This window comes from Palaemon carinicauda, chromosome 5, assembly GCF_036898095.1.
Source record: "Palaemon carinicauda isolate YSFRI2023 chromosome 5, ASM3689809v2, whole genome shotgun sequence".
Lineage (NCBI taxonomy): Eukaryota > Metazoa > Arthropoda > Malacostraca > Decapoda > Palaemonidae > Palaemon > Palaemon carinicauda.
Genome location: NC_090729.1, coordinates 111,107,654 through 111,251,832, shown reverse-complemented (window position 1 = coordinate 111,251,832; position 144,179 = coordinate 111,107,654). Strand labels below are relative to the sequence as shown.

The following is a 144,179-nucleotide window of genomic DNA, read 5'->3' as shown; positions in this document are numbered from 1 at the left end:
AGGGGAGAAAGTTTAGGTTAGTTAATGTCCATTTTTAATCCACGCAGGAGGAATTGGCTGCTGATATACAAATGCTCCTGACCATATATGGTAAGAATGCTTGTGGGGGGTGTATGTATGGTAGCGACCACCTGTACGTATGATGACGGCCGGCTAAGAATACGGCAATGTGAGGGGGGTCACAGGGTTGTGGTAGCCCCTCTGTTAATTAAGTAGTTAAGGACCTGCCGTGTAGGTTACGTTAGGGGGGAAGTTTAGGTTAGGTGCTGTTCTTGTTTAGAGGTTTTTCAGAAAAACTTACACCGTTTTTGTAGTTCAGCGGCCACGTCTTATAAACGACTAGGAAATGGGAAGAAAATTCCCAATTTCTATGCACGCGGGAGGAACTGGCCGGTGATATACAAAGGCCCCTTGCGTGTGTTCTTTTGTAAGGAAGCTTAAGTCGGAGAAACTTTTGTTTTTGACCCTCCCCTTTCCCAATATGTGCATCGCAATGCTATCATAGGTAATTCAAAGGGTTTTCTGAATTCATGTAGTATCTTATATCTCAAAGCTGACTGGTAATATAGCCTGTGGTTGGAATGGGGTGTGTGAAGCCCCAGGCGAATTAACATTACATTTACTAATTTAAGATAGCATGTGTTACGTTCGTTTTAGAAACTTATACTGATGCACTCTGATATGGAGGGGCTCCAGGCTAGGATTTGGAATGTGAAGTTCCAATGCTTAAGAATGTCTGCGTCACAAGCCAGAAGTATCCTCGGTCCGGATGTTGCAATTCGTGCCGACTTTGTTCTGAAAGCATAAAACAAGTTAAACAACAGTTATATTCAATTTCCAAAGTGTATTTCATACTGGCCGCACATCAGTTTTTTTTTCTTCATTATATCTAGTCCAAGGTAACCTATGTCTCGTAAAATTGGTGATAGGGTAAATATTTACCAAAGACTTGGAAAAATTTTGTTTTTCATATGTAGAACCAGAGCTGATATTACTGTAGACAAGGCTTATTGGATGATATCTAATACATGAATTTTTCACAAACATGAAATTCAATGTCACCAGTGAGCAGATATTGAAAAATTTCATATTTTTTTCCTTATGGGGTATGAGGAGGGAAGTTAATATTAACTTTGGTGGTACTGTATTAGAAGTACTGATACTTTGTGGGCCTACATTATCTAAGTTCTTTAACTTGAAGCTTAGTCTGGCACATAAGTTTCTTTCAACCAGAGGCTTTTTTCATGTCTTTTGAATCTCTTGTCATTGACAATAAACCAAGTTTTTATTTAGGAAAACTTGGATACCTTTTATTCTCCAATACAGTAGTCGTATTTTCAGTCTCGTCCCACTTTTTCTATTGTATTACATTGTGAGAAACTGGCTGTGATGCCTATAACACAATAAGTGGAAGCCAATAAATTTAAACACTTATGAGTGTCATAAATATGAATTTGATTGAGGAATTTGTATTCATTTGGCTAAAACCAATATTAATGACACTTGGCATATAATCTCCATTGAATGCAAAGGGATTTTGATGTATGACAATCTATTTTTGGGTGAGATAGCCATGTTGTCCTGATGGAAGACCATTTAGATATTTTCATCCATGTTTTAAATTAGTTTCTTGTAAGTACAATTTCTGAAAGAGAGAGAAATAGTGAATCCTACAATCTGTAGAGAGAATCTTAAGAACTATGCTGAATAAATTGTGATTTAATTGAGGTAAGCAACATAAGGTAACTTTGGGAATCGTCTTCTGGGTCTCTCGCCTTGAAAGACCCTAAATTGTAGTTATTTCTACACTAATACAAACCTCTGAGTCATTTAAATGGGTTACTCCTTGTCTTTTTTTCTACAACCAGGCAATCAAAAGAAAAAAGGGGTTTGATTGCATCATAATACGATTGCTAAACAACCATAGTGCATGACACGCTCCACTACTCTCCAGTTCGTCATGTTAAGAGAACATATCCCTTCCTCTCTCTTATCTAGACATCCGCATTTACCATGCATACCCTTATACTGTAATGCTAGTGCTTGTGCCTTGTGTGTTTCTTAATTGTTCACTGCCACTTGCATTACTATGATTATCTGTGAGTTAGGAGTGAGTGCAATTATGGCTAATAAGCCCAATATCTTGTGTTCATGCCCTGGCCATGATTGATGTCCCTGTGGCACCATCGTGAGTCGCTTAGATGTTGATCTGCATCCTGTTTGAAAATTTGTCATTTTTGTGATTTCTTATTGGAAAAATGTAAAATCATTTCAACTGTCTAGGAAACAAAATTGACCGAGAGTTCTCTTGTTTGTTCTCATGCCAGAACAATCCTTTTATCATTTAAATAGAAGTGTTATTTCAGTGCAAGTGCGAAAGGCCATTAAAAAATTATTGAAGTAGTTATAATTGTTGATGGATGGTGTGGGGAAGCCCCACCTATTTGTCTGTCAGCTAGACTAATCACTTTTGACTTTGAGCACAAGCTACTGCTTGTACTCTTGCTGCCTCTACAAATTTGTCTTATTGATATTTTCATCTTTGCAGCGTGTATGCTTATTACCTAATGGAATCCCTCGAGTGATCAAATCTGTTGGTCTGAGTTCTCTACCATCTGGACGGTACAACAAGATTCTGCCTCCTGCGTTCTTAACATATGGTTCAGCATATGGAACAATCTCCTCTACCCATTAATCCCTTAGTGGCTGCACTGATGGCAGGACTTTCCATGGAGAAATTCGGAGCAGAAGACTCCATATTTTTTACTATCAAGTTGTTGGTAATGGATGCTCCAATAGCCAATCTTTAGGGGTTCTCCTGGGTCGACCAGTGGTTGGTGGTGGTGACATATTTTGCCCATTCCCAGGATTTATAATATTCCGATACTTTGGAAAAGTACAAGAAGCTGATACTACTGTATCTGGTAGAAAGGCAGTGACCTTTTCAAGCACACTAGTCCAGTAATCAATGGGCCAACTGACTCCTGAAGATGAGGTAGATTCCCTCTCCAGCTTAGATCAGGGGCAATGGTGGAACTGAATAGCCCCTCAGTGTTGGAGGTCACGTCACTCTTTCCGAAGTGGTGTTGAGGCAATGGTGGCAAAGTAGATGATGGGTACTTAATACTGCTACTGTTGGGTTGTTAGTGAGGTACATTCTAGGTTGAATGTCCTTACAGATCAGTTCAGTTGCCAAAGGAAAGTCGTAAGGTCTTAGTTCCTGAAACCTTGCGGGACAGTAGGGCTTGAGCTTTTCTTCCAGTCATCCAGGTTCTCTGAGGGAATTATAGTTTATCTCATCAGTTCTCAGGATGATCTTAAGAGATCCAAAACCTTGTGGTATCTCGATCTGACAGCTCATCGAGTGGGTCCCAAGAGAGATATAGCTTAGCATTCATTTTCGTTGTCAGGTGCTCCTTTACAGATACTTCCATTCTACGTAGTTACTATACAGTGCTTCATGGATTAAGACCTCCAACATCTATGAGTGAGTGGCAATCTCGTGTAGCTTTGAGAAAGAGATCTAGATATGTGTGCAGTCCTCTGCAACTATCTACCAGGGAAGTAAATCATTCTTTATGATGGAGGTCATAGAAGGTATATCACTCTGGCTACAGCATCTTTTCAGCAGATTGCATACTTTCTTGCCTTTCTTAGCCAAAGAAGCTCCTCAGTAGGGTTTAAATCTCTCCTCCTCCCTCAGGAGTGTTCCATGCATTTTAAGCATTGCTGCTCACCCCAATCTCTCAGGCACTAGCATATATATTATTCTCTTCCCTTGAGAAGGTCTTCAGCAGTTGTCTTTTCCTCAAGACCTTTTCTCTCTTAATTAGTATCGACCAAGTAGTAAATATGGTAGGAGAGTTTCACAGGTTCTCGTCATGTAGATTTTGGAGGGATGGGTTTCTGTCACTTTTATTGTTATAGTGATCCTGGTTACGAAGACCCAGTACCTTTTCAATCCTATCCCTTGCAGGTGACATTGACAGTGATCATGAAAACTATTGTGCCCAATGCGGAGCTCGCAATACTGCGTGAAGAAGAGTCATCTCAGGCCTGAGTGTTGCAGACCTTTCGTTAGCCTTGGCAGGAACAAGAATTAAATGTCAAAGGTACTATATCCTGCTGTTCAATGCAGCACTAGTTGGAGTGGACATTTTCATCTTGAGCAAGAGCTCACAGCCTTGTTGGTAATCTTCCAGAAGTATCTGTCAATGTATTAGAGGCAGAAGGGATGTCTGAAAGCATCATACCATCTTCACCTCTGTGTACCCTACTTAGCCCTTGGACCCTCTTCCCAGGGTCCTGTGGTGGTGGCGGCTCATGAAGTTGTGTAAGTTTTCCAGCTCCCTCACAGTACAAATGTATTGTGTCAAAGGTAATGCATTTGGCATAAGTTTTGAGGAGAGGTAGAATGACTAGCTCTTTTACTTCTTTCTTCCCCTACCCCCCTCTTGACGGGTGGCATCAACTGCAATTGTAATGACTTAGATTGGACATCTTAATACTGGAGAGTTATGTGACAGTGCCTGTCTACCAAGAAGCAACTCCTTACAAGGGGAAGATGGATTAGTGTCTGGCCAAACACATTTCTCATGATGGGCCAGGTTTGATACTTCTGTTATCATCTCCCTTAACAAGGATATAGGTTTACTGTTACATAATACTTGCTTCTTTTTAAATAAATACTGGCTAAGGGGCTAACATCTTCTCTATCTTTATGATAGCCATTGGGGGTTATAAAGTTAACTATCTTGCTCCAACATGGGTCTAGAAAAAATGGCACATCCAGGGAAAAAAAAGAATCTTAGTTTTGTTGCTAGGGACTTCCTCCCACCAAAAAGTGTGTCCTATTTTAAAAGGATGAAAGGTTTGTTTTCATGTCTGAACAAATGACAAATTTTTAAAATAATTTGTTTTTATAGCTTTACAACTTTAGTCCTTCATTGAACTTCCCCCTCAACCACCCATCTTTAGTCATGAGGCCAATGTTCAAAAGTGCTTTGATGTAGTCAGGCAGGTGTATAGTTCCTCCATATCCACCTGTTGTTACTTACCGTAGTTATTAAATCTCGTTAATGATTCAATGGCCATCCAGCTTGTTCCAAAGATTCTCCTAGGAAAAATACAAATTACTTTTAGAATATATTTTTTTGCAAGTTTAATTTGAATGAAGTTGATTTATTCTTACCATTACAGATTATGTACCAAATGTGGAGAGGGGCCGCATCCACTATTGGTCACATACGGGCAAGTCAGGTGTCCCTATTGAATATGATGGAGTTCCCTTTATGCACGTTGGTCGATGGGTCTTGATGTGTCATCAAGGACATGACATCAATAAGCGTCACAAAGAGAAATATCAAATTCGCAAGACAGTAGAGCATCAGGTAAGTTGTTCTTGTATATTTACTGAGGATATTCATTACCATGAGAAAGAAAACTATGAAAGGCAGATTTTTTATTAACTCTGTCATGACAAAGATTAACATTATTAAAGTACTGCAGTATAGGCCTATGTGATAATAGGTGGAGGGGAGCAGTCACATGTGAGTAGCAAGAAAAGCTCCGAAAATCTTTTAGAACTTGCCTAGATGTAACCTAGAATAGGTTGCAATTAAAACACCAAGTTAATAAGATAGAAGAGAATAGATAGAACTCATATGTCTCTAACCCCTTAAAGGGAAAACCAGAGATGAGAAGATTGTTGGTTGTGATTTGTGACAATATTTATCATAAAGAATTAAATGTAAACTTGCTGCTGGAGCTGTAGATGTTAATTATGAAAAAAGGAAATCATGAATAATTTCAATGAATCTTACCCTTGAATAATAAGATGCTATTATTTCTGAAGTTCCAACTTTACAACCTTATAAGGAAAATAAAGATTAATAAACATTACCTTAGGAGGATTTAGCTAGCCCTGAGTCTCAAATTTTTACCACATTGACAAGCCTGATACAGTACCTCATTATGGTGGCCTATGCCTATATGTTAACGTCCTTGCCTGGTGATCGCCAGACTGGGGTTCGAGTCACGCTCGAATTCGCTAGTTTCTTTGGTCGCTGCAACCTCATCATTCTTGTGAGCTAAGGAGCGGGTGATTGGGGGAGCCTTTAGGTATACCTGCTGAGTCATCAGCAGCCATTGCCTGGCCCTCCTTGGTCCTAGCTTGGGTGGAGAGGGGTCTTGGGTGCTGATCATATGTGTATATATGGTCAGTCTCTAGGGCATTGTCCTGCTTGATAGGGCAATTTCACTGTCCCTTGCCAATGCCATTTATGAGCGGCCTTGTCCCATCTCTGGTACAATGAACAATCCAGACTCAGGCTGGAAAATGTCTCAGGCTAACTCTTGCTCGATATTATCTCTCAAAGATGTTCCTGATCATACAAACAAATAGTTATTCTGTTCCATAGAGCAGTGAGAGTTTCTCATAAAACAAGTAACTGGGACATAACACCCCCCCCCCCCCTTTATGTTCAAGAGCTCTGGCTGCTCTGGAAAAAGGTAGTCAATGACACTTCTTTTCTCAATGTATAAAGAATATGAGAACCTATGCTTCCTCGGGAAGCGTTGCGAAGGACCCCCATTGAGGATATGACCTAGATGGGCTTGCTGAAACTGTAGGGTTCTGCAAAGCCACTCCATTATACTAGTCTCCAAAACCACAATGTTTGTGAGCTTTGGAACATTCTGGTAGAATTTATTTAGGAGCACCGTCTCGTTTTGATGGAGGTAAACTATCATAGGAGCCTGTTTATCCTCATGGGAAGCATCGCTAGGGACCCCTCCTTGAGCACGTGATTCATGTGGGTTTGCTGCAATCTCAGCGTTCTACAAAACCAGACATTAATATGTCCTCAAACTGGTGGATAGAAAGGAAACCAACCGTTGGACATTTACCTTAAAGATGGTACTTCAAGTCTTAAGACATCATCTCAATGGGCTTTGTGGTGACAGCTCTATTATGACCTAAATGATAGTTCCGATAAGACGTGCCAGTTCCAGCCCCAGGCCTCATTATTTCGACATTCTTGGCTAGAAAGATCGCTAGGCGAATAATGTTCTTCATTGGACTTGAAGTTTGGCTTGGGGTTTTTCACCCCAATGCAAGTAAGTGTGCCTCAATTTCTTTATTATTTATTGAAATGATAAAATATTGCACTCCTGTTTATCATGTAACACTTTGTTCATACCATTTCACCCTTGGCAAAAACCACCTTTTAGGAACTGAATGAGCACCCTTGTCTCGTTATGAGCCGGCTGCTCCGTTCACTGGCGGTTCTCTTAGATCATTAAATACTGTTATTATTAGTATTTGTATCAGAGGTTTTTTTTTATCAAGAATTGGAAGTTTGACCATGTCTCTTTACTGGCCCGCCACACTATCCTCTATGATTCATGTTAATATTAAGTCTTGCCATTACTTATAGTATTTAGATCTTCCAGAGATGAAGGGTTTACCTCGTCACTTCATGGAGACTTCCTCCCTCCTAAGGAAGACTCCCCATGTAAATGACCCAGAAGTTCGTACCTGCGTAGGAATAAACGACAAGTTCCTCCCTCCTAAGGAAGACTCCCCATGTAAATGACCCAGAAGTTCGTATCTGCGTGGGAATAAATTACAAGTTTTATTTAGTTTGTATTTTTCCTAGCTATACTGTACAAACCTGAGTCATTGACCAAAGGTCCCGCCTCAACCGCCCCGCAAGTCTTTGACCTGGTGAGTGTTATGAGGAGGCGCGGTGAGCAACCTCCCGCTTACTCCTTGTGCATGCACTGCATTTACCCAACATGAAGCATGATGTAATCAACCAAAATTTTGATTAGCTGGTCATAAAAAACATGATTAGTAGCAACCCCATATAAATGAGTTGGGTTTGTATAGCTAGGAAAAATACAAATTATTTAAAATTTGTGTTTTAAATATTCTGTCATACTGTAGTTTTTGTGTATTATTTTGAAAATAGACATTTTATTTCTATTTCCAGGAGAGTGGAATTACGCCAAAGACAAGAAATCGATCTCAGATTACAAAGAAAGTAAACTGCCCAGCAGAAATCTATGTTGCCCATATTATGAAATTTCCACAACATAAGGTATGATTTTTTTTTTTTTTTTAGTATATTGTATAAATAATGTGCATGCATTCTAAGTCTTACTTTGCAATTTATGATAACACTATTTGCTGATATAAATTTGGAGTTTTTTGCCCTTGCTTGTTTGAATTAAAGTTATTTTTTTTATAGGTTCCTAGTGCCTTATTGGCAATCAATTCAGTACCTACAGATCACATGAGAAAACTTACTAAAAAGAGTATAATATCAGCATTTAATAGAGGTCCTAAGAAATTCACAAGAGAATCCTGGTATTATGTGAGACTTCCAGATCCATCATCTCATGAGGGACATCCTGTGCTAGGGCTGGTAAGTTATATTTTATTTATGATCTTGTTGATATTAAGCCTCAAGATAGTAGCATTATTAAAAAAAAATTGATTTTGTCCTTTTCTAGAGATATACAAAAGAAGGGAGAAGGATGTTTAATAACTACCTGGGGTTCAAAGTACTCATGCTTAAATAACATGAATAACTCCTTATTGTACAGTAATCATTTTATTAAGTTTTTAATATACAGCTTAGGGATATAGTAATGCTTATATACTGTGTGTAGAGCTTGATTTTTGCAAAATAATTTTGTATTTTTGTTTGTATTTTCATAATAGATAAGTTAATTCTGAGAGAGAGAGAGAGAGAGAGAGAGAGAGAGAGAGAGAGAGAGAGAGAGAGAGAGAGAGAGAGAGAGAGAGAGAGAGAGAGAGAGAATATGTGTGTGTGCGCAAAGTGAATGTTGCAATTTTGTTTGTATTCCTCACCATTTGTATAATAGATAAGTTTTGAGAACTTTGTTATCCATGATTGATGATTATTGTATAAATAAAAAGTTTTTAATATTCAGTTTAGGGATATAGTAATGCTTATATACTGTGTGGCTAGCTTGATATGTGCAAAATAATTTTGTATTTTTGTTTGTATTTTCATAATAGATAAGTTAATTCTGAGAGAGAGAGAGAGAGAGAGAGAGAGAGAGAGAGAGAGAGAGAGAGAGAGAGAGAGAGAGAGAGAGAGAGAGAGAATATATGTGTGCGCGCGCAAAGTGAATGTTGCAATTTTGTTTGTATTCCTTCCCATTTTTATAATAAATAAGTTTTGAGAACTTTGTTATCCATGATTGATGATTATTGTATATTTAAAGGAAACCCAATATGCTAGACTTTATTCATTTGAGGTTTCATAATCTGGTTGATCATGGTATGATGATAGATTTTTCATGAGGCACTGTAACACTAAGGAAACACTAAAGAAGGGAGGAAGCATCAAGTTGATGAAAAGACTTGGAACAGGGCATCAACAAATAATTGCTTTAAAGGAGGAAAATTAAAATAACAAAAGAGAGAGTGATAAAAATTGCAGAGGATTTCTATACAATACTTTACAATAGTAATATAGGATTTAACTTTGCCAATATTAATAATGAAACACTTGAGCAGGTACCAAATATAACTGTAGGAGAAGTAAGGAAGGCCTTAAAAGTCATGAAAAGAGGCAAAGCAACATTGGAAGATGGCATAACAATTGATTTAATAATAGGTCGAGATTTCATGATATAATAGTAACTACTCGCTGAATTTTACACAAAATGTTTGCAAGAATGCTCTATACCTATAGCGTGGAAAATTTTTATCATATTCACAAAATGGGAGTCGTATAAGACTTAAAAATTTACTGCCCAATAAGTTTACTCTCCGTATTATATAGAATATTTACAAAGATCATATTAGGCCAAATAGAAAGACAACTAGACTTTAATTAATCAATATACAGTGAACCCTCGCTACTTCGCGGTTCGACAATCGCGGATTCACCACTTCGCGGGGTTTTCCCATAACCCATATATATATACATATCGCGGATTTTCCGGAAAATTCGAAAATACCGCGAAATCTGAAGACAACCAAATACGATATTTTGTTACCTGTAATTCCATTAATACTGTAATTAGTAATATCTGCTCTTACTGATTGTTCATTGCATTACATATGATATATAATTCAGCACAGAAAGAAATAAAACACGAAAAGAGAATGTGATCATACGATAATTCAGTACGTAGTAAAATTAAATCGAACATGAAACGCAAATCAGATGCAGTCATACCATATTAGAATGGTGTGTACTGTAATGGCTGTGCTTCTTTTCCATGAATCTTTTGTATGTATACGTACGTAGTACAGTACTGCATCCAATAATATTCTTTGTTGCAAAAATCACATTTCGAATACTGTAAGCGTACGAGAGAGAGAGAGAGAGAGAGAGAGGCGTAAAATAGCGTACGTAAATTTTTATTATTATTGTTATTATTATTATTATTGTTGTTGTTGTTAATAAAATTATTATTGTTATTATTATTAATCATTATTATTATTATTATTACTGTACAGTATTATTATCATTATTTATTATTATTACGGTATTGTACTTAATCTACGTACGTTCATTATGCGTGGGGCATCTTCTATGAGTAACCAACGCACCATAGTACTGTAAGACGGGTTGTGATTGGTTCAAGCGCTGATAGATGACGAATCAAAACTCAAGTTTTGTTATCTAGCCTGTGATTGGTGTTTTGCCCGCATGTTCTACCCGCAGCATCAAAGTTCTCGCGGGGCTGGATCGTTCACTTTCTCTTTCCGCGTATTGCTGAGTAGACGTTCTTAAGTTTGTGAAGTTTAATCTGTGCTGTGTGCGACTGTTTTAAGTTGAACTTTTTGTTGAACTTTCTGTTAAATCCTACTGTACAATGCCTCCCAAGCGTTCTGCTTCTAGTAAGGCTGGTAGTGAGCCTAAACGCCACCGAAGGATGATGACGATAGCTGAGAAGGTTACGCTTCTCGACATGTTAAAAGATGGTAGAAGTTACGCGGCCGCCGGCCGCCATTTTGGCATCAACGAATCCACCGTTCGCTATATCAAAAAGGACGAGGCGAACATTAGAAAGACTGCTGCAATCACCTTTAGCAGATCAGCGAAGCGAGTCGTTACAACGCGTAATAAAACGATCGTACGCATGGAAGGTGCTTTAGCTGTGTGGATTGCCGACTGCCGGAAGAAGAACATAGCGTTGGATACGAACACCATCCAAACAAAGGCTTTGAGCTTATATGAGAATTTTGCTGCAAAGGAACCTAAAGACGACGACGGCAACCATGCTGAAGATGATGATGATGCAGATGATCCTCAACCAGGGACATCCACTGATTCCCAGCCTCAGAAACGTTTTTCCGCAAGCAAAGGATGGTTCGCGAAGTTTCAGAAACGCTTCGCCCTGAAAAGCGTTTCCCTGCATGGGGAGTCTGCTTCCGCTGACACTGCCGCTGCTGAAACTTACGTGAACCAGACTTTCAAGAACATTATCGCTGAAGGTGGATACAAGCCGGAACAAGTGTTTAATATGGATGAAACCGGCTTGTTTTGGAAGAGAATGCCGTCGCGAACTTTCCTGTTCAAAGAGGAAGCCAAAGCCTCTGGCTTTAAGGCATTCAAGGATCGCGTTACCCTCGTGATGTGTGGCAATGCTGCTGGATTTTTGTTAAAGGCGGGGCTTATTTATAAGTCGAAAAATCCTCGCGCTTTGAAAAATAAAAATAAGAATCTCCTTCCCGTGTACTGGATGCATAATCAAAAAGCATGGATTACGAAGATGCTGACCTCCAACTGGTTCCACCAGTGTTTCATCCCGCAAGTCCATGAATATCTCTTAGAGAAGGGCTTGCCATTCAAGATCCTTCTCCTTATGGATAACGCTGGTGGACACGCAACTGACCTGTCGCGTGAGGGCGTTCAGGTTGAGTTCCTGCCACCCAACACCACGTCATTAATTCAACCGATGGACCAGGGGGTTATCAGGGCGTTCAAGGCCCTCTACACGAAGAATACCTTGGCGGACCTCGTTGCGTGTGTGGATGCTGCCCAAGATGACGAGGATGAAGATTTCAACTTGAAGGCGTACTGGCGGCAGTACACCATAGCCACGTGCCTGCAGAATATTCAAAAGGCACTTCAAGAGATGAAACCTGCAACCGTGAATGCGAGCTGGAAGAAGCTGTGGCCTGATATTGTTTACGACGACAAGGGATTTACTCCGTCGGAAATCCAACACTCTGCAATACGGAAATCTGTGCAGTTGGCTGCCATAATTGGAGGTGACGGGTTTGGCGACATGACGACTGAAGACGTCGACGAGTTGTTGGACTGCCATTCCCAGCCCCTAACTGACGCAGACCTCGAAGACCTGACGAAATCGGCAAGTGAGGAAGAGAGTGAGGGTACCCAGGAAGAGACCCAAGAAAATGTCGAAGAAACGGGCTTAACATTAGAACGGCTTGCCAAGTTCTGCAACCATATGAAGGAGGCGAAAGAAATGTTACAAGAGTGGGACGAGGATATGGTTCGCTCGATGCAATTCTCAAATAAGGTCGATGACATCATGACTCCCTACAGGATGCTCTTGGATCGAAAAAAGAAGCAGCGGCAACAACTTCCGATCACAATGTTCTTCCAGCCTCGCAAAAAAGAGCCAGTTCCTCCTGCTAGTACGCCTTCGGAAGAAATTGAAGAAGTTTCCCAGGAAGAAGTTGAAGAGGTGTCCCAGGAAAAGACACCTCCGTCTGAAGAGACGTAAAATACTATCATTGACTGCACAGTAGAACACATCATCAGCTTCATCATCATCATTTCTACTGTGCAGCAAATTCATCGCCATCGTCATTCAAGTTTTTCTTGAACTTCTTTTGTGGTGAGTACAGTAACAATCTTTATTTTTTACTTTAACCTGTTTTATAGTTTAGTAATGTACGTACTGTATGCATTAAGTTAAAGGGAAGGTTTTAAAAGTCTACATGTTGTAACCTATCATATTTTTTTTGTTTAAAATTTACATTCGTACGTAAAACAATCTCTCTCTCTCTCTCTCTCTCTCTCTCTCTCTCTCTCTCTCTCTCTCTCTCTCTCTCTCTCTCTCTCTCTCTCTCTCTCTCTCTCTCTCTCTCTCAAATTGTTTTCCTGCTTTGCTACGTACAAGTACTGTATAATTTATATTTGTAAGGTAACATATTTTGTAAATGCTTTTACTGTAAATACTGTATGTACTGTATCATTATTTATCACTATCATCATGCGCGTTAAATGCCTTGTTTGTTCTGAGCGTGGTTGTTTACTGAGCGTACACGCCGTCGTTTCAGGCGGCGTCATAAAGAAAAAGATTTCTTTTGGAAGTCCTAAGAAAAATACGTAAACTAAAACATTGGTAATAAAAAAATCAACATACAGTACTGTATAATCAATATAATCGATGCAAAAACTAACCTATACATATATGTGTACACTAAATGAGTTTGTTTCTTCATTATGATCAGAGATGAACGTAAACAAAACATTGGTTGCCATTTTTTATCGTGCTTTTTAGGTGTTTAGGAAACACATGATATAAAATCGCCTTTAATATTTGTGCTTGTTTTAGTTTAGGGTGCTGTAGTACATGCATTAAGTGTTCTGTACATTAAAGGGTGGTTTGTTAACAGTACTACGTACAAGGGAAGGTTTTAAAAGTCCGAATATACATGTTAAATAAATAGGTAAATATGCTGTCACTACTTCGCGGATTTTCACCTATCGCGCCCGCGTCTGGAACCTATCTACCGCGATAAACGAGGGTTCACTGTAGCAGGAAGGTTTCAGAAGCAGTATTCAACAATTGACTATATTTAAGTTATTAGCCAGTTACTGGAAAAGCAATTGAATATGACATACCACTATGTAGGGCATTTATAGACTATACAAAAGTTTTTAATTCTTTCAAAACTTCAGCAGTAATGAAAGCCTTTCAAAATGTTTTAGAGATATACAAAAGAAGGAGAGGGATGTTTAATAACTACCTGGGGTTCAAAGTACTCATGCTTAGATAAGAAGCTTTTAGCTGCTTGACTTCTTGTTATTGCAGGATGAAACAATGAGTCTGAAAATATTCAAAACTGTAAATAAGGACTCTATGATTGATAGATTTGTGACACAAAAGAGAAATAACGAACCAAGAATGGTATAGTACAATGTGTAGATCAGCAGAGTTAATCAATGGAAGCATATTTAGATAGCTGTATGAGACATAAGTTAGGGGAGAAGATCAAGGCGCCATAAGTTAACTTCACAACCTCCTGTAAAATAAACTTACATTAAGATCCATAAACAATCCAATAAGGAACTTTATGTGAATGTGTGTTATGATGATGATATGGTTGATTTCTCTGCTGCTACAGCTACACTTTTTTGATTTTCAGGTGAAGGAAGAAGCATGTGCTCAGGTTACAGAAAATGCGGTTTCAAACTCTATCCCTGCTGAACCAGTTTCTGTGGTAAAGAAAAAGAAACGTCCCAAGGTAAACCAGACTGATAATCATACTGTTTGATAATAAGGACAATCAATATTGTCATCATCTTCATCATTAATATTTTGAGTTAGATATTAATTTTTCAAGGTTAGATATGAAATTGGTTCTGCCCTGTCCATTGTTTTGTTTACTTTCTTATTCAAATTCACATCTAGTTGCCTTCTTCATTAATGCTCTTTATCCAATACTGTATTTTCCTTTAGAGCTTCTTCATGCTACTTTTCTTATCAGCTGTTCCTTGTCCTATCCAAAATATTCCTAGTCTCTCAGTATTTGAGATTCAGGCACTAGTCACCATATCTTTCTCTAACGCTGTCTGCTTTAGTATGAGATTAACAGTGATATCTCACAGTTGTATAACTGATATCTCATAACAATGTTACTGCTTGTTATATCTAGAATCCTCAATAGATATGGGTTTATTTTCTTGTATATTTGTGAATTTTTATTAAGGATTCAATGTTCTTACAGTACTACCTATTAGTTTAAGAATTATATTTTACAATATTTCTTTTTTTATACATTACTCTTATAAAGATGATTGCTCTGAAATATGTTTGTTCCTACGTGAACACAAACCCTCGTCATTCATATGGTTTCACAACATTGCTATTTTGATAAACCAAAATTAAGGAAATCATGTGGGTTTGACAACATTGTATGATTTTCCTGTTCCCACTTGCTCTGGGTAGGTGCGTTGGAGCCTGAGGCTCAATCCACACTTCACTCTTGGTTGCTGTGGCAATCATACTGTTTAGAGGCAGTGTCTGGGAAGCCCTGCATAGCTATCAGTCAGCAAGACTACCAGTTTTGAATTTGACAGTAAGCAGTAAGGACTTGCTCTAGCTGCCTCTCAAAATTTTTTACTACTGTATTTAAATTATTTATTTTTCTCTTTCTAGAATAAATGGAAAAGTATAAAACCGTGCAGCTATGTCTAGGTAAGCCCAGTGAAAAGTGTGGCAGGTCTTTGTTCAAACCTGCTATTGACCTCTTGTTATCTTTGTGCAAGGTACTTGACTGTTTCGCAGTCATCCTTATGTGGTGAGTGCAAGTCATGGGTTCTTCAGCAGTGAGTGCAGTTTGCCCTCCCCAAAAAAGATGAAAGCTAATAAGGACACTTTCTAGCTCCTTTTCTTCCAGTGTTCCTTGACTTGCTGTCTTTCTCAGGTTCCCTCAACAGCTGGGTCCTCTGGAGGAATTTATGGGCGAGAGCAGACCTTGGCCTGACCTAAGGCCAATCTTGAAGGAAAGTGGAAATATCACCTTTTCTCATTAAGGTTATACTCCTCTGCCTTTTCCTTGATGGCTTCCTTTAGCTGCGCAGACTGACAATGACGGCAACCTGGAGGTAAGGAAGTTTTGGCCTTCCATGGGGAATGCTGGTGATCCTATAGCAGGAAAGCTGCTGAATTTTTTGGCCACCATCAGGATTTGAGGCTTTCCCTGCCGAGACTATACCCTCTCCTGCAACATCTGTGGAGGCAATAGGGGGTGTGGCACCTGCTGGTGTGGCCTGGTCTGCTGTTGAAGAAGCCCCTGTGGCCTCCTTTTGTGTAGGAATGTTGTTAATGGTCTCCAAGACCTTGACCTCATAAAAAGCTGGCTAGAAGAAGACTTGTGGGTGCTTCTTCTCTTTTACCTCCTAGTCAACCTTTTTTTCATCTGATTCTTCTGACGCTGCTGCTTTTAAGAAGTCATTATTGATGAAGCAGTATGACAGATCGAAAGGAGTTGCTTGAGACTCTTACCGATCGCTTCCTTCTTATGCTAGAGAGAGACCGTACCAGGGAGGGTGCCTCTTTGCATGGTACAGGAGAGTACATGCCTGTTACTGGTGATCGATCTTGTTCCTGACCAAGCACAAACACTCTGACAGGATGAAAGGTTTTAGCCCTCTCTTCTGCTTTCTCCTGGACACTCAAGGTACAATTCTGTTTTTCTCCCTATAATACTTCGGTACTGAAGGGAGAGACTTTGAAAACAAAAAGAAGAGAACCAGTGATAGGCCTCCGTTGTTTTTTACAAGCAATGAGATATTCCCTCGCATGAGCAAGATCAGAAATACAATCCTCAGTTTCCTTGTGATTGTTCTCATTGAGATTGGTAATACATACTCAAGCACTTTGTGATTGTTCTCCTTCTGACTCTTGGGTCACTAGAGATGCTTCCACTCATTTTTGAGGTAGGAAGTGTGATCATGTCATCAGTTCTTTCCTGTGGTGTCCTTCATGGCATACATGTTGTCTAACCAATGGGCCAACTGGAGAAGTTGGACAGGAGGTGATGTCGTTGTTGAGGAATGCCCTGGAACTGGAGACTGTATTTCTCTTTCTTCAAAATGACATGAAGGCAACTGGGAAAAAGTGAAGGAACGCGAGCCGTGATTCCCTCATCCACCATGCAATTACCTTCAGGGATCCAGGCCATTCAAAGTTAGCTGCAGCGAGACCTTTGGTCAAGATTAGTTTTGATGAAAGCTCCAGTTGCCTCCAAAGCTCAATTGGGACCTCCAGTTGCTTCTTCCTTTAGAAAAGTCTGGTTCTAGAGGGCCAGTAGGGATAAGTAGGTAGGAATGTGACACTGAAGTTGGTAGTCCCCTCCTTTAGCTGTTGCAAGTAGGGGATGCCTGTCATGCCATTGGGCAATGTTGCAGCAACATAGAACTGAGCATTTGGTAATAGAAGTCCCTTGGGTCGGATACTGCCTACCTTTTAAAGATCTACGACCTCCTCTCACTTGCACACCTTTGACATTCCAGAGTTGGCCCTTCAAATTTCTGAAAGCTCTGGCTTTAGCAGAAGTTTTCCAGAGAGTACTTTGGCTTCATCCTTGAGGGAGATGTGTACCAGTTGAACATGGGAGTATTCACCCTGGTCTCACCTTTGGCCCACATGAACGGGATGTGTGTCAAGATATAGTATCTTGAAGACTATTAGGTCTTGGCCTCTTCCAAGGTGCTGTTGCTTCAGAATCCAGATTAACTACTTTCCCTTAATATTAATCTGGTGGTCATGGTAAATTTGGAAAAGTATTGTCTCACGCCCAATCAGGAAATGAAGTGCCATCGGATGCTGATAGACCTGGCATTAGTGAGAATCTTCCCTCAGCAGGCTCAGAGGTAGCATAACCATGCTTAAATTCTCATTATTATTATTATTATTATTATTATTATTATTTGTGTGAGAACTTTTTCTCAACTGTGGCAATATCTTGTGTTCATTAGAGAAAATTGTTCCTCATGGGCGTCTCCATCAATGATCACTACAGTGGTGTCTAGAGTGTGGTCAGGATCCTATCCTACCTTGTTCCAGTGGAATGGGAGGTATGGGACAATCTTTCATGGTAGCTGAATGATGAAAATCTCACCAAGGGAGTTTTACTCAGCTCCCTACCTCCAGAGAGGCTCCTGTTATCAGAGGGATCTATGGAGGGGTGGGGTGCCACACACTTGGAGAACCAAGCCATTTCAAGTTTGAGGTCTTAGAGGAAAAACACCTGCATATCAGTCAGTTGTACGTGCGAGCAGAGTTCCGGGCATTACAAGCGAGTTTGATAGGGCACTCATTAATGCTGATGAAGAACTACAAGCAAGGAGGGATTATCTTGTATAGTACAGTCTTTGTGATTTGACGAAGCAGGTGCACATCTGAGCAGTGGACAGTATTGTAGAGCGGTCAAAGGCAAAAAGAATGTAGTAGCAGATATACTCGGTCCCAATTGGCAGGTTGTAGGTTCGGAGTGGTCCTTATATCCACTCACCGCATAAAGGCATCTTGCTCCTTGGAGATTACCAGTGATTGTCTATTTCACGACACAGCCAAACAGAAAATACCTGGTGTTCTGCTCCCTTGTTCCAGATAATTGCACATGTTCAAGGCCTTTTTTTTTAACAATCTGGATGCGTATGCCTTTCCTTTTTTCTGCTTGATTTGACAATTAATTTACAGTGTGCTGACAACATTAGGTCTCCGGATAAGATTCATGAAAGAAATCTGGGAAAAGGGGCAACTTCCCAAATGTATTTTATGTTCCTAGTCATTTTGGTTTGACTATAGCCCTTTCAGTAGTATTCTGTTTTATTTGTTAGCATACTTGGAGCCGAAGGTGTTTGATCACCATTGGCTCTGTGTACCTTACAGATGTTGCCCCAAGACCCTTGGACCCCTTTACCTTGGGCTCTGGGGTGGCTGCTCAGTACAGTAGTTGTGTAGCACTCCTAGCTCCCTCACAAGACTTGGTATACTTTCCCTCTAAGGTTGCACATTTGGCATAATTCTCTTGTTCCTCTTTTGAAGGGATGTCTAATGCAAATGAATTACACGATAGAGCATCTTTCTTGCATCTTGTCCATCCTTCTGGCAAGGGGAAGGGTGTTGTGTCTTACTAAACTTTTTTTATTGATGTGGCTGGTTTGACACTGCTGATGCCATCTTCTTGCTAAGTAGATAGTACTGGTTTCCTTTTGAGCCAATACTGGCTGAGGCTCTAACATCTGCATTCCTATGATTAACTGTTAGGTTGTTGGTCACCTTCTTTGCTCCCTTTTGGGATCAGAAAGGACGGCTTCCGGGTAAGAAATGAACTTTTTAGTTTGGTTCTAGTGGACTTCCTTCCACCAATGAGTGCTTCTCCTAATTTTAAAGGATGAAAGGTTTGTATATGTGTAGGAACAAATAATAGATTTTGAAATTTATTTACATGTTTCATAGCAATAACAAACCAAAGTCCATTAGATTGAATTTTCCACCTCAACCACCTGACAGGGCTTCATCCTTTGTACAAACAGTCATTTCCAAACTTACTTATTAACAACACAATGGCCATTCTAATGCTGTTGAAGACCTATCCCTATCTTAAAGGACTCAGGTTCATGTAGCTAGGAAAAATACAAATTGTTTTTTACTTATTTTTATAAAGATATATACTGTATACTGTTTTTCTTTAATTGTACTGATTAAGAAAATAGGAGGTCTACTAATGTTATATAAGAGCAGTACTTCCTGATTTATTTTTTGCATTCACAGATATCTTGTTACATAATCCCCAAATGCTTAGGGATAACTATACATGCACTGAGACCAATGTAACTAACTATAATTTCTTTATTTTACAGAATACAAAATATAGAACAAAAGAACCGGTGGATCCAAGAGTTCTGCAGAAAATGTATGAACTTACTAGACAAGGGGTATCCACTGTGAAGATGATGCAAGCTGCAATTGCAGTTTTCGTGGAGGAAGAGTTATTTCCTCTGGGTGAACCACCCCCTGCTATGTATCGACGATATAACCCAACTCCTTCTGATATTCAGAATGCCATGTACAAGGTAATTGTTGCTTTGTTTCAATTGTGTGAAGCTTAGGAACTTGATTAGAGTTCCAGAACCAAAGAATGTATGGCAAATATCTCTGTAGATTTTCAGGAAGGTTTGTCCTGAGCCTTACAGAGAGATTTATCTTATATGGGTATGTGTGGGAGAGGACAGGGTTACAATTGACTCAAATATGGTTAGCAACATCTTTCACACGAGTGACTTTTAAGCCACAGGTTCTGCTACAGAGTTGTGTAGGAGAGGGCTTATCTAGTATGACACCTTTCCCTTACCTACCCTTGAAGGTTGATTATCTATATGCTAGTGAAGGAAAGGGGTAAATCTTTTTGCTTGTTGAATATTAACAGTTGAATTCTTCCCATAGGAAATATTTTCGTATTTGAAGACTTGGTGGGCTCACATTAATGGGTTGTCTTTTCCACACTTATTGTCTTGGTAAACGATAAGGTCAGCTACGATGTAACTGGGGAATAAGAGGGTGACGCTATCATGTGTCATTGAAGACCAACGATTTACAATAGTTAAGGGAAGGTTTTAGTCATTTTATGATCCTATTTCTTTTTCAGATATTTGGCTGTGGTATTTTGGGAGGGAGGGGAGATATACTACCCTTCTCCTGAGTGATATAGAAATAACTGAGGTTTTCAATTAACTTTCTTATTACAGATGAATGAAAGGAAAATCAAATTTCCGAGATGGATGCTATAACTCGGCCAAGTCTAAGTTGAGTAATGAGTGTTGTCACTACCATAGTGACTAGTTTGCTGATTGGGGTGGGACTTAAGGCACTGTCAATTGTTCTATTTGTCTGCTGGGGATTTATTTTGCAAAAGGCTTGAAAGATAAGGACATCTTTCTCCTTTCATTGTGAGTGGAAGGATTTGCTATGATCGATGGTCCACTGAGTATTTACCCAGCAAGGATCTCGAATACTCTTTAATTCCAACTACAACAGTTAAGGGTTTGGGAAATGGGGTTGTGGTGGAGCAGGCCCCTTTCCAATTTCTTTGGTTAACCTTTTTGGAATGTATAGAATGAAGGGTACAGTAGGTCCTCGGGTTACGACGGTCCCGACTTACGCGGTTTCGCCGTTATGAACGCGCCCCATAAAAATATAAAAATAATATTAAGCGTCGTTCCGTCTTACACCGTTAGCGTCGTAAGCGACGTAAACAATTGCGAACTAGTTTCTAGCGCGCGGTGGATGAATACGCTTTGCGGTGGTTGTGGGCGAGGAAGACGGCGTCGCTCAGTTCCACTCATACGCCATTTTTGGTTGTGATTGCCTGTTCTTTCTCTCACGTGTTTGATCGTTTTTTTGAACTTTTTGCCCTTCATTATGGCTCCAAAGCGCAAGGCAGATTCTTCTGATGGTAGTGCATCGAAGAAAAGGAAGGCCATCACCATGGAAGTGAAATTAGACATTATTAAGCGGTCTAAAAACGGTGAAACGCCAACGAACATTGGCCGATCGCTTGGCCTTAGCCGTTCGACCGTGGCTACTATCCTTAAAGATAAGGAGCGCATTGTTGAACACGTAAAAGGATCTGCTCCAATGAAAGCAACAGTGATAACGAAACAGCGTAGTGGTTTAATTATCGAAATGGAAAGGTTATTAGTGCTTTGGTTGGAAGATCAAAATCAACGGCGTATTCCAGTGAGCTTAATGGTTATTCAAGAGAAGGCTAAAAGGTTGTTTGAAGCGTTGAAAAAAGAAAGGGGGGGAGAAAGTGAAAGTGAAGAGTTTTCGGCTAGTAGGGGTTGGTTTATGCGATTTAAGGCACGGGCCAATTACCATAATCTTAAAGTGCAAGGTGAAGCTGCTAGTGGGGATGATTCCTGGGAGGAGATGAAGGTTACAAACATGAATGGTGTTTGGAGGAAGCTATGTCCTTAATTTGTTAATGATTTTCATGGGTTTGAGGACACAGTTGACCATGTTATCAAGAACATTGTTGCCCTGAGTAAGGAAACCGATTTGGAGATGGAGGTTGATGATGTTACGGAGCTGCTAGAATCTCATGGAGAGGAGTTATCTGCTGGGGACTTGATACAACTGGAGAAGCAGATCATAGAGGAAGAGGAAGAAGCCCCCACCCCAGACCCTAAGGCTTTCACAAGGCAGGGCTTGTCAAAAGGTTTTGCCGAGATACAACAAGCATTGGCAACTTTCGAGGCTCAAGATCCCAACATGGACAGGTTCACCAGGGTTTCCAGAGGTGTCATGGACTTACTGCAGTGTTATAAGGAGATTTTGGATGAGAAGAGGATCCTCTCTGTCCAGTCTAACCTGGAGCGGTATTTTAAGAAAGTAGAGAGAACTGCACCCTCTACATCAGCTGCCTCTACTACTCCAGATTTGCCTGCAACAGAGCCTCTACCATCAACCTCAGCTGCCTCTATTGCTACAGAGCCTCTGCCATCAACCTCAGCTGCCTCTGCTTCTCCAGCTTCTCCACCACCTCTTGTAGGCTCTTCACCTCCAGACTCGCCTGCCCCAGCTTCTCCAGCATCTTCTGTCTCACTTCCAGAGAATCCTGATTCACCTGCCCCAGTTTCTCCAGCATCTTCTGCACCTTCCTCTCCACAATAAACCAGTCTCTCCGTCCCTTGCAACATCCCTTCCAGTGTGCAAGCCAACCATAGGAATAAGGTAAGGAATTGTTCTCTTTTTTTTTTTTATTGATATTTACTTTAATTCATGTGGTAAGGAATTGTTTTCTTTTTTTTTTTATTGATATTTACTTTAATTCATGTGGTAAGGAATTGTTTTCTTTTTTTATTGATATTTACTTTAATTCATGTGGTAAGGAATTGTTTTTTTTTTTTTATTGATATTTACTTTAATTCATGTGGTAAGGAATTGTTTTCTTTTTTTATTGATATTTACTTTAATTCATGTGGTAAGGAATTGTTTTCTTTTTTTTTATTGATATTTACTTTAATTCATGTGGTAAGGAATTGTTTTCTTTTTTTATTGATATTTACTTTAATTCATGTGGTAAGGAATTGTTTTCTTTTTTTTATTGATATTTACTTTAATTCATGTGGTAAGGAATTGTTTTCTTTTTTTATTGATATTTACTTTAATTCATGTGGTAAGGAATTGTTTTCTTTTTTTATTGATATTTACTTTAATTCATGTGGTAAGGAATTGTTTTCTCTTTTTCTAATATTGTTTTTATGTCATTTGATACATTTTATTATAGTACAGTATACAGTAATACTTTACAGTACAGTACAGTACGTATATTTATGGTGTTCCGACTTACACGGAAATTCGGGTTACACCGCGTCTTAAGAACGGATCAGCGTCGTAACCCGAGGACCCCCTGTATACAAAATATGTGACTCAGCTGCGGGTGAACTCTAATAATGTAATAATGAGCAGTTTTCCGTCATAATCAACTCTTTCAGAGAGCATATCAGACGAGAATTTCAACAATTATACGTTACTGTTGTCATCCAAAAGAAAAACTTTCTGGTTGTTTGAAATGACATCTCTATCCAATATGTATATGTACACTCCTTACCACACTATTGTTCATTAGTCTACAGTGAATCTTCAAGATTTTATTTCCAGACTAGATGTGAGTGCTGTATAATTTGTAGCACTGTACTGTGTATTGCACATAAAATAGAAATTTTATTTGCATACATATTGAAGGTTTAGGTTGTAAATGGCTTTGCGATTTACATTTTATAAATGCTCCTTCAGGAGTTTAGAGCTGAAAGTAGTAGGGTAAAAAATTTTCTTGGTAATCTTTGGCAAATCCATCGAAGGACTGAACATCTTGAACCGTACAATGTGGCACGGTATGTGCAGCTTGAATGCATAAGACTATATCACAATCTATGTCAAGATTGCTAGCTTAGAAGAAGCCAAGAAAAATATACAATGTGACAGGTTTTAATTATAAATCAAAGTAAATTTTATTTCTTGTCCTGTTTGTATATCATGTCATTTTTTCATCATTAGAACTTGTTACATATGGATGTCATATAGTAATCACTTCAGTTTATCCCTCTGTCAGTTCAGTCGTTCATTCACTATTTCTCTCTTGATAACTGTATATTATAAAATCTTTATGCTGTATAGTAACTCCTCGGCTAATGCGAGTGATACGTTCCGAGCCCCCCATGCTATAGCTGAAAAACCACGAAGTAGATACAGAAATGAATTTAAGATTTCATAAGCCCTAAAATTACTATTTCATTAAAAAATAATTAAACTGAAAAATATAAAACTTGCCTTTCCTCAGAACTCACGATGTAAAGAGGAAGAGCTGTGGTATGGAAAGGGATTACCTTATTGTGTTGATTTAATTGTAATGAGGTTAAAAGTTGTGTCACCTCTTAAGGCCAGCTATATTTTGTCCTTGGTCTGAGGTTCTTTGCTGTAGCCCAAGGTCACAGATTTCGCTGGTATTTTTACTTAAATTTTTGTTTGAAACAATATTCAAGGTTTGGTGTTTTCATAAAGAACACAAAACAACACAGAGCAAAATAAAACACGTCTGACCAACGCAGGTGCTGTTGAGGAATGAGGATGGGGGTGGAGAGGGATAGTCGTAGTAGGAGGTAGCGGACGGGTGTAGGACGGCACCTCGTTGTTCCAGGGGATGTTGATGAAGGAGAGGTCTAATTGGTGAAGGACCTATGGTCGTGGTTCAATCACGCCCCAGTTTTCTATACCGACACTCAAAGAGTGAGCGAGCTAGGTTTATTCCTGGCATTCCATGCATCTCTTTTTTCTCTGGTATATTCAGCAAGAATTATGCCTTAGAAATGGTGCTAGAGGAGCATTTCAGTGGGCGACACAGGTTCCTCGCCCAGAAATAGATTTTTCCTTCGTCAAAATCCCTTTTATAGGCACAAAGGGCTGGGTGGATGGATTTATTCTTTAATACATTTTTTATGTGTAACAAGACAAAGCTAAAGAAATTAGAAATTTCAACAGTAAGAGATCCAGTGGAACACTACAAGGGAACTGAAATCAATGTAGTTGGGTTGAAACGCTGTTGAAAACATTTGGTATTGGCTATATTATACTGTGTATGGCATATTGTAAGCTGTAAATTTCTCTTGGGAGTAATATGATTTCAAATTCGCTATTTAGTTTCAGCAACAAGTCTGGCAAATTGTAACTGATCAGTGGGAATTTGGTCAAGTGTATAGTAACATGTTTTTTTAAGTACTTGATTTTATGGTATTTTTACACATTTTTACATTAAGTTCTATGAAAGATTTCTTATTCGGTAATAACTGTTAGGCAGAGGTTAAAAGCCATTCCTTGCTGATTTGATCAAGGATTTGTTACTTAATGAAATGCTGTACTGTATTACAACTTGAAGTCTTGTCTTGAACTTTGAAGTTTTTTCTAGAACTATGAAATATTCTACAATTTTATTTATGTTAATGTGTTAGAAATTTTTTTAAATTTATGGTAAAATTGTAGAATACTTATTGAAGTTTATTTTACTTTTTAATCTTTTAGAATCTGTCTGCCTGAGGATATACAATTACATTTTATTGATTTTAATTTAAATGTTTTTGTAACCATCGAACAGGTAAAACAGGAAATGCGACTTGAGGGCAAAAGTATTTTGCAGTACCGGTGTGCGGCACTAGTCAGAGAAATAACAGAATTAGTTGTCCAGACAGATAGTGAAGACTATCTTAACCAGCTAGAAGAACAATTGCGAAACATCTATAATGCGGTTCGAAATTCACTACCTATTCAACAAGTGCAGTTCAGGTAAGTGAACTAATTTCATCAGTCTTTCATATATGAATTGTAATAGGTACATAGTGCTTGTTTTACAAATACCCATCAAGTTAAAATTTTGGTCTTTATTATCATGCTATTCAGACATTTCAAGAATACTTTTAACTAGCCTGATGGGAATTTGTGGCACTGTGTATGTATATTGTGGAGTTGGATTATTTCTTATTTATCTGTTTATTTATCTGTTGTGAAACTGAGGATACAAAGAGAGTGGCATCTTTTCTTCACCTGCTGAAAGTATTTTATGATGGCGCCTTGTTGTTTCAGTTCTTGGCTACTGTTACTGCATTTGTTTCCCTTTGAACAGCTGCCATTTATTATTCACTGGTTAACTAGGGGTAGCTATTTTCCTCATTTTCTTAAATGTTTTACAATTTGCTCTTAACCAGGTGACAGAGGCTGGAGACTGGTTATCAACCTTCCTTTGCTGAACAAGTTTGTTTGTCAAATGAAGTTCAGGATTGAAAAATAAGGTCTCTGCTGTCTTCCATCATTATAGCTGAAGGATGTATCAGACCTTTCAAAAGTACCTTCGCTTCTCTCTCAATGGTACGGTGTACCAGTTCAAGACTGTCTTTCGGACTGTGTATGGCTACCCATTTGTTCACTTGGGTGTGCATCACGGTAGCTGCTTGGGCTTCGTCGTAGAGCCTGTTGCTTCAGGATCGAGATCGTCTTTTTGCACTTTGCCACGATTTAGGGATTGGGGTAAACTGGGAGAAGTTAAATCTCATACTCAACCAGAGGGTTAAGTATCTGGGCATGCTTACAGATTCAGCAGCAGAGAGAATATTTCAAATTGACAATCACATCAGCAAACTCAGGCAAGTTTTGGGACTATTTCTGTCCGAGGTAGTTTCATTTGGTGCTGGCCTGATGGCTTGATGAAAAGAACCACACCAGGGGAGTCCCACTCGATTTCTCACCTCTGGATCTGCATCTGTTCTCAGATGCCTTGAAGGAGGGGTGAAGTGCACACCTTGATGACCTGGTCATATCAGGAGTGTGGCCCAAGGAGGACAGGCATCTGCACATCAATGTCCTCAAAATACAAGTGACCCTCCTAGGCCTGCAAGCATTCCAAGAATGTTTTAGGAGGCTCTTGGTTGTGGCATAACATTAAAAAGCAAGGGGCACGGTTTTACGCCCCGCTGGAGTTTACGAAGTAGATACAAGTCTGGGCGGTGTTTCATGTAGAGTTAATAGCAAGGTACATTCCTGGCAAAAGGAATGTCCTAGCAGATACATCCAATAAGAGCGGAGTGGTCTCTACATCCTCTTTTGGTGGAAAGGCCTCTTGCTTTGTGGGGAAGCTCCACGTCTACTGCTCCCCCATTCCGGACTCATGGGCAGTGTTCGAAGACACCTTCCAACACCCCTAGGATCACCTGGATGTCTACACCTTTCCTCTGTAAACCAGGAATCAGGATGACCCTGGTGGCTCCCAGTATGCCACACATTGAATGTTATCCCGATCTTCTTGCTCTTCTATTCGAGGTTTTAAATGCCGCTCATGAATGGCAGAGGTAGGGGACATTGATATTGCCATAGCAAGTAGGACAATGCCATAGATACTGACCATATATAGATATGATCAGCACCCTAGTCCCTCTCCTTTCAAACTAGGACTAGGGAGGGCCAGGCAATGGCTACTGAGGATGGTGAGGTTGCAGCCACTAAAAGGACTAACAAGTTTGATCGGGACTGGAACCCCGTCTGGCCATCACCAGTCAGGGATATTACCAAATAGGCCACCACAACCCTTGGAGAAGTACCCCCTGATCCACTCTTCTCTGTCAGCCGCAGTGGCAGAGGTACCAGTCTGTGGAGTTGTCTCTTCACCGGTGGAAAATGTTTAGCATCTCTTTTGAGCAAAAGACTTTTCGTGAGGCATTGCACAGACGTCTGGATACCTCTGGAAGTCTTCGAGAGATGTCTATATTTCTCTGGTTGGAGTATCTACAGTGCAGATTGTGGATTTCCGTGTCTTCCTTCACTGAGAGTAGCATATCTCAGTTGCGGCTGGAGGGCATAGATCTCTCATCCCCCTGGGAATAGTCTATGCTCGTGAGGAGCTTCTAGCAGTGTTGCCCATCGTGGTCCTTAAAGCTCTTATGCACATCCCGTTTGAGCCCTTGAACTGGTTATCAGACAGGGATCTGACTCAAGACTGTCCTCTTGCAAGCCTTAGTATCGTCAAAGAGAGCGAGTTGTACGGTCTCTCTTACTTACTCACCCACGCTCGTGGGTAAGAGAGGTGTCCTTTAGTTTTATGCCTAAGTTTGTGTCGAAGGCTCAGAATCCGGTTGCACAAAACCACAGGTTAAAGTCTCTCCCACTGGGAGGCATCAGGTGGTGATGAAGACAAGATGCTCTTGTGTCCTGTAAGGTCTCTGCGGTATTATTTGAATTGTAGGAGACTTTCGTTAGCACTGGTAGGTCCAAGAAAAGTGTCAAGGAACACTATCTTTTTCTGGCTTCGTGAGACGATCCAGAGAGGTTACACCTTAGCTGATGAGATGGGTAAGGTGCCAGCCAGGATCAGAGCCCCACCCCTATTTTAAAAGAAACCTGTTGGTGGGTCAAGTGTTGAAGGCGGGTGTCTGGAAGAGGGAGACCACCTTCACTGCCTTCTACCCCAAAGATTGTACCCACAAGTCCCTGACACCCTTATGCATGGACCTGTGGGGACTGGTTAATCCGGTGTGTTGCAAGGCCAGCTCCTTACGAGGACAGATTTTATCTTCTCTATTGTAATGCTGTTTGACATATCGGAAATGAATGTAGTATAACTAGCTCTTTTCCTTCAGTCGTCTATCCCTCTATTAGGGTCAGCGGTTGAAGCTACAAGCTGGTCGGACTAGATGCTGGTAAGTACTTCGGAGCTCCATTCTTTGAAACCAAAGAAGTATATCTCCTTGCATGGGGGATGCTGAATCTAATGCTAACCCATTACTTATATGTCTAGTATTCGCCGTTGGTGAATCTAATGCTAACCTAGTATTCTATTTGGCTGACATTTTTCCTTCTGGGAAGGGTTTTCTTTGATTTTGGTATGGTACATAATGTAAACCCCTAGTCCTATTAGTTGTAGCATCTCTTATGATGAATAGATAGGTATTTTCGTAGACATACAAACCTTTAGTATAACATCCCTCCTCAAACCACCCCTCAGTCCTGAGTCGAAGTAGCAAAATTGAATAGAAAACTGACTGTGAGGAGGGGGAGGGCTTTGCCCCGCTCCTTCGCCAGTTGGATAACTGCTTGTTATCAATTTCAATGACTGATTCTAGCTTGCGCCGAAGTTATCTCCTTCATTAAAGGTCTCAGCTTTGTATGACTAGGAAAAATACAAATTACTTTTAAAATTTGATATATCTGATTTAAGGACAAATTCTTTAAGTGAGCCTTTTGAATATATAAATGTGGCTCTGTAGCTACAGGATATGATTTAATACTGTTATGCTAATAGTACCCTTTTTGTTTTTATTTTCATATTCTTTTCAGATCTGAACAGGAAGAAGAAAGAAATAAGCTGGTTTATATGGAACCCACGATATCTATTCATACTGATGATGAGAACAAACCAAAGAGAGGAAGACGACGGAAACACAGTGACCCGCAGGCAGAACTGAATGCTGCAACTTACCATCTAACTTTGGAAAATCAGCAACTCCATCGTGAGAAAACTTACCAAGACCAGCTAAAAAATGACCAATTGCGAGTGGAAAAGTCGGGCAGTGCGGTAAGTTTCAAATTAGTTGTGTTTTTATGTACAGTGTATGTAATGATTTATTGCGAAGAATAGTAGTCCATAGTTAGTTACTTTACTCACTTCAAGGGCAGTTTTTTTTTTGTTCCTGTTCAGCAGGGGAGCCCTACTCAATACAGGACCTCCACAGTAATCTTATCATGTTCGTTTGAAAGCATTCAACATTTCACAGTGCATATTGCTCGTCTATTGTTAAATCGACACTATCGAAGCACTCACAGAACAAGAAAGTGTCCAGTTTCCTCTTTAAAGACTTAATATCTTCAATCTTTCGGATGTCTAATGGGAGCTGTTATGTAACAGTTCTGTAGTTGCAGTACAATATTATCACTTTGCAGTTCAGTACTGTACAGATGAATCAATAATTTATCCTTCAGCTACTAGAGGAAAGTCTGATCTAATTTTGGTTTCATTTCAGGAACAGTCAATATCTCTTGAAGGTGTTTTAGAAAACCAACAGGTCCATGAAATTATCCAGCAAGAAGATGGAACAATAACAGAAGTCTATTACTACCAGCCAATAGAACAGTATGATCAGTATGTAGAAGGGGAAACGATAGAGACCGAACCTTATCACAACACTACTATTATCGTTCCACAGGACATAAAAGTTGAACCTCCAACTATCGAGCATTATAAATAACACCTTTTTTATCGTTCGAATGATATTTTAGATTGGTGTCTACTTGTGTATCCTCAGTTGTTGATTATTGGAGGCTTATTCCATAAGGTTGTAAAGGATTACAAACTCCTTTTGTAAGTACTGTATATTGCAAAGCATAGGTTATACCCCATATTTTTGTACATTTATCAAGTTTGATTCTATCATCTGACTTTGGGTTAATTTATTTAAAATCTCACTAACTCAGACCTCTAATATTAGAATTCCGGGTAATTTGTGGATAATATGAATTTTGAAAACATCTAGTTAATAACGAAATAGGAAAAAGAAAGAAAATGATTGGAATAGAGAACAGTTTATACAATAACGGGTTAAAATTTATTGAAAAGTCTATATTGAAAGGCATGTAAAAATATTACAGGTAATAAAACAGTAAAGATGGAGGGTGTTCAAAATTGATAGGATAACGACATGACTCGGACATTGTTGCACTAAAAAATATATGCATTATCCTGTTTAATATAGAAATATGAGTACAATTAAAGATTTATTTTCAATAAGTTGAAGGCATTTTGGAAAACATATGGTATTTGAAATAAAAACCATACAAATATTGAAATTTATCACAATTTCTTCCATTACACATAACCTCACCTCCACAGTGAAAACATCTCCTAACATCCAGGCCAAGAGAAAGTGGTCGTAATTTGAACGTAAATATGCTTGTGCAGGATTTTAGTCACTTGTTAAAATCATTTCATTCTTTGAGATCCCAGATTATTTTTAAGTCAAAGTACATGTTTGTAACTTTTTCAATCTCAGCATTATGTTCCCTTTGTTTTCTGGCCATAGGTCTTGACATTTTCATAAATTTTCTTGTTTCCGCTACAAATTAGCACGGGTCTTATTGACCAGATGTCTAGCTATCTTTTTCTATTTTATTCAGGCTGTACCCCCTCTGCTTTTTTTACATGTTAAAGACAGAATTACTATTTTGGGAAGATGGCACCATCTGGGCCCAGAGAAAAGGTAAGACCAACTAAGTTTACTGTTCAGAATTGCGTCTGGTTTTGAAACTGTCTACACTGTCTTTTCTTTTGTATTTTCATTTATACATAATGGTATTTAATAGGGTCATGTGTATGATTTTTAGTAGTTGGTGAAAGGCTATAACATGTTTAGTTCTGAGAAATTACAAAACAAGGTGGAGTGTCTCAATTAAGAACAATTATCTAGCATGCTTATGCTGAAGTGTTTTGATGTACAGATTTCATCAGTTTTGAAGTATTGCAAAGTAAATGGCAGTAAATAGACAGTTGGACCCATATATTGTATTTCTAATTCTAATTTGAAGTTACAAAATTCATTAAAATTAAGTTTTTTATACATGGTTTCTGGTTCTTCATCTGCACAGTAAATCTGTTAAAATCTTCATGTTTGCTTACCTATAAGGATTGTAGATTGAGGCAATTTAGGGAGTCATAGTACCTTAGTTCACTTTGGGGTATTGTTTAGTGTATGTTGTGTGACAGTAAATCAAACAAAGGTTCTTTGCAGGCCCCTTCAGCTCAGAGCTATATTTCATTTTGCCCATCATTTTTAATCCTTACCCTGTTTTATTTTCTTACCTAGCTTTCAACTTCTTTAAGTTCACCATGGACCAATTTTCCAACCGTATTTAATAAATACACAACTATTTTATAATAAAAAGTGGCTTAGTGTGGCTATTTGCATCTATTTTTTGTTACTGTACTTTAACCACACAATGTCAAGCTTTAGGACACTTTCTTTGTCTTGGAAGTCACACCATATGTGTTTGACAGACATTTTCTCAACATTTACAGTGCTTCAGATATGAATACCAGTACTAGCATCTATCTGCTATGGCACTTCCCCCAGTTTTGGGGGGTAAACAACATCAAAAAGGAAATAAAACGGTATTTTTTTTTTTTCTCATTGTTCCTCTCCAATTTTTCTCATTGTTCCTCTTTGCCTTTTCCCTGATGAGGGACTTGGCCAAGTTTGGTTGGCATTGTTACAGTACCACAGCTCATCCTCCCCCTTTTTCCACCACAAATGAAGCTTCATGTGCTTACTTCCCTGCTGCCTCTTCCCCAGCAGTCACCTAAATGACCCGAGGTAGCAGCAGAGCCTATTGGAACTGCATCACAATCTCTTGCCATTCATTCCTATTTCTAGCATGTTCTTTTGCCTCTTATATCTATCCTCCTGTCACCTAGGTCTGTCTTCACTTCATCCATCCACCCAAACCTTGATCTTCCTCTTCTCCCATCGACTCTTGCATTCATCACCGTCTTCAGCAGTCGACAATTTTCCATCCACACTAAATGGCCAAACCAACGTAATATATTCATATCCACGCAAGCTGCTAATTCATTTCTCACACTAATTCTCACCCTCACTACTTCATTCATAACTATCTAATCAAGATACACCATTCATACTCCTCAGACACTTCATCTTGAACACATTCAATTTCTGTCTCCCCACTAATCCGATCCATACATCACAGTTGGTACTGTCACTTTTCTTATACATAACTCTCTTAACTTTCATCCCTAACCTTTTACTACTTTCCTTCACTGCTCCCAACAATTTACATCTTTCATTCCCTCTCTGACCATTTGCTGCAACAACAGAACTCAAGTATTTAAACTGAACTATTCAAACAGGCACCACCCTCCATTCTCGTACATCCCATAACCTAACGCTTAGCCACATAAACTTGAAAGTAGCCACTGAACAATTGCAGTGCAGTAGTTAACCACTTGAGCGAAGAAGAATTGTTTGGTAATCTCGGTTGTCAGATGATTGAGGACCGAGGAGAATATGTAAAGAAACGGCCAGACTATTCGGTTTGTGTAGGGAAACCGTAACAAGAGAGAAGTAACCAATGTAGTACTGTCTGGCCAGTCAAAGGACCCAATAACGCTAGCAGTAGTATTTCAATTGGTGGGTGGTGCCCTGGGTAACCTACTACCTAAAGGTGAGATAATTTTCCTGAATTTGTGATTGTATAAGAATAATATTAATTACTCTTCTTGTGTAAACGTGTACATCATAGGCAAAAACTTGTATTAATTGTATTTAAAGGATTGACTGCAAAGTTGCAGTATTCAGGTTAATGTCACAGATAAGGTGCCAAAAAGGGTTTTATTCTCAGAGCCAATCTTAGGCTAGATATATGAATGTGTATTTTTGGAGTACTGTAGACCCTCTTCTAAACAAGTTTTATTAAAAGTAATTGCTGCCTTAGTGGCATTAATTTTATAATGAATTTTTTTTCTATTCTGATTATCTTTTTCTCTTCATTACTGCAATCCGCCAGTAAATGGGAAAGGGACATATTTCATGAGGAAAGTGATGGAGACCATATCATTCACAATACTTCTTTAATATGTCAGTACACATTACTTTCAATTCTCATCTAGATTTGTAGAAATTTGGTCTTGGAAGCATATTCAATTTGTTTGTGCCCAATTATCTATGGGAGTAATGCCACTAAAATTGTTTCCTTTTCTTTGCATGACTACAACAGTGTTACTTAGGGTCGTTGGGGATTAATTCTCTTTCGTTGTTACGGGATATTAGGGATTAATTCTCTTTCGTTGTTACGGGTCATTAGGGATTAATTCTCTTTCGTTGTTACAAGAGTCCTGCCATTCTTCATCATAGTTATAGCTTGTTTCTAATTTTCATTTTGAAATTCATATTTAGCCACAAATAACCATCAGAAAAGGAAATACCTATGTACAGTATGTCTTTAATAATTATTATTGTTAATAATCTATTCTACTTGATCATACATCAGGCTAGTCTAATGCGTTTATTAAATATTAAAATTTTATGATAATATAACCACCGGCTTTCGGGTTAATATATCCTACACATTTTCATTTTTCGAAATGGCATATCCCATTTTGTCCGGAATAGTGAGATTACTCTTATTTTTTTGCTCAACTTTTTATAATTTGTAAATAAAAAATCCTATTAGCATGTTAGTGAAAATTCTTAATAGTATAAGAACAGTAATACCTTTATTTCTCTTAGGCTATTATGTGAATATTTTATACATTATGAATATAGTAAGTTGAGATCTGTATAGGGTTTAAGTCATGTTGTTATGAGTATTGAGTACAGTACATCGGTGTATTTTATGGGAAATTCATGTACAATATAATTATTTACTGTCCTTATTCTCTTGTAATTTCCTCTACTCTCAAGTAAGTACTTATATTAAATTTGTATTTATTTAGATACTGGAAGCTATTTTCCCTTTCAATATGAAAAATTTTCGTTTGTGAATATCGATTTCTATCTCCCCACTTTAGGTATGATTACGTTTATGGCATATGAAGGCAGTGAGGATTACTTGGTAAACAATAAACAAACACACTTGCATAGTATTTCTTTTCATTGGACGAGGTGAAGATGCTAAAAATGTTTGTCTACAGATAAATAAGTCAACTTAGTTTCGTAAAATGCAAGTTTATGTTGCAAAGCACCTAATGAGGCTGAAATTTTACACAGATACTCAAGACTGTGTCCATAAATGCACTAAGTTTTGTAATCTTCAAGGTCACTGTGGGAAAGTCAAGTGATCTTGACAGCTTATGATACAGATTTACATCAGGAATACAAGGTCAGTAGCCTTATTTTCCTTAATTAAATGAAATGAGGATTTATCAATCAATTTATTAATATTGGTTATGATTAAAAGTATTATACTTATTTGCATTCATAAGAATGTAACACTCATTGGTTCTTGGATACATCTTTATTATGTCTAATAGTTTTTTTTTTTTATTTACATACAGTAATGTAATTAGGTCCATTATCACTCCATTTATCCTCCTAACATTTTCTCGTTAAACTATTGATGATTGCAAAGTGTACCAGTGTGTATAAAGTGCAAATCCTATTGGGTATCTACTTGAAGTCCGTATTTTTAATTAAATTTGATTTTTTCTTACGAGGATACAAACTTCTTAGTCATTTATTTATGTGGGTAGTCTAGTCTTGTTTTCTCTACGACCAGACAATCAAAGAAAAAGGATTTGATTGCATCATACTACAGTTGTTAAGGAACCACAGGGCACCTTTTCATAATGCTCTTTGTTACACTCCTGTTGGGAAGTTAAGAGGACGTATCATCACTTCCTCTCTACAATTAGACATTTGCATTCAGCCTTGCATACTCTTATTGTACTTGTGCTTGTGCGTGTCAATTATTCACAGTCCCTTGCGTTTCTATCATCTGTGAGTTAAGAGTGAGTGCATTATAGCTAGCAAGCCGAATGTTATGCATTCATGCCCAGGGTGTGATGGACATCCCTGTGGCACCTTCATGAGTCGGGTAGAGGTTAATCCGCACCGTTTGTCCTTGTCGCAGTAAGAGATGTTCAGTGGAATAACCATGTGAATACATTAGGAAGTGGCTGTCCTCCCAGTGGGAGAGATATTATTCTCGTTACAAGGAACGAACTAAGAGAGATTGTTCTCCATCTTCTGCCATCAAGGGCAGGAAATGAGTTATCCCCCAGCCAGGTCCTTTGTGTCAGGAGCCCACTGAGGCTTCAATCACGGACGGCGACGGCCATGACAACTTTGTTAATGTTTTATCACCCAGTGTTGATAATATACAGTAAGAACTGGAGCCAATACTTGCATTCCCAGAGCAAGATTCAATCTCGGTACCCTCAGTCGTCCATGATTATCCTATTATGAATAGACCTCCAAGGTTAGGATGCCAGTAAACTCCAAATCAATCAATCGCCTTCAAGTGTGCTGAGAGAAGAACCTTACATGTCTGATTATCCAGAGATCTTTCTACTCTTGGGAGTATCTCCAATCCGAGCATTGAAAGTCTCTCTGTGTTCCTGATCGCAGAAACTTAAGAATTGGGCCTGCCATTTCCCCTCGTATTGAAGCAGCCTTGTTGAAAGACCCTTATTACCTGTATCCAGCACTCCAGCTCGTGTACGCGTTGATGTTCCTACACGTGATGTCAGTCAACGCGCCACCATCCCTGTGAGTGAGGTAACTCCTTCGCAGGTTGGTCGGGCCAACAAGTCCAGACATCTTTTTCACGTGTTGCAAAAGTCCTCTTTGCAAGATGCTGGATAACCTTCAAGCATGAGGACGAAGGAACTCTACGGCTTGAGATAGATCTTTACATGTGGTTATCCGAGTAGATTGTGACGTAGAGGGAGTTCTCTCGGGACTTCTATTAGCAGCCGAAGAAGGTCCGTGAACCATTCAACGTGATGGATGAGGGTCATTGTTAAGTTAGTGGATGATCTTGCTTGGTTGAGCACTCTTATGCATCTTGACACAGAGCCTGGGGATCCGGCACCGGGGAGCAGTTCAGCAGGAGCTTAATGTTCAGTGATGTTGCAAAAAGGTCCACCGTCAGGAAACCCCACATAGTTAGGACTTTGCTGGCTTTTAGATGATTCCAAGACCACTCTGAGCCCACTATCCGAGTCGCTCTTCTCAGATTGTCTGCGAGCACATTCCTTTTGCCCGGAATGAAGCGAGCTGATAGGGAATATTGTCTTATGCCCATCTTATTATCTCCACTGCTAGATGGCAAATGTGCTTAAAAAAGGTAGTGACTTGCTTGTTTACGTAAGCCACCACCATAGAAGTAACCTGCCAGGAACTGATGAAACTGTTGCGGGGGCCAAAAAGGCTGCCCTCATTTCCAAGTGTACGTGGTGAAATCTTTCAGACTCAGAGGCTGTGTGATGCAGCAGATGAGCATCAAGGGGGTGGGGAGAGATCTATCCCTGTGCGAGGGTGGTTGTCTGTCACCTGCCATCTCGGGTCCGCCTTAACCTTGGGTCCCATGGGAACCAACAAGTCCAGTGGGTTCTGGTGCTGGGCCCAATTGGACTAAAAGTGCCATTGGAGAAATCATATTTGGAGCCGACCGTTGTGTAACGGACGCTCCAGGAAGGATAGGTGACCTATGAGACTTGAACTCTGCTGGGCTGGAAGAGAGATTGTAAGAAGGTATTTGCTACCTTCCTTATTCTTTAGACTCTGTTGCTGAACGGGAAGTTCTATATGCTCCAGGAAGGATAGGTGACCTATGAGACTTGAACTCTGCTGGGCTGGAAGAGAGATTGTAAGAAGGTATTTGCTACCTTCCTTATTCTTTAGAGGATTTCTCGAGATTTACCACAATCCCAGATTGTAACTACACTTGAAGAGTCTGTCTTGAAGAGAGTTTTCACCAAGTCTGTTAGGATCAGCCAGTCGTCCAGGTATCTCAATAGATGAATGCCAATAATCCTGTGGGCCCAGGTCAATACCATGGCCTCGAAATTTACCACAATCCCCTGATCGTGACAAAACTCTTTAGGAGTCTGTCTTAGTGTTGGAGAAGGGTCATCACTAAGTCTGCTAGGGTCAGCCAATTGTCAAGGTATCTTAATAGACGAATGCCGATCCTGTGGGCCCAGGTAAATACCATGGGAAAGACCCTTGTGAAAACCTGAGGTGCTGTCAACAGGCTAGACCATAGCACCTTGAACTGGTATCATCGGTTTTTTACAATGATCCTCAAATACTTCCTTGATGACAGATGGACTGGGATCTGGAAGTATGCATTTCCTTTAGGTCCAGCATACACACAAAGTCCTTTGATCTTATTGCCTGTCTGACCGCATCTGGTGTCTCTCCATCCTGAACGGATTCTGTTGCACAAACTTGTTCAGGGCGGAGTGGTCGATGACAGGACTCCAGATGCCTTTACAAGAAAGAGTTGACTGTAAAAGCCTGGGGACCCTCTAGAACCTCTTAGAGAGTGCCCATCTCCAACATGGTCTGGACTTTAGCTCTGAGGGTCAGTTCCTTCACGGATTCCTTCTTGTAGAAACACGACGGAATCGACTTTTGAGTCAGGGGAGGGAGAGATTGCAAATGGGATGTGATAACCTCACCGTATCACGGTGGGAGGATTGCCCTCCCTAGCAGCAGCCTTGACTGCTACCTCTTCCTCCTTTCCTGGCTCTGTCTGCCTTGGGTTGATTTCTAGTAGGAAAAGGCTTCTTGGACGATGGTATGTGAGCAGCCACACTTCTGCCGCTACCCTGAGAGAGTGGAGGTTTCTTGGCTGGAGGAGCTGCTGCTTATGACCTCGATGTCATGGCTCTCTGGAGGAGAGTCTTGATCTGTCTTCCACCAACGTTCCACTGCACTACCGACATTCTCGATGTTGAAGAGGGAAGGTCCTTCCATAGCCAAGGTTTGCAGCCTCGTTACCGAGAAACTCTACAGTCCTCGTCCCAGACAAAAGAAAAGTCGCCATAGACCCCACTCATAGATTGAGCCACGAAGTAGCCTGCATGGCATACTTTGCGACGCTCTCAATGTTTAGGGCGTCGCTTGCTGAAAAGAGAACGAGAAGCCTGATAGTCTGTGAAATGAGACGCTTTTCATCAGACTTTATCGCCGGGTCCAGTGGTAAAGATACCTTCTCTGCTGGATGGATCGAAGGGACTGCGTACTTCCAACATGGGCAAAGCCCTTCTTTCTGGCACCTTGGTGGGTTTGTGTACCATACAGATGGTCCAAAACAGTGTCTTGACCCTCTAAGAAGCTGCTGCAGGGTTGTCCAGTCCATAATTGCCCTTATGCAGACGCCAGGACCTGCCAGAACATGTGGTCGGTCTCCTCCTGTCTCGGTGCCAAGTATCTAGGAGTAGCTGCCCTAAGGAGAGAGTTGTCTTGTTCGATGTCGTGATGGGTCCTCCACCCACAAGCTCTCACCCGTAGGAGCCCGGGGTGGTTCGTCATCATCATCTTGATGTCTCATAGAATCCCTTGATGCTGTGGGGAACTCTCTAGCCGTCATAGTCGCTGCCAAGGCTGAAGAACTCTCAACTCTCCTAAACTGGAGCTGCCTTCCTTGATGACTGGTTTTTGGGGACAGTTTTGGAGTCTCTCCTTTCCCTCGGTGGTGGCAGGAACTCCGCAAGCAGAGACTGTCTCGTGTTCTCCTTCTGTCAGGGTGGACTAGACATATCCATGGGAGAAGCGTGAGAAGGCCGATCTACTTCTGTCTGAGTGGGCTGGTTGGGTGTGGTGACCTCAATTGGAGACAAACGGAACCCCTGCTGGTACGGGGGTCAAGGGTGTCGTCTGGAGGTTGCGTCGGTTGTTTCTGTCGTCTCCTTTTCTTTGTTGGCATCATAGGTGTCTGTTCTAGGCGAGAGAAGTCTTGCTGCACCCTCCTGGAACCTGGAGGGTTACATAACTTCTAACGGATCAGTGATAACCCCTTCAGAGCCTGTCGTTTTTGTGGAGGAGCTGGGATGGAACTCCTGCACATCCCGTTGGAAGGTAGAGAGGTGAACTTTGAGGCACCAAAGATACCTCTAACAGGATCCGGGGAGTACTGGCTGAGGTTGCAGCTATCGGGTCTCTATCTGTTGGAGCCTACTTAGTGCTGGTAACCGCCTGTCTAATTACCTTCACCAACTCGTTGATCCAGGCCATATCCTAGTTGAACGAAAGAATGGATGTCTGGGCCCCATGCAGGGGTTCATGAACTGGAGTCTGTCTGCGAGGTATTTGTGGATGTCCCATCTTGGAGGAACAATTTGGAGATAGTGGCTGGACAGATGACAACATTGACGCTCTCAGCGATCGCACCTGCTTATTCTGGCGGATAGGGAGTCGCGAGGAGGAAATATACCTAAGGGGATAGTGGGCTGCTGTGTGGTTGTGAACTGAAGCGTTGTTGTGATTGTAAGCTGAAGGACTGTACCGTGTTGAGGAGTTGTCACGAGCTGTGCTCTCTAGTTGTAGCAGGGAACGTTGGACGATGCTCGAGTGATCGCTCCGGATCCCGTCGGTCGTTCTGTTTGCTCCCCTGTCGGCATTGCGAGCTGGTGGTGGCGAGCACTGGTCGATGTTGGCGAGAAACCTCTGGTTGCAAGCTGTACGCTCATGGGAAGTCTAACACTGTGTCACTCCCCCAGGAGGATTACGAGTGCTCCTGTGAGAATCCAAAGCTGGAACTGGGCAAGTCGAAGTGGAAGGACGAGTTGAATCACCTGTAACTGGTAGGGCGAGCGAAGCTCATGATCACTGGAAGCGTTGAACTCGCCGGCGAGGTATCGCAGCTGAACCCAGCCTACAAGCTCCCCGCGTGGCGTAGACCACTCCAGGGAGGACCGAACCTGCGAACAGGAAAGATGTCCACCGAGAGTAGCAGGAATGAGCCTCGGACTTTACACCCCCCGTTGCCGGCTTAGCTTACGCAAAAAAAGGGAGTGAGCAAGTCATCAGCAAGGCTAAGGATCAGCTGCAAGCGGCCTCGAAGGTGATGATGCAGGAGCAGAAACACCTGTTATCCTCCAGTGCGAAACCTTCAATCTCTAGGAGGAAGACCGAAGTCGACTCAGAGGAAGCAGGTGTAAACTTCCTCCATGCTCCTAAGTGAAGAAGCTCTAGAAGACCTTCCTTCGACGGGGGACCAGCAATACTCAAAGGAGCCACAACTGGAGAACATCATCTACGGTGAAGGACTCCCCTAAAGCAGAACGCAGCGCTGCTTTGCTAGGGAAAGCAGCGGAATCGTCCGGTCCCACGTGTTGTCCAGGCGCAGAAGGGTCATCGGTTCTACTTGATCGTTCCCCGGCGACGTCCAGCGAGCAGAAACTTCAAGCAGAGATCGAGGAGCAGAAGAAGTAGAGGTTTCTTACCCTTTGAATGCCTCTTCGACTTCTTCCGTATCATATCAAACCTCCCCCAATAAGAGGATGACCACTCCTGGCATTCAATGCAGGTATCCTCCTGCGTACACGGATGTCCTCACCAAACCTCCCCCAATAAGAGGATGCTGTGTCCTCACCAAACCTCCCCCAATAAGAGGATGACCACTCCCGGCATTCAGCGCAGGTATCCTTCTGCGTACACGGATGTCCTCTGCAGGCCAGACATAGGGAATGTGGGCCAGTCTCGACCGGAGACATAAAGGTACCGCATTTCCGCCCCTCAGGACATGTCCACATCCCGCCCTAGGAGAAAAAGCAATCCTGAAAAGATAAGGAAAAGAAATAAAAATTAATCAATGGCTAGTCTGAACAGCGGTAGAGAGAGAGACATCAACAACTCTCAACAGCCAAGAGCAAAAGTGACAAGACAATGCAGGTGCGTGTGAGTGGGGTAGTTATACCTCACTAAAAATCTTAGGGCTAGTCATCCAGCTTCGCTGAAAATATATTCCGTTATAGAGCGAAAAGGTTTGTATTAGTGATTGAACAAACAGGTTTAAAAGTCTTGCATGAATTATAGCAGAAGCAAGGTCCACAACAATGTTCTAGGGACAGACCCTTCATATGGTCAATGCCAGACACCTCTCTACCCAAGTTATAAAACTAGGAAGGACCAGGCAATAGCAGTAGATAACTCAGCAGGTATACCTATAGATTCCCACAAAATCCCCATCACTAACTAACTACAATGGTGAAGTTGCCAACACTTTGAGGTGTGAACTGATGATCCCTAGAATGTGAGACAGGTTAGTTTCCAATAAGGTACACATACAATATAAAACTTAAATTCTCAAACAAGCAAACCCATGGCAAGAGTTTAAATTTATAAAATTTTAGTTTCAAGATACATCTTAATCCCTTTTTGTAAAATGACAATGGATTCACATACTGTACTTAATCCTAATCATCAGGAATGAAGAGGATAAAGAATATTTACATAAAGCTCATGCCTGTATTTAGGGTAGCAAATACACAAGGGTAAATAATAAAAAATACATTTTTAACAAACAATATTACTCCACCTCCTGCTGGTTGTCAATATAAAATGTAAACCAAAGCCTGTGTTACATATGGCATCTGCTGTTTCATACCTTTACACCTCCATGATCACTTTAAAAGCAACGTTAACAATAAATACTGTACTTACATTTCAATAAAAAATACTTTATGACTGTATGCTATAGTATCGGATATTACCTACCTTCTGAAATACCACAGTGTCAACAATGGGAGGGCTACTCTGAAAGTTTTATAATCGCCTATTTTCAATTAGTTTTATACAGTATTTGAAGGAACACAGTGATGTTAACATGTCTACTTTATAATTCTAAAATGGTGATGCTGAAGAAACATGCCTTTAAATACATTTCTAGTATCAAATGCATTAAAATAGAATTAAATTAATAAACAGTTCCTTTCAATGACAGTTCAGAAATGCTGAATATCACAACAGTCAACCAATTCTTCAATACTTCTATTTCATTAAGAAGCTAAAACATTCGCTCACAACCTTATAATTATAATACCATTGAATATTCTCATAACTTTATAAAAGAAAAAGTAAGAGCATGAAAGTAAGTTATTCTCACAATATTTAATAAGAAAAATTAAGAGATTATAACATTTAAATAAACCTGAAGAGATCTATGCCTCATATGGAGAACTGCAGTACAAAGAAAATGTGAGCACTAAGGGTTCTCTGGCAACCCTATTATAATATCAGTATATTTAATAAATAAACTTAAAAGTTAATAATAAATATCTATCTGACTTTGAGACTGTAGCTATATTATTTGATTTTCACATATCTGACTAATTCGTATTTTATATCTTTCAGAAAAAGGAAAAAAATTATCTGATCTCTGGAAGTACACAATTATTCTCCACTCCCTATTGCCTTAACCCAATTTTAATAAGTATAATTGGGCTGTGGCTAACCCTACAACAATTACCCTTAAGCTTTTGCTAAGTACCAAAAGATTGGTTATTGAACACCATCACAGAAGGTACATCATCTTCTGGCGGTCATGCAGAAGAGTAAAGCAGTCCTTTTCTTCAACAGAAACAGACTTCTTTTTCCCTCAGTTGGAATCAATCGTCATCAGAATCCAATGCATGGTCCTCCTCATCAATCTCTGGCATGGGAAACCTGAGGATGGCAGCAACACCTGTCATCTGGTCCAACTCTGATTGGGTAAAATTTTCATCATTAAAATATTATTCTTTCAATAAAATGTTATTTTCATTAGTAAAATAAATTTTTGAATATACTTACCCGATGATCATGTAGCTGTCAACTCCGTTGCCCGACAGAAATCTACGGTCGGGATACGCCAGCGATCGCTATCCAGGTGGGGGTGTACACAACAGCGCCATCTGTGAGTAGGTACTCAAGTACTTCTTGTCAACAAGAACTCAATTTTCTCCTCGGTCCACTGGTTCTCTATGGGGAGGAAGGGCGGGTTCTTAAATTCATGATCATCGGGTAAGTACAGTATATTCAAAAATTTATTTTACTAATGAAAATAACATTTTTCAATATTAATCTTACCCGATGATCATGTAGCTGATTCACACCCAGGGTGGTGGGTGGAGACCAGCATACATGTTAACAAAGAAGCTAAGTATCCCGTATTTCATTTTATCAGTTATTCAAAATAACAAACATAAAATAAATAAGTACCTGGTAAGGAAGTCGACTTGAACTATTACTCTGCCTTTTTTAAGTACGTCTTCCTTACTGAGCCTAGCGGTCCTCTTAGGATGCTGAACGACTCCTAGGTGCTGAAGTATAAAGGGCTGCAACCCATACTAAAGGACCTCATCACAACCTCTAACCTAGGCGCTTCTCAAGAAAGAATTTGACCACCCGCCAAATCAACCAGGATGCGGAAGGCTTCTTAGCCTTCCGTACAACCCAGAAAACAACAATAAAAAGTATTCAAGAGAAAGATTAAAAAGGTTATGGGATTATGGGAATGTAGTGGCTGAGCCCTCACCTACTACTGCACTCGCTGCTACGAATGGTCCCAGGGTGTAGCAGTTCTCGTAAAGAGACTGGACATCTTTGAGATAGAATGATGCGAACACTGACTTGCTTCTCCAATAGGTTGCATCCATAACACTCTGCAGAGAACGGCTCTGTTTGAAGGCCACTGAAGTAGCAACAGCTCTCACTTCATGTGTCCTTACCTTCAGCAAAGCAAGGTCTTCTTCCTTCAGATGAGAATGTGCTTCTCTAATCAGAAGCCTGATGTAGTAAGAAACTGCGTTCTTAGACATCGGTAGAGAAGGCTTCTTGATAGCACACCATAAAGCTTCTGATTGTCCTCGTAATGGCTTTGACCTTCTTAAATAGTACCTAAGAGCTCTTACTGGGCAAAGTACTCTCTCTAGTTCGTTCCCCACCAAGTTGGACAGGCTTGGGATCTCGAACGACTTAGGCCAAGGACGGGAAGGAAGCTCGTTTTTAGCCAAAAAACCGAGCTGCAAGGAACATGTAGCCGTTTCAGATGTAAAACCTATGTTCCTGCTGAAGGCGTGGATCTCACTTACTCTTTTAGCTGTTGCTAAGCACACGAGGAAAAGTTTTTAATGTGAGGTCCTTAAAAGAGGCTGATTGGAGCGGTTCAAATCTTGATGACATTAGGAACCTTAAAACCACGTCTAGATTCCAGCCTGGAGTGGACAACCGACGTTCCTTTGAGGTCTCAAAAGACCTAAGGAGGTCCTGTAGATCTTTGTTGGTGAAAAGATCCAAGCCTCTGTGGCGGAATACCGCTGCCAACATACTTCTGTAACCCTTGATCGTAGGAGCTGATAGGGATCTTACGTTCCTTAGATGTAACAGGAAGTCAGCAATCTGGGTTACAGTGGTACTGGTTGAGGAAACTGCATTCGCCTTGCACCAGCTTCGGAAGACTTCCCATTTAGACTGATAGACTCTGAGAGTGGATGTCCTCCTTGCTCTGGCAATCGCTCTGGCTGCCTCCTTCGAAAAGCCTCTAGCTCTTGAGTGTCTTTCGATAGTCTGAAGGCAGTCAGACGAAGAGCGTGGAGGTTTGGGTGTACCTTCTTTACGTGAGGTTGACGCAGAAGGTCCACTCTTAGAGGAAGAGTCCTGGGAACGTCGACTAGCCATTGCAGTACCTCGGTGAACCATTCTCTCGCGGGCCAGAGGGGAGCAACCAACGTCAGCCGTGTCCCTTTGTGAGAGGCGAACTTCTGAAGTACCCTGTTGACAATCTTGAACGGCGGGAACGCATACAGGTCGAGATGGGACCAATCCAGTAGAAAGGCATCCACGTGAACTGCTGCTGGGTCTGGAATCGGAGAACAATACATCGGGAGCCTCTTGGTCATCGAGGTAGCGAATAGATCTATGGTTGGCTGACCCCACAGGGCCCATAGTCTGCTGCAAACATTCTTGTGAAGGGTCCACTCTGTGGGGATGACCTGACCCTTCCGGCTGAGGCGATCTGCCATGACATTCATATCGCCCTGAATGAACCTCGTTACCAGCGAAAGCTTTCGATCTTTTGACCAAATGAGGAGGTCCCTTGCGATCTCGAACAACTTCCTCGAATGAGTCCCTCCCTGCTTGGAGATGTAAGCCAAGGCTGTGGTGTTGTCGGAGTTCACCTCCACCACCTTGTTTAGCTGGAGGGACTTGAAGTTTATCAAGGCCAGATGAACTGCCAACAACTCCTTGCAATTGATGTGAAGTGTCCTTTGCTCCTGATTCCATGTGCCCGAGCATTCCTGTCCGTCCAGTGTCGCACCCCAGCCCGTGTCCGATGCGTCCGAGAAGAGACGGTGGTCGGGGGTCTGAACAGCCAATGGTAGACCTTCCTTGAGAAGAATGCTGTTCTTCCACCACGTTAGAGTAGACCTCATCTCTTCGGAAACAGGAACTGAGACCGCCTCTAGCGTCATGTCCTTTATCCAGTGAGCAGCTAGATGATACTGAAGGGGGTGGAGGTGTAGTCTCCCTAACTCGATGAACTGGGCCAGCGATGAAAGTGTCCCTGTTAGACTCATCCACTGCCTGACTGAACATCGGTTCCTTCTCAGCATGCTCTGGATGCATTCTAGGGCTTGATTGATCCTTGGGGCCGACGGAAAAGCCCGAAAAGCTCGACTCTGAATCTCCATACCTAGATAGACAATGGTCTGGGATGGGACGAGCTGGGACTTCTCTATATTGACCAGGAGGCCCAGTTCCTTGGTCAGATCCATAGTCCATCTGAGATTCTCCAGACAGCGACGACTTGTTGGAGCTCTTAAAAGCCAGTCGTCTAAATAGAGGGAGGCTCTGATGTCTGCCAAGTGAAGGAATTTCGCAATATTCCTCATCAGTCTGGTAAACACAAGAGGTGCCGTGCTTAGGCCAAAGCACAGGGCTTGGAACTGGTACACAACCTTTCCAAAGACGAACCTTAGGAAAGGTTGGGAGTCTGGATGGATGGGGACGTGAAAGTACGCGTCTTTCAGGTCTAACGAGACCATCCAGTCCTCCTGCCTGACCGCTGCTAGGACCGACTTCGTCGTCTCCATCGTGAACGTCTGCTTGGTGACAAAAGCATTGAGAGCACTGACGTCCAGCACCGGTCTCCAACCTCCTGTCTTCTTCGCTACCAGGAAGAGACGGTTGTAGAAGCCCGGGGATTGATGGTCCCGGACTATGACTACCGCTTCCTTTTGTAGCAAGAGCGACACCTCTTGTTGCAACGCTAGCCTCTTGTCCTTCTCCTTGTAGTTGGGAGAGAGGTTGATGGGAGATGTAGCTAGAGGGGGACTGCGGCAGAACGGAATTCTGTATCCCTCCCTTAGCCACTTCACAGACTGAGCGTCTGCACCTCTGCTCTCCCAAGCTTGCCAGAAGGTCTTGAGTCTGGCTCCCACTGCTGTCTGGAGAGGAAGGAAGTCAGAACTTGCCTTTTGCGGACTTGGAACCCTTCTTGGATTTGCCACGGTGACTGTCGGCACGGGTACCTCCTCTGCTGGAGGTTCTGCCACAAAAGGGCGGGATGAACCTAGTTGCAGGAGTGTCTACTGCTGCAGGGCGGAAGGGTCTAGGCACGGAAGGTAAGGTTTTAGCCTTACGTGCAGAAGATGCCATCAGATCATGGGTATCCTTCTGGATAAGAGAGGCAGCCATCCCCTTAATCAGCTCCTCCGGAAACAGACACTTGGAGAGAGGAGCGAACAACAACTCTGACTTCTGGCAAGGAGTGATACCAGCCGATAAGAAGGAGCAAAGATGTTCTCTCTTCTTGAGCACTCCTGACACGTACGAAGCCGCAAGTTCACCAGACCCATCCCGAATGGCTTTGTCCATGCTAGACATGATCAGCATGGCAGAGTCCCTATCTGAAGGGGAAGTCTTCCTGCTTAAGACTCCCAAACACCAATCGAGGAAGTTGAAGATCTCGAAGGCACGAAAGACTCCCTTCAACAGATGATCCATATCAGAAAAGGACCAGCAGATCTTCGATCGTCTCATAGCCAACCTGCGGGGAGAGTCAACCAGACTTGAGAAGTCGCCCTGGGCAGAGGCAGGAACTCCCAAGCCGGGTTCCTCTCCCGTGGCATACCAGACGCTCGACTTGGAAGCAAGCTTGGTAGGCGGAAAGATGAATGCAGTCTTTCCCAGTTGCTTCTTGGAATGCAACCATTCTCCCATAACCCTCAAAGCTCTCTTAGATGAACGTGCGAGAACAAGCTTGGTGAAGGCAGGCGCAGCAGACTGCATGCCCAGAGCAAACTCGGAGGGAGGAGAGCGAGGGGTTGCAGACACAAACTGCTCAGGATACAAGTCCCTGAACAAGGCAAGGACTTTACGAAAGTCTAAGGAGGGAGGCGTAGACTTGGGCCCTTCAAAGTCAGAGTGCGGCTCATCCAAGTGTGCAGCTTCGTCATCCGATACTCCATCATCCGAAAGCTGAGTAGGAAGTGGCAAAGGCAGAGCAGAAAGCTGAACGGCTGAATCCGGCAGTACGGGTGCATGCGTAGCTGCGGATCCAACATCATGCCGCTGCTGGTCAGTCTGCGAGCTGGCAACAACAAAAGCAGAGTGCTGGAGCGTGGGAGGGGCTGCGGTGGGTTGCGGAGCATGCTGTATGGTATGCGGAGCATGCTGTATGGTATGCGGAGCATGCTGCATGGGCTGCGGAGAAAGCCGCATAGTGCTGGAACCCGGCAGCTCTACAGCACCTTCCCACTGCTGATGTGGTAGCTCACGCATGTCAACGGATGGAGCAGCAAGAACATGCGTCTGGCAGGGTGGACTGCGCATGGGTGGTGGAGCTCTCACAGGTGGAGTGTGGGAGCAGGCAGCCGCAGTATCTGCTGAGCGCACAACCTCGGTGGGTTGTAGGTTAACAGGTGCAATGTTAACCTTCTCAGCATGATACTCCTGCATGAATGCTGCAAGCTGAGACTGCATAGTCTGCAGCATGGACCACTTAGGGTCTACCGTGGTTGGAGCAACAACAGACGGAGCAGCAGCCTGTTGTGGAACCACTCTACCTCTCTTGGGAGGTGTGCAGTCATCAGATGACTGCAGCGAGTCCGAACTGACCCAGTGGCTACACCTGGGCCGTTGGACTCGCTCGGAAGGGACCTTACGTTTGAGTGGTCATGAGACCTTGGTCCATCGTTTCCTCCTGGAAACTTCTTCCACAGACGAGGAATGTAAGGGCTCATTCGTCTGTTTGTGGATGGGACGATCTTTGGCAGATACGTCCGCAACCACTGAGGATACATCCGTGCGCCGATCAAGGCCTGCCGAACCCTTTGGTCCTTCGACATTGCTTCTCCCCTGGGCTTGGGAGCTTGCAAGAGGTCCCGGACTGGGAGGACGACTGGCACGCACAGATGTACCCTCATGCGCAACACTGACACTGACACTTTTCACATCACTAGCACTAACACTTCCCACTGCACTTTTCGCTTTCAGCTCTCTGACATCTGCCAAGAGCTGATTACGGTCATTAGCCAATGACTCCACTCTGTCACCGAGAGCCTGAATGGCACGCAACATATCCGCCATGGATGGCTGAGCACTAGTAGCAGGTTCGGGAGTCACCACCACAGGGGAAGGAAAAGGTTGAGGGGCATGGGGAGAGGAAAAATCCACAGAGCAAGAAGAACTCCTCCTGATTCTCTCCTTCTCTAACCTACGTGCATTTTTGAGGAATTCGTTAAAATCGAATTCCGAAAGCCCAGCGCATTCCCCACATCAATCTTCCAATTGACAGGATTTACCCCTACAATTGGAACAAACGGTGTGAGGATCTATAGAGGCCTTCGGAAGACGCCAAGCACAAGTCCTAACGCTACACTGCCTGTACTTAGGGACTTGAGACTGGTCAGACATCTTGAATTTAGAAGTAGTCAAGGGGGAATTCCAAAATCTAGCAAAGTTCGTTAACAATTAATCCAAATTAATTCCAAAAGCTTGCTAAGCTAATGATAAAGCTTCCTGAATAGCGAAGGCTAAACTCTAGAGTGAATACATCACCAAATCGTGAACAACAACTCCAGAATCAACAGCGTATCCAAGTAGGTCTTGCCGGCGGCACGACAGAGGAAAAATTGAGTTCTTGTTGACAAGAAGTACTTGAGTACCTACTCACAGATGGCACTGTTGTGTACACCCCCACCTGGATAGCGATCGCTGGCGTATCCCGACCGTAGATTTCTGTCGGGCAACGGAGTTGACAGCTACATGATCATCGGGTAAGATTAATATTGAAAAATATACTTTAAATAAAATAAATTTCATAAAAACAACCTTAAATTCCTGTACAACCAGATGAGCCAAGACAAATTTATTATTGAATTAGACATTGTTTATGTCATTCCCTTAGTATCATAATTTTGTATGGGAAGCACCTTGTTTGGCCATTTTTGAGTCACTCCTGAATTTAGAAATACGTATCAGGTACTGTGTATGTTGGCATATGGAACGACATTTTAATCTAAAAAATAATCACAAATTCCCAAAACTAGGGGTTGTCTTATACACCACATATAAAATCTGAGCCTAAACAGGCTGTATCGTTTGAAATCCAAAATTAATGAAATAGCTGATTTATATCATGCTTTCCCTAAACATACCACCTAAGACAGAAACTATTGTGTGATCATTTACGATAATTCTAAACTGTTACAAAGGATAATTGTACGTTCCATTTCCAAAATATTTTTCCTAACTTAAATGTTTAATTTTAATTTCATGTCAGCTTGTACCCACATCAATTATGGAACCATCAGGCAAAAAAAAAAGAAAAAAAGTGCAGTACCATCCACATCAATTATGGAACCACCTGTATTTTTTAAAGTATGGTAATAGACTAGTTTTAAATTAAAAGTTAAACAAGTATCCTAGGAATTGAACAATTGTGCTACTGCTATAATGTTTGATGTGACGGATATTGGTAGCTTTTGATAGTTAGCTGCTAAAAATACCTTGGCAAATGGGCATTACTGTATACCCGAGTAGGTTGAAAAGGAATGTATACACAATTTTAGTTGAATTGTCTAACCTTAGGTTAGGAAGACTTGTGGAATTAATTTGTTCACAAAGCCTTTATATTTTGTTGTGAGTGGGGGGGGAGGGGTGCTTCCCTACTAACACTACCAACAACCGGACTGGCTGTTGACACCGCATTAAAAAATTTTCTAGTTCCAATTCACCCTAATTTCTATTTCCTATGTAAAGAACGAGGGTTTATATTCATGTCGTAACAAATAGTAATATTTAATACATAAAAAAATGTAATCTATTCATGGCAAAATCAAAAATTTTAAGTAATTTTTATTTTTCCTAACATACTTACCGAGAACTACTTTCTTATGAGTTACCTGTAATCTCCTCTCTACCGACCAGAGTTTTGTGTAGTATACCCTAAACCCGTTTTCTATGGAGGGCTAACCCGGGAGTAAGAGAACGTGCCCCGAGGGTAGCCTTTGCGCTAGGTCGAGGTCCGCTTGGGTCGTGAGCGCCAGTAAGTTCCTCGGATGTTGCAAAAATTCTTGCAAGGGCAGAGAGGCACTCGGGGAAGGTAGGGAGGGCCATTACCCGAAAGTAGTTCTCGGTAAGTATGTTAGGAAAAATAAAAATTACTTAAAATTTTTGATTTGTTCCCACACGAATACTTACCTCGAACTACTTTCTTAGGAGACTTACACTTTAGGAGGTGGGAGTGCCTTCCTGACCCTCAGACCCAGCAAGCGGAAGCCAAGAGGCCTAGGTATAAAAAACATACTGGGAAAACGGACGATAGGGTAACTACACAAAGAGCTGACGTTAGTGTCTAAGTACTCACCCTTTGAAAAACTTCTTCTGATGTTGAGTCCAGTAATGCAGTTGCAGAGACGTGTTCTCCAATGGTTACAAGAGGGTTATCTCCGATAGGGATAGGAAACGGGGATTAGGGTGAAAGGGAACGAACCTGTGTCTCCTGGTTTTGCTATCCACGATTGAGCCTGGGGCTTTACCGTTAAATCACTTGGAGCGCGGAGATGACTGTTCCAATGGAGAACCCGTCTAAGGACCTCCTTGAGTAGTCCTTGAGGTAATGGGCAGGAAAGGTTGACTGGTTCGACCAGGTACCCGCACGAAGAATCTGACCCACTGCCATGTTTTTCCCAAAGGCTAAAGAAGTGCTCAGACCTCTGATGTCATGGGGTTTGGGAGTGTATGGTAAGGCCAGTCCCTCCTCCTTGTAGGCCCTGGCAATAACTTGTCTCAACCAGAAGGAAATGGTATTCTTCGATACCTGTTTCTTAGTAACACCTGTGGAGACGAAAAGGCTCTTGATGCCTGGCCGGAGATGTGCAGTCCTTTCAAGGTATTTTCTAATGGCACGGACAGGGCATAACCTCAAATCCTCAGGATTCCCCGTCCCAGGGATAGCTGGCAGAGAGAAACCTTCGAATTTTGGGTCCCAGACAGCTGGGTTCTGGGTTTTCGCCACAAACGAAGGAACGAACTTGAAAGAGATCTCTTTCCACCCCTTCGAATGAGAGACGTCATAAGACAGCCCATGGATCTCCCCTACCCTTTTTGCAGAAGCCAAGGCCAGTAAAAAGACTGTCTTGAGAGTGAGATCCCTGTCTACAATATCCTTCATTGGCTCGAAGGGGCGGCTACTTAACATCTTCAGGACCCTAGCTAAGTCCCACTGAGGCACCCTAACTGCTTGCGGGGGGCAGGACTGTTCAAAACTCCTGACAAGCATAGAGATGTGTCTAGAGGAACCCAGGTCGATGCCCTTCAGAAGGAAGACTTGACCCAAGGCTGCTCGTACTCCTTTTATAGCTGGGATTGACATCCCTATCTCGTCCCTGAGATATACCAGAAAGTCTGCTATGTCTGGGACCGAGGCTTTGAGGGGCTTTATGCGCTTCGAAGCGCACCACTTCGTGAAAGAGGCCCACTTCGCTTGGTAGACCGCTGCCGACGACCTTCTCAGGTATAGCGACATCCTCTTAGCTGTTCCTGCTGAATATCCTTCCTAATTCAGGAGCCGCTCGATAGTCTCCAGGCGTGAAGGCGTAGAGACTGTGGGTTGTCGTGGAACCTGAGAAAGTGCGGCTGTTGTAGAAGATCTGATCTGTCGGGGAGTGGCCACGGAGGATGACTCGCCAGGTCTTTTAGGTTTGCGAACCACTCTCTCTCCGGCCACCAGGGCGCTACCAAAGTCATCCTTAAGTTTCGGGCAGTCCTTACCCTGTTGAGTACTTGCCTGATCAACGTGAAGGGGGGAAAAGCGTACACGTCTAGGTTGTCCCACTTGTGCTGAAAGGCATCCTCCAAGGCTGCCCTTGGGTCTGGGACAGGAGAACAATACACGGGAAGTTGCGCGTTCAGTTTGGTTGCAAAGGGGTCCATCACCCCAACGTTGAATGATGAGCTTGGCTACTTCTGGAAGGAGGGACCATTCTGTGCCTACTATTTGACCCATCCTGCTGAGACCGTCGGCTAGAACGTTCTTTTTCCTGGGGATGAATCCTTGCCAATAACACAACCTGGTTCGCTTCTGCCCAATCTAGGATCTCTAGGGCGAGATCGCACAATTCCCTTGATTTCAAGCCTCCTTGCTTCTTTATGTACGCTACCACTGTGGCGTTGTCGCACATCAACGCCACAGTGTTTCCCCTTAGTAGATCAACGAAGTGCAGGCAAGCTTTCTGGACTGCCTTCAACTCTAGGACATTGATGTGTAGGTCCTTCTCCCCGTCCATCCAGGTTCCTCTCGCCGTCCCGTTGAGGAGATGGGCTCCCCATCCCTGGTTGGAGGCGTCTGTGAATAGAAGTAACTCGCGAGGGTCGTTTGCGAAGGGCATCCCCTTGAGTGAGTTCGACCGGCAATGCCACCATTCCAGGGAGGGTATTGTGTTTGGTAGGACTGGGATTAATTTCTGGTGCGAGTCCAGTTGGCTCCAGAAGTTCTTCAGGTTCCATTGGACGGCTCTGAGTCGGAGTCTCCCCTGGGAAACCAGTTTTTCCAACGACACCAGATGACCTATTAGTCTTTGCCAGTCCTTCGCCCTCCTGGGTTGTCCCGACAGGAACGGACGAAGGATCTTCATCAGATTGCTTATCCTCTCCTCCGACGGAAAAGCTTTCACTAGTAGGGAATCCAGTGTCATCCCCAAATAGGTCATTCTGGTGGAGGGAGATAGGTTCAATTTTTCTGGGTTGATCATGATACCCAGACCCTTGCAAAACTGGAGAAGTTTCATACCTTGCTCCTTCAAAACGTCCTTCAAGGAGGAAAGAAGCAACCAGTCGTCCAGGTACCGGATGAGGCGAATGCCTCGCTCGTGAGCCCACACCGAGACTGTCGTGAAGACTCTCGTGAATACCTGGGGAGCTGTCGACAATCCGAAGCAAAGGGTCTTGAATTGCAGGATCTGGGTACCCCATTTCACCCGGAGAAACTTCCGACTTGAGGGGTGGACCGGAATTTGGAAGTAAGCGTCCTTGAGGTCTATGGTCATCATGTAGTCTTTCTCCCTCAAGGACAGCAGGACCGACTTCGGAGTGTCCATTTTGAACTCTGTCTTTCTTACAAACTTGTTGAGAGCCGACAGATCTATCACCGGTCTCCACCCCCCCGTTGCCTTTTCTACCAGGAACAGGCGGCTGTAGAAACCTGGCCCTGGGTGTAGGATCTCCTCCATGGCGCCCTTTTCCAACATGGTGGACACCTCTTGAAGGGCAGCCCTCTTCAACGGGTCCTTGGGTACCAACCACTCCGACAGGCTGGCCGGAATTAGAGGGGGAGGTTCTGCTAAGAACGGTAACCTGTAACCCTCCTTCAGTACGGACACTGTCCAGGGCTCTGCTCCGTGAGCCTTCCATGCTTGCCAATGTAGTCTGTCCCTCTGGCACATAGACCTTGCTCTGTGTTTTGAGCCCTTGGAGCAACTTCGAAGAGCTCTGCGTCCTGGGAGCTTCGGCATTGCCTGCTACCACTCTATCGACGTGCTCTCGGCCCAGGACGAGATCTCGGGCCACAGGAAGTGCCAGGGAGGATTTTTGTTGGACAGGTGCTTGCATCAACCGAGTAAGGCTGGACCTCCAGTAGTCCTCATCGGTAGCAACTGGCTCTTCAATTCTGTGATGCCTCCTGATCAGGCTTATAACTTTTCGATAGGCCGAGTCCTCGGTCGGGGAACCTTCCCTACCGTCGGCCGAACCCTCGACCTGATCCCGGTGAGCCGGGTCACCGGGCACTCCCACCAGGCGCCTTGGTTCTGGCACAACAGGCACTCCCCTGCGGAGGTACTGGTCTTCCCCGGCGGAGATCTCCGTACCAGGTACGGGGGTTAGGACTGGCATCGCCGAGCCGGCGAGGACTACCGTCCGATCATACTCTCTGAGGGACGAGGACGCGTATCCCGTGGGCTGACTCAACGGCGGGAACCGTTCCTTAAATTCCGAGGGCCGCACCAACTGAGCTGATTCGGCCAGGCTGCCCGTAAGGAAGCACGGTTCCTCCCGCTGGGCGGGGTGAACCGGAAGCTTCGCGGTCTTACGCCTGCCTGCAGAGGCCTTCTCGCATTTCTCCCTGCGAGGGTCATACCTACGTCTGGAGGATGGTCTCCGTGGCGAGAAATCCCTGGATCGCCGGTCTGGGGAACACTGTAACTCTGACTTACGGGGAACGAATACCCAATCACCATCGGGGGACCTACTCCTCCTGTGTTTCCTCCGTGGAGAGCGGGACCGTCTCCTGCTGACCCTCGAACGGGATCTTGAGCGGGAACGCCTGCTCCTGGACTGCTCCCTCCGGCTTCTTCTTCTGAAGAGAATGACTCCCCACCATCCGAAGAGCCCGACGACACCGTACCACCCGCACGGCGGGCAGAAGCGGGAGCCGCGGAGGGCTTCGCGACTCGTTGCGTACCCGAGGTAGAGGGTTGCAGGAAGGTTTCTGGAACAGTCGTCAGAGGGGCTGGGAACGAGGGTTGGCGCCCAACACTAGGGAACCAGGTATCCAGGCCCTCTTCCATCCGCATAGGGGACCTACCTGGCGTTTTAGGGAGCTTCCACCCGAAGGAATCACTTACTGTGGAGTCTAACTTACCCTGGGTGTCGCCGCCTGCCGAAGAACCTGAAACACAGGCCCACGAAGGGGGTGAAGAAACAGGAACAACATTGCTACACCGTAAGGGGTCATCGGAGGAAACGTGCCCCCCAAGCACAAGGGCCGAGTCTCCAGAACCCCCCGACACAGCACTACCAGGCTCCCCACTAGCCCGAGAAGGCCCCGCAACTCCCACTTCACACACACCAGACTCCTGGGGAAGAACCCCCGGCTCTTTCCCCGCAACGGACTTACCTCGTCCCCTACTCTGGGTAGGGGAAGGAGACACAGAAGCCCCGTCGGACCGTCCACTGGGTGACGGTAGCGGCGAAGAGACGCTAGATTTTCTGGGCGAACGTTTCAACGACTTCTTTTTCTTCGAGCCGTATCGCACCCACTGAATCTCACTGCAACCAACACACTCAAGGCACGCATCTGAAGGAGAGCACATCTTGCCCCTACAGGAAGAGCAAAGGGAGTGAGGATCCACTTCAGGTTTGGAGAGGAACGCTCCACACGATTTTCCGGCTCTAGGCCCAGGACAACGGCGGATTTGCTCCATAGCGCACAACCACAAGACACAGGAAGGCAGGGAATCAAAGGGATACACTTGGGAAGCACAAGGAAGGTTAGTGAACACAAGGGATAAGCACAAAGTTTCCACGCGGGACACACAAGGCGGACACAAAGGGTCGAGAGAGACGAGAGCGACGTGGTATCACGTCGCGACCAGAGAACTTACTGGCGCTCACGACCCAAGCGGACCTCGACCTAGCGCAAAGGCTACCCTCGGGGCACGTTCTCTTACTCCCGGGTTAGCCCTTTTAGAAAACGGGTTTAGGGTATACTACACAAAACTCTGGTCGGTAGAGAGGAGATTACAGGTAACTCGTAAGAAAGTAGTTCGAGGTAAGTATTCGTGTTGGAACAAAAGTTCTTTAAATATTTTCTTACTCTTGGCTAACTTTAATTCACCACTCTATATTGTTTTTTCTTTTTAAAATTAATGAAAAGAAGCACCATTGATCAGCTTCACACTTCATTGTTACTTCCAAATGAGACCAAAACTGATATTATATCAAAAATTTAATTCACAAAGCCTTAAAATAAAACTACCAGGAACTTTATAAGTAGTACACTTGACCTAAGCATAAGAAAAATTTTGGGACCTCCCAGAATATCAAAAGGGTTATGTTAGCATAAAATTACCAACTATTAACTTTAACAGATATTTAACTAAATGGCTGAAAAGTAGCTGCTATAATAAAGTACAAACTGGACAATTTCAATGCTGGCAAAAAGGATCTGTTTAAAACAGATCACTTATAGGCAAGATAAAAAACAATAAAAAATAGAAGAAAAAATTAGAACTAAATTATATGCATAAACTCATAGGGTACAGTATACTTACGTTCACCAGACACATGGAGACTAGAAAATATCTTTACATCACCGCCATTCTCTTTTACGCTGTCGACCAACTGGACATATCTCCGCCTTTCATCAATATTCTGAGATCTGTAAAGAAGAGAGCGCTATTGAAGAAAATTTGTATCTTTTTTTAGTAATAAGTCAACCTGTTTGTAGTTACATAACTTTTCTTGATGAATAAATCAATAGTTATTAATTAACTAGGGGGGAAAATTCATAATAGGCTCCAGTATTGAGTGAGTACTATCCTGGTCCTTGGGTCTATCCAAGAAAGGGATGGGGGGAAATTCATAATAGGCTCCACTATTGAGTGAGTACTATCCTGGTCCTTGGGTCTATCCAAGAAAGGGATGGGGGGAAATTCATAATAGGCTCCACTATTGAGTGAGTACTATCCTGGTCCTTGGGTCTATCCAAGAAAGGGATGGGGGGAAATTCATAATAGGCTCCAGTATTGAGTGAGTACTATCCTGGTCCTTGGGTCTATCCAAGAAAGGGATGGGGGGAAATTCATAATAGGCTCCAGTATTGAGTGAGTACTATCCTGGTCCTTGGGTCTATCCAAGAAAGGGATGGGGGGAAATTCATAATAGGCTCCAGTATTGAGTGAGTACTATCCTGGTCCTTGGGTCTATCCAAGAAAGGGATGGGGGGAAATTCATAATAGGCTCCAGTATTGAGTGAGTACTATCCTGGTCCTTGGGTCTATCCAAGAAAGGGATGGGGGGAAATTCATAATAGGCTCCAGTATTGAGTGAGTACTATCCTGGTCCTTGGGTCTATCCAAGAAAGGGATGGGGGGAAATTCATAATAGGCTCCAGTATTGAGTGAGTACTATCCTGGTCCTTGGGTCTATCCAAGAAAGGGATGGGGGGAAATTCATAATAGGCTCCAGTATTGAGTGAGTACTATCCTGGTCCTTGGGTCTATCCAAGAAAGGGATGGGGGGAAATTCATAATAGGCTCCACTATTGAGTGAGTACTATCCTGGTCCTTAAGAAAGGGATGTGATTAGTAATAAACCAACAAAAGGCATTCATACTAAGGGGATAAGCACAAGTGACAAATAATATAAAAAAAGGAGTAGAGTAGAAGGATCAGGCCCTTTAATCTGAGGAGTAAGCTGAAAAATTAGCAAATGAAAAGGAAGCTATAATTCTAGCAGGTAGCAAGAGAAGGATATTAGGCTTGCAGTTGTTGTGAACTTTTCTGGAAAAGAACAATCTTTCTCAAAAATAAGATAATAGGATTCAAAAATTATTTTTAGTATAAGAAAATTTTACTTCAATCTCTAAAGGCATAGATATTTCAAAGTTACAATAGGTCGAAGAAGAAGAAAAAAAAACTTGCCACACCTATTTGGAAGACCAGGAAAGCTAAAATCATGGGCTACAACATGAGTCATAAAAAGAAAAAACATGCCTCAATAACATAGGTCAATACTTCAGCAACATTATGAGCTGTAAGGTCAGTTTGCATACTAAAAACAATCAGCCTATGGAAAACCAGGGACTCTGCATTAGTTGGTGGTACATGAATGGAATCTGTGGGGAGGCAGAAGCTGAAATCATCAAAAGGAAACAATGGTTCAAATACCTATGAGGGCCAAGAGATTTGGTAAGCTTTCACAGAAGTTCGAGGTGAAGAAAAGACCTAGAATGTTGAGAGCATGTTTATGCGATTTGGAACACGGCTTTAAATATTTTGCTCTCTCATTAAAGGAAGGATGTTTAAATACATGTTTGTACAGTATTTTATTGTACAATTGCTGCAATAAAACCTACAGTACAGTTAGTGGACCACATGAAAACAATGTACTGCTTTATTTGTGGAGTTAGGCAACTGTACATAGGCAGTAGTTAGTTAGTTAGGGGAGCTGTAATTCATTGACCCAAGAGCACCAACATTGCATGGTTTTTCAATCTTCGCAGTACTCTCTGTCACCTAACCCCCACAATGATCGAGGGCTGACTGTAATTCAATTTCTTGTAGCTAGTAGGTTGGCCAGGGCACTGGCCAACTGTTGAGATACCACTGCTAGTGTTATTGGGTCCTTTGATTGGCCAGACAGTACTACAATGGACCCCTCTCTTTGGTTATGGCACATTTCTCCTTTGCCTAATATACACCAAATAGTGTTGCCTATTCTTTCCACGTTCTCCTCTGTCCTCATACACTGAGATTACCAAACAATTCTTCTTTGTTCAAGGGGTTAATTGTCCAGTGGCTACTTAACTTTTGGTAAGGGTAAAATAGACTTGTTAGCTATGGTAAGCAGCTCTTCTATGACACTCCAAAACATTGTTCTTTAGTCTTGGGTAGTGCCATAGCTTCTGTACCATAGTCTTCCACTGTTTTGGTGGGGTAGAGTTCTCTTGCTTGAGGGAACACTGGCACACTATTCTACCCTATTTCTCTTCCTCTATTTTTTTTTTTAAGTTTTTATAATTTATATAACATGTATTTTAATGTTAGTTCTTAAAATACTTTAATTGTTTATTACCTCTTGTAGTTTTTTTTTTTTCATTTCCTTACCTCACTGGGCTATTTTTCCCTGTTGGAGCCCTTGGGCTTATAGCATCCTGTTTTTCCAAATATGGTTAAAGCTTAGCTAGTAATAATATGATAGACATCAACACTAGTGAGGCTTCGAGGAGGAAGCCATGTGAATCTCAGTTGAGTACAGAAATAATATATTTCGTTATTAAAATTCAATTTATCACATATGTAAGTGTGATTTCATGATTTATATGATACAAATGATGATCTTAGATAATAAAAGGATGGGATGACAGAAAAGCACTTATTTTCAATTCTTCTTCACCCAAGGGGTTAACTGCTGCACTGTAATTGTTCAGTGGCTACTTTCCTCTTGGTAAGGGTAGGGGAGACTCTTTAGCTATGGTAAGCAGCTATTCTAGGAGAAGGACACTCCAAAATTAAACCATTGTTCTCTAGCCTTGGGTAGTGCTATAGCCTCTGTACAATGGTCATCCAACTAGCCTCTGTACAATGGTCATCCACTGTCTTGGGTTAGAGTTCTCTTGCTTGAGGGTACACTCGGGCACACTATTCTATCTTATTTCTCTTTATTTGTTTTGTTAAGTTTTTTATAGTTTTTATAGTTTACATTACTGTATAATGTTGTTACTGTTTTTAAAATATTTTATTTTTCCTTGTTTCATTTCCTCACTGAGCTATTTTTCCTGTTGGGGGTCTTGGGTTTATAGCATCTTCCTTTTCCAACTAGGGTTGTAGCTCAGCAAGTAATAATAATAATAATATCTATGGTTCAGGGGTAACCGTTCCAGGATTTTTTCAAAATGTAAGACGAAAAACAACAAAGCACTTACCTAAATAAGCTGTCAGATACCAACAACGTTTCGATTGCCTGACTCTCATTTGCTCGTTCGACGTGTTTGATACCATAGAAAGCGCGATCTGGATCGTTACCCATCATGTGCATAAACTGCTGGAGAGCTTTAGTCTCTCCTGCAGCTTTAGTATCTGCAAGTCTCGATGCTATGTTTTGGTCCTCAAGCACCTCTGCAATAATGAATTCTTTAAAATAGCAACCATGGTGCAGTATAATCCAAAATAAAGAAATAGTCAATGTGACATTGTTAAACACAAAAATTAAACTAATGGTCTGCATACATAATCTAAACCTGAGAAAAATTTATATAATTCTGTAATAACTTTAAATAACTGAAAAAATAACTATAATGACAAGGTGAAAAAAACTACATTTTATAGGTAAAAAAGTAAAATCATTAAGGATTGAATTTATGGTGCAACTGAGACAGCTTGGCAATTTAAGAGTTAATTTTTTTTCAATATTCTCCTTTCCTTTGTTATATTTTTGCTCTATATTCTCATGATAAACCCTTGCACATCTTGTTGAATTTTATTAAATTACAAATAGCATTGTACTGTATTATCATTTATCATTCTGTTATTTAGCAAGACTGCCAAGGTAAAATACCCGACTAATAAGCTAGTAAAATGGTATGCTTTTTATTCAAATGAAACCTATATTCAACTTAATCAACTGATATCTTCAAGAAAACTTATATCTCAATATACAGAATATTAAATTATTCCTGCTTTCTTGATACTGAATTCATAGTTGGCTAAAGTTTAAACAACAAGTAATTGAGAGGGCAAGTCAGTTTTTGGCAAAATCTTAAACAAAATTAAGGTCACAATGTTTATACAAGTTAAGAACATCATATACCTGTTTTTGACCATTCTAAAACCAAAATTTTTACCACTTTCAATCAAATAAAAAATATTGACCTTTGACAACTCATATACTAATTACACTAGTGTACATTCATTAATATGGTATCAGTACCATGCCAATTAATAAACCTTTATCTACATCAAGCTGGAATCCTTTAAAAAAACTATTTGTAATGAAAAATAAATGGACCGAATTGACTCAAAACTAGAAAAATATTCTAGCAAATACTTAATTTTTACAGCTAAAAAAAGGGCGATAATTATGTGTAGTTTCATTAAATTCCATTTTAGATGATAAAGAAATATGAAAAATTTAGTAGCAGTTTGTATTTTTCCTAACGATACAAACTTGAGTTCTTTACTATGGATATAGATGTTAGCACAAGCTGACATACGGCTATAAAACTTTTAACAAGGGGAGCAATTTTCAACACTTTTACTGAAAATCTGAAAAGAAAAGCGTGATGTTCACCACTGAGCATGCTCATGGGCGAAGATGGAGAGCTGTGCAGATCAGCATAACATGGAACTGAAGTCACTTGTACAGACTCAAGCTCAGGCTATACTGGGGCCGAAGCCAAAGGATCACTAACAAGAAGTGAGTCATGGTCACTATACCCCATGGGTGACAAAACATTAACAAATGTTTCACTTATCAGAAAATTATTGATATTATGGAAGAAATCCTTGGTTACCGGGTCACAGGGAGCTCTGGTAAATGAGGAAGAGGGCGAGAGAGATCTATGTTGTATGGAGAAGCTTCCGTTTCTAGCTCTCAATAAAGGAAGAAGTAGAAGGGTACCTATATATCTTAGCTCTCTTCTTGCAACGGGCACAATACTTGTTCCACTAGGAGGGTGGCCAATCCTTGAATATTTCACAAAATGAGTCAAATGAACACCGTTCATCGGGCAGTTCTGGAACAAAGGGTATGGATTTCCCTCAACCTGGCTCATGATAGTTCCGAACGGACAGCCTTCAAGGCCGTGGCAAGTTTGCTGACTACCTGGAAAACTTCTTATCTCACAAATCCCACTGAAAAGGGAAAAAATCCAGCAAGGAGTTGTGATCGTTGGGCGAGAGGAGAACCGACAATAGTGTGATTCAGCCTCACAGGGGCATGAGTGCGCTACCTAGCATTGCGTTGACTGGTAACCATACACGGACAGTTCTTTCTGGTAGTAGCAAAGCAACTAAAGAGAAAACCTATATAAATGACTCTGAAGTTTGTAACCGAGTAGGAGCAAATTGCATACAGTATTCCACTAATCTTACAAGTTTGTATAGGTATTTTCAAAACTATCCCCATTTAGTTCAAGGGCCGACAGAATATATCTTAAAAATCTTGAAAATTTCCATCTTTCAGTAAAGGTTTATGCACAGTGAATGACTTGGTGGTCACGTTTAATTACTATTTTCACTACTACCAGAATTACTAACCAATATTCAAGAAGATTCCTCATTGTAGCCCTCAAGAAAAACTAGACTATTTTGCACAGTACTAGTACAGTATACATAAATCATAGCCTTACTCAAATTTAGACTAACCATTTTACATTAGAAAAAAACTCTTACCTCTTAAGGAATGCTTGAAACCAGTGGAGGAATGTACAAGGACAAACTTGCTTTTATTTTCTAAGAGAAGTTTGTTGTCTGCCTGCACTGCATTCTGGAAGGAAATATTCAATGATAATAGAGTAATCATAGCAAGTTCTACTCAAAGAAATTGGGTACTGCAGCATCCAAATAATATATAGTCATCTAAAAATTATAAACTACTACACTCACACTTAAAATATAAAATAATCCATTTCAGAATTTTTCCACCTTGCATGCCACCTGTCTACATATAGCTCAGAGCTAAAAGATGATGGATAATTTTCCAGGGCTATCTTATAAGTTGAACAAAGCTGTTCTTTCCCTGAAGAAAAGTGATCTAATTAGGCTAATATATAAGTTATATGAAAAATATGGCCAAGGCATAAGTTTAAACATCAGAAAAATGCTTGCCTTACATTCTAAAAAGATGTATGGAATTTGGGTCACATGGCTTTTAGCTGTAGCCGAGAAGGCAATTAAGTTGCATTTTGAAGTGGATGTTCAAAGATAATGGACAATTAGATGGAATAAATTACAAGAGAATAGTGGTAAAGTATAAAAGTAAAATGTGGTTGTGGCAACTGATTGTTGGAATGCTGCTAACAACCTTTAGTAATGCCTGCAGTAAATGTGTGAAGGGCACTGATGATGCTATCCACCTAGAGAATTCATGTTCCAAAGATGTACATATTCTCTGCACATATGATTAAAAATAAGCAATCACTAATAAACAATGATCATTTAGTTTTCCTTCCTGAAGAGATTACTTAATGTATGGTAAGCCCTTTGCATCAATAGGTGTAGGAGGAGATGATGATGGTAGGCTAGCATAGTACAGAGGCACTGGTATACCAATGTTCAATAGCAAGAAACTTCCTGACATCATTGATATTTATATAATGTAATACTGTTCAATAACTCCTTGAGTTATAATAGATTCAGCTTATGTTTTGTGGATCAAACAGCTACCATGTAGGAAATGAATTTTTTTTTTTAATTTAATTTCATCCTTCTATATTTCAGTCCTCCTTGAATATATTACTATTTCATAAAGTGTGCTTATGTCCTAGACAACGACTTTAACCCTGGATAGGTACGGTCCTCGGACACCCCTTTAAGGGTATACTCGGACGCGAACGACCCCGACGCCAAAAAAAATTCTTGAAAAATCAGTTTTTGCAGTAACCTCCTTTTTTCTTTTGCCAAAAAAAACTTCAATGAATGCTTAAAACAACTGTATAGATAAATACTACTCATCTGCAGAAAAACTATTTATTATAAATATTTTAAAAAAATAAGTAGAAAAAAAAAAAGACCTGACATAAAAATTCATAAAAAAAAAGTTTATACATATATACACAAATCCTTTTAGGAATTGATTCTTGAATGTTTAGGACACATCTTGATGTATTTTGGATGAAGTCAGACCCATGGAGGTGAAGATCTGAAATGAGAAAAAAAGGGTAACTTTTTTTGGCCAAAAAAATTTGTCCAAATTTCATGAATTTTTTTGGGTACCCAAATGAAATAGGAAGTGGCTAATTTTTTTAGGGAATAAACATATGTTATCCTAAAATAGAAATATGTAAAAAAATCTTCATTATTTTGTAAATTACATTTATATCAGGGGCCATATCTAAAGGTAATTTTTTGAGTACTTAGAAATTTCGTAAAAAAATACATATATTTAATATATAATATGATATTTATGCAGGTAAAAATATACCAAAATATCACAAATTCTATAGGGAACAAGAATATATATAGATAGGGCAGCTTACGCTTCGGATATGTCCACAAAATGGCCGCCAACCACACTGACTCAGACTCCCTAATCTGCATCTTGAAATGTAGGAAGGGTATGTCAATTTCAAGGTGTTATTTACTAATCTAATTATTATTGGATATGCATAAAAATTGTATGGTGGGTTGCTGGATAATTGTCGATTATTTTACGACTATAAAATTAAAATTCTGACCCAAAAAAATTTTTTTGAAGGGAAATAAAATCGAAAAAAAAATGTAAAACAATATTTTAGCTAAAAAAATTTGATGATATTCAATCAAAAAAAAAGTAAACAAAATTTTCCGACAAATAAACATCTAGAGGAATCATTACTCTGTGATACTGTAGTTCCTTAGTACGTAGTAATTTTGAAAGAATTGGGAAAAAACGAAAAAATGGCAATCACCGGAAAATCGAACACATACCTATATATACGCCATATCTGGCTAAAAAAAAGATAGGCATGGGTAGCCAGATCATCTAGAAACACTTTCCAACACTATAAAAATATAAGTTTTGCGACACTACTTGCCAATTCCTTACGGTAACATGACTAAGCAAAAAAATGCAAAACAAATAAAAAGGGGCACTCGCGGAAAAATGGCTAACATTCTAATATACGGCATTTCAGAAAAAAAAAATTCAGCCACGTGCTAGGCAAACCATCAAGGCACATTTTCCGACAAATAAACATCTAAATGAATAATTACTCTGTGATAGTTCCTTAGTACGTAGTAATTTTGAAAGAAATGGGAAAAAACGAAAAAATGGCAATCACAGGAAAATTGAACACATACCTATATATACGCCATATCTGGCTAAAAAAAGAAGATAGGCATGGGTAGCCAGATCATCTAGAAACACTTTCCAACACTATAAAATTATAAGTTTTGCGACACTACTTGCCAATTCCTTACGGTAACATGACTAAGCAAAAAAATGCAAAACAAATAAAAAGGGGCACTCGTGGAAAAATGGCCATTCTAATATACGGCATTTCAGAAAAAAAAAATTTCAGCCACGTGCTAGGCAAACCATCAAGGCATATTTTCCGACAAATAAACATATAAATGAAATATTACTCTGTGATAGTTCCTTAGTACGTAGTAATTTTGAAAGAAATGGGAAAAAACGAAAAAATGGCAATCACAGGAAAATCGAACACATACTTATATATACGCCATATCTGGCTAAAAAAAAAAATAGGCATGGGTAGCCAGATCATCTAGAAACACTTTCCAACACTATAAAAATATAAGTTTTGCGACACTACTTGCCAATTCCTTACGGTAACATGACTAAGCAAAAAAATGCAAAACAAATAATAAGGGGCACTCGCGGAAAAATGCCCAACATTCTAATATACGGCATCTCAGATAAAAAAAAAAGACATGCACGTGTTAGCCCAACCATCAAGGCACACTTTCTAACACATAAACATGAAAAAAAAATCAATAATATACAGCAATTCCTTACTACGTAGTAAATTTTTACAAATATTGAAAAAAAACAGAAATTGGCAACCGCAGTTAAATACCCAATATACCAATAACTACGTCGTATCTGACAAAAACAAAATCACGCATGGGTAGCCAGATCATCTAGACACACTTTCCAACACTAAAAAAGCAAAAGTTTTACGACACTATTTCGCAATATCTTACGGAAAAATGACTTGGCAAAAAAATGAAAAAAAATGAAAAAGGGACACTCGCGGTAAAATGCCCGACATTCTAATATACGACATCTCAGATAAAAAAAAAGACATGCACGTGTTAGCCCAACCATCAAGGCACACTTTCTAACACATAAACATGAAAAAAAAATGAATAATATACGGCAATTCCTTACTACGTAGTAATTTTTACAAATATTGAAAAAAAACAGAAATTGGTAACCGCAGTTAAATACCCAATATACCAATAACTACGTCGTATCTGACAAAAACAAAGTCATGCATGGGTAGCCAGATCATCTAGACACACTTTCCAACACTAAACAAGCAAAAGTTTTACGACACTATTTGGCAATATCTTACGGAAAAATGACTTGGCAAAAAAATGAAAAAAAATGAAAAAGGGGCACTCGTGGTAAAATGGTCCTCGTGGTGATGAACGACCTTTTAACTAAAAAAAAAAACATGCACATGGTAGCCAAACAATCCACCAAGACTTTCCACAACTGATAACCTATACAAGTTGCACCATTCTACGACAATTTCATAATACGTAATAACTTTGATAATTATGCAAACTACCCTAGAAGGGTAAACTCGGACGCGAACGACCCCGACGCGTCTCAGAAATCGGGGAAGGAGTACAGCTACAGCAATGCACATCTGGACACTACTAGAGCGTGTAGGGGAGACACCTCCTGCAGGTCGATCACCCACAAATTCAGTCACGGGGGTGAGTCACGTGACAAAAACCTGTTTTTTTTTGACGCTCGGGGTCGCAAACGACCCACCGTACCTATCCAGGGTTAATATTGTAGTGCATTAGCATAGATGAGTGATTCCAAATGCTTACATACATTACAGTTAGGTGTGTTATGACATACATAAAAGCTCGAATTATGACACATCATAGGAATTGATCTTAGTTTTAATCCAAGGACTTAGTGTAATAATACATGCAGCAAAAGCAGGTGAAGAATTACTTGCGAGATGTCAACGGTTTTAAATCCCGTAACCCCAAGTAGTAATCTTGAGGTACAGTATTTAAATTAATAATGGACAGCCTGTAATATTAAAAAAAAAAAATAAATCTACAAAAAGAAAAAATTTCCAATTCCACTAACCTTCATCATATGTTCGTAAAACTGATCTTTAACGAAACCAGGTGATGCAATCAAGACAGCTTTCACAATATCGAAGTTTATATGACGAATGATGGCAGTCATAACTTGGTCGTAGTATTTAACGATGGCCTGCAACAATAAAACATGTTCGTCATGAACTAGGATTTTCATTACACAATGAAAATTTAATTACTGGACTATACTAAACATGAAGGATAAATTCAAATTCAGAATACTCAACGACAAAATTAGCATTTCTCCCATTAAAATAAAGAAACAATTGCAACAGCTAACATGAATAAGTATAGGAACTACAAGTTACCTTCATACAGTACTGTATGACTTGTGATATAGCCAACATACATGACATCATTAAACTAAAAAATTTATATGCAGATAAAAAATTCCCAAACTGACACTGAGGTAGAGGTGGCTCTTTAGTACTAGCAGAAATATCGAGGATATTTCAATATCACTTGTCTAACATTCTGAGAAGACAGAGAGGGGCTTCCATATAAATTAAAATTTTGTAACATAACAGCACTAATTCTAAATTAAAACTACAGCTCTAGTGTATTCATAATAAAGTACAAAAAGGGGTTGAGCAACAAGACACATGAGACCTGTTTGTTCTAACACTTTTAACAAAATCACAAATTTTAAGTAATTTGTATTTTTCCTAACATACTTACCGAGAAACACTTTGCATAGGAGTCACTGGTGGCTCCTCTCTAACGACCAGAGTTTTTCGTAGTTTACCCTACTATATCCAACGTGACCCGTTAGCGGAAGAGAACGTGACCTGGGGCAATGCCCGAGGTCAGCCATGTGGCGACGATCTCTACCTAGTCAGTATGTTTTATGTAAGGAACAATACTCTAGGACTGTAAGGCACTGCGGGGATGGTTGGGGGGGCCATACCTGGAAAGTGTTTCTCGGTAAGTATGTTAGGAAAAATACAAATTACTTAAAATTTGTGATTTGTTCCGACACAGACACTTACCTCGAAACACTTTGCATAGGAGACTTACACCTTAGGAGGAGGGAGTGCCCGTAGCCCAAGACCCCAATGGACAGTAGGATAAACTACACAAAAAACTCATTAAGTGTGGTAACACTTACCCTTCTGCGATTTTCTTCCTTGTTCTTGTTCCATAATGGCGATTCTTGAGGCTTGTCTAATGAGCGATAGCTCTGAGGACAACTGATAGTACGAGAAAAAGGGGGAAAAGGTGACAACGAAAAATAAGCCTCCCCGTGTCTAGAACATTTGTGGTTCCCTATCGAGGCCGGGACTTAATTCGTCAATCCGAATGGAAGGCTGAGATGACCGGCCAAACCGAAAGCCCATCCTGGGAGTTCCTCGTACCGTCCTTGAGATAATGATCAGTGAAATGTCGACCGGTTAGACCAAGTCCCTGCTCGAAGATCCTGAGCCACCGACATGTTCTTTACAGATGAAAGGACGGTGCCTAGGACCCTAACATCATGAGCCCTTGGTTCTCTTGGCACTGAAAACCCCTTATTTTAGGGAGCTTGTCTAATTCCTTGTCTGATCCAAAAGGAAACTGTATTCTAGATGTTCTTTTTCGTTTGACCCCAGGAAACGACGAGGTTCTTGATAGACGGACGGGGCTTCGCCGTTCCTTTAAGACACTTCCTAATCACCCTGACGAGGCACAATTTCAAACCTTCCTGGTTTACCTCATTTGGGATTGCTGGGATCGTAAAGCTCTCACACCTCGGAACCCAAACTGACGGATCCTGTGTCTTGGCGACGAAGGAGGAGACTAACTTAAGGGGTCTCTTCTTCCAACCTCTAGAAAACTCCTCCTCATACGAAAATCCTTGTAGCTTGCTCACCCACTTAGCTGAGGCTAACGCTAACAAGAAGAGCACTTTGAATGTGAGATTCCTGCCTACAATGTCTCTTAAGGGTTCGAAAGGTGGTTTTAGGAGCATATCCAGAACCCTTGCCAGGTCCCAATTCGGGATTCTCGGGGCAGAAGGGGCCTGATTGCTCGAAAGTCTTGATGAGCATGGACACCTGTCTTGAAGAACCGAGAACTATGCCTCTCAGGAGAAAAACTTTACCAAGGGCAGTTCACACTCCCTTAATCGCTAGGATTGTCACGGCCAACTTATCCCTGAGATGGACCAGGAAATCCTCTATAATGGGCATGGATACTTTTAATGGTTCTATCTTCTTGTCCTTGTCCACTTGACGTACATCGTCCACTTGGATTGGTAGATGGCCGTAGAGGATTTCCTCAGGTAAAGGGACATCCTCCTATCTATCTTGCTTGAGTACCTTTGTCTTTTCAGGAGGAACTGGATAACCTCCAGGCGAGAAGACGAAGGGCTTGTGGGTTTCGTGAAACCCTTGAAAATGTGGTCGTCTCCATAGATCTGGTATGTTGGGAAGAGTCCAGGGAGGGAGAGCGGCGAGACTTATTAGGTCTGCGAACCACTCTCTCTCGGACCAACAAAGGGCTACCAAAGTCATTGTAAGGTTGGTTGCTGCCCCCATGTTGAGGACTCGACTTATTAGGGAGAAGGGGGAGAAAGGCGTACACGTCTAGATCGTCCCATCTGAGTTGAGACACGTCCTCCAATGCCGCCTTCGGGTCTGGGACAGGTGAACAGAATACGGAGAGTTGTTCGTCCTCCTTGTTGCAAACCGATCCATTACTGGGTACCTCCACATCTGAATGATGTCGCTTGCCACTCGCGGATGCAGGGAGCACTCCGATGCAACTATTTGTCCTGTTCTGCTGAGGCCGCCCAGAATGAAGTTTGCTGTAGGGTTGATTTCCTCTTTTCCTTCCCAATCCAGGATCTGAAGGGCCAGTCTGCACAACTATTTTGATCTCAGCCCTCCCCCTGAAAGGGCAGACTCGAACTGGGAGAAGAAGGTGACTGCTGATGTCGCCCTTCCGTCTGAGAAGCCCTGGCAAAGGATGTCCAGGGTTTCCCCTGTCTTGTAAGTCCCGTTTGGTCCACTTTCCCTCGAGTGGTAATTACTTTGTGGCCTCAGGAAGGGAAAGTGAGGACTCCTTCTGGGCGGTGTAGGCTAGAACTTGTTCAAGCCGGAGGTCCCCGTCTCCAACTCCTGTAGGACGGGTTCCACCAGGCTATGTAGCCTTTAATCAAGTCGAATACCCTCCTATACGCGGAGTCCTCCATCGCCGACGTCGTCTCACCAACCACTTCTTCCGTCCTGCGCTGGGGAGAGTCATGGTCCCGAGCCCTTCGTATCTTCTTAACGTATGCAACCAAGGTTGCATTGTCCGACATCAGGGCCACTGAATTCCCTTCCAAGTCTTCCGTGAAATAATTGCAGGTTCCCTGGACTGCTCTCATCTCTAGGACATTGCTTTGCAGGGACTTCTCCCTTTCTGTCCAAGTCCCATTCGCTGTCTTTTCCCCGGAGGTGCGTTCCCCCTCCTTCTTTCTACCCGTCCGTAAACTGGCGGATTCTGGAGGTTGGGAGGACAGGGGCATTCCTTTTAGAGTGCGTGACCGATCCTGCCACCATTCTACGGCTTGTCTGGTTCCTTGCCGGACTGGCACCACTTGTCTGGGGAACTTCTCTGGTTCCAACTCTCCTTTAAGTTCCATTGAACCCTCCTTGGGATCTGTCTCCCATGCGGAACTAGCCTCTCTAAGGACACCAGATGTCCTACCAACCTCTGCCCCTCCTTCATTCTTCTGGGATGTCCTCGAAGGAAGGGAAGGAGAACTTTGTCCAGGTTGTTCAGACTGCCTATGGGTGGAAAAGGTCTTGACCTGTGACAAATCCAGGGTTATTCCCAATGTAAGTCATTCTGTTGGTTTGGGTCAACTGAGATTTAGCCGGTCTTCTGGGGCACCTTGTCCTACCCCTACTAGGACTCCTTCTCACTAGTCCCAAGTGGACGGCCTACTAAGGCCTAATACTTGCCGTGTGCTCTTGGGCCCTGTAGCAGTTTGGCTGAACTGTGACCTTTGGAGATGTCCTTATTCGGGTGAACACCTTATCAATGGCTATGCCCAACTTTACGTCCCTCTCCTCGGAAGGAGCCAAAGATGAATTCTTCTAGACAGGTTCCTCCATAACCCTGTTAAGGCCAGTTCGCCAGTCAATTACTTCTTGAGGTATTGGCTGCTCAATTTGTGTCCCCTTATCAAGGAGATCACCCTCCAAGATTCGTGATGGGGTGTAGATTCAACACGGGCACCTCCGCTCCGACGGGACCTGCGGTTAAGACCTTCCGGAGAGATGGGCACCTTTGTCACTTAACGAGTCTTTGATAAAGGCACAGGCTCCTCCGTGGAGGGGTGCCACGGAGGGATCAGAGCACGTGTAGAGTCAGCACGGGCCCTCCCCGCTCTGAAAGTGTCTCGCGGTTAAGCCCTTCCAGGTGAGAAGGGTGCCTCCGTCATTTTGAGCCTTCAAGGTGGTGACGGGCCCCTCCGTGAAGGTGTCAGAAGACTCCTTCCTCGGCCTGACTCATCGAGGTGGCCCCGGGAGAGCCTCCAACAGAGCTCGTGATTGTAGACAGGACTTTGAGCTGACACTGGACGGGCATTGCCATGGCATCCAGAACCTCCGTCCTCTAGGCGGAGTCCTCCGTTATGACGGGCATGGTCATGGTGGAGAGGGCCTCCATCCTGTAGGCGAGGCCCCCGTTATGACGGGCATCTCCATGGTGATGAGGGCCTCCGTCCTAAAGGGGAAGTCCTCCACTAGGATGGGTCTTGCCGTGGCGACAAGGACCTCCCCCCTGTAAGCGGATTACCCCGTTGGCATGCCCTCATTGCCGTAGACCAGGTACTCCGTCCGGGGTTGAAGAGCTATGGCGACGGGCGCCTCCGCCCTAGGTTGTGGACTGAGGATGGGCACTGCCGCAGAGGCGAGAGTCGGGTATAGTCATCTATTTAGCGGTCTTACACCTATTCGACGGGGACCTTGACGGGACCCTCGGCTCATTCTACCCCCTTAGGCCGACGTTTCCTACCTCCTCGAGGTCCTGGACGACGGGACGGGATCTTCCGTGAAATAGTTCGACGGAGGCCCCCCGTCCCCGACTATCATCTTGATGGGGAGACCTGTCGAGGCTGCCCATCCTAGGAGACGGCTCCCTCCACTGAGCGGATGGAGTGGCTCTAGGACGGGACTAGGTCTACAAGACGAGGTCCTCCTGTCGAGGCTCTTGGAGGCCCTTCTAGGAGGACTGTCTCCTGCTCTCTTAGGTATCAAGCCTGAGGTCCTAGTTAGGTCCCTCAGCTTGTTGTCTGGGAACGAGACCCATTATCCTCGAGGCCCTGGACGACAGGGCGGGTTCCTCCGTGAAATAGATTGACGGGGGTGCCCGGCCCCGTCTACCATCTCGATGGGGAGACACGTCTAGGCTGCCCATCCTAGAAGTCGGCTCCCTCCACTGAGCGGATGAAGTGGTTCTAGGAAGGGACTTAGGCCTACAAGACGAGGTCCTTCGCCCACCGGCTGACTCTCTGGCGGGGTTCTTGGCTTGTATGGAGGGGAACGGGGACTTCCCGTCCCGAGATCCTGTGGGAGACCGCAAGGGGAGTTCCTCCACACAGACTGATCCCCATTCTCCTGGAGGACCTGGACGACGGGACGGGCTCCTCCGTGAAACAGATCGACGGGGGTGCCCGTCCCTGTCTATCATCTCGATGGGGAGACCCGTCTAGGCTGCCCATCCTAGGCGACGGCTCCCTCCACTGAGCGGATGGAGTGGCTCTAGGAAGGGACTTAGGCCTACAAGACGAGGTCCTCCGCCCACCGGCTGACTCTCTGGCGGGGTTCTTGGCTTGTATGGAGGGGAACGGGGACTTCCCGTCCAGAGATCTTGTGGGAGACCGCAAGGGGAGTTCCTCCACACAGACTGATCCCCATTCTCCTCGAGAACCGGGACGGCTCCTCCGTGAAACAGATCGACGGGGGTGCCCGTCCCTGTCTATCATCCCGATGGGGAGACCCGTCTAGGCTGCCCATCCTAGGCGACGGCTCCCTCCACTGAGCGGATGGGTTGGCTCTAGGAAGGGACTTAGGCCTACAAGACGAGGTCCTCCGCCCATCAGCTGACTCTCTGGCGGGGCTCTTGGCTTGTATGGAGGGGAACGGGGACTTCCCGTCCCGAGATCCTGTGGGAGACCGCAAGGGGAGTTCCTCCACACAGACTGATCTCTCTTCCTCCTGTGTCGTCTCCGACGTTCCTCGCTTGAAGGGCCCGAAGGAACGAGCCCCGATGCGGATCCAGGGTGAAGGACTAGCATAGGACCTCCTCCATGTCCAGTGGGGACCTCAACGGCGTCCTTGGTACATCCCACGACAGCGGATCCCTCCGCAGCTGAAGCGCCTGAGGCCTCTACCCATGAATCTGGTGATAAGAAAAAAGGAACATTATTAGGCCACATGGGGTCCTCCGCCGAGACGCCGTCCCTACGAGAGAGACGTGTCCCTCGGACCCCCACACACTCACCTGTAGGCGCCTGATCTGCCCTGAACAAAGAAGGTTCCCCCCACAACATCTCTCCCTTGGGAAGGAGGCACCAACTTCTTATACTTCAAGGACTTACCTCGTCCCCTACTCTGGGTAGGGGAGAAGAATGCACTCAACCTGCCCCCTCTCCTGCCGACGTCGCAGGGGAAGACATGCTAGTTTCCCTAGGAGACCTCTTCGAATCCGTCTTCATCGTGCCGCATTTCCCCCATCGGACCTCGCGCCAACCGGCACATCCGGGACACGTGTCTGACGGCGAACTGGCTTTGACAAGAAAGCCCAACACGAATACCCGGCTCTAGGCCCAGGACAACGGCGATCGTACTCCAAAGCACACACAGAGATCACTAGACCCAAGCATAAAGCAAGGCAAAGCACTAAAACGCCAATAAAAGCACAAAGGAACGATCCTAAAAGAACACAGATAAGGCACTAATCACTCGTGAAGGAATCGAGACCATGTAGTAACTACATAGTAACGCGCAAAAAGGGGGTCGCACAGAGAATGAGGAGCGGTGTGTGTGAACACAACGCGACCAGAAAACATACTGACTAGGTAGAGATCGTCGCCACATGGCTGACCTCGGGCATTGCCCCAGGTCACGTTCTCTTCCTCTAACGGGTCACGTTGGATATAGTAGGGTAAACTACGAAAAACTCTGGTCGTTAGAGAGGAGCCACCAGTGACTCCTATGCAAAGTGTTTCTCGGTAAGTGTCTGTGTCGGAACAAATGATATTTTGATTATAAAATAAATTTTTGAATATACTTACCCGGTGAATATATAGCTGCAACTCTGTTGCTCGACAGACAACTCTACGGAAAAACTCGCCAGCAATCGCTACACAGGTTGCGGGTGTGCCCAACAGCGCCATCTGTCGACCAGATACCCAGCTCTTATGTAAACAAAGACTCAATTTTCTCCTCGTCCCACTGCGTCTCTATTGGGGAGGAAGGGAGGGTCATTTAATTTATATTCACCGGGTAAGTATATTCAAAAATTTATTTTATAATCAAAATATAATTTTTAAATATTTAACTTAGCCGGTGAATATATAGCTGATTCACACCCAGGATGGTGGGTAGAGACCAGTAATATATGTTTACATTTTATGAGCTAAGAGTTTTTCATTTCATTTTAGAAGTTATCAAAATAACAAAAACAAAATAAATAGGTACCTGGTAAGGAAGTCGACTTGAACAATTACTCTGCCTTTTAAGTACGTTTTCCTTACGGAGCCTCGCGATCCTCTTAGGATGCTGATCGACCCCTAGGAGCTGAAGTATCAAGGGTTGCAACCCATACAACAGGACCTCATCAAACCCCTAATCTAGGCGCTCTCAAGAAATGACTTTGACCACCCGCCAAATCAACCAGGATGCGAAAGGCTTCTTAGCCTTCCGGACAACCCAAAAAAACAACATTAAAAACATTTCAAGAGAAAGATTAAAAGGGTATGGAATTAGGGAATTGTAGTGGTTGAGCCCTCACCCACTACTGCACTCGCTGCTACGAATGGTCCCAGTGTGTAGCAGTCCTCGTAAAGAGACTGGACATCCTTTAGATAAAAAGACGCGAACACTGACTTGCTTCTCCAATAGGTTGCGTCCATTATACTTCGCAGAGATCTATTTTGCTTAAAGGCCACGGAAGTTGCGACAGCTCTAACTTCGTGTGTCCTTACCTTAAGCAAAGCTTGGTCTTCCTCACTCAGATGTGAATGAGCTTCTCGTATTAAGTCTGATAAAGTAGGATAAAGCATTCTTTGACATAGGCAAAGATGGTTTCTTAACTGAACACCATAAAGCTTCAGATTGGCCTCGTAAAGGTTTAGTGCGCTTTAAATAGAACTTAAGAGCTCTCACAGGGCATAAGACTCTTTCTAGTTCATTGCCTACAATCTCCGATAAGCTGGGAATATCAAACGATTTAGGCCAAGGTCGAGAAGGCAGCTCATTTTTGGCTAGAAAACCAAGTTGTAGTGAACATGTGGCTTTTTCTGACGAAAATCCGATGTTCTTGCTGAAGGCATGAATCTCACTGACTCTTTTAGCTGAGGCTAAGCATACCAGGAAAAGTGTCTTTAAAGTGAGATCTTTAAAGGAGGCTGATTGTAGCGGCTCAAACCTGTCTGACATGAGGAATCTTAGTACCACGTCTAAATTCCAACCAGGTGTAACCAAACGACGCTCCTTAGTGGTCTCAAAAGACTTAAGGAGGTCCTGAAGATCTTTATTGTTGGAAAGATCTAAGCCTCTATGCCGGAAGACTGTTGCCAACATGCTTCTGTAACCCTTGATAGTGGGAGCTGAAAGGGATCTTCCTTTTCTCAGGTATAAGAGAAAGTCAGCTATTTGAGCTACAGAGGTACTGGTCGAGGATACAGAGACTGACTTGCACCAGTCTCGGAAGACTTCCCACTTCGATTGGTAGACTCTAAGGGTGGATGCTCTCCTTGCTCTAGCAATCGCACTGGCTGCCTCCTTCGAAAAGCCTCTAGCTCTCGAGAGTCTTTCGATAGTCTGAAGGCAGTCAGACGAAGAGCGAGGAGGCTTTGGTGTACCTTCTTTACGTGTGGCTGACGTAGAAGGTCCACCCTTAGAGGAAGACTTCTGGGAACGTCTACTAGCCATCGAAGTACCTCGGTGAACCATTCTCTCGCGGGCCAGAGGGGAGCAACTAGCGTCAACCTTGTCCCTTCGTGAGAGGCGAACTTCTGCAGTACCTTGTTGACAATCTTGAACGGTGGGAAATACGTAGAGATCTAGATGTGACCAATCTAGGAGAAAGGCATCTATATGTATTGCTGCTGGGTCCGGGACTGGTGAGCAATAAATTGGGAGCCTCTTGGTCAGCGAGGTTGCAAAGAGATCTATGGTTGGTTGGCCCCAAGTGGCCCAAAGTCTCTTGCATACATCCTTGTGGAGGGTCCATTCTGTTGGAATTACTTGCCCTTTCCGACTGAGACAATCTGCCATGACATTCAAGTTGCCTTGGATGAACCTCATTACTAGTGAGATGTCTTGACCTTTTGACCAGATGAGCAGGTCCCTTGCGATCTCGTACAACGTCAGTGAGTGGGTCCCTCCTTGCTTGGAGATGTACGCCAAGGCAGTGGTGTTGTCTGAGTTCACTTCCACCACTTTGCCTCGAAGGAGAGACCCGAAGCTTTTCAAGGCCAGATGTACTGCCAACAGCTCCTTGCAGTTGATATGCATGATCCTCTGACTCGAGTTCCACAGTCCTGAACATTCCCGACCGTCTAATGTCGCGCCCCAGCCCACGTCCGATGCGTCCGAGAAGAGAACGTGGTTGGGAGTCTGAACAGCCAGGGGAAGACCCTCTCTTAAGTTGATACTGTCCTTCCACCAAGTCAGACAAGACTTCATCTTTTCGGAAATGGGGATCGAGACCGCTTCTAGCATCTTGTCCTTTTTCCAGTGAAAAGCTAGATGGTATTGAAGCGGACGGAGGTGTAGTCTTCCTAATGACACAAATTGTTCCAGGGATGATAGCGTCCCTACCAGACTCATCCACAGCCTGACTGAGCAGCGTTCCTTCTTCAGCATGTTCTGGATGCATAGCAAGGCTTGACTTATTCTGGGGGCCGACGGAAAAGCCCGAAAAGCTAGACTGTGAATCTCCATCCCTAAATACACAATAGTTTGGGATGGGACCAGTTGCGACTTTTCCAAATTGACAAGGAGACCCAATTCCTTGGTCAGATCTAGAGTCCACTTTAGATCCTTCAGACAGCGACGACTGGAAGAGGCTCTGAGAAGCCAGTCGTCCAAATAAAGGGAGGCTCGGATGTCCGCTAAATGGAGGAATTTGGCTACATTCCTCATCAGCCTCGTAAACACGAGAGGAGCTGTGCTTAGGCCAAAGCACAGGGCCCGAAACTGGTAGACCACCTTTTCGAAAACGAATCTCAGAAAAGGTTGGGAGTCTGGGTGGATGGGGACGTGAAAGTAGGCGTCCCTTAGGTCTAAAGAGACCATCCAGTCTTCCCTTCTGACCGCTGCTAAGACTGACTTTGTGGTCTCCATGGAGAACGTCGTCTTTGTGACAAAGACATTCAGAGCACTGACGTCTAGCACCGGCCTCCACCCTCCTGTCTTCTTTGAAACCAAGAAGAGGCGGTTGTAGAATTCCGGAGATTGAAGGTCCGAGACTTTGACCACCGCTCCCTTCTCTAGCAAAAGAGACACTTCCCGTTTCAAGGCTCGTCTCTTTTCTTCCTCTCTGTACCTGGGAGAGAGATCGATGGGAGACGTTGCTAGAGGGGGTTTTCGTACAAAAGGGATCTTGTACCCCTCTCTGAGCAACTTCACAGATTGTGCATCTGCGCCTCTCTTCTCCCAGGCCTGCCAGAAGTTCTTGAGTCTGGCTCCCACTGCTGTCTGAAGTTGCGGGCAGTCAGACTCTGCCCTTAAAGGACTTGGATCCTTTCTTCTTCCCTCGCTTCCCTTCGGCACGAGCACCTCCTCTGCTGGAGGCTCTGCCACGAAAGGGCGGAATAAAGCGAGACGCTGGAGTGTCCATCCTTGGTCTAGCTGACAAGGTAGGCAAAGGGGGAGCTTTGCGAGCTGAGGACGCAACAAGATCGTGAGTGTCCTTCTGCACTAACGAAGCGGCTATTTCCTTTATCAGGACTTCTGGAAATAGGCACTTGGAAAGAGGAGCAAAGAGAAGCTCAGATCTCTGGCACGGTGTAACTCCAGCAGAAAGGAATGAGCAGAGAGATTCTCGCTTTTTTAGGACTCCGGACACAAATGATGCAGCAAGCTCATTAGACCCATCACGGACGGCCTTGTCCATGCAGGACATAATGAGCAAAGAAGTCTCTTTGTCTGTCGAAGAGATCTTCCTGCTTAGGGCTCCTAGGCACCAGTCTAAGAAGTTAAAAACTTCAAAGGCCCTAAAGATTCCTTTCAAAAGGTGGTCCAGGTCCGATGATGACCAACAAATCTTTGAGCGTCTCATGGCAAGGCGGCGGGGAGAGTCTACAAGACTTGAGAAGTCGCCCTGGGCAGAGGCAGGAACTCCCAAGCCGAGAACTTCTCCCGTGGCATACCAGACGCTCGATCTAGAAGAGAGTCTAGCAGGGGGAAAAGCAAATGCTGTCTTCCCTAAACTCTTCTTGGACTGTAACCAGTCTCCTATCACCCGCAAAGCTCTCTTGGACGAGCGTGCGAGGACGAGTCTAGTAAAGGCAGGAGTGGTAGAAGGCATGCCTAAAACAAACTCTGAAGGTGGAGAACGAGGAGCCACAGAAACAAACTGGTCAGGAAACAGCTCTTTGAAAATAGCCAAAACTTTTCTAAAGTCCAAAGAGGGTTGAGTAGACTTAGGCTCGTCCAATTCTGATTGTGGTTCATCTATATGTGCAGCAACATCATCATCAGAAAGTTCCTCATCCGACAACTGATGAGGAAACGGCAACGGAGTGGGTAACGGCTGGTTCGCTGAGTCCGGTCGCACTGGTGCATGCGTGACTGAGCCGGACGCAACGTCATGGACCTGCTGCCCAGTCTGTGAGCTGGCAACAACCATGGTAGCGCGGGGACGCACAGCGTCTACCCCAGACTGTCTAAACTGATTGGGTTGCGCAGTGGAAACCACACTGGGTTGCAGAGGTTGACGCACCGCGTCAAAACAAGGCAACTCTGAAGGTTGTTGAACATTCAGAACGTCAAAGGCAACCTCCGTGCGTCGCTTAACGTCAACATGCGGCTGGCAGACCACACTGGAACGCATGGGTGGAGGAACTCTCTCAACTGGTGTGCGTGAGAAGGTTACCTCAGCGTCCACAGGACGCACAACCGATCGCTTGGAGGGTTGTAGGCTAGGTACTGCACTAGCTGGTACGGCAGCAACCTTCTCCGCATGAAAGTCCTGCATCAGAGACGTAAGCTTAGACTGCATTACTTGCAGTAGAGACCACTTAGGGTCTACGGGAGCAGGTGCAGCGACAGACAGTGTTAGTGTCTGAAGCGGTACAGCTTTGCCTCTCTTAGGCGGTGAGCAGTCATCGGATGACGGCAACGAGTCCGAACTGACCCAGTGGCTACAACCGGGCCGTTGGACTTGTGTTGAAGGGACCGACACGTTTTAACGGTCGCGAGACCTTGGTCCAAAGTTTCTTGCGAGAAACACCTTCAGACGACGAGGTATAAATGGGCTCTCTCGTCTTAGGTAGGTAGGAGCGATCTTGGGGAGATACGCCCGATACCACGGAGGGAACGTCTGTTCGCTGATTAAAGCCTCTCGAACCCATGCGTCGTACGACATTGCTTCTCCCCTGGACTTGGGAGCTTGCAAGAGGTCCCGGACTAGGAGGACGACAGGCACGAACAGACGAACCCTCAAGCGCAACACTGTCCACAACACTATCACTTGGCACTTTAGCACTTCCCACTGCACTTTGGCACTTAAGCTCCTTAACATCCGCCATGAGCTGATTACGGTCACTAGCAAGGGACTCAACTCTCTCACCCAGAGCCTGGATGGCACGCATCATGTCAGCCATCAATGGTTCCTGAGTGCCAGGAGGGGGGTTAGGAGCAACCACTACAGGGGAAGGAAAAGGTTGTGGGGCATGAGGAGAGGATACATCAATAGAACGAGAAGAACTTCTCCTAACTCTATCTCTCTCTAGCCTACGTGTGTACTTTTGAAATTCGATAAAATCGAATTCCGAAAGGCCAACGCACTCCTCACACCGATCTTCCAATTGACAGGTTTTATCCCGACAATTGGAACAAACAGTGTGAGGGTCGATAGAAGCCTTCGGAAGACGCCTAGAACAGTCCCTAGCATTGCATTTCCTAAATTTGGGAACTTGTGAAGGGTCAGCCATTTTGAATTGGTCAAGGGAAAATTCCACAAAACGATCAATAAGTCATCAACAAAGAATCCGATATAATAAAGAGTTCAAGGATTTGTGTGAAGAAAAACCCTGCACAGCGAAAGCTCAAAACTAGAATATAGTACTTCACCAATTAGATGTGAAAAAACTCCAGTTTAGCAACAGCGAGTAAAGTACGTCTTGTCGACACGTCGACAGAGAGAAAATTGAGTCTTTGTTTACATAAGAGCTGGGTATCTGGTCGACAGATGCCACTGTTGGGCACACCCGCAACCTGTGTAGCGATCGCTGGCGAGTTTTTCCGTAGAGTTGTCTGTCGAGCAACAGAGTTGCAGCTATATATTCACCGGCTAAGTTAAATATTTAAAATTATGCAATATGGACAGCAGAGAACTTTACTAATCAAATCAAGCTTTACCAAGTGTTTGTATACCACACATTAACGGAGACAAGTGCTCAAAATGCACCCTGCTATGCAGTAACTCCTAGAAAACATATTCCTACTTGTTTAAGAAAACATATAAAGAAACGACGGCTGCATCCGAAGTTGAGGAAGAAAGAGGACAGACAATCAACTTCACCTCGGCGCACGTTTTAACGGCAATCTGATACAAGATGTTTCTCTTTTTGTGAGGGAGCTACATTTGCAACACAACTTGTAGAATAGCTATCACATTTTCCCATTTATTAATAAAGACAATATATCTTCCAACAGTGAAGTACTTACCTGCACGCGTAGCCATCAATGTAAGTATTCCCAAGTGCAGACCTTCATTCTACTCTTACACCATAATTTGATGAAGTAACTGATGACAGGACAATATTCTAGCCATCCTGCAGGGGCATAGGTCTTTATATCAACTGTGGGCAGCTACCAAAAGGACCTAATGAGATGTCCAAAGATATGAGCAAGCAATCCTTTAAGTAATGGGAAGTGAAAGATGATCTGCCTTTTCCATACACTTGCACAGAGTACCTGTGTTACGGAGTAGTTTTTACAGAACGCCAAAGTTGCAACAACACCACGGATATTATGAACCTCTCATTATTATTACTTGTAGCCAGAGTGGAATAGTATTCTTAGCTAGTCCCTTCTAGTTTCAACCTGTGCTTCAAAATAAGTTAGGGATGCCTGGATGCGGTTCCCTTCAAGTAAAGACGGACTGCCCTCACAGGACATAATAAAAAATTATCTGGATCATTAGTTACCTCCTTAAATGACGAAATGGAAAAAGTTAAATCGGTTGTCATTATCAACAGATTTTGGATCTTAGCAATAAATTGAGGTACAACTGAGAACGTAAGATCTTTCCATCTCCTGGAGTTTCCTCTGCACTAAAGGGCAAAGTTGGTGAGGATCCATATCTAGAAAAGACATAAATGCACCACTCCCCTATGCCAAGACAAACCCGCATGTTGTGCAAATTTCAAGGCAAGCACACAGCAAACTCCTGCAAAAGAAAAAGCAAATAATTAATCAAGTTTTCAGGTCAGTTCCAGGAGTATGGGAGACAATGTCTGCTCTCAACCAAAGCTGAAATCAAAGTGAAGTTGTAGTAAGTGAACACCCCACTCACTCGCTACAACTTCCCCGCTACCCACTGGCAACAACCGGTAGGATAGTTGACACCTCGTTAAAAGGTTTTTAGCAGTGTTCCAGCTTGCGCTGTTATCTTTTCCAATGTAAAGAACGATGGTTTGCATTGGTGTCGAAACAAACTAAGTATGAAAATAGGTATGAAACAAAAATTAATTGAGATTATGGAGAAAATTGATGCACGAATGTGATGAAAAAGACGTACCTTTTTTCTTTGTGTGTCATCAGCTTTACCTTTTTTAGGTATGTTCACCTCAATTTTAGCGCGGTCGACAGTCATGGCAGATGTAATGAGACAAACAAAGGCTAACCCTTCTTGCATCACTACTGCTGCCAAGTCTGCATGCTGTTGAAGAATTCATAAAAATACATTATTAAAGTTATTTTTTCATAAGGTTACCTACTTCCAAAAAAATCAAACGTAACATACACACACACACAGAGAGAGAGAGAGAGAGAGAGAGAGAGAGAGAGAGAGAGAGAGAGAGAGAGAGAGAGAGAGAGAGAGACTTTCATTGGCAACAGCACTAAGAATCTCAAGATTTGACAAAAAATGTTATTTTGATAATAAAATAAATTTTTGAATATACTTACCCGGTGATTATATAAGCTGCAGCTCTGCTGCTCGACAGAAAACTCTACGGAAAAAATCCGCCAGCGATCGCTATGCAGGTAGGGGGTGTACTTCAACAGCGCCATCTGTCGTGCAGGTACTCAGTACTCATTGTAAACAAAGAACTCAATTTTCTCCTCGGTCCACTGCGTCTCTATTGGGGAGGAAGGGAGGGTCCTTTAATATATAATCACCGGGTAAGTATATTCAAAAATTTATTTTATTATCAAAATAACATTTTTCAATATTTAACTTAGCCGGTGATTATATAAGCTGATTCACACCCAGGGGGTGGGTAGAGACCAGCAATAAATGTTTACATTATTATGAGCTAAGGATTTTTTATTTCATTTTAGAAGTTATCAAAATAACAAAAATAAAATAAATAAGTACCTGGTAAGGAAGTCGACTTGAACAATTACTCTGCCTTTTTAAGTACGTCTTCCTTACGGAGCCTCGCGATCCTCTTAGGATGCTGAGCGACCCCTAGGATCTGAAGTATGAAGGGTTGCAACCCATACCACAGGACCTCATCAAAACCTCTAATCTAGGCGCTTCTCAAGAAAAGAATTTGACCACCCGCCAAATCAACCCGGATGCGAAAGGCTTCTTAGCCTTCCGGACAACCCAAAAACAACAATAAAAACATTTCAAGAGAAAGATTAAAAAGGTTATGGAATTAGGGGATTGTAGTGGTTGAGCCCTCACCCACTACTGCACTCGCTGCTACGAATGGTCCCAGGGTGTAGCAGTTCTCGTAAAGAGACTGGACATCTTTAAGATAAAAAGACGCGAACACTGACTTGCTTCTCCAATAGGTTGCGTCCATTATACTTCGCAGAGATCTATTTTGTTTAAAGGCCACTGAAGTTGCGACAGCTCTAACTTCATGTGTCCTTACCTTCAGCAAAGCTTGGTCTTCCTCACTCAGATGGGAATGAGCTTCTCGTATTAACAGTCTGATAAAATAGGATAAAGCATTCTTCGACATAGGCAAAGATGGTTTCTTAACTGAACACCATAAAGCTTCTGACTGTCCTCGTAAAGGTTTAGTTCGTCTTAAATAGAACTTAAGAGCTCTCACAGGGCATACGACTCTTTCTAGTTCATTTCCAACCATATTCGATAGGCTTGGAATATCGAACGATTTCGGCCAAGGACGAGATGGTAGCTCGTTTTTGGCCAGAAAACCAAGTTGTAAAGAACATGTAGCCGTTTCAGATGAAAATCCGATGTTCCTGCTGAAGGCGTGAATCTCACTGACTCTTTTAGCTGTGGCTAAGCAAACCAGGAAAAGAGTCTTTAAAGTGAGATCTTTAAAGGAGGCTGATTGTAGCGGCTCGAACCTTTCTGACATGAGGAATCTTAGTACCACGTCTAAATTCCAACCAGGTGTAGCCAAACAACGCTCCTTCGTGGTCTCAAAAGACTTAAGGAGGTCCTGTAGATCTTTGTTGTTGGAAAGATCTAAGCCTCTGTGACGGAAGACTGATGCCAACATGCTTCTGTAACCCTTGATAGTGGGAGCTGAAAGAGATCGTTCTTTCCTCAGGTATAAAAGGAAGTCAGCTATTTGAGTTACAGAGGTACTGGTCGAGGATACAGATACTGACTTGCACCAGTTTCGGAAGACTTCCCACTTCGATTGGTAGACTCTAAGGGTGGATGTCCTCCTTGCTCTAGCAATCGCCCTGGCTGCCTCCTTCGAAAAGCCTCTAGCTCTCGAGAGTCTTTCGATAGTCTGAAGGCAGTCAGACGAAGAGCGTGGAGGCCTTGGTGTACCTTCTTTACGTGTGGCTGACGTAGAAGGTCCACCCTTAGAGGAAGAGTTCTGGGAACGTCCACTAGCCATCGAAGTACCTCGGTGAACCATTCTCTCGCGGGCCAGAGGGGAGCAACTAACGTCAACCTTGTCCCTTCGTGAGAGGCGAACTTCTGCAGTACCTTGTTGACAATCTTGAACGGGGGGAATGCATATAGGTCTAGATGTGACCAATCTAGGAGAAAGGCATCTATATGAACTGCTGCTGGGTCCGGGATTGGTGAGCAATATATTGGGAGCCTCTTGGTCATCGAGGTTGCGAAGAGATCTATGGTAGGCTGGCCCCATGTGGCCCAAAGTCTCTTGCACACATCCTTGTGTAGGGTCCATTCTGTTGGAATGATTTGTCCCTTCCGACTGAGGCAATCTGCCATGACATTCAAGTTGCCTTGGATGAACCTCGTTACTAGTGAAATGTTTAGATCTTTTGACCAGGTGAGGAGGTCCCTTGCGATCTCGTACAACGTCATAGAGTGGGTCCCTCCTTGCTTGGAGATGTACGCCAAGGCCGTGGTGTTGTCCGAGTTCACCTCCACCACTTTGCCTTGAAGGAGAGACTTGAAGCTTTTCAAGGCCAGATGAACTGCCAGTAGCTCCTTGCAGTTGATATGCATTGTCCTTTGACTCGAGTTCCAAGTTCCCGAGCATTCCCGACCGTCTAATGTCGCGCCCCAGCCCGTGTCCGATGCGTCCGAGAAGAGAACGTGGTTGGGAGTCTGAACAGCCAGGGGCAGACCCTCTCTGAGGCTGATACTGTCCTTCCACCAAGTCAGGGAAGACTTCATCTTCTCGGAAATGGGGAACGAGACCGCTTCTAGCGTCTTGTCCTTTTTCCAGTAAACAGCTAGGTGATATTGAAGAGGATGGAGGTGTAGTCTTCCTAACGATACGAACTGTTCCAGGGATGATAGTGTCCCTATCAGACTCATCCACTGCCTGACTGAACATCGTTCCTTCTTCAGCATGTTCTGGATGCATAACTGGGCTTGACTTGTTCTGGGGGCCGACGGAAAAGCCCGAAAAGCTAGACTGTGAATCTCCATCCCTAAATACACAATAGTTTGGGATGGGACCACTTGAGACTTTTCCATATTGACCAGGAGACCCAATTCCTTGGTCAGATCTAGAGTCCACTTTAGATCCTTCAGACAGCGACGACTGGAAGAAGCTCTTAGAAGCCAGTCGTCCAAATAGAGGGAGGCTCTGATGTCCGCTAAATGAAGGAATTTGGCTACATTCCTCATCAGCCTCGTAAACACAAGAGGAGCTGTGCTTAGGCCAAAGCACAGGGCTTGAAACTGGTAGACAACCTTTTCGTAAACGAATCTCAGAAAAGGTTGGGAGTCTGGGTGGATGGGGACGTGAAAGTATGCGTCCCTTAGGTCTAAAGAGACCATCCAGTCTTCCCTTCTGACCGCTGCTAGAACGGACTTTGTGGTCTCCATGGCGAACGTCTGCTTTGTGACAAAGACATTCAGCGCACTGACGTCTAGCACCAGCCTCCACCCTCCTGTCTTCTTTGCCACTAAGAAGAGACGGTTGTAGAAGCCCGGGGTTTGATGGTCCAGGACTTTGACTACCGCTCCCTTTTCTAGTAAGAGAGACACCTCCTGTTTCAATGCTCGTCTCTTGTCTTCCTCTCTGTACCTGGGAGAGAGATCGATGGGAGACGTTGCTAGAGGGGGTTTTCGTACAAACGGGATCTTGTACCCCTCTCTGAGCAACTTCACAGATTGTGCATCTGCGCCTCTCTTCTCCCAGGTCTGCCAGAAGTTCTTGAGTCTGGCTCCCACTGCTGTCTGAAGAAGCTGGCAGTCAGACTCTGCCTTTAAAGGACTTGGTTCCTTTCTTCTTCCCACGTCTCCCTTCGGCACGAGCACCTCCTCTGCTGGAGGCTCTGCCACGAAAGGGCGGAATAAATCGGGACGCTGGAGTGTCCATCCTTGGTCTAGCTGACAAGGAAGGCAAAGGGGTGGCTTTGCGGGCAGAGGACGCAACCAGGTCATGGGTGTCCTTCTGTATCAAAGAAGCAGCAATCTCCTTAATCAAGTCCTCTGGAAAAAGGCACTTAGAGAGAGGAGCAAACAGAAGTTCTGATCTTTGACAAGGTGTCACTCCAGCTGACAGGAAAGAGCAAAGGTTCTCACGCTTTTTGAGGACTCCGGATACGAACGATGCAGCAAGCTCACTAGACCCGTCACGTATGGCCTTGTCCATGCAGGACATGATGAGCAAGGAATATTCCTTCTCAGTCGGGGAGATCTTCCTGCTCAAAGCTCCCAGACACCAGTCTAAAAAGTTGAAGACCTCGAAGGCTCTAAATATCCCTTTCAACAGATGGTCTAGATCCGAAGGTGACCAGCATATCTTAGAGCGTCTCATGGCTAGCCTGCGGGGAGAGTCTACAAGACTTGAGAAGTCGCCCTGGGCAGAGGCAGGAACTCCCAAGCCGAGAACTTCTCCCGTGGCATACCAGACGCTCGATCTGGAAGAGAGTTTAGCAGGGGGAAACGTAAAGGCTGTCTTCCCTAGACTCTTTTTGGACTGCATCCATTCTCCTATAACTCGTAAAGCTCTCTTGGACGAGCGTGCGAGGACGAGTCTAGTAAAGGCAGGCGAGGATGACTGCGTACCTAAAGCAAACTCTGACGGAGGAGAGCGCGGAGCCACAGACACAAACTGGTCCGGAAACATCTCTTTGAGCAGAGCAAGAACTTTTCTTAAGTCCAAAGAGGGTTGCGTGGACTTGGGCTCGTCAAGGTCCGAATGTGGTTCATCAACGTGTGCCGCATCGTCATCATCAGAGAGTCCATCATCCGAGTATTGAGGAGGAAGCGGCAATGGAGTAGGTATCGGCTGGTTAGCTGAGTCCGGTCGCACGGGTGCACGCGTGACTGAACCGGACGCAACGTCATGGTACTGTTGCCCAGTCTGTGAGCTGGCAACAACCATAGCAGCGCGGGGACGCACAGCGTCTACTCCAGACTGTCTAGTCTGATGTGGGCGAGCAGAGGCAACCACACTGGGTTGCGGAGATTGACGCACCGCGTCAAAACAAAACAACTCTGACGGTTGTTGTACCTCGCGAACGTCAACGGAAGGTTCCGTGCGTCGCTGAACGTCAACATGCGGCTGGCAGGGTACACTGGAACGCATGGGTGGCGGGACTCTCTCAGCTGGAGTGCGTAAGAAGGTCGCCTCAGCGTCCACAGGACGCACAACCGAGAGTGTGGTTGGTTGTAGGCAAGAGGTTGGTGCAGCAGCAACCTTCTCCGCACGAAAGTCCTGCATCAGAGACGTTAATTGGTACTGCATGGTCTGCAGCAAAGACCACTTAGGGTCTGCAGGAGCAGGTGCGGCAACAGACGGTGTAACTGCCTGAGGCGGTACCGCTTTGCCTCTCTTAGGAGGTGAGCAGTCATCGGAAGACTGCAGCGAGTCCGAACTGACCCAGTGGCTACAACTGGGCCGTTGGACTTGCGCGGAAGGGACCGACTTGCGCTTAAGAGGTCGTGAGACCTTGGTCCATGGTTTCTTACGAGAAACCTCTTCCGCAGACGAGGAATAAATGGGCTCTCTCGTCTTTGTGTGGGTGGGGCGATCTTGGGTAGATACGCCCGAAACCACGGAGGGAACGTCTGTTCGCTGATTAAAGCCTCTCGAACCCATTGGTCGTACGACATTGCTTCTCCCCTGGACTTGGGAGCTTGCAAGAGGTCCCGGACTAGGAGGACAACAGGCACGAACAGACGAACCCTCAAGCGCAACACTATCCACAACACTATCACTCACTTTACCACTTCCCACTGCACTTTTACACTTCAGCTCCTTGACGTCCGCCATGAGCTGGTTACGGTCACTAGCCAGGGACTCAACTCTCTCACCCAGAGCTTGGATGGCACGCATCATGTCAGCCATCGAAGGTTCCTGAGTGCCAGAAGGGGGATCAGGAGCAACCACTACAGGGGAAGGAATAGGTTGTGGGGCATGAGGAGAGGAAAAATCAACAGAACGAGATGAACTTCTCCTGACTCTATCTCTCTCTAGCCTACGTGTACATTTTTGGAATTCGATAAAATCGAATTCCGAAAGCCCAACGCATTCCTCACATCGATCTTCCAATTGACAGGTTTTATCCCGACAATTGGAACAAACGGTGTGAGGATCGATAGAGGCCTTCGGAAGACGCCTTGAACAGTCCCTAGCATTACACTTCCTGAATTTTGGGACTTGAGAAGGGTCAGCCATTTTGAATTGGTCAAAGGGGAATTCAAAAACTATCCAAAGTCATCAACAAATAATCCGATATCAAAAAAAGAATGCAAGGATTTATTGAAGAGAAAGCCTGCACAGCGAAAGCTCAAAACTAGAATAGTGTACTTCACCAAATAGTTGTGAAAACAAATCCAGTTAGCAACAGCGAATTAGTAGGTCTTGCCGGTAGCACGACAGAGAGAAAATTGAGTTCTTTGTTTACAATGAGTACTGAGTACCTGCACGACAGATGGCGCTGTTGAAGTACACCCCCTACCTGCATAGCGATCGCTGGCGGATTTTTTCCGTAGAGTTTTCTGTCGAGCAGCAGAGCTGCAGCTTATATAATCACCGGCTAAGTTAAATATTGAAAAAGTATAATTAAACTTTATAAAGTACTGTATAAGAGCTTTAGATTCTGAATAAAAGAAGACCATAATGGACATGGAAGAGGTGTAAAGATACTCGAGTCCAAAGGAAACTAAGGAATCAGGAGCTCAATTGAATCTAGCTTGTAAACTGGAGGGAAGATAAGCATGGCAGTGGTCGGCCAAACAATTTGCGGCCTAAACTTGTGAAACTGCTTGATGACTAGTCAAACTCTATATGTAATGAGTCAAGTTGCAAGGCATAAGGAGCATGATCCTGAAGAGGGAGGCTAACCTTGATGTATGTACAGTATCTATAATGGCAAAAGTAACCGAGTAAAATTTCTGCAATCTCTACATAATATAAAGTATGTGGAAAATATTTTTATGCTAAGCTAAATGCTCAACAAAAGTAGATTTTCTGAATAGTAACAATTATTAATATCATTATCATACCATGCCATATCAAAGCTGCAATCCTAGTTATTAAAAGTTATCCTGAACCTCCTCTAATGACTGCTTCTTCAGCATTGATTAATGCCACCTTTTTCATCCAGAGCCTAAGACCTTTTATAGGCCCAACGACAGTGTAAGTACTGAAACCTACTGAACACAATACTTGTGGGAGGCCTGACTCCAATAAAGGGAAGTTAATAGCTATCCCTTACAGCTTTCACCTCCCAGCCTTGGCTTCTATCCGTAGCCATGATCTATATTTCTGGAAATTTTCTTCCCCTGAAACTGAAAGAGAGACAGGGAATACCAACCTCACTTCCTTTTACCACATATAGCAGGGTACTTGTTTACAGGTCACTCACCTTTCCTGTTAGTGTCTAAGGTGCCTCCGATTACTAATCCACTAGAATGGTGATTTGCATGACTACTGATTTTTCCTACAAGGTAACAAATATTGTTCAATTAGGGTTAAAGATCTTCCAACATTGATGACGGTAGCTCTGGTCACGGTAAGAGTAGAGTTTACTTAAAACATTTTCAAACCTTCAAGAAAAAATACTGGCCCCAATGAGTACATGGCCACTGAATCCATGACAGTAGGGAAACCAGGCAGAAATTGTCATCGAGACACATTTTTTCATCTCGCCAGCATAAAAATGATGCTGATGCATGCTTTGTAAAAACTGAAAGCTTAAGAGGCAGCAGCCAAAACAGAGATGACTCTAGATCTGTTACTTTCCTTAAATTGTTTGAAGAGACTCTGGTGTTTTTGAAAGAATCTTACTAAGTAAGAAAGTGCAAGAGAGGGAAACATGATCAGAAGCAAACGAGTTTGAAGCAGTGTCCACATGAGGATTTTTGGGTTTAGCGCTTGTAGGATTGCTTTTACAGAAACAAACTTTAGATGTAGTCCACCTGCAGCATATATCATATGCCATCCTGGGGTGGTAAACACTGTTGCCTCTACTATGGGCAGGATGACTGGTGAATCACAATTCTATCATTATATAGGCTAGCTTTTGCTGTATCGTTTGAAACCCAAAATTAACTAAATAAAGGCAATTTCATATCATGCTTTTCCTAACCATGCCACCTAAATATTAAGTCATTACTTTGTTTACGAATCATCGCCAAGCATATCAAAGAAATGAACGCATTTACACATCTGTGTATAGGTTAGCTCTTGCAGCAAAGATATCTCACCAAGTACTGATTATGTAATGATTTTATTATGAATGTTTTTTTTACTTTTTCCCTAGAACTCCAAAATAGATGGAATGAATGCATGACTCACAGATCTTGAATGACTTCAGATACAGAAAATTTATTTTTGAGAACAATCGCACAATCTGAACACGTATTTTTCTAGAACCTACTGTACCACTGACTGAAGAATCTAAAATACAGTACATTAAATTTAATCAACCCCCAACCAAATCTAACTGCTGATTTCTGATTTCCCAGTGTTCTCTATAAAAAGATAAATCAAACTATTAACCTTATATCAATTTCTTAATGGTGATAACTCAAGTGTTACTCCTAACCTTAGCTGGGTCACAAGCACAATCAATCCGTTCTAGGGTGACAGAATCCCATTCTTCTTTGAAGATCGTAAACTTCCTATTTGCTTCGAGGTCCACAGTGTGGTATGCCCCCATCTTGATGTACTGGTTCTCCTCAACATTGCGACCCTTTACTCTGAAATGTAAACAATAGAGTTCTCAGTCCATTTTTTTTATGATTAATTTTCATGAAAATTATCATACAGCACAAAAGGGCTTCTGTGTAACAATCAGTTTCTAAAATTGATTAACCCTTGCAAACGCTTTTCATTACAACTTTGATAAGAAAACACTCACCTAAGCACACAAGCTGCCGTATCAAAGTCGATGGCCTCTATCTGGATAGTGATTGTGGTGCGGACTCGGGAGGATGTGGATGATCCAGTGGCTGACTCCTGTTGGACCTTACGGATGGTGGTCGCTCGGATGCGATCACCCTCCATGAGGATGTTGTAGGTGTGCCACATATCCTCGCCTTCATCTGGCACCAAAACCATCTTCCTATTAATAGAAAATAATTCTTAGTAGTGTTTCATAAATAACTTTATAAGTCTTATAAAATACCCAATAATGAATGACTTCCAACATATTTAGTACATCACAAACATTGTTCTGTAAAATAATTTCATAGGTTCATTTAACAATTATTCAAGTTTAAAACTTCTGTCTCATTTTAATCGGCTGTTCAAAAGTGAAGGGAGTGAGTGAAAACATGACTTCAGATCACTGTTTATGCTGGTCCAACTGTAACAAATCTAAATTATTCCTAAAGTTCAGCATATATTTTTTTCTGAGATTTGCCTAGTAGAAAAAATACACTATTTCTATAGTTTATTCTACCACACATTAAAACAGGTTAAATGCATTGGAACTAAACATAATAAAAATAACATTACTGCAGCTTTAATACGCCTGACAACGCTGAGCTAACCAAACAATTCTCCTCACTCCAGGGGTTAACTACTATATGATTGTTCATTGGCTACTTCCCACTATATAAGGTTAGAAGAGACTATCTAGCTATGATAAGTTCTTCTTCTAAAAGGACACTCCAAAATCAAACCATTATTCTCTAGTCTTGGGTAGTGCCATAGCCTCTGTACCATGGTCTTCCACACTCTTGGTTTAGAGTTCGTTTCCTTGACAGTACACTCAGGCAAACTATTCTGTTTTCTAAACTTCTCGTTTTTTAAATGGTGTGATGGGTGGGCACAACAGAAGGGCCATAGATGCCTGGTCGTTTATAAAGAGGTTGCCTTTTCCCTATCTATTCCCTATCTTCCTCTCTGGTATCTATTTTCAAGACCATTGTTACTGTCCTCCCTTTAGTAGAAGTGGCTATCCTTCCACGGTGTGCCAGCTCCATCATGTTGACTAATTTTATCCATCATTTTGTCTTTAGTCTGTGAGTTTAAGTGACTTTATATATATTTGTGACACAATGTTTTTATCATCATTATTGTTAGTTTTCAAATATTGTAAGACCTTTTTATTACTTTTAATTCTTATTCTGTCAGGAGTTATAAAGCAAAAACTGGGACCAGTGTCCTAGACTTCGCCAGTGTCATCTAATATATTACAATACTTTTGGACTATGGCAATATTTGAGACAATATATTTCACTACTGTATGCTCTTAAATGAGCAGTCATCGGAGTTCCTTATTCCACGTTTTAAGAAACCAATAATTTTTAAACGGGATACCATTCCTAAGGGAAGGGGAATGACTGTATATATTATGACCAAGTTCCCTGCTTCTGATAAGTCCCGATATGAATGTGAATGTCATGAGATTCAGGCCATAAAGGTTTGTGGAGGCATAATAAATTTTGTGTTCAATCTATCGGAATCCAGACTTAAATGACTCTATCTTCAATTGTCTTCTTACCATTATGGATAAGATACAAGATGATAGAAAAGGCTTTTTTTGTGCTTGTTGGTGATTTCAACAGTAACCCGAGGAGTGGTTAAACTCTGTTTCTCCAATTGATTTCCATCACTTAAGAGCTTTGTATTTTCCCTCTGAATCAGGCTGAGAAAATCATGAACGAAGCTATTCACAAGTCTAGTAACTGCTTGGACCTAGTATACATTGACTCACCTGGTGTTATAACAAATAACATTGGTCCTCCAGGTGGGACGTCTGATGATTCATTGGTTTCACTAGTAATTAAGACTGAGCTGTCTGTCCCTGCTGTATTATATCCATGTAAGATATATATAAAATCTCCAGCAGACAATTGGAATTTTGAGTGATCTTTTGCATTTGAATGGGTCACAATTGTATAATTAAAGTGTTGAGCCTGTTGTTCTCTTAAATGAAAATCTGATCAACATAATTGATAGTCGTACCCATCTCATGTTAAAATACACAGTGAAAGACAAAAAATGGCTCAATGATGATTGTAGGTGCGCTTATTTGGAGAAGTAGAAAGCTTATAATCTTTGGAAGGGTAACATGTCAGATTTGACGAAATACAATAACTACTCTCACCATAACGGTTCGTTGGGTGCCCCCTTTAAGGAATGCAATACCTTTACCAAGTTCCAGGAAGGTGGGCTCACAACTGGAGAGCAGGTCTTGCTCAAAACTCCTAATAAGCATAGAAATTTCCTCCGAAGAAGAAATATCTACTCCCTTTAGTCTAAAGACTTGGCTCAAGGTCAAGCAATTGCCTTTTGCAGTTGAATGGGAGCAGAATTTCTCCCTGTGAAGTTGATGCAAAAAGTCAGCAATGAGTGGTACAGAGGCTCCAAAAGGAGAAATACTCCTACCATGACACCCAACACAGCAGTGGGCCCACTTCGCCCTGTAGACAGCCGCAGATGATTCGCGGAGGTATCCAGACACCTGCTGCGCATCTCTTTAGAAAAAGCCTTTCCCAGAGAACAGCTGGATAATCTCAACGCTTAAAGACGAAGGGATCCCAGAGCACTGTGGAAAATCCTGGCATGAGGCGGACTAAAAAGGTTAGGAATGTCCCTTACTTGACTGAGGACTCTTTGAAGTGGCAGAACAGTGGAAAAGCATAGAATATGAGACCATCCCATGGGTGCTGAAACGTTTCCTCAAATGGTGCTTCGGGGTCAGGAATAGGAGAGAGCAATAGATCGTTCCTCTTCCCCAGGATGAAGTGGGCTAAAAGCATAATCTCGTTGTCCTCTGCTTACTCAAGTCCTCACTATTAGATGGCACATCTGTAAAGACAATCTATCTCTTTGTTTGTAGATGTATGACGCCACAATAGGGTTGTCCTTCATCAACACCGAGTGATCTGCTAAAGGAGGGCAAAACTCTTGGAGAAATAAGGAGGCTGCTCTCATATCCAAGACATTATGTGATCCTGGTGATTTTCCTCCGTCCGGGAGCCGGATATCATGTGACTATCTAGGTAGGGTAAAGCAAAAACCTTGAACTGAATGACCTTGCCTGCTACCACTACCCAGAGGTATTTCCTATAGGACAGATGAACTGGGATCTGAAAGTAAGCATCTTTCAGATCCAGGGTAACCATAAAATCCTGCTGTCTTTAACACTTGTCTAACAGAGGCCGCTGTCTCCAATTGATGTGTGTTTGGAGAATAACGTTGTTGAAGGCTGAGAGGAAGATGACTTGTCTCACGCCTCCAGACACCTTCCTTAAAAGAAAGACTTAACTGAAGAAGCGTGGGGAGTGGTTGTCGACCTCTTTTATTGCACAATTTAGCAGCATGCCCTGCAAGATCTTCTACCAAACTCTGGGAATATGATGATGTTGCTAGAGGACGAATTAGACAACGAGGAGAACTGATGAATGGGAGGAAATATCCGGACCAGAGGACCTCCACTGTCCATCTCTATGCTCCGGGGAAACACCACCTACCCCAATTGGCCTGTAGGCATCACCCCACTGGAGGCGGAATGTGGGAAACGCCCTCCTTAGTGAAGATGTTTTTCCTACCTTTCCCCCTGCCTCTACCTCAGCTCTGGTTCTGTTAAAAGGGGAAAGACTGCGCAGAAAGGGTTTGAGGATGGAATGCCGAGGACATGCTCCTTCTGTCTGCGTCCGTCAGTGTTTGGGCTGGTTAAGGTGTCCCTTTACCTGATATTGAAGGTTGGTTTGGGTGAAGGATGCTGCCTTCTGAAGGAAGAAGCCCTGGGGCTGTTTTTGCCACTTCTTGATCGCTGCACCTATTTCCAATGATGGAAAAAGCGAAGGGAAGGTAAGACCCTTCCAACAACCAATGTGTTTGTGGAAACCAGAGGTCACTGCCTCTCAATGCTTAAGCACCCAGTTTGCCCACTGGTTGGCAGTCTGGTTCATAAGAAACTCCACTGCCCTAGCCCCTATCAGGTCAATGTCCTTAAGGGCTTGCTTCTTGGCTGGGTCAGTAAGAGCCTCAGTGCCTGCCAAGAAACCGATGGTTCCAGAGTACTGGTCAATCCAGGGAAGCCGCCTGTATCGTTGCTATGGCCGTGATCTCCATGCTCAACGCCTCTGCTGCCGATAAGGAAACTGGGACTGTCACTAACTGTTCTGAAGACCAGCCTGGCTTCAGTGATGCCACTGTTGGATCAAAAGGATGATGAGAGGTAAGGGCCTCCTGAGTATGATAATACCTGTGTTGTCGAGGGAAGGCTGACACAATCAAGCAGGAGGATTTCCTTGCCCTAAGCGACTGCTTGGACCATGAGACCTGGGTCTCTATCTTGGTCTCCCTGGCCAAAACCGACCAATGATGCTTGAGTTTAGGTCTAACAGTGCTGGGGGCGTGGCATAGCAGATCAATCGCTAAAGATAAAAATGGGGAAGGGAGCCAAGAGAGCTTATTGCTTGAGACTCCAGGAGTTAAGTTGGCAGAGTGCTTGGATGTGCTTTAGAGTCAACATAAAACTTTCTCTGCCTCAATAGGGCAGGGGGAGGCTGTTTGGATGATACTTGTTTATTAAGAAAGTCATGTGTGGCTCAAGCCTAGTTGGAAGAAGACATAAAATCTGTGGCGAGTATTCTGTGACCCTGGGAATACTCTATTAATACTGCAGTACATCTACTCGTGACCTGGTAACAAGAAAGTCAAGACCATTGAGTTTCCAAATCCGCTCGTGATTTTCTTGAAATGTGACGCCTTACGAAGGGGCTACTCCGATATGATCGAAGGAAGTCTCTGGAGTCGGTTCCGGCGAGTCATCAATACTGAAGGAGCTGGCGTCGCCGTTCTATGATCTTACCTAGCCACCACAGCTTTTAGGCTCCTGATTATGGAACAATCTTTTTTTCTTTGCTCGGGATATCTTCCCACTCTCTTGTTGCATCTGCAAATTGGGGAGAAAAACCTGAAAAAGACCGTGGTGGGCCCTGATAAGTGAGTCACCAATCTATTCTCCTTGGCAGACATAGACCCTTTTCAAGCCTCAAATTCTGCACGACTTAAATGTAAAATGGTGGAAAGTTGTTCCCCTATTTCACAAATGGTGGCACATATGTTGAAGCTTCAAAAATGTTTATGTAAGTGGGCACGTTCAGTTAGCGAGTTCTCCAATGGCGTACATGTAGAGACTTTCATCATTGTAGCTACGAGTATCTGCAGGTCCAAATGTGCACTCGCCTCTGGGAGGAGAGTTCGAACCTGTAATTTTGAACAAGACGTTGATGCCACATTCAATGTTTGTAAATCATCTGAAAAAGAAAAGGAAGCTTTCTTTGGAGAGCCAGTGGCTTCCTTCTCTGGAGTAGATTTTATTTTGGCAACTTTCCATACAGGAAGGCCAAGCTCGCTTTGAATTCATAATGACGAATAATAGTATCGAAACAGCACGTCTCCACTACCGCGCCAAAAACAAAAGTGATGTATATCAGTACTGTATATGAATGTGCGAACAAGGTGTCCGATCTAACCCCACTGCCCTTGCTAACTAGCGGAAGGTCGTTGACACCTCGCGTAAAAGTTTATGGCTAGATTCCGGTTAGGCCTATGCTGAAAATATACCATACAGTAAATACTATCCATGGTAAAGAGCGAAGAGTTTGTATTCATGTAATAACAAATTATGATTGTGTTTCCTTGGCAGGCGTGAAGCGGACCAGGAAGCAAACACAGGATTGAGATTAGGGTAAGTTAAGAATACAACAGTCTAAGCAGGGATGGGGGAGCATAGCTGCCGACCTCCCTCTCCCACTGATTGGTAAGTAGGAAAGGGTAAAGACCCCTAGGTTAGGTTAGGTGGTGTTCTTGTGTTTGCTTCCTTTTATACAGTATGCTTTTACACTCACTTTAAACTATCAAAATTTCTAAAAATATAGACTTCACCTAATTACTGCATCAGTATAGTTCAAAGTAGCTATAAATACACCAAGAACACTTCTTACTTTATTCACTAGAAATATTGTGCTATCGACAATATTTACCCACCAGTTAATTACTGATCTGGTCTGTCCAAATCAACTACAAAGGCTCCAAAACTGAGCTGCTATTGCAATCATTGTCAAAAACCACAATCAGTGCCTTCTTTTCGGCTAATCCTCTACCTATATTACAGAACCAACTTTATCTTCTTTCCTTCAATAAAGTTCTTTCAATGTTCTTGTTTCAGAAGGAAGATTCTGCGGCCCAGTTGCGAGCATTCCTATTACAGTGTACGATAACATCCCTTTAATTTTAAACACAAAAGAGCTACTGTTGAATCATTGTATAGCAACATGATATTTTAATTATAAAATAAATTTTTGAATATACTTACCCGGTGAATATATAATAGCTGCTGCTCAGCGGCTCGACAGAAAACACACTCAAAAACTCACGAGCGATCGCTATGAAGGTTGCGAGTGTGCCCACCAGCGCCAACTATCGGCCAGATACCACTCCTGCATGTAAACAAACCCTTCAATTCTTCTCGTCCCGCTGCGTCTCTATTGGGGAGGAAGGGAGGGCCTTTAATTTATATATTCACCGGGTAAGTATATTCAAAAATGTTATTTTCCTTAGTAAAATAAATTTTTGAATATACTTACCCGATGATCATATAGCTGCATCCCTGCTGCCCGACAGAAAAAATCTACGGGCGGAATACGCCAGCGATCGCTATACAGGTGGGGGTGTACATCAACAGCGCCATCTGTCAAGTAGGTACTCAAGTACTCGATGTCAACAAAGAACCAATTTTCTCCTCTGTCCCACTGGTTCTCTATTGGGGAGGAAGGGTGGGTCCTTTAATTTATGATCATCGGGTAAGTATATTCAAAAATTTATTTTACTAAGGAAAATAACATTTTCCAATATCAAACTTACCCGATGATCATATAGCTGATTCACACCCAGGGGGGTGGGTAGAGACCAGCATTACAAGTTGACATTATGAGCTAAGTATTCCGTATTTCATTTTAGCAGTTATTCAAAATAACAAGCATAAAATAAATAAGTACCTGGTAAGGAAGACGACTTGAACAATTACTCTGCCTTTTTAAGTACGTCTTCCTTACTGAGCCTCGCGATCCTCATAGGATGCTGAGCGACTCCTAGGAGCTGAAGTATGAAGGGTTGCAACCCATACTAAAGGTCCTCATCAAAACCTCTAATCTAGGCGCTTCTCAAGAAATGATTTTGACCACCCGCCAAATCAAGTAGGATGCGAAAGGCTTCTTAGCCTTCCGGACAACCCAAAAATATTTCAAGAGAAAGATTAAAAAGGTTCTGGAATTAGGGAATTGTAGTGGTGGAGCCCCCACCACTACTGCACTCGTTGCTACGAATGGTCCCAGAGTGTAGCAGTTCTCGTAAAGAGACTGGACATTCTTAAGATAAAAGACGCGAACACTGATTTGCTTTTCCAATAGGTTGCGTCGAATATATTTTGCAGAGATCTATTTTGTTTAAAGGCCACGGAAGTTGTGACAGCTCTAACTTCGTGTGTCCTTACCTTCAGCCAAGCTTGGTCTTCCTCATTCAGAAGGGAATGAGCTTCTCGTATTAACAGTCTGATAAAAATAGGATAAAGAATTCTCTGACATAGGCAAAGATGGATTCTTAACTGAACACCATAAAGCTTCAGACGGGCCTCGTAAAGGTTTTAAAATAGAACTTAAGAGCTCTTACAGGACATAATACTCTTTCTAGTTCATTTCCAACCATACGAAAACTTTGGAATATCGAACGATATTGGTCAAGGCCGAGAAGGCAGCTCGTGTTTGGCTAGAAAACCAAGATGTAGAACATGTAGCCGTTTCGGATGAGAATCCGATGTTCTTGCTGAAGGCATGAATCTCACTGACTCTTTTAGCTGTGGTTAAGCAAATCAGGAAAAGAGTCTTAAAGGTGAGATCTTTCAGGGAGGCTGATTGAAGTGGTTCGAACCTGTCTGACATAAGGAATCTTAGAACCACGTCTAAATTCCAACCAGGTGTAACCAAACGACGCTCCTTCGTGGTCTCAAAAGACTTAAGGAGGTCCTGTAGATCTTTATTGTTGGAAAGATCTAAGCCTCTGTGACGGAAGACTGATGCCAACAATGCTTCTGTAACCCTTGATAGTGGGAGCTGAAAGAGATCGCTCTTTCCTCAGATATAAGAGGAAGTCAGCTATTTGAGTTACAGAGGTACTGGTCGAGGATACGGATACTGACTTGCACCAGTTTCAGAAGATTTCCCACTTCGATTGGTAGACTCTAAGGGTGGATGTTCTCCTTGCTCTAGCAATCGCTCTGGTTGCTTCCTTCGAAAAACCTCTAGTTCTCGAGAGTCTTTCGATACTCTGAAGGCAGTCAGACGAAGAGCGTGGAGGCCTTGGAGTACCTTCTTTACGCGTGGCAGACGTAGCAGGTCCACCCTTAGGGGAAGTGTTCTGGGAACGTCTACTAGCCATCGAAGTACCTCGGTAAGTTATTCTCTCGCGGGCCAGAGGGAAGCAACTAGCGTCAACTTTGTCCCTTCGTGAGAGGCGAACTTCTGCAGTACCTTGTTGACAATCTAGAACGGAGGGAATGCATATAGATCTAGATGAGACCAATCTAGTAGAAAGGCATCTATAAGAACTACTGCTGGGTCCGGGATAGGTGAGCAAAGTATTGAGAGCCTCTTGGACATCGAGGTTGCGAAGAGATCTATGGTTGGCTGGCCCCAGGTGACCCAAAGTCTCTTGCATACATCCTTGTGGAGGGTCCAATATGTTGGAATTATTGTCCCTTCCTACTGAGACAAGCTGCTAAGACATTCAAGTTGCCTTGGATGAAACTCGTTACTAGTGAAAAGTCTAGACCTGTTGAACAGGAGAGGAGGTCACTTGCGAACTCGTACCATGTCAGAGAGTAGGTCCCTCCTTGCTAGGAGATGTACATCAAAGCAGGGAGTTGACCGTGTTCACCTCCACCACTTTGCCTTGAAGGAGAGACCTGAAGCTTTTCCAGGTCAGACGTACTGCCAGAAGCTTCTTGCAGTTGAAATGCATTGTCCTTTGACTCGAGTTCCAAAATCCCGAGCATTCCCTACCGCCTAAGGTCGCACCCCAGCCTACGTCCGATGCGTCTGAGAAGAGAACGTGGTTGGGAGTCTAAACAGTCAGGGGAAGACCCTTTCAAAGGTTGATAAAGTCCTTTCATCAAGTCAGACCAGACTTATCTTCCGGAAACCGGGATCGAGACCGCTTCTAGCGTCTTGTCCTTTTCCAGTGAAGAGCTAGATGATACCGAAGAGGACGGAGGTGTAGTCTTCCAAGTGACACCAATTGAACCACGGATGACAGTGTCCTAACCAGACTCATCCACAGCCTGACAGGGCCGTGTTCCTTCTTCAGCATCTTCTGGATGGATAGCAGGGCTGGGGGTTGATCGTCTTGTTCAGCCATGTCCTCATCAGAGGGTTCCTCATCCGAAACTGATGAGGAAACGGCAACGGAGTGGGCAACGTCTGACTCGCTGAATCCGGTCGCACTGGTGGATGCGTGACGGAGCCGGACACAAGCTCATGGTACTGCTGCACAGTCTGTGAACTGTCAACCATGGGGACGCGAGGAAGTACAGCGACAACCCGAAACTGTCTAGACTGTCTGGGTTGTGCAGACAACCCCCTATCGGGTTGCTGAGGTTGCCGCACTGCGTCACAACAAGTCACCTCTGCTGGTTGTTGAACGTCTTCCTAGTGACACACTGAACGTCCACAACCACCTCCGAGAGTCGCTTAACGTCAACGTGCGACTGGCAACCCACACTGGGTCGCACCGGTGGAGGAACCATCTCAACTGGCGGACGTGAGTAGGATACCTCAGCGTCAACAGGGCGTACAACCAACCGGTAGGAAGGTTGTTGGCTAGAAGGTTCTTCTCCGTAAAAAATCCTCTATCAAGGACTAAGCTTGGACTGCATGTCTTGCAACAAAGCCCAAGGTCTATGGGAGCAGGTGTGGCAACAGACGGGGTTAGCGACTGAAGCGGAACCATTTACCATCCCTGGAAGCATGTTATGCTTTAATTAAAGTCCATAGGAGGCTAAGCAGCTTAAGGCTCCTCTCCAAATGACAGAGTCCTCAAGGGAATATCAGAAGGAGGGAGAACAGCACTTTCTCATCTACAGGAACTATGTCCGAGAAAAGCTAGGTTATCTCAGTGAGGGTTTCACTGGTGCATAAGCAGCAGACCAGAAGGCCACGTTATGTGACTGCTTGACAGTCTGTGAACTGTCAAAAACTGAACTGTCAACCACAACAGGTGCGTGAGGACATACAGCACTGGTGCATTAGTAGCAGACCAGAAGGCAACGTCATGTAACTGCTTGACAGTCTGTGAGCTGGCAACAACCAAAGCTGTGTGGGGAAGCCTCAACTCCTGACTGACTAGTCTGCTGCGGGCGAGTGGCGGTAACCACCGTGGGTTGCGGAGGCTGACACACCGTGTCAAAACACGGCAGCTTGTGGTAGCTCACGCACGGCAACGGAGTGCTCCGTGTGTCTGTGGGAGTCAGCATGCGTCTGGCAGGGTCGACTGCGCATGGGTGGAGGAGCTCTCACAACAAGAGTGTGGGAGCAGGAAGCCATGCTGGGCGCACAACCGTGGCAGGCTGTAGGCCAACGGGTGCATCGTCAACCTTCTCCGCAGTCGGAGTGTGGGAGCAGGCAACAACCAAAGCGGAGTGGTGGTGCGTGGTGGGGACTGCCGTAGGTTGTGGAAACTAACGCATCGCGTCAAAACACGGCAGCTTGACTCCACCTTCCCACTGCTGATGCGGTAGCTCACGCATGTTAACGGAGGGAGCCGCACGTCGGCTAACGTTAACATGCGTCTGGCAGGGTCGATCGCGCATCGGAGGTGGAGCTCTCCGCAGCCGGAGTGTGGGAGCAGGCAGCCTCAGCGTGAGCTGGGCGCACAACCGTGGCAGGTTGTAGGCTAACGAGAGCATGTAAACCTTCTCCGCACGAAACTCCTGCATAACCGCAGCTAAGTGAGTCTGCATAGACTGCAGTAAAGACCACTAGGGTCTACAAAAGACGGCAACAAACGGAGCTACTGTCCGTTGTGACTGAGGGTCTAAAACAGCTGGTGCGGCAACAGACGGAGTTACTGCCTGTTGCGGTACCACCTTGCCTCTCTTGGGAGGTGTGCAGTCGTCGGATGACTGCAGCGAGTCCGAACTGACCCAGTGGCTACACCTAGGCCGTTGGACTTGCGCGGAAGGGACCGACTTGCACTTAAAAAGCTGCAAGATTTGGTCCATGGTTTCTACGAGAAACCTCTTCCGCAGACGAGGAATAAATGGGCTCTCTCGTCTTTGTGTGGGTGGGGCGATCACGTCGGCAACGTGTAGATACACCCGAAACCACGGAGGGAAACGTCTGTTCGTCGATCAAGGCCTGTGGAACCCATAAGTCCTTCGACATTACTTCTCCCCTGGGCTTGGGAGCTTGTAAGAGGTCCCGGACTAGGTGAACAACTGGCACGAACAGACGAACCCTCGAACGCAACACTGTAACACTTTGCGCATATCACTTTATCACTTTTGATTTTCTGTTTGCACTTATTTCACTGAAATCGAAACTTTAAGTGATTTGTACCTGAAACACGCAATCCTATTCTTCATTAAAAGGTAGTAATTGCGAAAACAGTTTTACAATGCAACAGAAAAACATAATTAAAGATAAAGAATTCAGTGGCTGGAAAAGAGACTAAACACTAGATCAAATAAACTACGTTTAAAATCTCTCACCGCATAAAGCCTGGGAACAAGAATAAAACTCTAGAAACGTTTTACCTTCTTCCCCTACAGCGACTAGGGAGAAGAGTAAAAAACGAGAACAACGTTACCCGCTTGAACGAAACGTTTATTCTCCTCTCTCTCCCTCCGTCTCTATCTCTCTCTCTCTTCTCTCTTGACTTAGAACCTGAGAGAAGAGCCCAATTATATATCGTTAAAACATATTTGCTAAAGGAAAAAACTGAAAGGTTTCCCAAATAAAAAGTTCCTTTATTTAGAATTTAAACCATTTAAGCTAAGAAAGAATGAACGAAACGCTAGAATCGGTTTACTCTTACTGCAACGTGAAACCGTGAAATACTCTCTCTCTATCGTAACGATAGAGCGCATGTTGAACGTTCTGAACGTCAACAACTGCGGAGACTAAACTAAACGTTAGTTCATCTTTGAAAACAGTACGAGACTATCAAAGAAATTCTTTCAAAAACATTAAAATTAAAAAGTATAAATTCTTAAAAGGTAAATAAGATATGACGGGCTCAATGTTAATTAACTTCGGTTCCAAGTAAGGACCGCCTACTATTAGGAAAGGTCGCATATAAACAAACATAAAAATTAATTTTTATAAGTTTATAATAAATGGAAAGTTAATCGAAGAGGCCTATAAAGGCGGAGAGATATAAAATAAATAGATCTATAACTTGTTAAGCAAAATTACCAAAAACCTAAACACACTTCCGTCTAAGGGAAGGGTCGGCCATTTAAAAGTGAGAGTGAGTCCATACTCTCTTCGTCACCAACACTTCCGTCTAAGGGAAGGGTCGGCCATTTAAAAGTGAAAGAGAGTCCATACTCTCTTCGTCACCATAATTAAATCTATCCAAAACGAGATCAAGTTTTGAAATGAAGATAAAACCCCTGCATAGCGAAAGCTCAAAACTGGAATACAGTGAACCCTCGCTACTTCGCGGTTCGACAATCGCGGATTCACCACTTCGCGGGGTTTTCCCATAACCCATATATATATACAGTACATATCGCGGATTTTCCGGAAAATTCGAAAATACCGCGAAATCTGAAGATAACCAAATACGATATTTTGTTACCTGTAATTCCATTAATACTGTAATTAGTAATATCTGCTCTTACTGATTGTTCATTGCATTACATATGATATATAATTCAGCACAGAAAGAAATAAAACACGAAAAGAGAATGTGATCATACGATAATTCAGTACGTAGTAAAATTAAATCGAACATGAAACGCAAATCAGATGCAGTCATACCATATTAGAATGGTGTGTACTGTAATGGATGTGCTTCTTTTCCATGAATCTTTTGTATGTATACGTACGTAGTACAGTACTGCATCCAATAATATTCTTTGTTGCAAAAATCACATTTCGAATAAGTACTGTAAGCGTACGAGAGAGAGAGAGAGAGAGAGAGAGAGAGAGAGAGAGAGAGAGAGAGAGAGAGAGAGAGAGAGAGAGAGAGAGAGGCGTAAAATAGCGTACGTACGTAAATTTTTATTATTATTGTTATTATTATTATTATTGTTGTTGTTGTTAATAAAATTATTATTGTTATTATTATTAATCATTATTATTATTATTATTACTGTACAGTATTATTATCATTATTTATTATTATTACTGTACTGTATTGTACTTAATCTACGTACGTTCAGTATGCGCGGGGGCATCTTCTATGAGTAACCAACGCGCCATAGTACTAAGACCGGTTGTGATTGGTTCAAGCGCTGATAGATGACGAATCAAAACTCAAGTTTTGTGTATCTAGCCTGTGATTGGTGTTTTGCCCGCATCTTCTACCCGCAGCATCAAAGTTCTCGCGGGGCTGCATCGTTCACTTTCTCTTTCCGCGTATTGCTGAGTAGACGTTCTTAACTTTGTGAAGTTTAATCTGTGCTGTGTGCGACTGTTTTAAGTTGAACTTTTTGTTGAACTTTCTGTTACAATGGCTCCCAAGCGTTCTGCTTCTAGTAAGGCTGGTAGTGAGCCTAAACGCCACCGAAGAATGATGACGATAGCTGAGAAGGTTACGCTTCTCGACATGTTAAAAGATGGTAGAAGTTACGCGGCCGCCGGCCGCCATTTTGGCATCAACGAATCCACCGTTCGCTACATCAAGAAGGACGAGGCGAACATTAGAAAGACTGCTGCAATCACCTTTAGCAGATCAGCGAAGCGAGTCGTTACAACGCGTAATAAAACGATCGTACGCATGGAAGGTGCTTTAGCTGTGTGGATTGCCGACTGCCGGAAGAAGAACATAGCGTTGGATACGAACACCATCCAAACAAAGGCTTTGAGCTTGTATGAGAATTTTGCTGCAAAGGAACCTAAAGAGGACGACGGCAACCATGCTGAAGAAGATGATGATGCAGATGATCCTCAACCAGGGACATCCACTGATTCCCAGCCTCAGAAACGTTTTTCCGCAAGCAAAGGATGGTTCGCGAAGTTTCAGAAACGCTTCGCCCTGAAAAGCGTTTCCCTGCATGGGGAGTCTGCTTCCGCTGACACTGCCGCTGCTGAAACTTACGTGAACCAGACTTTCAAGAACATTATCGCTGAAGGTGGATACAAGCCGGAACAAGTGTTTAATATGGATGAAACCGGCTTGTTTTGGAAGAGAATGCCGTCGCGAACTTTCCTGTTCAAAGAGGAAGCCAAAGCCTCTGGCTTTAAGGCATTCAAGGATCGCGTTACCCTCGTGATGTGTGGCAATGCTGCTGGATTTTTGTTAAAGCCGGGGCTTATTTATAAGTCGAAAAATCCTCGCGCTTTGAAAAACAAAAATAAGAATCTCCTTCCCGTGTACTGGATGCATAATCAAAAAGCATGGATTACGAAGATGCTGACCTCCAACTGGTTCCACCAGTGTTTCATCCCGCAAGTCCATGAATATCTCTTAGAGAAGGGCTTGCCATTCAAGATCCTTCTCCTTATGGATAACGCTGGTGGACACGCAACTGACCTGTCGCGTGAGGGCGTTCAGGTTGAGTTCCTGCCACCCAACACCACGTCATTAATTCAACCAATGGACCAGGGGGTTATCAGGGCGTTCAAGGCCCTCTACACGAAGAATACCTTGGCGGACCTCGTTGCGTGTGTGGATGCTGCCCAAGATGACGAGGATGAAGACTTCAACTTGAAGGCGTACTGGCGGCAGTACACCATAGCCACGTGCCTGCAGAATATTCAAAAGGCACTTCAAGAGATGAAACCTGCAACCGTAAATGCGAGCTGGAAGAAGCTGTGGCCCGATATTGTTTACGACGACAAGGGATTTACTCCGTCGGAAATCCAACACTCTGCAATACGGAAATCTGTGCAGTTGGCTGCCATAATTGGGGGTGACGGGTTTGGCGACATGACGACTGAAGACGTCGACGAGTTGTTGGACTGCCATTCCCAGCCCCTAACTGACGCAGACCTCGAAGACCTGACGAAATCGGCAAGTGAGGAAGAGAGTGAGGGTACCCAGGAAGAGACCCAAGAAAATGTCGAAGAAACGGGCTTAACATTAGAACGGCTCGCCAAGTTCTGCAACCATATGAAGGAGGCGAAAGAAATGTTGCAAGAGTGGGACGAGGATATGGTTCGCTCGATGCAATTCTGCAACAAGGTTGATGACATCACGACTCCCTACAGGATGCTCTTGGATCGAAAAAAGAAGCAGCGGCAACAACTTCCGATCACAATGTTTTTTCAGCCTCGCAAAAAAGAGCCAGTTCCTCCTGCTAGTACGCCTTCGGAAGAAATTGAAGAAGTTGAAGAGGTGTCCCAGGAAAAGACACCTCCGTCTGAAGAGACGTAAAATACTATCATTGACTGCACAGTAGAACACATCATCAGCTTCATCATCATCATTTCTACTGTGCAGCAAATTCATCGCCATCGTCATTCAAGTTTTTCTTGAACTTCTTTCGTGGTGAGTACAGTAACAATCTTTATTTTTTACTTTAACCTGTTTTATAGTTTAGTAATGTACGTACTGTATGCATTAAGTTAAAGGGAAGGTTTTAAAAGTCTACATGTTGTAACCTATCATATTTTTTTTGTTTAAAATTTACATTTACGTACGTAAAACAATCTCTCTCTCTCTCTCTCTCTCTCTCAAATTGTTTTCCTGCTTTGCTACGTACAAGTACTGTATAATTTATATTTGTAAGGTAACATATTTTGTAAATGCTTTTACTGTAAATACTGTATGTACTGTATCATTATTTATCACTATCATCATGCGCGTTAAATGCCTTGTTTGTTCTGAGCGTGGTTGTTTACTGAGCGTACACGCCGTCGTTTCAGGCGGCGTCATAAAGAAAAAGATTTCATTTGGAAGTCCTAAGAAAAATACGTAAACTAAAACATTGGTAATAAAAAAATCAACATACAGTACTGTATAATCAATATAATCGATGCAAAAACTAACCATACGTACATATATGTGTACACTAAATGAGTTTGTTTCTTCATTATGATCAGAGATGAACGTAAACAAAACATTGGTTGCCATTTTTTATCGTGCTTTTTAGGTGTTTAGGAAACACATGATATAAAATCGCCTTTAATATTTGTGCCTGTTTTAGTTTAGGGTGCTGTAGTACATGCATTAAGTGTTCTGTACATTAAAGGGTGGTTTGTTAACAGTACTACGTACAAGGGAAGGTTTTAAAAGTCCGAATATACATGTTAAATAAATAGGTAAATATGCTGTCACTACTTCGCGGATTTTCACCTATCGCGCCCGCGTCTGGAACCTATCTACCGCGATAAACGAGGGTTCACTGTAGTGTACTTCACCAAATCGTTGTGAAAACAAATCCAGTTAGGGACGGCGTATTTAGTAGGTCTTGCCTGTGGCACGACAGAGGGAAAATTGGTTCTTTGTTGACATCGAGTACTTGAGTACCTACTTGACAGATGGCGCTGTTGATGTACACCCCCACCTGTATAGCGATCGCTGGCGTATTCCGCCCGTAGATTTTTTCTGTCGGGCAGCAGGGATGCAGCTATATGATCATCGGGTAAGTTTGATATTGGAAAATTTATTTTATAATTAAAATATCATTTTTAAATATTTAACTTAGCCGGTGAATATATAATAGCTGATTCACACCCAAGGCGGTGGGTAGAGACCAGAGTTAATTAAGTTTACAGCGTATATGCTAAGAGTTTTTGACAGTTATCAATATAACAAAACCAAAATATATAGGTACCTGGTAAGGAAGTTGACTTAGACGATTACTCTGCCTTGTAAGTCTGTCTTCCTCACGAAGCCCAGCGATCCTCTTAGGATTCTGAAAGACTCCCAGGAGCTGAAGTATGAAGGGTTGCAACCCATACTAACAGGACCTCATCAAACCCCTAATCTGGGCGCTCTCAAGAAATGACTTTGACCACCCGCCAAATCAAACAGGATGCGAAAGGCTTCTTAGCCTTCCGTACAACCCATAAAAAACAATATTAAAAACATGTCAAGAGACAGATTAAAAAGGATATTGGAATTAGGGAAGTGTAGTGGTAGAACCCTCACCCACTACTGCACTCGCTGCTACGAATGGACCCAGTGTGTAGCAGTCCTCGTAAAGAGTCTGGACATCTTTCAAGTAAAATGACGCAAACACTGACTTGCTTCTCCAAAAAGTCGCGTCCATGATACTTTGCAGAGATCTATTTTGCTTGAAGGCCACGGAGGTTGCTATAGCTCTAATTTCGTGCGTCTTAACCTTAAGCAAAGATTGGTCTTCCTCATTCAAGTGGGAATGAGCTTCTCATATTAAAAATCTGATAAAAAATGACAAAGCATTCTTTGACATAGGTAAGGATGGTTTCTTAACCGAACACCATAACGCTTCAGATTTACCTCGTAATGGCTTAGTACGAGCTAAATAGAACTTAAGAGCTCTAACGGGACATAACACTCTTTCCAGTTCGTTGCCTACGATCTCTGATAAGCAAGGAATATCAAAAGATTTAGGCCAAGGACGAGAAGGCCGTTCATTTTTGGCCAGGAAATCAAGTTGAAGAGAACAAGTGGCTTTTTCTGTAGAAAAGCCGATGTTCTTACTGAAGGCATGAAGTTCACTGACTCTTTTAGCCGAGGCCAAGCACACCAGGAAAAGTGTCTTAAGAGTGAGATCCTTCAGGGAGGCTGAATGTAATGGCTCAAACCTGTCTGACATAAGGAACCTTAGGACCACGTCTAAGTTCCATCCAGGAGTAGTCAAACGACGTTCCTTAGAGGTTTCAAAAGACTTAAGGAGATCTTGTAGATCTTTATTGTTGGAAAGATCTAAGCCTCTATGCCGGAAGACCGACGCCAACATGCTCCTGTAGCCCTTGATCGTGGTAGCTGAAAGGGAGCGAACTTTTCTCAGGTGTTAGAGAAAATCAGCGATTTGGGCTACAGAGGTACTGGACGAGGATACAGATGCTGACTTGCACCAGTCTCGGAAGACTTCCCACTTCGACTGGTATACTCTAATGGTAGAAGCTCTCCTCGCTCTTGCAATCGCACTGGCTGCCTCCTTCGAAAAGCCTCGAGCTCTAGAGAGTCTTTCGATAGTCTGAAGGCAGTCAGACGAAGAGCGGGGAGGCTTTGGTGTACATTCTTTACGTGGGGCTGACGTAACAGATCTACTCTTAGAGGAAGACTTCTTGGAAAGTCTACCAGCCATCGAAGTACCTCGGTGAACCATTCTCTCGCGGGCCAGAGGGGAGCAACTAACGTCAACCTTGTCCCTTCGTGAGAGGCGAACTTCTGCAGTACCTTGTTGACAATCTTGAATGGTGGGAATGCATATAGGTCCAGATGAGACCAATCTAGAAGAAATGCGTCTATGTGTATTGCTGCTGGGTCTGGGACTGGAGAGCAATAGATTGGAAGTCTCTTGGTCATCGAGGTTGCAAAGAGGTCTATGGTGGGTTGACCCCAAGTCGCCCAAAGACTCTTGCACACGTCCTTGTGGAGGGTCCATTCCGTAGGAATTACCTGACCCCTCAGACTGAGGCAGTCTGCTAAGACGTTCAAGTCGCCCTGGATAAACCTCGTTAACAGGGAGATGCCTCGATCTCTTGACCAAATGAGCAGGTCCCTTGCGATCTCGTACAGCGTCAGGGAGTGGGTGCCTCCTTGCTTGGAAATGTATGCCAAGGCTGTGGTATTGTCGGAGTTGATCTCTACCACCTTGTTTCGAAGGAGACTCGAAGTTCATCAAGGCCAGGTGGACTGCCAAAAGCTCCTTGCCGTTGATGTGCATGCTCCTCTGACTTGAGGTCCACAGACCTGAGCATTCCCGACCGTCCAGGGTCGCACCCCAACCCAAATCCGACGCGTCTGAGAATAGTACGTGGTTTGGGTTCTGAACTGCTAGGGAAAGTCCCTCTCTCAGACTGATATTGTCGTTCCACCAATTCAGGCATGCCTTTACTGGTTCGGAGATCGGGATTGAGACCGTCTCTAACGTCTTGTCCTTTTTCCAGTAAAAGCTAGATGGAACTGGAGAGGTCGAAGGTGTAGCCTTCCTAGCGAGACAAACTGCTCCAGGGATGATAGAGTTCCTACTAGACTCATCCAATTCCTGACTGAGCATCGTTCTCTCTTCAACATCAGTTGGACTTTGAGCAGGGCTTGCTCTATTCGGGGGGCAGACGGAAAAGCCCGAAAAACTGGACTGCGAATCTCCATCCCTAAATACAGTATAGTTTGGGATGGAATCAGCTGGGACTTTTCCAGGTTGACCAAAAGTCCCAATTCCTTGGTCAGATCCAATGTCCAATGAAGATCCTGCAGACAGCGATGACTGGATGAGGCTCTGAGAAGCCAGTCGTCCAAGTACAGGGAGGCTCGGATACCCGATAAATGGAGGAATTTTGCTACATTCCTCATAAGCCTCGTAAACACGAGAGGAGCAGGACTTAGGCCAAAGCACAGGGCCCGAAACTGGTATACCACATTGTTGAAAACAAACCTCAGAAAAGGTTGGGAATCTGGATGTATGGGGATGTGGAAGTATGCGTCTCTTAGGTCGAGAGAGACCATCCAGTCTCCCTTTCTGACCGCTGCTAAGACTGATTTCGTGGTCTCCATGGTGAACTTTGTCTTCGTAACAAAGACGTTGAGTGCACTGACGTCTAGCACCGGTCTCCAACCTCCTGTCTTCTTCGGTACTAGGAAGAGACGGTTGTAAAACCCCGGTGATTGAAGGTCCGAGACTTTCACCACCGCTCCCTTCTCTAGCAAAAGAGACACTTCTAGGTTCAGGGCTTGTCTCTTTGACTCCTCTCGGTACCTGGGAGAGAGGTCGATGGGGGAAGTCGCTAGAGGAGGTTTGCGTACAAATGGAATTTTGTACCCCTCTCTGAGCAACCTCACAGATTGTTGGTCTGCGCCCCTCTTCTCCCAGGCTTGCCAGAAGTTCTTCAGTCTGGCTCCTACTGCTGTCTGAGGCTGCGGGGCAGTCAGACTCTGCCACGTGAGGACTTGGCTCCTCTCTTCTTTCCTCTCTTTCCCTCGGCACGAGTACTTCCCCTGCTGGGAGCTCTGCCACGAAAGGGCGGAATAAATCTGGACGCCGGAGTGTCTATCCTAGGTCTTGCAGAAAAGGATGTCGAAGGAGTACCTTTGCGAGCAGAGGACGCAACCAAGTCATGGGTGTCCTTCTGCACGAGTGAAGAAGCTATGTCCTTAACCAATTGTTGCGGGAACAAAAACTTTGATAAGGGAGCAAAGAGCAGTTCAGATCTCTGACAGGGAGTAACCCCTGCCGACAGAAAAGAGCAAAGGGACTCTCGCTTCTTTAGGACTCCCGACGTAAAAGAGGAGGAGAGCTCATTGGAACCATCGCGGATGGCTTTATCCATGCAGGACATAATAAGTAAGGAGACATCTCTATCAGCCGATGAGATTTTCCTACTTAAGGCTCCCAAACACCAGTCAAGGAAGTTGAAAACTTCAAAGGCTCTGTAAATGCCTTTCAGCAGATGGTCAAGGTCCGAGGAGGACCAACTAATCTTCGAGCGTCTCATGGCTAGGCGGCGGGGAGAGTCTACAAGGCTTGAGAAGTCGCCCTGGGCAGAGGCAGGGACTCCCAAGCCGAGAACTTCTCCCGTGGCATACCAGACGCTCGATCTAGACGAGAGTTTAGACGGAGGGAAGGCAAAGGCCGTCTTCCCTAAACTCCTCTTGGTTTCCAACCAGTCGCCTAAAAGCTGTAAAGCTCTCTTGGATGAGCGAGAGAGCACAAGTTTTGTAAAGGCTGGCATGTTAGCAGGTACGCCTAGAACAAACTCAGACGGCGGCGAACGAGGAGCAACAGCGACGAAGTGATCGGGAAACAACTCCTTAAAAATGAACATGACTTTCTTAAAGTCCATTGATGGAGGAACTGTTCTGGGTTCGTCTACATCCAAAGGATGATCATCATGCAGAGGGTCAGCAACGTCCTCATCTGAAGGATCCTCATCTGACAACTGCTGAGAAACAAGCAAAGGGGTTGGCAATGCTTGACACGCACTGGTGCATTAGTAGCGGACCAGGACGCAACGTCATGTAACTGCTTAACAGTCTGTGAACTGTCAATAACAACAGGTGCGTGAGGACGCTCGGCGTCCACTCGAGACTGTTTTGACTGCCTAGTCTGAGCAGTCAAAACAACTCTAGACTGCGGTGGTTGACGCTCAGCGTCAAAACAAGTCAACTCCGAAGGTTGGCGAACGTCCTGAACGTCAACAGGAGCATTAGCAAGTGGCCTAACGTCCAAATGCGGCTGAAAATCAACACGAGACCGCATCGAGTGAGGCTCTACATATCGTGACTGACGTGACTTAGCTACGCCAACGTCAACAGGACGCACAAAGGTTCGTTTGGGCGGCTGAAGGCCAGGATCTCGATGAGATAAACGGCTAGGCTCAACGTGAACCTTATCGGCAGAATAATCTTCCATAAGGGAGGCGAGCTTAGTCTGCATGTCCTGCAGTATAACCCATTTAGGGTCCACGGGAATGGGTGCGGTAAACGACGGGGTTAACGTCTGAGACGGCACAACCTTGCCTACACCAAGACTTTCTGAGCCTGTGTAACGTTGCTGCTTAGGCGGCGAGCAGTCATCCGATGACTGCAATGGGTCAGAACTGTCCCAATGACTACATCCAGGACGCAGGACCTGTCCTGAAGGGACCGACTTTCGCTTAAGGGGCCTAGAAACCTTGCTCCACGGTTTCTTATGCGAAAAGCCTTCGGAAGACGAGGAGAAAATGGGCTCTCTCGTCTTATGGTAGGGGCGATCTTGGTGAGATACGCCTGATACCATAGAGGGAACGTCTGTTCGCTGATCAAGGCCTCTCGAACCCATAAGTCGTACGACATTACTTCTCCCCTGGGCTTGGGAGCTTGCAAGAGGTCTCGGACTAGGTGAACGACAGGCACGAACAGACGAACCCTCGGTCGCAACACTGTTCACAACACTTTGCGCACTAATCACTTTCCCACTATTTTCCGCTGTGGCACTCTGACACTTAAGCTCTTTAACGTCAGCCATGAGTTGATTACGATCAGTTGCTAACGCTTCAACTCTTTCCCCCAAGGCATGAATAGCACGTAACATGTCTTGCATAGATGGTTCCTGAGTGCCAGAAGGGGGGTTAGGTACAACCACTACAGGGGAAGGATTAGGTTCAGGGGCATGTGGAGAGGAAAAATCTACTGACCTAGAGGAACTCCTCCTTACCCTATCTCTCTCTAGCCTACATGCATACTTATCGTATTCGAGCCAATCGAATTCCGAAAGGCCCACGCATTCCTCACACCGATCTCCCAATTGACAGGTTTTACCCCGACAATTGGAACACACAGTATGTGGGTCGAGAGATGCCTTTGGAAGACGCCTATTACAGTCCCTAGCATTACACTTACGAAATCTAGGTACTTGTGAAGGGTCAGCCATTTTGAATTAGTCAAAGAAAATCCAAAAAACAATCCAAGTCATCAACAATTAAATCTGTTCAATAAAGAGTTCAAGAGTTTAAGTTGAGGAAAAACACCTGCACTGCGAAAGCTCAAACCAAAATGAAGTACTTCACCAAATATGTTGAGAAAACTCCAGGTTATACAGCGAGTATTGATACGTCTTGTCGTCAAGGTCGACAGAGAAGAATTGAAGGGTTTGTTTACATGCAGGAGTGGTATCTGGCCGATAGTTGGCGCTGGTGGGCACACCCGCAACCTTCATAGCGATCGCTCGCGAGTTTTTGAGTGTGTTTTCTGTCGAGCCGCTGAGCAGCAGCTATTATATATTCACCGGCTAAGTTAAATATTTAAAAAAAACTATTATTACACCATACAGTTCAGTATTCCTGTTTTTCAAATCCGTAAAAGATATTGATTAAATAGAAAAACTTACCAGAACTTCTTCGTTTGCCACAAAAGTTACATACGAGAAAGTGATTCACTCAAGGTGTCAAGAGGATATAAATACATACTGTATAACGCTGTATATACCAATGGTGTTAGTATTAATATTTACCCTAATGTCTCCCTTCCCAAACCTGGGGTGTATGTATGATAGCGGCCACCTGCTGGGAGTGAAACGGGTTACAAATCAAACAGGATAAGCTAAGAATACGGCAGAGTAAGGGAGGTCGTAGGGGGGGCGTTAGCAACCTCCCATGTTAGGTAAGTAAGGACACGGCTTGTGGGTTAGGTTAAGTAGGGGAAGTTTAGGCTAGGTGGTGTTCTTGTGTAGAAGTTTTGCAGAATAATGGCCACGTTTTACAATCGACTAAAATATGGGAGGAAAATTCCCATTTTCTATGCATGAGGGAAGGAACTGGTCACTGATATACAAAGGCTCCCAGACCTTTAACAATATTTGAAGCATCTATAGGAAGTCGAGATACAATTAGAAAAATTACTATTGAAACGTTCTAACCTGACCTAACTTAGCATAATGTTACCTGACTATTAATTAAACTATATGAAGTACCCAACCTGGTACAAACTACCATGAAACCGAATCCCCGTGTAGATTAATATTACAAAGTACTTCTAACCCTATTTAAATCAGGTTAAACCTATATAAAGAAGCTACCTATAAGCAGACTGGGTTAGCCACAAGACTGTACCCTAAAAGTGGAAACCCTACCAAAATAATAGCGCTAAAAAACAATTTGCTCATCATCTATCACGTGAAAATGATAGAAACACGAAAGATTTATTACATCTTGACAACAACGAGCAGATGAAAGTGAAATTAGGTGAAAACGACCGGAGGGGAAAGTGCCAAAGCATTTTGGTGTCAGGATACCAAGTGCACAGACATATTTACGAGAGTTTTTACTTTCGCAGACCATATTTCCCTTAATTCTACTTGCCCACACATAAAAGTGAATATTTTACTTACCCCCGGCCATCCTTATCTATATCTTTATGTACTAATTTCATATTTTAAGTAATAATAACGACGGATTACTTGTTGACACATTGGGAGAACCTTTGGAAGTGATGGTGGCAGGGTTGCCATTCGTACGATAATTATCGTACATGTACGATTATTTTAGGTCCAGTACGATACATACCTTAGGTATATACAAATGTGTGTGTGTTTAATTAAACAATTATGCTAAAATATTTTGAAATAAGTCAATCATGAAACTCCCTAATAATTATATTGAAACTGTATACGATAATTTTGGTTGAAAAAACGACAATTTTAAGGCTCATGTACGATAATCCAGTCGAAATAATCTGGGAACCCTGGATGGTGGCACAAAATGTAGCGATGCAAGCGCTTTTACTTTTGCTTTAAGAGTCATTAATTATTCATAATATTCGGTACTTTGGTCTATCATGCTTCAGTAAAAAGCAATTTGAATTATTTTATATATTATATTTGATCAGATTAATCCCCAAAATTTGTCCGAAATAACTTATACAAAAATTAATTTTGCTTTAAGAGTCATTTATTATTCATAATATTCGGTACTTTGGTCTATCATGTTTCGATAAATATCAATCTAAATTATTTTATATATTATATTTGATCAGATTAATGCCCAAAATTTGTCCGAAATAACTTAAACAAAAATTAATAGTCCGACTAGAAGTTGCTAGCGTGTTTTGCTATACTTAGCGAAGCATACGCAGTGAAATTTGAGAACACTCTCAGACCTTTATTTAAAACAAGTTTTAATTAAACCCTAATTAAATATTTAACTAAATGACAAAAATATCAAAGGAGTTTGTGTTAAGACATGACATAAAAATGAAAGAATTTAAGGAGGATTATAGGAAATTAATGTTAAGGAAATTATCAATATTAAAAATCGAATATGGAATATGGGGAAATGATTGATGTAACAGTCTATGGCAACACAGACCAAACATTAATTTGAGTAAATGTAAATAATATACAAACACAAGGAAAAACCTTATTACTACACTATTTCCATCAAGGTCGCCTTTTCTCGGGCCGTCTGCAAGACTGTTACCAATAGTCAGATTTGGATTACATTAAAAAACATCCTCTAATCACTTGTTTGAAATATTATAAACTTCGTTTTCCCATTTGAGCTTGTAACAAACAAAATTTCAATTGGTATCCATTAAACAGATCCTCTACATTTCATAAAATTCTTACTTTTAACAAGAAATGTTTTTAAAACAATGACGCAGAGGCAAACGTGAGGGAATACAAACAGGGGTTGGGACTGGCTAAGTTATGCACTCTTAAAATCATATATAATTATCAATTTTATGTATCTAAAAGAAATATTAATTTCCTACTCTTTTTTTTTTTAAAGGTAAACAATGCAGATTAAACGGGTATCTTTATTATATCACTAGACGTTTGCCACCTCCGTCCATTTATTCATCCTCATTTATATAATTCTCTCTCTGCTATCCTGATGATCTTGAACAGATAAAGAATTTTGTTACAATTTGAGCACCTTGGGCTAATTTCATAGGCCACATACCTACTCTTTTAGACAGAATTTTGTAGGGCAAGCAGGAAATTCTTTTAAATTCCAAGAAGTTCTATATTATAAGAGATGGACATTACATGTAGAAAACCCGTTGAGTAAAATATATCCACATTTTACATGTGAAAAAAAAAGAAATAGTACATTTATGGAAACGTGCATAATTTCTGTTTGGACATGAAGCAATTATTCACTTTAAAGTGATGGTCACACGTCTATACGTTATGTAACTTACTGTATTTACTTTTAAGGGCTGCTTTCCTGGTCCTACTAAACACGGAAACCTTATGTTCTACAGGACCTACAAGATGTTTGTCGTAAACATTCTTAGGCATTTAGAGTATTACACAGCATATTCCGTGTTAACTATCAAATCCGCATTATCAAAACACAAAACAATAGTCTTGAGTCTTTTTGTAAGCCTATCTTCAGTCTTTGGAGCGTCTAGTACTCTAGTGGGAGCTTGTTATACAGTCTTGATGCTGCACATTTGAGAGCTCTAGAACTGGGGGTCCCACTTTTTTTTTTTTTCGCAGTAGGCTACATTGAATCTGAGAGAACAGCCAGTACTACACCATACATGATGTAATATGTATTAAGATCTAATACAATTATATCACAATATGTTTCATTGTTCCTCTTTTTCATCACCAATTTTAGAGGTACATTGGAATCTATAAAAAATGTCCAAGGAGCACAGGACATAAAGGTTAGCTCTAAAAATTTGGAAGTTAAAACCATTTGCAAGACTGTAGCTATTCTTGTGTCGACACTACCAGAATGGCTTTATATTTACAATTACTTTTCATCTTCAGGATAAAATATGAAGTACACCTGTATAGCCTATTACTGGCTAAGATACAACGCTAGTTGGAAAGGCTACAAGACCAAGGGTTCCGACAAGAAAGGTAGCCGAGTTAGGAGATGAAATAAAATATGAGAAGTAAAAACCTGAAAAAATCATAAGATCAGTAACAACTTGAAACAGATCAGTATTATTATTATTGTTATTATTACTGCTACTAGCTAGTAATTAATTGATTATTAGATACTATCAGGGATATTCCCACTAGCTAAATAGCAACCCTAGGTGAAAAGCAAAATACTTTAAGCTCAGGAGCCCCAGCACGGAGAATAGCCCAGAGAGGAAAGGAAATAAACACAAAATATTGTGTCTACGTGTAGCCCTAAGCAACAGAACTCAACCAATGACAGTGGGTGACCATAGTGCAGAGATTGGAACAACTGATGACTATGGAACAATGGTTTGATTTTGGAGTATCCTTCTTCTAGAAGTGCTACTTACCATAGGTAAAGAGTCTCATCTACATTTAACAAGTGTAAAGTAGGCACTTAATAATTATAGTGCAGTGAAGAAGAAATTTTTAGTTATCTCAGTGTTGTTCTTTCAGTGGATTGTTTAAAATAGGCCTAACTAATATAACCTACGACTGAAAACAGCCAAATTTGAAAGGGAAATACGAAGGAAACGATTTTACATATTATTCTCTCATTATTCAGAATGCTAAAACAAATAAATTCAAGATAAGACTTACTCGGTTTTTTTCAATAAGTAAATATTGTGGAAATATTAAAACTTTCGATGTTCAAAATGTTTCACTTGTTTTCATTATAGTTAATAGCGTATTTTACTTAATAGCCTATATGCCATTATTTAAAATGTGTAAATGTAAAATATTATAATTTGAGCTTTTATATTTATAGGAAAATATAAAAAAGTAAGAGAACCAACTGAAAACAGTAAGATAAAAAATTATGAAAACAGCAAGATTAAAAACAGAGAAGATCAAACAGTAAACAAACAATATAGGACAACCATAGATAACAAGACGTACACATTCTATATGAAAAGAAACCTTATCTGTTTAGCATTTAGTCACACAGCCTAGTTTCTTGAACCGCCTGCACGCGCACGGACACATTCAACAATATCATATATCGATTTTTTTTCAGTAGAATGCTCGGAGTTCAGTTCATGTTGTTTATATATTTTTTTCCTTTTTTTAAAGCATGGTCATTCTGACAATACGAAATGTCCCTTGATTGGTTTGTTATGAACATATCTGAAAGTGACCTTATGTGGCAGGGGAGGGGGGAAGGGAGGGGAGGTAGTTAGTATCAACTGAAGAACCTTTCATCCAAAGGTAGGAAGTTCCCATCCCCGAAAAAACCGGTAGTGGGAAGATATATTTTCTGTGATATTGGATTATGTTCTCTCTCTCTCTCTCTCTCTCTCTCTCTCTCTCTCTCTCTCTCTCTCTCTTATGCATAAACCAAACTAATTTCTTCAACTTAAAAATAAAAATTCCTTTGTTCAGCGTATCAAAGCAGTTCACAGCTATATGTATATGTAATAACACCATATGAATAGCGTTAGTAAACCTCCACGAATCAGATAATCGATAGATGTACTCTGTCTATCACCTGAAGTCCTAAGAACTTGTCAGGCTTGCTACGTACTGTGGTGAGATTGAGATGCCCTTTGTTAAACCATCCATACTGTGTGCGGTGGTATGTCGGAGGTGGTTCTACCGCCTAACCTGAGAGAGAGAGAGAGAGAGAGAGAGAGAGAGAGAGAGAGAGAGAGAGAGAGAGAGAGAGTTAAAAATAAGTTACAAAGAGTTTTTGTGATCTGTCTAACTTATTCTTGAACTCGTTTACCGTGTTACTATTTACTACATTCGCTGGAGAGAGAGAGAGAGAGAGAGAGAGAGAGAGAGAGAGAGAGAGAGAGAGAGAGAGAGAGAGAGAGAGAAGTTAAAAAGAAATTTTATAGAGAGAGAGAGAGAGAGAGAGAGAGAGAGAGAGAGAGAGAGAGAGAGAGAGAGAGAGAGAGAGAGAGAAGTTAAAAAGAATTTTTAGAGAGAGAGAGAGAGAGAGAGAGAGAGAGAGAGGAGAGAGAGAGAGAGAGAGAGAGAGAGAGAGAGAGAAGTTAAAAAGAATTTTTAGAGAGAGAGAGAGAGAGAGAGAGAGAGAGAGAGAGAGAGAGAGAGAGAGAGAGAGAGAGAGACCCATCTGTGGCATCCTAGCGTTCCTGGGCGAGTTGTGTCAATAGCCTTAGGAGCTGGGTCTAGGCTGCGTCCTAATTTGGTGTTCCTCAAACGCGCTTTTGAAGTTCCTGATCTTTGGACCAATTGGACGACATTTTCAATGTTTTGATGATATAATAAAATCGCTCGTGGTAGTTGTGCAGTATTGCCAACTTGTTGCACAGTCTGGTCGCTCCTGTTTGTTGTGCAGTATTGCCAACTTGTGTCTGGCGGGCAAGTTTGTCAAAAAGTGGATTTTTTTTAAAAACTATCTCTTCATTATCATCAATTCCTTGAAATAAAAGCAGACATATCAAAGACTTAAGAGGGAATTATTATGATGTTATCTAGTCAAGAAGCATATCACAAGGGATTAAATTTCTCAGAATGTTCTTACTCAAACATCTGTTCAGTTTCTAGAATAAGAGTTTTTCTAGAATATAACATTGACTTTCATACAAAAAAAAAATTTACCACTGGAACATCTGGTTATTTAAACTAAAAAAAATAAACAATTTAAATTCTTAATAATTTCAAAGAATAAAAAACTTTTTCCTTCTTTAAGAGTATTTTCTTAATTGTACGAAATATTAAATGATTGGTGAATGGCAGACCATTGACGTAGGCTAAAACCTCTCGCAAATGCAAACATAACGTGTATTGACATTATGCTGGGGCTACATTCGGGCATGCTGTCTATCTTATTTCTCTTCCTCTTGCTTTTCTATTTGAAGTTTTTGTAGTTTATATGTAAAGGGTCTAATTTAATGTTGTTACTGGTCTCTAAATATTTTATTATGTTTGTTTATTCTTCGCTTGTAGTTCATTTATTTCCTTTCCTCACTGGACTCTTATTTCCTGTTGGAGCCCTTGGGCTTACAACATCTTGATTTTCCAACTAGGGTTATAGCCTAGCTTATAACAACAACAACAACAACAACTACTACTACTACTACTACTACTACTACTAATAATAATAATAACCTTTTGATGCTATCTTTTCCCATCGTTAGATTTATGAAAAAATCAAAATTAATCTCTCCACGTATAACATCACTTTAAAGAGGGATATGCAGAAATCCATACATTCATACGTATTTGCATCATGAAACATTGTTGTCATATGCCATGAGCTATTCCTGCAGTGACAGCTTTTAACCTTTTCAGATAAGCTTAGCATTTTTACGTGACGCTTCCTACCTCAGTCCAAAAGACAAATTGAAAACCAGGGGGAAAGTCTATATCTGGAGCCACCTATCAAGGAGAAAAGGTGAGGGGTGAAATTTATAGATATATGGCAGCAACTATACATGTTTATATGTAATGTATATATATATATATATATATATATATATATATATATATACACACACACACACAAACACACACACACACACACACACATATATATATATATATGTATATATATATATATAAATATATATATATATATAAATGTGGAGCGGAACAAAGGTAAACCGTGTGGAGTGACATAACGCAAGCACTGGTGATCGAAAAAACCACAACAGAACATAAATAATACCTATATATATATATATATATATATATATATATATATATATATATATATATATATATATATATATACATATATGCACCTTCAAATAGCCATATATTTTAATAGATTAATGTCTGGATTCTCTTACCGACCTCGGGATCAGAGTCCCAAGGCGAAATCACTCAAAGACAATAGCATTTGACCGGCTGGGAATTGAACCCAGGTCAAAGATACTTGTATGGCAGTGAGCGTACCATTTAGCCACGAAGAAAGACAAAGGTCAATGACAATTATTCTTTCTTCGTGGTTAAATGGTACGGTCACTGTCATACAAGTATCCTAGACCAGGGTTCGATTCAGGGACTGTCAGATGCTATTGTCTTTGAGTGATTTCGCCTTGGGACTCTGATCCCGAAGTCGGTGAGAGAATACAGACATTAATGTATTAAGTATTGATTTAAAAGCTCGATTTAGAGATAACTGGCGAAATCTAACAGGTGTTTTGAGCCAATAGGCGTAGGAGGAGATGATGATGATGTATAATATCATTACCATTATTATTATTATTATCATTACTATAACTAGCCAAGCTACAACCCTAGTTGGAAAAGCAAGATGCTATAAGCCCAAGGGCTCCAATAGGGAAAATAGCCCAGTGAGGAAAGGAAATAAATAAATGATGAGAATAAATTAACGATAAATCATTCTAAAAACAGTACCAACGTCAAAACAGATATGTCCTACATAAACTATTAACAACGTCAAAAATAGATATGTCATATATAAACTATAAAAAGACTCCAACTTGGAACTTTTGAAGTTCTACTGATTCAACTACTCTATTAGGAAGATCATTCCACAACTTGGTCACAGCTGGAATAAATAGTCCACTGCAGGACTTTTATATGAATGAAATTAAATTTTGACTTACTATCGATAGAAAACCCAATCATTGTAGCTTTCATGACTTAATGTAGTTTTCTGGTGCTCCCTGGGGTGTTTAACTTTCCCTGCATATACTTTTTGCAAGTAGTTCCCGGATGTTGTGGAAGTTTTTATCTATTTTATGTGCATAATGACGTCACTCTTCCCCTGCTCCACTAAATTCATCATCATCATCAGCCTCATCATCTCCCACGCCTGTTGACGCAAGGGGCCTCTAAAATAGAGGATTCATTGGCTAGATTCATCAAAGGATAGCCAGTTCCTTGTGATGCGCAGTGCCTAACTAAAGCAAGTGACCCCTGCCGGTCCATACTAATCCCAGTAAGATCATCCGCCAGGCACCAGGAGTAGAAGCCGAAAAGACATCTTGTCTATCGTCTTAAACCCAATCCGTCACCCTGCTGCCAGTGACTTCATCGAGATTTAGGGAAGCATTTTATCCACACCCAAAATTCTCGTTACTCCACCTATAGTCAATTTCTTTTAATGAGGCGCAATTGCACCGACTCGCAGCGGTGCCCTTTTAGCTGGGAAAAGTTTCCTGATCGCTGATTGGTTAGAATGATCTTGTCCAACCAATCAGCGATCAAGAAACTTTTCCGAGCTAAAAGGGCACCGCTGCGAGTCGGTGCAAATCTGCCTCGCTAAAAAAAATGACTATAGTTGCTCATCCGTTTATATAACAGTTGGCGAACATGGATTGCTAAGATATACCTCCTAGCAATAAATTACAATTATTTTTTATCCCCTTCTCAAACCAACTGTATTCTTGTTGACATTGCTCCAGAAAAAAAGTTATTAGCTTTCCCTCAAGTACAGAACAATGAGCATGACGAAAATGACTCATTGTTCTTTGAGCCACAGAAATTAATCAACCTGATAAACTGGACTGAAATTGAACAAATGCAATGTACTGAAAGTAGATTTTTAATTGAAGAACAAAGGAACTGTCGACAGAACTTTGACAAGAACAATAATTTTTATAGTGATTTGCTCACCAATTTCAATTGTTCCATAGAGGTTATGATAAAATATTAGTCGTTAAATTTTCATGAAAATGAGAGAGAGAGAGAGAGAGAGAGAGAGAGAGAGAGAGAGAGAGAGAGAGAGAGAGAGAGAGAGAGAGAGAGGTCTTGTGTGTATGTATATTTACTGTACATACCACAGTATATATCATATTACACGGATAAACTTACTGCCTCCCAATTGAAGAGCTAGCCTCTCAAAATTGACTTCTATACTAGCATCCAGGAAGAAGATACCTTAGAGGTGTATATATATATATATATATATATATATATATATATATATATATATATATGTATATATAGTTACACTAGTATCGATATATATAATAGCTAGTATTCGTAAAAGATCAAAGGGACTGTATCTTCTGGAACTTACAATCTTGCACTGCAATATACTGTACACTTGAATTATCTACAAAAAAAAAAAAAAAAAAAAAAAAAAAATTCTCTATAGTAAATGGTTAAGTTAGACATATCCTTATAAAATGTACATTTATATGCGTTTGAAAAGGTATGACATATTCGGTGGAAATTTACACAAGATTGTCATTCAAGATTTTTTTTTCATGTTCTTTATGGTTATAAATATTTAAGTAAGGCAATGCAATGTCAGCATTATACACAAGATACTCCAGTAATATAAGTAAGTTTTAAGTATTTAAAGGACGTTCATTAACTGCAGAGGCAAGGGGTAGTGACGTTGCCCTAGCAAGCAGGACTATGCCCTAGAGACTGATCATATATACATATGATCCGCTCCCAAGCCCTCTCTCCACCCAAGCTAGGTCAAGGGAGGGCCAGACAATGACTGCTGATGTCTCAGTACATAGACCTATAGGCTCCCGAAAACACCCCATCCTTAGCTCACAAGGATGGTAAGGTTGCAGCGACCAAAGAAACTAACGAGTTTGAGCGGGACTCGAACCCTAGTCTGGCGTTCACCAGTCAGGGACGTTACTACATCGGCCACCACAACAAAGACATTATTATCATTATTATTATTATTATTATTACAAGCTAAGCTACTTGTATATCCCTCGTTGGAAAAGCATGATGCTATAAGCCCAGGGGCTCCAACAAGGAAAAATAGCCCAGTAAAGAAAGGAAACAAGGAAATAAATAAACTACAAGATAAGTAATAAACAATTAAAATAAAATATTTCAGAAATAGTAACAACATTAAATTATATCTTCCCTATACTGTATAAACTATAAAAACTTGAAAAAAAAATCAAGGGGAAGAGAAATGAGATAGAATAGTGTTCCCGAGTGTACCCTGAAGCGAGAGATAATGAACCTCTATTTGCTTATTCATTTTTCCGAGATAGAATATCAATGGGATTGACAAGTGAATCGAAGAGAAGCCCCAGAATTCCACATATGAAAATGTGACCAACACATGTTCTGTCTACTGCCGAGGATACACGTGTTTCTGCCAGTTGCCAATATCACAAATGTGCCTGCCAGCTGTTCATACTACAAATGTGTCTGCCTGCTGCCTAATTTGAACACGGTTTTGCGGGGTAAATGAACTCACATACTGGTTCTTATTTGTGATTTACAAAGAAACTAATTCGATTCTTTTAACCCAAGACACTTTTCTACTTCTTAAAAGTGATTTTACACGTATATTAATCGATGAAATATTCTAGAAGAATCTAAAATCTAGATCATACTTTGCGACAAAATATCTTCGTGAAAAGATACGTCTTTCAGGTGAAAATTATTCAAAAACATTTATTCTTTTGTTCGGATTAACACAATACTGTTAATTTCTTCACGAACATACCTTTCTCTACGAACGCTTTGGTTAAGTAAATGGGTTTTTGTTTTATTATAAAGCAACAACAACAACAACAATAATAATAATAATTATAATCATAATAATAATAATAATAATAATAATAATAATAATAATAATATTATATTATAAACTAGCTACAACCCTAGTTGGAAAAGCAGGGTGCTATAAGCCCAAAGGCTCCAACAGCGAAAATAGCCCAGTGAGGAAAGGAAACAAGGAAATAAAAAACTAATAATAATAATAGTAATAATAATAATAATAATAATAATAATATGTACATAAATAAATAAATAAATAAATAAATAAATAAATAAATAAGGACATGAAATAATTTTTTTCTGTGCAATAATAAACTTTAAAAAGTTACAAACATTATTCATAAATTTCCAATGTCACATTCTTTAAAAAGTCCTTCTAATATATGAAAAAAAAAACAAAAACAGAAATTTCGAAGATTACCAAAAGAAAGTCTTCAAAAGTTTCTATACAAGTCAATTCTTGAGAGTAACTTTTTTTTTTTTTTTTTTTTTTTTTTTTTTTTTTTTTGAATAAACACGAATAGAAAGTATGACGTCTTGTTCTACAGTTGTAAAAACAAATAGCTTCTTCACGAAGATATTCAATCAGAGGTAGATTATTATTTTTATTATTACCTCCGCCAACGAAGTTGGAAGGAGGTTACGTTTTACCCCCAGTTTGTGTGTGCACGCGCGTGTGTGTGAGTTTGTTTGTGAACATCTCCTTGACCACAAGTTTGATCGTAGAGTAATGAAACTAGCTATGATTAACTAATATGTAAAAAGCTGGAAATGATTAGATTTTCGAAGGTCAAGGTTAAAGGTCAAGGTCACGGTCAAGCAAAATGTACAATTCACGTAATCAGCCCTATGCTTGGACATCGATGTCAAAGAGACTTCAAACTTGGTTCATAATTGAGCGTATGAAAATCCACATAAATTAATACATGTTAAGGTCAAACGTCAAAGTCTAGCAAAAAGTCGAGAAATAAGCTGCCGCGGTGGAGGTCTGCGCTCTACTGACTGCCCCACTAGTTATTATTATTATTATTATTATTATTATTATTATTATTATTATTACAAGCTAATCTACAACCCTAGTTGGAAAAGCAGGATGGTATAAGCCCTTAGGTATCAACAGGGAGAAATAGCCAAGTGAGGAAGGAAACAAGGAAATAAATAAACGAAAAGACAAGTAATAAACAATCAAAATAAAATATCTTAAGAACAACAACAACATTAAATTAGATCTTTCATATATAACTTAAAAAAAGAGCAATAACATAGAATAGCGTGTCCAAGTGTACCCTCAAGCAGAAGGTACCACCAGTTTTTTTTTGTTTTTTTTAATCATATAGGATGAAGATGAGGTTGAAAATATTTCCATGATTCCAAGTCTTACATGTTTTAACTTAAAAATGAGTCATTTTGGTTTGTACATTTTTTTTTTCGTTTAAGGATTCAGATTGTAAAAAAAAAAAAAAAAAGAAGAAAAAGAAAAACCGTTTGATTTAGTCTGCACATTTTTTTTCCTTTTCGTTTAAGGATTCAAGCATATAATAAAAGTTATATTTTAATATTCTAAAATGACCAGACCATGAAAGAGAAATGGAAGCTTTGAACGTCTCATATGCCATTACTGGAGTGAAAAAGAATTAAAAGAATTACGCTCCATATTAGTGACAACTAGATGGGAACTCAGTAGAGCGCAGCTTATTTGTCGACCTTTTGCTCCACCTTGACCTTGAACTTTGACCTTAACATGTATCAATTAACGTGGATTTTCATACAATCAAATATGAACCAAGTTTGAAGTCTCTGTGACAACGATGTCCAAACTGATGACTGATTACGTGAATTGGACATTTTGCTTGACCATGACCTTGACCTTTGACCTTACCTTCCAAAATTTAATCATTTCCAGCTTTTTACATAAAAGTTAATTCCTGCAAGTTTCATTACTCTACGAATAAAATTGTGGCCAGGAAGCTGTTCATAAACAAACACACACACGCACACAAACAGGGGTTAAACATAACCTCCTTCCAACTTCGTTGGCGGAGTTAAAAAGAGAGAAGCTATGGCAATGGCTGTTGATGACTCAGCAGGTAAACCTACAGGCTTCCCTCTATCATAAGCTCACAAGGATGGTGAGGTTACAGACACTACAAGAAATTAAGGAGTTTGAGCTAGACTCGAACCCCCGTCAGGTGATCACCAGGCAGAGATCTCTTGCTTAAGAGTACACTCGAGCACCCTATTCTATCTTGTTTCTCTTCGTCTCGTTATTTTGGGGTTTTTATCCTCTTGTTATTTTCAAGTTTAAATAGTTTATATAATTATGTAAGATTTATTATAATGTTATTATTGTTCTTAAACCTCTCTTGTAGCTTTTCCTTATTTCCTTTCCACTGGGCTTATAGCATCCTGCTTTTCCAACTAGGGTTGTAGCTTAGCAAGTAGTAGTAATAATAATAATAATAATAATAATAATAATCTGGGCTATTTTCCTTCTTGGAGTCCCTGGGCTTATAGCATCCTGCTCTTCCAACTAGGGTTGTAACTTAGCATGTAATAATAATAATAATAATAATAATAATAATAATAATAATAGGCCTGGTATACTCGCCTCATAATAGGTTCGATCCCACAAGAATCAGAAAAACAGAAGCATGAAGAGAACTTTAAACTCACCGTGGAAAAGGGATAGATACAGTAGTAATGTGGGAAGCAGTGGCTTGGCGGGTGCTACAATGTCACCTGAAAAGGAGTGACCATCGTCATCAGTTGAAAACAGATAAGTTATATACAGTTATTTCTCCTGTTCTAACAATATTTTATAATTTTCTTTTATTTTTTTTGAAAAAACACAAACTAATACATCTCATAATTGTTCCTTTGTAATTTTCATTTTGTATTTAATACACATCTTATAATAATAATAATAATAATAATAATAATAATAATAATAAATGATAATAATAATAATAATAATAATAATAATAATAAGAAGAAGAAGAAGAAAAAGAAGAAAAAGAAGAAGAAGAAGAAGAATGGTCATCTCAATCCATATAAATATCACAGCTAAATTTTCAGAGATTTTCAAAGTCAATTAGTTCAAAACACAGGAAATATATCGATGTAAGACATATAAAAGACCTTAAAACAAACAAAACTACCCCTGGAAGCGTTTATGAAAGTAAAACACTTTCATGATGACCTTGTGGTATCGAAAATAATAAGAGAAAGGTCAAGAAGCCGGGGGGGGGGTAAGCCTGACCAATGAGAGCAGATTTCTTTTTCTGTTTTGACGTTGTTACTGTTTTTAGAATGATTTATTGTTAACTTGTTCTCATCATTTATTTAGTTCCTTATTTCCTTTCCTCACTGGGCTATTTTTCCCTATTGGAGCCCTTGGGTTTATAGCATCTTGCTTTTCCAACTGGGGATATTTCTTTTTCTGTTTTGACGTTGTTACTGTTTTTTAGAATGATTTATTGTTAACTTGTTCTCATCATTTATCTATTTCCTTATTTCCTTTCCTCACTGGGCTATTTTTTCCTAATGGAGCCCTTGGGTTTATAGCATCTTGCTTTTCCAACTGGGGTTGTAGCTTGGCTAGTAATAATAATAATAATAATAATAATAAAAGACAAAATCTATTTATTTCAACAGAGGCTCCCAAAAATCTCTCAATCAATCAATCAATCAATCAACACAGGCTCACATCATTCAGAGAATCTGGATGACTATGTCCTGTCTCTGTATTTGAATATAGGGTTAGACAGATGGCATGAAGGATGGCTTAGATATTCCAAGGGACAGGACAATGCCCGAGAGACCGACATATATATATATATATATATATATATATATATATATATATATATATATATATATATATATATAATCAATGCTAAAGTCACCTCTCCACCCTCGCTAGTACTATACTCAATTTTTTTAAATGAGACGCATTTGCACCGACTTGCAGGGGTGCCCTTTTAGCGCGGAAAAGTTTCCTGATCGCGGATTGGTTAGAATTATCTTGTTCAACCAATCAGCGATCAGGAAACTTTTTCAAGTAAAAGGGGCACCTATGTGAGTCGGTGCAATTCTGCCTTACTAAAAAGAATTGACTATAGGGAGACCTAGAATGTCCTTTTCTTCTTCCCCACCGTTATCCCTACATTAAGGGGTCGGTTGCTTGATGCGCCCTCTCCAATGCCTTCTATCAAAGGCATCCTCTTCCACCAAACCTCTTCTCTCCATATCATCCTTCACCTTATCTTTTTTCCCACCGTTATCCCTACATTAAGGGGTCGGTTGCCTGATGCATCCTCTCCAATGCCTTTGATCGAAAGCACCCTCTTCCACCAAACCTCTTCTCTCTATATCATCCTTCACCTTATCTCGCCATCCAATGCTCTGCCTCCCTCTTGATCTTCTAGGAAAGCCCAGAAAGTAGCTGCAGGTAACTGAATTGGTAGACCTATCTGTTTCCCCTAGCTGACAAGGACAGCGTGGTTACGAGCACTACTGGAAACTGACGGGCGTAAGCGGATCATCATCATCATCATCCTCATCATCATCATCATCATCATCTCTCCTACGCCTATTGACGCAAAGGGCTTCGGTTAAATTTCACTACTCGTCTATCTTGAGCTTTAAATTCAATACTTCTTCTCCATTCATCATCTACTTCACGCTTCATTGTCCTCAGCAATGTAGGCCTGGGTCTTCCAACTCTTCTAGTGCATTGTGGAATATATATATATATATATATATATATATATATATATATACATACATACATATATATATATAATTTTTCTCTTAATTGAGATATTACTTCTATCTATGGCCAAACATGTCGTATGTGCCCTCAACAAGTTTCCGGCAATAATTCTTATATATAAAGAAGATATAGTGGTTTTTAAATGGTTACGTGATTCTAACTGCGTCGTCTGTTTGTCTTGTGCATTGATTTTGCATATATACACCATTTTTTTCATATTTTTTGTTATCTTCATACGTCTGGCAAACATAATCTTTAAAAGAAATTCGAGGTTTCTGGCAATAATTCTTATACCTAAAGAAGATATAGTGGTTTTTAAATGGTTATCTGATTCTAACTGCGTCGTCTGCTAAAGCAAACTATATAGGTTTGTCTTGCGCATTGATTTTGCATATATACACCATTTTTTTAATATTTTTCGTTATCTTCATACGTCTGGCAAACATATATCTTTAGACAAAATTCGAACTCCTGAACAACGGATTACCAGTGGGAATGTTTCACAGTGAATGGTGCAGTGTTTTTCGGGTGAATCAACGCAATGTTGAAGAGGCTTCTATGTAATTCTATTTTATGCAAAACTATGTGGGAATTCTATGGCATAGGGGTTCGTCCATAATTCTGTAGTTTAAGGACGATTGAAGCATTGACTTGTGTGGTTTTTCTCAGAATCTACTCTCTGTTAAGGAAAACAGCTTGATTCTAAAAAAAATAATCTTTATGTACATGTACACACATATATACTGTATATTATTATTATTATTATTATTATTATTATTAATTGCTGAGCTACAACCTTTGTTGGAGAAGCAGGATGCTATAAGCCTAAGGGCTCCAACAGGGAAAAAAACCCAGTGAGGAAAGGAAATAAGGAAATAGATAAACTACAAGAAAAGTAATGAATAACTAGAATAAAATACTTCAAGAACAGTAAAAACATCAAAATATATCTTTGTTATATAAACAATAAAATTTAAAAAATCACAAAAGGAAGAGAAATAACATAAAATAGTGTGCCTGAGTGTACCCTCAAGCAAGAGAACTTTAACCCAAGATTATATATATATATATATATATATATATATATATATATATATATATATATATATATATATATATATATATATATATACAGTCAGCGCGGATCGCTGTGTCCGGCCAGTCGACCGGACACTTCATTCCGCGTCTTTCGGAGTCATCACGATCATCGGGTAAAAAATCGACTGAGACTTATTGACTAATTGGCATCTTTTTGTCCAAGTTATCACCTACTCATCTGCGTGGGTGGAAAGTAGCCAGTGTATTTCCTGAAGCCGTGAAGTGAGGTCGTGTTCCGTTTAGAGGGCCGAGTTGCAATCGTTCTTTTGTGAATTCGCGTGGCATTTTTGTGTAACAACCCCCACCCCCCAGTGATGTCTAAACCCGGTACAAGTCACGATGATATTGTTAGAGTGATAATTTGTCATATGTTAGGTCTTCAAACGAAGGAAATTTTTAAGAACACCGGCGTAAACAAGAGGACAGTGAGGCGCTTGGTAGCCAAGTTCAAGGAAGGGGGTAGCGACGAGATCCCTTCTCATTCCCATGCTGATTCCCCCCCCCCCCCCCCCCCCGGAAGATCCCTGATCGTACTTTGTTACTTTTAAAACGAAGCCTTGATGCAAATCCAACCTTAACAGCGAAGCAACTGAAGGAACAGAACCCTAAATTGTTGAAAGACGTCAGTGTTCGTACGATCCAGGAAAACCTGTCGAAGCGCCTCGACTACGAGAAAGTTCTTGCCAGAAAAAAGCCAGCTTTAACCGAGAAACAAAGGAAGAGGAGGGTTGCTTTTGCCAAGAAATACAATGATTGGACCTTGGAGCAGTGGCGTAGTGTTTTGTGGAGTGATGAAGCGACCTTTTATGTGAGTGAAACGGCCGGGAAAAAAGTTTGGAGGCGCAAGGGGTCAGACCCTCTTAAGCCTAATCTCACGGCCAAGACAGTCAAGCACCCAGCATCCCTTATGGTATGGGGCACTTTTGCCTACAGTGGTGCCCCAAGGCTTGTTGTTCTTCCTAAAGGTGTGACGGTTAATGCTGACCAGTATCTGAATATTTTAAAGGATAATTTAGCCGATTGTTTTGCCACTACTAGAGCGGAAATTTTTCAGAAGGACGGTGCCCCTTGCCACACGGCTAAGAAGGTGAAAAAGTGGCTAGAAAATAGCGAAGTGGACTTTATCACTGACTGGCCAGGTCAAAGTCCTGATATTTCGCCCATTGAGAACCTTTGGGCGATTGTAAAAGCTTGGCTTCATAAAGAAATTACGACAAACGTCACACTTCTCGAGGCGGCGCTCCATAAAGTGTGGGCTGAAATACCTGCCAAAATACTCCAAAACCTCGCCGATAGTGTTCCTCGACGACTTTTGGAGGTCAGGAAGAGGAAAGGCTACCCTATAGACAAGTAGCAGGGATATTGATGAGTGTTCAATTAAATCTTTATTGATTTGTATTGTGTATTAGCGTTGATATTTAGCGGGGGACCAAATTGAATGCATGGCGGATGCTGCCCGGACACAGCGATCCGCGCTGACTGTATATATATATAATAAAAACTTGAAAAAGACAAAAGGAAAAGAATAACATAAAATAGTGTGCCTGAGTGTACCCTCAAGCAAGAGAACTTTAACCCAAGATTTTATATATATAAATATATATATATATATATATATATATATATATATATATGTATATATATATATATATATATATATATATATATATATATATATATGTGTGTGTGTGTGTGTGTATAAAGAAAATACTCAATTCCTGGCACAAAATAATGTTTGCAATCTGATCAACAACACATGTCGCAGACGACACAAGTTTGCTGTCACGATAAAAAAAGATGATGTAGAGGTTTCTGTGACTTGACTAGAATGCAGCTGTTCATCGGGAGCCAAGTCTTTCCTTGATAAGGAATTCCAGTAACTGTTTAAATAAAACTATTCCAGGGAGAAGAGTTAGAATTATTATTATCAATGTTATATAAATAGAATACACAACTAAGATAATATGGAGAGCGGAAGATGGATTTGACGCAAAAAAAAAAAAAAAAAAAAAAAAAAAAAAAAAAAAAAAAAAAAAACACACATCAATATTTTGTCGTACGACAATAAATCAAACATTCAATAGATTTTGTAGATTTGAGAACAAATCCCTCAGAAGAACATTCGGAGTTAAATGGCAGGGCAGGATTAGAAATGAAACTATAAGAGAGATTACTCAAGTGCTATACGTGAATGATATCATGGTGAGGGGTAGACGGAGATGGTTTGGACATGCTCTTAGCACTCCACAAGAGAGATTAGTTCACCAAACGTTTAGCTGGGCTTCACAAGGTACTAGAAGAGTTAGAAGACACAGGCCTACATGGCTGAGGACTATGAAGCGTGAAGTAGGAAATAATGAATGGAGAAGTTTTGATTAGCTCAAGATAGAGACGACTGTGGAAATCTAACCGAGGCCCTTTGAGTCAATAGGCCTAGGAGGAGATGATGATGATGATGATGGTGATGGTGACTTTGTTTTTCATAGAGCTCAATTAGCCCAAAAACAGATACTTGAATACAGCCCAATTCTCTTTTCTATACATTCGATTACATTATTAAATAAGAAGTAAGGCCCCTAATAATAAAAATAATTAAATAATCTAGATGTAATTTCCTTCTTTTCATGGATTTAAAGACTTAAAATACCTCTTCAGTGGCTTAAAATCTTGAAAAAAGTAAATAAGAAACTACATTATAATTCATTAGCCTTTACGGTAAAGGTTCGAAATCTTATTTGCCCAAAAATCCTCATCATGAAATGAATATCTCCCTAAGGTCTCTGATCCCCAGGCCGATTAATTCAATATCAAAAGATATTTCTGTCTTGATATCTTAAAAAATAAAAAATCATGAGTGTTAATTTTTTTTTTTTTTTTTTTTTAATTGTTACCAATCGTCATAATAGCGAGATGGGTTGATTTCGATAAATTGTTACCAATCGTCATAATAGCGAGATGGGTTGATTTCGATTCCAAGTACGATACTTGTATAGCAATCGTCGGAAATATGTACAACAGAGTCTCGGTCAATTCATATCCTTTTATTTCCTTATTTCCTTTCCTCACTGGGCTATTTTTTCCTATTGGAGCCCTTGGGCTTATAGCATCTTGCTTTTCCAACTAGGGTTGTAGCTTGGCTAGTAATAATAATAATAATAATAATAATAATAATAATAATGTAGCCGGACAGTCTACTGTTACACTGATTTTGACTTGTCATAGGTTCGAATCCTTGCCTGACAAGAAATTCTTGTTAATAGTTTCCCTTTAGATTGTGACCCTGAAGCAGTGTGAAATCCATACCAATAGGTGTATGACACTTGATATGTGATTAAATGAAAATAACGACTTTAAGAGAAAAATTATATATATATATATATATATATATATATATATATATATATATATATATGTATTCCACAATGCACTATAAGAGTTGGAAGACCCAGGCCTACATGGCTGAGGACAATGAAGCGTGAAGTAGATGATGAATGGAGAAGAAGTATTGAATTTAAAGCTCAAGATAGACGAGCAGTGAAATTTAACCGAAGCTCTTTGCGTCAATAGGCGTAGGAGGAGGAGATGATGATGATGACGATGATGAGGATGATGATGATGATTATATATATATATATATATATATATATATATATATATATATATATATATATGGCTTATTTGAAATATGGAAAAACACGTTTAAATGCGCAAAATTTATCATATACAGTATATGTATATATATACATATATATATATATATATATATATATATATATATATATATATATATACACACAGTATTTCAACATAACACTGAGGTCGAACCTCAGTCTCTCTACAAAAGGCTAGGTAGCTACTAATCATGCTAGTAAGGCCGGGAGCACACTAGCGACTCTGTGGCGCCACAAAGCCACAGCATCGTGTGGCAGGGATGTGGTCTCCCGTAGGTTTCCATTGTTTTCAAGTTTGCCGCGCAAACTAGCAACTGTGGCAAGCGACTGTGGCTCTCTGTCGCTCATCCCCGCCACAGGCGTGGCGTGGCTTTGAAAACAATGGAAACCTATGGGAGACCACATCCCCGCCACACGATGCTGTGGCTTTGTGGCGCCACAGAGTCGCTAGTGTGCTCCCGGCCTAAAGGTTCTACTGGCATTATTGGTACCTACCTTGCCTTCCATTTGAAGAGACTCTTGTCCTATCCCTGTGTGAGGTCAAATTTATTTCTATTGAACAGGATATTGTGTTGGTTTTCATCATATACATACACACACACACACACACACACACACACACACATATATATATATATATATATATATATATATATATATATATATATCATCACCAGCCATTGCTAGTCCACTGCAGGACAAACCCTCAGACATGATGTCCCACTCCCGTCCATTTACAGTCTTTCTATGCTAATCTATACCCGCAAATTTGATTAGCTCGTTAATCCATTGTCTTCTCTTCTTTCCCCTGCTTCGTTTGCAATCTCTAGGGTCCCATTCTGTTGTTCATTTTGTCCATCTATTATCTGTCAATCTCATTTATGCCCTTCCCATGTACATTTGTTTTTCTTGCATGTTGTTAGAATATTCTCTACTTAAGCTTCCTCTTGTATCGATGGTGCTCTTTTCTATATCTTAGTGTCAATCCCCTAATTATTCTTTCCACACCTCTTTGAGTTGTGACTAGCTTATGTTCCAAGGCTTTAGTATGGCTTCATGTTTCTGATGCATAAGTTAATAATGGTAAGACCATTTGATTGAATATTTTTAATTTTAGAGCAAGTGGCATTTTCATAATGTCCTTTTGTTTACCATAAGCTCTCCATCCTATGCTTATCCACATTTTAATTTTGATATCTTGTCCTGGGGAGACCGTTACTTTTGTCTTAAGTAAGTATATTCATTAACAATCTCTAGAAGTTCGTCTATAACCCTTATTTGTTGTCTCTGAGTTTTTACTGAACATTATCTTAGTTTTCTTCATATTCATTTTCAATCCTATATTTACGTTTCCTCTATTCAAATCTTATATCATATTATGCAATTTCTCCCATAATTCATTAAATAAAACTATGTCATCTGCAAATATTAGGTTGTTAAGGTATTTCCCATTAATGCTAATTCCTACATTTTTCCCAAATAAATTCTTAAAAATTCTTTTAGGCACGCTGTGAATAATTCTTAGAGAGATGTCGTCTCCCTCTCTAATTCTTTTCTCAATTAAAATTTTCTAAGTACCTTTATGTAGTTTTATGATTGCTGTACTACCCGTACAGATATCTCCAAGTGTTCTAACATAAGCTTTATCTATTCCTTGTTTTTGAAGGGCTTTCATTACTGATAAAGTTTTGACAGAATCAAAAGCTTTCACCTGCTCTATAAATACTATAAATAGTGGTTTGTCATACTCAGTTGATTTTTCCATTAGCTGGTTAATTGCATGGATATGATCACTTGTTGAATACCCACTTCTAAAGCCCTGTCCACACGATCGAGCATGCCCGACGGGCAAACAGTGATACCATACCACAATAGTTAAAAAGAATGAGGGTTAATGACGTCAGAAGCAGGAAAACCACTGACAGGGATCTGGCATCATACAGTGTTGCCAGATCCCTGCCTTTAGTTTCCCCGCTTCTGACGTCATCAACCCTCATTTTCACTAACTATTGTGGCCTGGTATCACAGTTAGCCCGTCGGGCATGCTCGATCGTGTGGACAGGGCTTAAAGCCTACCTGCTCTCTTGGTTGATTAAAGTCTACATGTCTTTCTATTCGGCCTTATATGATCTTTGTAAATATTTTATATATTACGGAGAGTAAACTTATTGGGCGGTAATTTTTCAGGTCTTTTGTGTCTCCCTTTTTGTGTATGAATATAATGATAAACATTTTGCAAACTGTAAGTATAGAGCATTCTTGCAAACATCGTGTAAAATTCAGCTAGTTTTACAACTATGAAATCTCCTCCATCTATTATTAAATCAATTTTTATGCAATCTTCTGTTGTTTTGCCTCTTTTCATGCCTTTTTATGCTTTCTTTACTTTTGGTACCAGCTCAGGTGTTTCATTATTTCTACTGGCAAAGTTATTTCTTATATCACTCTTGTATAGCATTTTACAGAAATACTCTGCAATTTTTATCACTCCATCTCTTTTGTTGATATTTCCCTTTTCTTCCTTAAAAGCAAATATCTGTTGACACCCCGTTCCAAGTCTTTTCTTCATTAACTTTATGAGTCTTCGTTTCCTTAGTGTTTCCTCAATTTTGGTATGATTGTGTTTACGAATATCTTGGGTTTTTAGTTTGTTTATGGATTTGCATAGTTCTGATAATTCAATTTCACCTCTCTTGGATTTTACCCTCATTTCCAAACTTTTCTTAATTATGCTTTTATTCTTTTCTGATAGTTTTCCTTGATCTTGTTTAGGAACTTTTCCACTAATCTCTTGTGCTGATTCCAATACAAATTTGATCAAATTACCGTCAATTTTGGTATGATTCCAATACAAATTTTGTTAAATTTCTGCCCATTTCTTCTTTACTTGCTTCCATTTCATAGTGTAGATGAGAGTAACTATTTTGTATTTCTAAACTAAACTCATAAGATTTTTCTCTTATTTAAGTATTGTGTGTTTGTTCTCTTTCTTTCCTGAAATCTAGACAAAATTTTACTTCTCACCATTCTATGGTCGCTTGTCTTTAACTTGTTTAACACGGTTTTTTCGATTCTCCATTTGGGCTTTACGTCAATTTTCTAAGTTCCTTTTTATAAGTAAAAGTGTTAATGATTTTTAGATTGCTTCTTTCAGAAAATTCTACAAGCATGTCTCCTCTGTCATTTCTTGTTTCTACTCCAAATTTGGTTACAGATGATTCGCCTGTCTTCGTTTGACCTACTTTAACATTTAAATCACCAAAAAAAAAAAAAAAAAAAAAAATCGAGTCGTGTTCTATTTCTTTTTTTATAAATAACTCCTGATCTTCATAATAAAATTGCCTTCCTCTGTATGGGATGTTGGTGCATACAATACGTTTAAATGATATTCAGTTTATACAGTATATGTATGTATATATGTATGTATGTGTATACACACACACACACACATATATATATATATATATATATATATATATATATATATATATATATATATATATAAGCTTGCCGACCAGGGTTCGATTCCCGGCCGGAGCCAAGCTCTTGTCTTTGTGTGATTTCGCCTGGGGCTCTGATCCCGAGGTCGTTAAGAGAATCCAGACATTAATATATCAAAAATATATATATGGCTTATTTGAATATGAAAAACACGTAAAAATGTGCAAAATTTATCATATATATATATATATATATATATATATATATATATATATATATATACATATATATATGTGTGTATATATATATATATATATATATGTATATATATATATATATATATATATATATATATATATATATATATATATATATCCAGTCGGTAGTTGGAAAAGTAAATGCCTAATCATATATTTACATCTACTTATCCAAGTATCTATATACCCATACATGCAGCATATAAATTCCTTTACTTGCCCTTTTCACTTTCTTCAAGACCCTTTTTAAAAGACTAAAAAAAAAAAAACGGAAAGTAATTGATACGAGGAAAAGAGGACCCTCCGATCGCAGTCGGACGTCAGGCAGACCGAAGACAAGACGTCGAGATCATCCGAGCGTAGGGAGAAAGCCCATAACGAAACGGACCCCGTCGACAGAAGGGAGAGAGAAAGAGAGAGAGGGCGTGAGTTAGCGGGAGTGTAAAATTTCCCAAAGTCTCCTTCAGTTAGTGCGGGCGTGTTGGTGGTGCAAGGTGGGTGTATATACCAGCGGTTGAACGGCCGGACTTCAATGAAAGTTTGAAGCAACTTCGGCGCGCCAGAAGGGAAGTTTTTTTTTTTTTAGAAAACGTTCGACACCTGGTTTCTCGATTGGTGTCCGAAGAAGAGGACAAGAAGTTGCTGCAGCGCGAATTATATTTTTCGCCAGGTCTTCGTTAGCCTGTTTTATTATTCCTTTTCGAAATTAGTTTTGTGTGATTAACTATAGAGAATGGTGGTCTGATTTCACGTTGCGTTTTCGTGTGGAAACAATTGCTTAGTGATGTGCAGTATGACACTTGTCAATTTAAGATCTTTTTACACCAGTGTTTAAAGATATTCAGAATTAGTACCTTTTTACGGTACCTCAAAAGCTTGACAGTTGTGCTTGCAGTACAGTATTGATAACTTCCTATAGAACTCTGGAATCCAAAGTTATCATTGTGGGAAAATTTAACTCTTACAACTACGGATAAAAAGGAACAGAGGTAAGTTTTACACTAATTAATCACAGAAAATTGTTGAAAATTAAGATAATATCAGTTCTCTTCAATGTTTTCCTTCTCTTCAATGTATTTGTTTAATAACATTTCTAATCATAAGAGTGTCTTAAAGGGCATTTTATGCTATATATATATATATATATATATATATATATATATATATATATATATATATATGTATATATATATATACATATATTTATACATATACATATTTATTTATATATATATATATTATGCTATATATATATATATATATATATATATACATATACATATTTATATATATATTATGCTATATATATATATAATATATATATATATATATATAATATATATATATATATATATATATATATAACATATATATACATATATATATATATATATACATAATATATACATATATATATACATATATATATATATATATATATATATATATATATATATATATATATATATATATGCGTTTGTGAGTGAGTGTGTGTATGTTTACGCATGAATAGATACACGCGAAGTGAATTCTATCTAGTTTTATTAATCAATCATTTTCATCCTTCATTCAATTAAAATGATTCACTTTTCTCCATTTTCTCTTTTTCGCATTTTATACTTTATTTTTGTATCAACTTTAAGGGTTGATTCAGACGAGCGTAATCACATTTTAGGTAATAATAATAATAATAAAAACAATAATAATAATAATAATAATAACAACAATAATAATAATAATGATTATTGCTATCATTATCATTATCATCATTATTATTACTATAATAATAATAATAATAATAATAATAATAATAATAATAATAATAATAACAATAATAATAATAATAATAATAACAATAATAATAATAATAATAGTAATAATAATAATAATAATAATAATAATAATTTAGCTTATAGGTAATACTTTTTTTAAGATTCTATAATTTCCAGATCTTACATTGAAAAAAAAAAAAAAAAAAACGATCTCGTCTGTTTATTAATATTTGTTCTCGCAATACAAATTTAACCATTTAAATACTATATTTTGTTAATATAATTTCTCATTACATTATATAAACGTATTACAGCAAAAGTTAGTTAAAATTTTCGTTTTTCGTTAAGGGCAAACAACTGAACGATGCAATAATTGCCTACTTAATATGATTAAGATAACAATTCTCTACTACAAACACTTCCATGTTAATAATTGTTTATTATCTTCATTATCGTTATCATTATCTCAGGCAGTGTTGAAATCTCTGCTTCGACTACGAATGCAATTTCTGGTGACATGGGAAAGGAGAGACTGCTGAATAACTCTACTCAAAGGCCTCTAATTCCTTGTGAATCTTCTACGGTGTGAAATTAGTTTTTTAAATTTTTACCTTAAATTCTTTTCATTTGCCTGATGAATTAGATTCCTTGCTGCTGTTATGAACTCATTAATTTCGGTTTGTTTTTCTATATTATTATTATTATTATTATTATTATTATTATTATTATTATTTTCATTATTATCATTAATTGCTAAGCTATAACCCTAGTTGGAAAAGCAGGATGCTATATGTCCATAAGGTATTTAAAATAAATAAAATTTATTATTATTATTATTATTATTATTATTATCATTATTATTACTAGCAAAGCTCTAACCCTAGTTGGAAAAGCAAGATGATATAAACCCAAGCGCTCTAAAAGGGAAAAATAGCCTAGTGAGGAAAGAAAATAAGCAAATAGATAAACGACATAAGAAGTAATGAACAATTAAGATAAAATATTTTAAAAACTGACAACATTAAAACAGATATTTCGTATATGAAACATAAAAAGACTCAGGTCAGCCTGTTCAACATAAAAACATTTGCTGCAAGTTTGAACTTTGGAATTTCTACCGATTCAACTACCCGATTAGGAAGATCAATCCACAACTTGGTTACAGCTGGAATAAAACTTCTAGAATACTGAGTAGTATTGAGCCTCATGATGGAGAAGGCCTGGCTATTAGAATTAACTGCATGCCTAGTATTACAAAATAAATAATGAAATATAGGCTCCATTCAGAGGCATTTAATACCTTATGAATCTTCTACGATGTGAAATAGCAATGCCTTTTCTAAATTTTACTTTTGATTCTTTTCCTTTAAAGGCTTAAAGGCCACTCATGAATGGCAGAGGCAAGGGACAGTTACATTGCCCTATCGAGCAGGACAATGCCCCAGAGACTGACCATATATGCATATGATCAGCACCCAAGCCCCATCTCTACCCAAGTTAGGACTAAGGAGAGCCAGGCAATGGCTGCTGATGACTCAACACATAGACCTATTGGAACCACCCATACGTAGCTCACGAGGATGGTGAGGTTGCAGCGACCAAAGAAAATAACTAGTTTGAGCGGGACTCGAACCCCAGTCTAGCGTTCATCAAACAGAGAAGTTATCATATCGCCAAGATGATTTCAATTTCGTGATTTTGAAAGGAGTATTTGCATGCTGGGGGGGGGGGGGGGGGGGGGGGGTTTATGAACTCATAAATTTCGGTTGTTTTTCTTTATGTCCACAAAGTACTTCAAATAGATTAAAGTTATGAAATATATAACAATGGATAACAGGGGTTGATTTGATTATGAGGTGGATCGTGGTCCGGATAAGGAATTTGCAATGTTTTATTTGCAGATGGTATGTGGTCTTTGAGTACTTCTTCAGGGTTGCGAAGATGCTTCTAGTAACATATTGATATTTCTGTGAAAATCTTACTTTTTTGTACCATTTTTTCATGAGTTAACAACAGTTAAAATTTTATTCATCCATATATCATTTTGGTACATAATACTTTCTTACAACTGTACCGAAGTTTTCAATATTTTCAAACGAGGGAGGGTGGGCTGTGGCACCCTAGGAGTACCGATTAAACTCGGCTGCATCCCTCGTCAGGCTGGGAGGAGCGAAGAGAAGAAGAGTCCACGTTTTGTTCTTTTTCTATGTTGGCTATCCCCCAAAATTGGGGGAAGTGCCTTGGTTAGATAGATAGATCTTCTAAGGACAAGAAATCTAGACCTAAGGAGGATATTCTTATGAAATAATACACAAAAGGTCTAATGTAGCAACGATAATACTAAAAAGGAATTTATATACTTCCCTCAAGGACAACGGAAACTTAACAAAACCCTTGAATAAATAAAAATCATGAATTAAATTCATCCGAGAGAGTAATTATCTCTTATACGAATATTATTACGGCAGTTACATATATTTATTATCATTATTATCATCTTTATTATTCGGAGCACTTACACGTGGTAATTAGATCAACAATGGTGGGAATATTATCAAATTAATTGGCATAAACGATACGGGAAAATTTAGCTATTTTTGTAGCGTTTTATTCATATATCAATAGATGATGGAATACGTTATGTTGACAATACGAAATTTGGTTACACTAGATGGCATCTTTGTTACCAGATAAACTGGGATGCCAATCTACTATGAATGCCTGACAGAGAGAGAGAGAGAGAGAGAGAGAGAGAGAGAGAGAGAGAGAGAGAGAGAGAGAGAGAGAGAGCCCTTTTTCTATCTTATGTCTTATTCCGAAAAAAAAAGCATAAATCATAGGGTGAGTTTGGTGGCACAATTTCTATCATCTGTCACGGACTGTTCATTATTCAAGGGATTAAGAAGACTTGAAAAAGGCATTGATTTTCACATATCTTGAGCATTGAACACACACACGCACACACAAATACACACACACATACATATATATATATATATTTACATATATATATATATATATATATATATATATATATATATATATATGTGTGTGTGTGTGTGTGATTGTGTATATATGTATAATATACACACATTCTTTTCTCCTCTCTCTCTCTCTCTCTCTCTCTCTCTCTCTCTATCTCTCTCTCCTCTCTCTCTCTCTCTCTCCTCTCTCTCTCTCTCTCTCTCTCTCCTCTCTCTCTCTCTATATATATATATATATATATATATATATATATGCACACACACATATCTATATTTTCATTACT

At 41.5% G+C, this 144,179-nt stretch overlaps 2 protein-coding genes across 4 annotated transcripts in view; one reads left to right on the top strand and one right to left on the bottom strand.

The window, feature by feature from the left end:
* LOC137641395 (uncharacterized) overlaps positions 1–34,236 on the top strand; it is an 89,959-nt gene extending 55,723 nt beyond the window's left edge. For all 3 annotated transcript variants that reach the window (XM_068373915.1, XM_068373917.1, XM_068373914.1), the window contains exons 2-9: positions 5,200–5,390; positions 7,995–8,102; positions 8,253–8,429; positions 14,396–14,494; positions 19,623–19,835; positions 25,412–25,599; positions 29,137–29,374; positions 29,820–34,236. In XM_068373915.1, coding sequence (XP_068230016.1) covers positions 5,292–5,390; positions 7,995–8,102; positions 8,253–8,429; positions 14,396–14,494; positions 19,623–19,835; positions 25,412–25,599; positions 29,137–29,374; positions 29,820–30,044 — 1,347 coding nt within the window. In that variant the 5' untranslated portion in view covers positions 5,200–5,291 and the 3' untranslated portion in view covers positions 30,045–34,236. The remainder of the gene's footprint in view (positions 1–5,199; positions 5,391–7,994; positions 8,103–8,252; positions 8,430–14,395; positions 14,495–19,622; positions 19,836–25,411; positions 25,600–29,136; positions 29,375–29,819) is intronic.
* Positions 34,237–41,772: 7,536 nt separating this feature from the next.
* On the bottom strand, positions 41,773–116,055 carry LOC137641396 (protein pelota-like). Its single transcript, XM_068373918.1, has 9 exons — positions 115,936–116,055; positions 91,651–91,854; positions 91,336–91,489; positions 82,484–82,624; positions 67,302–67,430; positions 62,693–62,786; positions 60,226–60,418; positions 56,852–56,958; positions 41,773–43,020 (listed from the first exon to the last, which is right to left on the bottom strand). The coding sequence occupies exons 1-9, from the start codon at positions 115,974–115,976 to the stop codon at positions 42,926–42,928; spliced, it is 1,158 nt and encodes a 385-aa protein (XP_068230019.1). The 5' UTR covers positions 115,977–116,055; the 3' UTR covers positions 41,773–42,925.
* Between the last annotated feature and the right edge of the window lie 28,124 nt (positions 116,056–144,179).

What these genes read in the sequence shown, in the direction of transcription:
- LOC137641396 (XM_068373918.1), bottom strand. Translation starts at nt 115,976, where the DNA reads ATGAAATTAGTACATAAAGATATAGATAAGGATGGCCGGGG. An exon ending in TTTCAAGCATTCCTTAAGAG is followed by an intron (nt 60,419 to 62,692) that starts GTAAGAGTTTTT and finishes TCATTATTGCAG; the next exon opens with AGGTGCTTGAGGACCAAAAC. An exon ending in GTATCTGACAGCTTATTTAG is followed by an intron (nt 56,959 to 60,225) that starts GTAAGTGCTTTG and finishes TCTTCTTTACAG; the next exon opens with ATCTCAGAATATTGATGAAA.